This window comes from Populus trichocarpa, chromosome 3, assembly GCF_000002775.5.
Source record: "Populus trichocarpa isolate Nisqually-1 chromosome 3, P.trichocarpa_v4.1, whole genome shotgun sequence".
Taxonomy (NCBI): domain Eukaryota; kingdom Viridiplantae; phylum Streptophyta; class Magnoliopsida; order Malpighiales; family Salicaceae; genus Populus; species Populus trichocarpa.
Window position 1 is genome coordinate 14,301,570 of NC_037287.2, and position 126,578 is coordinate 14,428,147.

The 126,578-nt window shown below is 34.7% G+C and overlaps 15 protein-coding genes and 1 long non-coding RNA gene across 31 annotated transcripts; 7 read left to right on the plus strand and 9 right to left on the minus strand.

Moving 5' to 3' along the window:
* Window positions 1-600: 600 nt before the first annotated feature.
* On the minus strand, window positions 601-4,976 carry LOC7479262 (uncharacterized). Of its 6 annotated transcripts, none has more exons than XM_024596859.2 (11): window positions 4,813-4,976; window positions 4,527-4,677; window positions 4,380-4,436; window positions 4,064-4,116; window positions 3,309-3,360; window positions 2,728-2,793; window positions 2,584-2,643; window positions 2,344-2,386; window positions 1,796-1,840; window positions 1,449-1,531; window positions 752-980 (listed from the first exon to the last, which is right to left on the minus strand). In XM_024596859.2, the coding sequence occupies exons 2-10, from the start codon at window positions 4,636-4,638 to the stop codon at window positions 1,468-1,470; spliced, it is 552 nt and encodes a 183-aa protein (XP_024452627.2). In that variant the 5' UTR covers window positions 4,639-4,677; window positions 4,813-4,976; the 3' UTR covers window positions 752-980; window positions 1,449-1,467. The 6 variants fall into 6 exon arrangements, with proteins under 6 accessions (XP_024452623.2, XP_024452624.2, XP_024452627.2 ...); XM_024596858.2 differs by lacking the exon at window positions 752-980 and adding an exon at window positions 997-1,343; XM_024596855.2 differs by lacking the exon at window positions 2,344-2,386 and having other exon boundaries at window positions 601-980.
* Window positions 4,977-9,298: 4,322 nt separating this feature from the next.
* LOC7465837 (plant UBX domain-containing protein 8) lies at window positions 9,299-13,598 on the plus strand. 3 transcript variants are annotated; one of them, XM_052451598.1, is made up of 12 exons: window positions 9,299-9,658; window positions 9,820-9,860; window positions 9,975-10,036; window positions 10,177-10,711; window positions 11,145-11,228; window positions 11,300-11,416; window positions 11,712-11,915; window positions 12,029-12,232; window positions 12,324-12,488; window positions 12,843-12,986; window positions 13,078-13,134; window positions 13,315-13,598. In XM_052451598.1, exons 4-12 carry the CDS (start codon window positions 10,178-10,180, stop codon window positions 13,420-13,422), a joined length of 1,617 nt encoding a protein of 538 aa, XP_052307558.1. In that variant the 5' UTR covers window positions 9,299-9,658; window positions 9,820-9,860; window positions 9,975-10,036; window position 10,177; the 3' UTR covers window positions 13,423-13,598. The 3 variants fall into 3 exon arrangements, with proteins under 3 accessions (XP_052307558.1, XP_052307556.1, XP_052307557.1); XM_052451596.1 differs by lacking the exon at window positions 9,820-9,860; XM_052451597.1 differs by lacking the exon at window positions 9,820-9,860 and having other exon boundaries at window positions 10,177-10,706; window positions 11,164-11,228.
* Window positions 13,599-14,551: 953 nt separating this feature from the next.
* LOC7465838 (scarecrow-like protein 28) lies at window positions 14,552-17,948 on the plus strand. Its single transcript, XM_002303529.3, has one exon. The coding sequence runs from the start codon at window positions 15,609-15,611 to the stop codon at window positions 17,604-17,606; it is 1,998 nt and encodes a 665-aa protein (XP_002303565.1). The 5' UTR covers window positions 14,552-15,608; the 3' UTR covers window positions 17,607-17,948.
* Window positions 17,949-25,248: 7,300 nt separating this feature from the next.
* On the plus strand, window positions 25,249-28,302 carry LOC7465839 (cytochrome P450 87A3). The gene is made up of 9 exons (XM_002303530.3): window positions 25,249-25,794; window positions 25,877-26,198; window positions 26,282-26,431; window positions 26,681-26,932; window positions 27,025-27,114; window positions 27,188-27,266; window positions 27,377-27,483; window positions 27,605-27,732; window positions 27,894-28,302. The coding sequence occupies exons 1-9, from the start codon at window positions 25,601-25,603 to the stop codon at window positions 28,015-28,017; spliced, it is 1,446 nt and encodes a 481-aa protein (XP_002303566.1). The 5' UTR covers window positions 25,249-25,600; the 3' UTR covers window positions 28,018-28,302.
* A 1,623-nt stretch (window positions 28,303-29,925) lies between these two features.
* Window positions 29,926-32,995, minus strand: LOC127905122 (uncharacterized). 2 transcript variants are annotated; one of them, XR_008058838.1, is made up of 4 exons: window positions 31,861-32,995; window positions 31,203-31,320; window positions 30,402-30,610; window positions 29,926-30,296 (listed from the first exon to the last, which is right to left on the minus strand). It is a non-coding gene; the product is annotated as an uncharacterized LOC127905122 (long non-coding RNA). The 2 variants fall into 2 exon arrangements; XR_008058837.1 differs by lacking the exon at window positions 31,861-32,995 and having other exon boundaries at window positions 31,203-31,852.
* Window positions 32,996-35,432: 2,437 nt separating this feature from the next.
* LOC7479264 (uncharacterized) lies at window positions 35,433-42,561 on the plus strand. Its single transcript, XM_024596962.2, has 14 exons — window positions 35,433-35,903; window positions 37,870-38,254; window positions 38,368-38,490; window positions 39,087-39,669; window positions 40,104-40,144; window positions 40,229-40,297; window positions 40,379-40,479; window positions 40,716-40,794; window positions 40,934-41,032; window positions 41,116-41,184; window positions 41,345-41,394; window positions 41,738-41,819; window positions 41,940-42,034; window positions 42,142-42,561. Exons 1-14 carry the CDS (start codon window positions 35,596-35,598, stop codon window positions 42,206-42,208), a joined length of 2,151 nt encoding a protein of 716 aa, XP_024452730.2. The 5' UTR covers window positions 35,433-35,595; the 3' UTR covers window positions 42,209-42,561.
* A 9,797-nt stretch (window positions 42,562-52,358) lies between these two features.
* Window positions 52,359-56,872, plus strand: LOC7465842 (protein IQ-DOMAIN 22). Of its 2 annotated transcripts, XM_002303533.4 has the most exons (4): window positions 52,360-52,969; window positions 55,137-55,337; window positions 55,733-55,810; window positions 55,897-56,872. In XM_002303533.4, exons 1-4 carry the CDS (start codon window positions 52,547-52,549, stop codon window positions 56,623-56,625), a joined length of 1,431 nt encoding a protein of 476 aa, XP_002303569.2. In that variant the 5' UTR covers window positions 52,360-52,546; the 3' UTR covers window positions 56,626-56,872. The 2 variants fall into 2 exon arrangements, with proteins under 2 accessions (XP_024452833.1, XP_002303569.2); XM_024597065.2 differs by lacking the exon at window positions 55,733-55,810 and having other exon boundaries at window positions 52,359-52,969.
* A 4,713-nt stretch (window positions 56,873-61,585) lies between these two features.
* Window positions 61,586-64,588, minus strand: LOC7465843 (RHOMBOID-like protein 2). Its single transcript, XM_002304438.4, has 5 exons — window positions 64,150-64,588; window positions 63,137-63,300; window positions 62,720-62,883; window positions 62,077-62,327; window positions 61,586-61,893 (listed from the first exon to the last, which is right to left on the minus strand). Exons 1-5 carry the CDS (start codon window positions 64,422-64,424, stop codon window positions 61,782-61,784), a joined length of 966 nt encoding a protein of 321 aa, XP_002304474.4. The 5' UTR covers window positions 64,425-64,588; the 3' UTR covers window positions 61,586-61,781.
* A 4,745-nt stretch (window positions 64,589-69,333) lies between these two features.
* Window positions 69,334-70,788, minus strand: LOC7479265 (60S ribosomal protein L24). The gene is made up of 5 exons (XM_002304439.3): window positions 70,634-70,788; window positions 70,317-70,392; window positions 70,098-70,199; window positions 69,870-70,018; window positions 69,334-69,739 (listed from the first exon to the last, which is right to left on the minus strand). Exons 1-5 carry the CDS (start codon window positions 70,642-70,644, stop codon window positions 69,586-69,588), a joined length of 492 nt encoding a protein of 163 aa, XP_002304475.1. The 5' UTR covers window positions 70,645-70,788; the 3' UTR covers window positions 69,334-69,585.
* A 765-nt stretch (window positions 70,789-71,553) lies between these two features.
* LOC7479266 (replication factor C subunit 2) lies at window positions 71,554-74,948 on the minus strand. Its single transcript, XM_002304440.4, has 7 exons — window positions 74,632-74,948; window positions 73,810-73,916; window positions 73,611-73,712; window positions 73,215-73,410; window positions 72,345-72,473; window positions 72,066-72,260; window positions 71,554-71,981 (listed from the first exon to the last, which is right to left on the minus strand). The coding sequence occupies exons 1-7, from the start codon at window positions 74,782-74,784 to the stop codon at window positions 71,871-71,873; spliced, it is 993 nt and encodes a 330-aa protein (XP_002304476.1). The 5' UTR covers window positions 74,785-74,948; the 3' UTR covers window positions 71,554-71,870.
* A 6,057-nt stretch (window positions 74,949-81,005) lies between these two features.
* On the plus strand, window positions 81,006-85,250 carry LOC7465844 (E3 ubiquitin-protein ligase At1g12760). Of its 4 annotated transcripts, none has more exons than XM_002303535.4 (5): window positions 81,006-81,870; window positions 82,413-82,532; window positions 82,628-82,760; window positions 84,203-84,367; window positions 84,701-85,250. In XM_002303535.4, the coding sequence occupies exons 1-5, from the start codon at window positions 81,269-81,271 to the stop codon at window positions 84,872-84,874; spliced, it is 1,194 nt and encodes a 397-aa protein (XP_002303571.2). In that variant the 5' UTR covers window positions 81,006-81,268; the 3' UTR covers window positions 84,875-85,250. The 4 variants fall into 4 exon arrangements, with proteins under 4 accessions (XP_002303571.2, XP_024453465.1, XP_024453463.1 ...); XM_024597697.2 differs by having other exon boundaries at window positions 81,033-81,870; window positions 84,200-84,367; XM_024597695.2 differs by having other exon boundaries at window positions 81,034-81,870; window positions 82,410-82,532; window positions 84,200-84,367.
* A 4,202-nt stretch (window positions 85,251-89,452) lies between these two features.
* Window positions 89,453-90,447, minus strand: LOC7465845 (pectinesterase 3). Its single transcript, XM_002304441.4, has one exon. The coding sequence runs from the start codon at window positions 90,286-90,288 to the stop codon at window positions 89,566-89,568; it is 723 nt and encodes a 240-aa protein (XP_002304477.2). The 5' UTR covers window positions 90,289-90,447; the 3' UTR covers window positions 89,453-89,565.
* A 1,121-nt stretch (window positions 90,448-91,568) lies between these two features.
* Window positions 91,569-94,157, plus strand: LOC7479268 (DEAD-box ATP-dependent RNA helicase 47, mitochondrial). The gene is made up of 2 exons (XM_002303536.4): window positions 91,569-91,750; window positions 92,162-94,157. Exon 2 carries the CDS (start codon window positions 92,292-92,294, stop codon window positions 93,981-93,983), a length of 1,692 nt encoding a protein of 563 aa, XP_002303572.1. The 5' UTR covers window positions 91,569-91,750; window positions 92,162-92,291; the 3' UTR covers window positions 93,984-94,157.
* Window positions 94,158-97,351: 3,194 nt separating this feature from the next.
* Window positions 97,352-100,840, minus strand: LOC7465846 (bifunctional UDP-glucose 4-epimerase and UDP-xylose 4-epimerase 1). 2 transcript variants are annotated; one of them, XM_002304442.4, is made up of 9 exons: window positions 100,388-100,840; window positions 100,216-100,265; window positions 99,780-99,915; window positions 99,092-99,193; window positions 98,711-98,938; window positions 98,416-98,497; window positions 98,163-98,245; window positions 97,986-98,077; window positions 97,352-97,742 (listed from the first exon to the last, which is right to left on the minus strand). In XM_002304442.4, the coding sequence occupies exons 1-9, from the start codon at window positions 100,574-100,576 to the stop codon at window positions 97,652-97,654; spliced, it is 1,053 nt and encodes a 350-aa protein (XP_002304478.4). In that variant the 5' UTR covers window positions 100,577-100,840; the 3' UTR covers window positions 97,352-97,651. The 2 variants fall into 2 exon arrangements, with proteins under 2 accessions (XP_002304478.4, XP_052307325.1); XM_052451365.1 differs by lacking the exon at window positions 100,388-100,840 and having other exon boundaries at window positions 100,145-100,266.
* Window positions 100,841-102,810: 1,970 nt separating this feature from the next.
* LOC7479551 (transcription factor MYB3R-3) lies at window positions 102,811-108,241 on the minus strand. The gene is made up of 9 exons (XM_002304443.4): window positions 108,023-108,241; window positions 107,381-107,522; window positions 107,041-107,095; window positions 106,613-106,670; window positions 106,173-106,267; window positions 105,958-106,061; window positions 105,277-105,405; window positions 104,068-104,912; window positions 102,811-103,377 (listed from the first exon to the last, which is right to left on the minus strand). Exons 2-8 carry the CDS (start codon window positions 107,485-107,487, stop codon window positions 104,093-104,095), a joined length of 1,368 nt encoding a protein of 455 aa, XP_002304479.3. The 5' UTR covers window positions 107,488-107,522; window positions 108,023-108,241; the 3' UTR covers window positions 102,811-103,377; window positions 104,068-104,092.
* Window positions 108,242-120,449: 12,208 nt separating this feature from the next.
* On the minus strand, window positions 120,450-125,535 carry LOC7458158 (probable DEAD-box ATP-dependent RNA helicase 48). 3 transcript variants are annotated; one of them, XM_052450980.1, is made up of 10 exons: window positions 124,443-125,535; window positions 123,803-123,909; window positions 123,420-123,478; window positions 123,107-123,331; window positions 122,734-122,940; window positions 122,554-122,640; window positions 122,187-122,282; window positions 121,888-122,103; window positions 121,515-121,697; window positions 120,450-121,021 (listed from the first exon to the last, which is right to left on the minus strand). In XM_052450980.1, the coding sequence occupies exons 1-10, from the start codon at window positions 125,477-125,479 to the stop codon at window positions 120,791-120,793; spliced, it is 2,448 nt and encodes an 815-aa protein (XP_052306940.1). In that variant the 5' UTR covers window positions 125,480-125,535; the 3' UTR covers window positions 120,450-120,790. The 3 variants fall into 3 exon arrangements, with proteins under 3 accessions (XP_052306940.1, XP_024452402.2, XP_052306941.1); XM_024596634.2 differs by having other exon boundaries at window positions 123,420-123,475; window positions 124,443-125,534; XM_052450981.1 differs by lacking the exon at window positions 122,554-122,640.
* Between the last annotated feature and the right edge of the window lie 1,043 nt (window positions 125,536-126,578).

Genomic DNA, 126,578 nt, shown 5'->3' on the forward strand with positions numbered 1-126,578 from the left:
TCTGTTTTGTGTAATTAATTCAATATATATATATATATATATATATCAGTTGCGAAAAACTTGCGTGCAAAACATAATCAAAATAAATAGTAAAAAATACAATCATTAACATAATAAAATCTTACCAGAAATTGGAGTGGGAATAACGATTACTCTATAATATTTTTTATTTAAAATAAGTATTTTATTGGCTAATAACATTTAGAAACACAAAATAAAATTCTACTTTTAGCTATAATTTATAGATATAAAAGTAATACCAACAGTTATTATTATCATTTATGAAAAATCTAATTGGGGTTTTTAGTCTATATATATATAGATAATTAAATAATGAAGTAAAATTAACAAACTATGGAATGAGAATAACAACATCATTAAGAAAATAAGCCTTATTACTCTGTATGATTAGCCCGTATAATAATTACTCGACATGAACAACAAGTACATGGCATTGACAGATGCATAAAGCTATGAAATCTGTGCCTTTTATCACTGCTGAAATATGACTGAAACTTTTCTTTTTTTCTTTTTTAAAATTACCACGGAACTTAGTAGAATAATACCATTTTAAAAAAAATAGTGAAATAATCATATCATATTTTAAAAACACAACATTTAATAAATATTATTATTAAAATGTGCAATATATTTAAACATCACATTTCTAAAACTAACTTAAAAAATCAAGTATCAGATAAATACTCAAATTAAGGAGTCTCAAACGAGCCCCCACTTGGACATCTAATTTGGAGGCCACCCATTTAAAATCATCTGATAAACAGTATAAATTTGAAAAGCTAGGCGAGGACAGCACTTGTCCTATCAAATCTCAAAAGCTCCGAAAAGTCTTTTAAGAATACGAAGAAGAAAAAAGAAAGAAGAGAGTATTTCTTACTGGTTCCCATGCCTGCTATAGCATCGACCCTCTCTTTGAGGTGAGCTTCATTAACCAACTCAAATATACAGAGCAAAAACAACTGCAGGATAATCACGTAAAAAAAATATGAATTTTGTTTATTGATTAACTAGTGTGAAACTATTGCAATTGAAGGGTGAAAAAACAGAGAGAAGCTTGATGATGGCACGAGCTATTAGCTACAGGTTTATTAGGCCAATATTCTCGTCCAATAAACGTACAAGGGTCTTTCAAAAAGTTAAAACTCCTTTCACAGAGAATCCCTCCAAATCTTCTTGAATGGCTGATGTTGCTGCTTAATGGTATGAACCTGAGTTCGGGTTTGTTTTGGCTGATACAAATTATGAAGCTAAACCTATCCGATTTATCCTCACCTCCCCAAAATCTCAATCTTTCCAAAAAAGAAGTTTGCAGCATATGTATTCTGTCCAACAATGTCATTAGTGAATTTTGTGATTCTAATCACTAAAAAACCAATGGGGGATCAGGGATCATAACGGTGAAGAGAATGACTACCAAAACAGGTTACCATTACAATGTAATCCATCTCATGTCGGTGGTTGCCATGTCCCTGGCTTGAAGGTTGAACCAGATCCAGTTGGTTCTGAATGCCTATAAAAAAATACGAGAGCAATGCATGAGCATTATTGTGGAAGAAAGAATCATGAAAGCAATGGAGATTTTAACACATTGCATGGTATGGACATTCATTTGATATGTTAAACGTGGTAAACACATTTCATAGGCAGTTCCCATAATTTTGCACCTTACCGTGCCTCATGGATGCAACCTTCAACAAATAGTCAGTCGTGATCAAGTTAACATAAGTTCTTTATGACTATTGTATCATGTGCATAGCATAGATGCTTTACTTACTCTGACAAAGGTTCTTTTGCTTTCTTTCCCCCAGCTTCTCCCTCTCTGCAAAATTTAACAACTGATGTTATGGCATGGACAAAAACTAGCTCCACTTGCAAGGATGTAATTGTAGGTAAAATTTCAATAGCTAGATATATTTCAAGGCACGGTACAACAGAAGCTTTATTATTACAATACATTATGACACTGTAAAAGCTTGGATGATTTATCAGAAGCACAGTAAAATCTTATGATTAAATAAAACAATATAAGCTCAGGTGGTCGATAAGGCGGCCAGCTTCAAAGCATCACATGTTCACGCACTCATGCATGGGCGCAACCAAGTCTTGGAGCAGACCCAAGAGGAGAACATCATTGGTTGAAGAAGCAAACTGAATTGAGCACTGGTGGCTTAGAAAAAGAATTACAGCCAACAGAGGTCCATTAAGATGACAAAAGTTTTTATTTTAACTAGCAACATAATGGGTGATCCCTGACCTCACAATCAAGGTAAGCGATAAAATGAAATTATCTCAAAAGCTGAAGACAATTATTAGCTGACCCACCTTGCTCTATCCACTGCATCTGATTCTTCCTCAAGTTTGTTACCTTTGAGAAAAAGCACCAGAATGCCATATCATGGTTAGCACAGAAGTCGGCAGAGTTGAAAGTATGCATGTGAACATGTGTTATATTCAAAGTCAGTGGGCATGACATGGTAAAAGCAAATCCTTCATATGCAATGACATGTTTTGCAGCCAAGAAATACAATCCTCAATTAATATTTCAGTGAAAGAATGTAATACCCTCAGAAGCAGTAGGAAATTGGCGAATGAAACTTTTCAAGTCTGGACCTCCAGTTTTACCTGTACAAATAGTGGATGAATATCAACAATTACATCAGCATGATTACGCTGTTAAAAAAGTAGATTTTGCCTTTAGCAACTTACCAGCGCTTGTGGATTTACAAGAACTGCCTTCTCTGGCTCTCCTTTCCTCTTCTTCTTGCTTGAGAACTTTCACAGTAAAAAAAATACATTGATTAAGATCCTTGACAAATCTAAGGAAGTTATGTGAAGTAGAGAAGAAAATGAAAAGGGTATCTCAACAGTCAACTTTTGTAAATCAAAAACCTTCAAGAAAGAAACAAAAATCGTTTTTCAAATTATGAAGAAGACATAAAGAAAAGAAACATGGAAAGATATAAGAAGTCAAGGTCTTCAAAAAACCATTTATAAAACATATAGATATACAGTGCCCTGAAGAGACTGCATCATCAAACAAGTACTCGCTATGTAGTTAAAATTTAAGGGTTAATTTAATGATTGAAGGGCTGGTTTAGGTTAGCTTGGGTGTTGTGAGCAGTATGGGAGCTGTGGCAATGTAGCTGCAGAAGTTGGAGACAAAAACAATAAGTAGGAGACAACAAGCAATATTATAGGTACCAAGCCAACAATAAAACATAAATAATATTATTAACCAGAAAATAGGAAGAAACAGAAAGATCTATATAATTCTACAAGCAACTTACGAGCCACATTCTGCTTCACAAGTTCACGCCTAGCCTCCATCTCAATCAGTTCCTGAAGAAAATCAAGTATATTTAAAGAAGAATGACGCAACTCCAACATTGTAGCTCACTAAAATGATAAAGAAGTAGTAAAATAAACACTTATTTCTCCTGTGTGTCTTTTCAAACTCAATTGTCCATCCACAAAATAGATATTCAAAAAGGCACAACACACTAATGGTGCATTTTACGTGTCAATGTTAACTTGTCCGAAGAGACCAAGAAAGGAATGATGAAGTCAATTCAGCCTCTGATGGAGTACTGTTTGTTTTTCATCAAGTTACCTAAGGAAAGAAGATGCCTTGGATTTATTTAACAACCATTCAAACAATCCACATTAAAAATCAATCAAAGAAGAGCAAATTTATTGTATAGAAAACATCTTTAAAATCTGAAACACCTTTGTTACTGCACAAAAATAATACTACCCCAAATGAGAGTAGGATTTGATTCCAAGCAACATAGGATAACACCAAGGGATGAGGCATGATGAATACATCATCCAAACTTTTTATAATAGCATTCACTGAGTTGCCAAGAGGTGACGAAGTGCTCAAGACTGAACAATAGTTTTCGTAATACACACAATTCCAAATTCGATGTCTAACACACATACTCTTAAGTATATTTCAGCTGGAGAGGACTTCTTCTTCCTCCCATTTTTCTTTATGCATATGTGAAAATAAATAAATAAATAAATAATGTCTCTAATATACCTCAGGAGTTGGAGCCCTTTTACGCTGTCCATTCAACCAGCATATCCATTCAACTACAATACCCACATAAACATACATTCAGTGTAAGGAATAAACCATGCAGAAGAACCAAGTTTCACAGCCAAGTCCCAGCAACATATCAATAACTCGAAATAACATGTATTTTAACAATCATGAATGGACTTAACAGCTTATTAGAGGCAACCAATGGATAAGAAAAGGTTATTTGATGACTAATGATCCTCGTAATGCAGTACAGAATGGAATGCAATATTGTATCAGAGAGGGGAAAATTTCCAAGCCTTAAAATTTGTACCTGGAAGTGAGGTTGGATCCTCCTCCCCTTTGAATACTACCCATCTTTTCTCTTTCACTGAAACATCAACAAATATACAAACTAATAACAAATGCAAAGAAAAGAAAAGACACAAATTTACAACAGGAAGAGGAGAGACCCACTTACTGATACCATCGATCTCTTCTGTTCTGGTGAAGTAACGGTTACCTACTTTGTCTACACCCACCAAAGTTCGGTTGCTCAAGTACCCAGCAATCCGTGCCAACAGCTTTGACATCTCTTTCTTTCCTTTTTACAGACTTACCAGATACGCACCCTGAAGCATGCATGATATACTTCAAATCAAATCAAATCAAAGGAGATCAATAATAGAATATCTAACCACCAAATTTGGCCTCCTACAGTTTGTGATTTTCCATTAAAAAAAAAAAAAAACTCGAAGAGAAATTACCCGTAGAAAACCTCAAAAGAAAAGAAACAGAATGACAGAGATGAGCTGAATGAATCAGGGGATCTCATAAGCCTAAAATGAGTTGTTCTCTGGTGACTACAAATACGTCCCCGACCTAATATGATTATTTAAATATCAGTCCCCCTCAGTTTTCTTACGCCAAAATTGAATTTATTAATTTCATTTCTATTAATACAATGTCATAATTTTAAAATATATACCTTGAAGAAAATGTAAATAGAACTTTTTTATTTTTTTAATTGGAAAATAAATAACATTTTTTTATCTTTTTGTTAAATTAATATTTAAGGTTTGTATAAGTGGTGTGTGTGCATACATTAATTTTCCATTAAATAAAATATAATTATTAGATAAATTTTGCAACAAATATAAATTTATAGTAAAAGCACATCAGTAACTTAAGCTAATTTGGTGATATGATACGTCATCTCATATAAATCCAAACTATTAATTTTGAAATTAATGGTTTGGATTTTTTTTGCAAGTAACATTAACTGTAAATTAAAAATAAAATCTAGCATGGATCATGTTTCACCAAGCCTAGGACATATAGCACGAGGCATACACAGTTCAAGGAATAGAAGACGAGGCATAGCCCAGACCAAAAACTAACGAATTAAAGGCTATATTGGAGCCTGTAAGCTCAATCATAATTCAATTTTTTTTGGGCTGGTCACCCTACGTAACCTCATTCATTGGTGGATTTAGACAAGGTGATCCAATTTTGGCCTTTTATAATGGGTTTGGAGCGCCCACCAAACCTAATAAGGATACATACTCGGACACATAATATCTTGAAGACACCCAAGCCTAAACAGAGGATGCTTGACCCAAAATTTCTCCAACATCCTTCCATATGGTTGATATTCAGGATTATAAATGTTCTCGTATCTTTTTATCATAATTAGGCCTACAAAAACGTGTTTAGCAAGTTCATGCCAAGTGAATAACCCATATGACGACATCTTTTCTTCTTAACAGTATTGTAATACTAAATTATTGCTATTAAATCATGTTTCTTCGTCTTTTTCTCATTTTACTCTTATTTCCATGCACGTTAGCGTGATTCATGGATATATAAATAATTCATGAACCAAAAGGTAAGTTGGAACAAGATTATACAGGAAGTTTGAGAAGTGTTTGAGAAAGTGTTTTAATATGTTTTCATTCAAAAACATATTAAAATAATATTTTTTTATTTTTAAAAATTTATTTTTAACATAGAATATCAAAATGATCTAAAAACATATTAATTTAAAGAAAAAAAAATTCAAAATTTTTCAAAAATGCTTTCAACAGCATTGCCTAACAACTTTACTTTTCAACATTTTTATCTTGCTCTTTATTATTGTTCTACAATACACAAACATATCATAGCCTCTAAAGTTTCATCTCTCTTGCTAACTTTAATATCAGAGGGTCTTTTAAGCCTAATAAGGGACTTACTATACAAGTGCTCGTGGTTCTCATTAATTACTAAGCACGCCAATCTATTTTCAATGTTTTAGCCATAGTTTTGAAACTCGGATCGGCCCGGCGGGTCGACCCGGGACCTAGCCAATCCGGGTCTAGAACCAATCCTGGTCTAAGTAAAAACCCGCCGGGGAGTTGGCCCGGCGAAACCCGGTCGACCTGGCGGGTTGACCCGGAACCCGGGCGACCCGGGTAAACCCGGCTGAGACCTGGCCCTTTTTCTTTTTTATATACATAAACATGATACTGCGTCGCTTGTTGTTGCTTCTTGTTCAGTGGAAAGCCAGAACATAATAATTGATAAAGCTTATACTATACTCTCATCCAACACTTTCTTATCAACGAAGGATTCCTTGTCCTCTCTTCAAGCTCAACTAGAAGAGTTAGAAGACACTCAAGAAACGGACAAATTTTCCAGTAGAGATGAGTGGGTTCATTTTTTATTTACATTAGTAATTATAGCACTTCATCCTCAAACACGCATTCCGAATATAAGAACAACACTGCATTTTCTCATGATTGTGTTCCTTAAGGGCTATGTTATGGCCGCTTAGGCGTTAGGTTCTCTAGTTAACAAATTGGATCTAAAGACTAGTGGAACAAAGTATTCAGGTGGTTGTACCTTTGAAGAAGCAATGGATATAATATTTGGTAAAAATTTAAGTTCTTCTGACCATGTTCTTACTGGGAGATCTGGTACAGGCTATTGGAGTGAGACAGGTAACTTATGCCTTGGTGCTGCAAACAGTGGTTTGCTTAAAATTTGTTCCCTTGTTGGGTTGACATGGATCGGGAAAGGTTTGCTTATGCGGAGAGCCAGAGACATAAACAGCCAAGCAAAGGATGGTGGGCTGAAGATATGGCAGAATTAGGCAGAGACCTGTATTGGAGAACCATGATAGCAGTCAAGTCCGGTGGTAAGATGCTATCTAGTCTCACAGGGGAGGCCTTGAAAATTTACGCAGCTCGATGACTACTTAACATATCAAGAGAAAAAAATGTTAATTAGTCTCATAGATGGAAAGATGTCATCTCTCTTTAGTCTTTTCTTTATTCTTTGTATTTTTGGGTTGACCCGGGTTAATCCATCTGATCCATGATCCGATCATTAGACTGGGTCAACCACCGGGTCGAGTTTCAAAACTATAATTAAAAGCATAATAATATAATTTAATTAAGAATTTGTTTGCGTCTATTATGTTATGATATTAAATACATTAAACTGCCTAATAATGAATTGTAGCATTGTGTTGTTAGTAAAATTACTTAAATTAAAATTATCATTGAGGACATAACTTAAATTAAATATTTTTTCAAGAAAGTAAATATTTTCTTTGATAAACTAAATGAATCACTTGAGGAATTTATTTTTGTAAAAAAAAAATACACAATTATCATAGCAAAAAACAAAAGTAAAAAAGGAACAATAATCAAAATATTACATAGTTTTTTTAGTGAACATAATTTTTAAATAATTTAATTAAGATCTAGACAAGCTAGGATATGCATGCTTAAGATAAAATAATTAAGGTCAGTCAATTTTAAAATATTTAAAATTATTAACTATGTAATTACATATTAATTAATTATCATGTATAGAAAAAATTATTAAAGTTAGTTAATTTTAAAATATTTATGGTTATTTTTATATTGTAAATAAAATAATCAGAATTCTATTATAATAAGGCATAACTTTCCATATTTTTTTGAAATGAAAGTTAATATACCTTCAAACTACTCTTATAAAAATTAACTTCCACTCTAAAAAATTAAGCATCCTATCCAAATGATTCTTTGATGTTTTGTTTTAAAGTAAATTAATAAAAGATAGAAAAGCAGGGTCAAATAGGCTATGAGTCGTATTTAACTGTTTCAAACATATATATGTAAGCATAACAAATTAATTAATTATCAAACAATACAACGCAACACGTCACTATATAATAAAACAATGCCAAACAAACAATTACTTGGCCATTGCAACTCCTCTTATCTCCTTATCTATCACTATTTTCTCAATTTCATAACAAAAAAAGAAAATTCTCAATTGAGTCCCTATTTCCTAAAACCTACACACATTTGTCAGCGACGTCAAACACCCTCTCTCTCTCTCTCTCTCTCTCTCTCTCTCTCTCTATATATATATATATATATATATATATATTTGGCTAAAATATCCATACCCACGCGGACTTGCCCGCCAAGCCACAATAACTAGGGTTTGTTTAAACTAAAAAAATAAAATAAAAGGACAATTACTCCTCTTTTTTTTTCAATTATACTTAAATTTTTTTTCAATTCTTTTTAACAGAAGTTCAGGTTTACTAGTTTGACCAAATAAATCTATTTAATCATATAAAAATAATTTTTATATAATTTAATTTTAAATTTAAATTAAGTAAAAAATCAAGTATAAAAGATTTTTTCTATTAATTTTATTATTCTTTTCAATGCTTTCATCATAATTTTTTTAATTGGCCAGCTAAGTTATTTTTAGAGCGGGCAAGTTAGCGGTGTCAAATCAAAAAAACTCCCACACGATTTAATTTTAAACATGAAGTAGATAAAAAGTTGAGTTGTGATTTTTTTATCGTTAATTCATCAATTTTTTTTAATTTCATTCTCATACTTTTCTTATTGGTTAACCGAGATATAATTAGACCGACCAAGTTAACTAAATCACAGACAACTCTTGTATGATTTAATTTTAAATTTTGGATAGATAATAAGTTTTATAAAGAGGTTTTATAAAACACTAAATTAAATTTAATAAAAATACTAAATAATTATTATGCTCTAAATATCTTTTTATTACATTAAAAAAAATATTGATAGGACATGAGCATAACGTGAGTCATTAAACAAATAAACTGAAACCAAGCCAAACCAATTTTTTTTTTTAAAAAGTAATTAAAATTATTTAAAAAATCATTAGATTCCACTAATTTCAGGTCGGTTGTTTTACAAATATTTTAATAAAATCCAAACGACGCACATTTCTTCCTCCCAAATCCAAAAGAAGAAAAGGCAGCATTTCTATAGGTAGAGGCTGGAAGACTCAAGTAGAAGCGTAGAATATCGGAGAAACTCCCCTCGCCTTCTCTCCTCATTCCTCACCAGCACAAACAATCCCATCTCTTCAGATTCCTTCCACTCACAACATCATCTACTCTTCTTTCCGATTCCAATTTAGAAACCTAAATTAAAGAAAACACGACGGTGAAATCAATTAATAAAAGCCTTCCATTCTTAAAAATAAAAAAAGAAGATGGCCAGACCTAATCAAGAAGCAATCGAGACGTTTATCAGCATCACAGGCGTCGCCGAAGATGTAGCGGTGCAAAAACTTGAGGTAACTCTTTTTTTTAATCAATCGGATTGTAATCTTGAAGAACTGGAGTGAGATTCATGCTTTGATTGTTGGATTTTGTAATCGGTATGTAATTAGGGTCAGCATTGTGGGCTAAGTAGTTGATAATGTTGATTGCTAATTGTATTTTTTGGTTAATTCAGGTGTAATCTGACTATTTGATGTAGTAGACGCAGAAGTTTAGGTCAAAATTTGTAACCAATTTTTCAAGTTCAGATAATATTTTTAATCATATGGAGGTTAGACTTAATCCGAGGTTTTTGTGATTACTTATTGATTCTTGATTGATTGCAATTAGGAACATGGTGGTGATCTCAATGCAGCTGTCAACACGCATTTCAGCGAAGGAGACAGAAGCGCGTAAGTCTCTCCTGCCATTTTGTCATCCTTTTGCCTGTTAGTTGTTGTTTTTCATCCTCCGGTAGCAAAAATTTGTTCTGTGCAGTTCTTGTGGTATGTTTTTGAGGATTTATGTTGCAATTTTGTTTTCACATGTCCAGCATGCGACAACCTTCCATTCCTTCGCTGCAAGATGATGTCATGGATATTGATGATGACCCAATTGAAGTTGCGCCACCTCCTAGGAGAAATCCTCTATCAATTCCAGCTGAGAGTGGTGCTATGAATTCGTTCTCACTTCTTGAACCACTTTTTCAAAGAGGTCTATTTGATACTGGTTCTGATTTTATGAACCAGGCACCCTTTGTTTCTCAACCAAGAGAGTTAAGGGAGATACCTATAGAGGTCAAGGATGATAGTGATGCATCTGGTCATTCTGTTCATGCTCCTATTATTGAAGATGTAACTGGAACTGAACATGCACAAGGTCCTGGTATTCAGGGAACAGTCATAGCTGAGGATGACGATGATGATATTTTAACTGACATAAATGCACGGGCCACCCAACGGGATAGTTCTCTTGATGGACATTTCAGGCCCAGTGCTCCTGAATTTGATAACTTACCTGATTATAGCAATGACATAGAAGAAGAAATGGTCCGGGCTGCCATTGAGGCTTCAAAGCAAGAGGCTCAGGTAAGCCAACTAAGCTAATGGGTTGGTGCATGCACTATCTGATTTTTTTTCCAGGTAGTTTGTGTTATTGTACTCTAGATATTGTACCGATAACCAATTTGAAGCAGACCTCTTGAACCTCAGAACTTTGATTTGGACCCTCATAGCATCAAACCTTTTGATTTGGATGCTTCTTTTGATTTGTAAGTTTTATTTGGGTTATGTGACATAAACTTGTAAAAAAATAAGGTTCTTCTGCCAGTTTGCCTCTTTCTACATGCAAAAGAGCTCCAAATAAAAAACTTTTAAAAGTAGTTTGGTCAGTTGCAATCTAAATTCTAAAATCATAACTTTAAAAGGTTGGATTAGCTTTTTGTTAAGGTGTTCTCTTTACCTTTTTTTTTTCTTTTGAAAATGTTTCTATTTTTAATTGATCATATGCATTATCATTTAGGAGCTAACTGAAACTGGACCTCAGCAAAGGCAGTCTCATGGGGAGGATGCTGAACTTGAACATGTGGATTCATTATCCTTAAAGGTTTGTGTTTCTTTACACTTTGCTTCACTTATAGGCATCTCTTGGTCTTGTTTAACACAAACTGAATCCAGACAGCAGAGCAAGAGAAAACTTTGCATGGCCAGAGGGGGAAAGTTGGACCATCAGAAGTAGGAGATAATGCTGTTGAGGAAGGGCAGGGGAAAATAGCTGCATCAAATGGAGGGCAAGTATTCTTAATTGGTCATTAGTACATATAATCATATGATATTGGACTTTTTCTATGACTGATGTGATGTTCTTATGATGTAATGGCCAAACAAAAGGACAATGAAGTATTTGTGCCATCTAAGATAACCAAGTTCACTTGGCCTGCCAAGAATAAATAATCATAGAAAAAACCTGAAATGCATCCCATAATTGCACAATCATATAAAACAGACGATAACAAAGTATGTGTTAGATTTTACTTCTGAGGTTAGAGGTAGGAAATCTCACAATGGTCTCTTGACTCAATTTAGGCAGGAGGCAGGAAGCTCTTCCATCCAAGATGAAGCGGAAGATGTGGAAGATCAGCCTCTCATTAGGCACAGATCAAGACAGCCATCTTCCGGCTCTTTGGAATCTGCTAGAGAAGTTGGAGTTGCTGAGGCTAGCCCGCCATCAAGTCCTGGACAGAGTAATATAGGAAGTCATCCCCTGCACAATGGAGATGCATTTTCTGATGAGGTATCCTTCACAATTCTTCTCTACAATTGATCAACTCTAATTTCAATATGTAGAACACATAACATTCTATAGGTAAACAAATCTGTTGACACTTGAAATTTGACAAATTGAAGTGGGGAGGCATCTCTTCTGAGGAGCATGATGAAGCAGTCATGCTTGAGGCTGCAATGTTTGGTGGAATTCCTGAAGGGACTGGATATCGCTTTCCATATACACCTCACCACCAGTTCATGCAAAATGAGAATCATTATCCTCGTCCAGTACCTCGTCCTCCATCACCCTCTTTACAAGCTCAGCGCCTGATCCGTGAACAACAGGTTTGGCTTTTGTTCTTTGACTGCGAAATAAAATTTCAAATTCTGGGCCATAAGGTTGATGCGGTTAGCATGCTTTGTCTGGTGGATGCAGGACGATGAGTATCTTGCATCATTGGCAGCTGACCGAGAAAAGGAGATGAAGGCCATTGAGGAAGCTGAAGCTCGCCGTGTACAAGAAGAAGTGGCTAGGAAAGCTGCTCTTGAAGAAGAAAGGCGAAAAGAGGAAGAATCTCGTAGAAAATTGGAGGAAGAGCAGGTATTGTCTTCTCGTTTTCCTATGCTAAAGATGGACATGGAACTGGTGACTAATTTAAGTCTATTTTCATACTCGCAGTGTCAATTATGTTGCTTGGTAATATATATGTTTCTTGTCTGGGTAAATGATAACAATGGAATTGAGATTTTGATGCTCCTCAAAGCAGCCAGTCACCTTGTTTGCTATTTTTTCTTCATGGTCTTTGGTTTTACCTTTGGCAGTGGTAGATATTGTTGCAAGTGTCTCTCAAAGTCATCAATCAGTTCCTTGCTTGTCGAGGAAGGGATGTGACTAATGGCTTTGACAAACCTTTTGTTAATTGTTTATAGCTGCTTGTGTGATTCTTGCTAGCAGGAGTTTGAGAGACTGTTGGCAGCTAAAGAAGCTTCTCTGGCTCTTGAACCTTCATCTAATGATGAGAATGCTGTGACGCTTTTGGTGCGGATGCCTGATGGAAGCCGGCGTGGCCGCCGATTTCTCAAGTCTGACAAGTTACATGTGAGTTGAGTTTTGCTGGGAAAGTAATGCTTAAACATTTTGTATCTGCTTACCATCCTGGTTTTAAAATGTTGTTTATTGTGCTTTGCAGGCTCTCTTTGATTTCATAGATATTGGCAGAGTGGTCAAGCCAGGCACTTACAGATTGGTAATCTTTCAGCTATATTTTCAGTAGTTATGGTGAAATCATCTCCAGATGTACACTTGATTTGTTGTTTTGTTGAAACTTTACACCATTTTTATTTTGATGCTAGAATTTCTTCTGGTAAAGATGGTAATTAAATTTACATCCTCCTGCCTTCTCTGATTTGTTTTGTTACCTGAGCAGGTTAGGCCATACCCAAGGCGTGCTTTCAGTGATGGAGAGGGTGCGTTGACTCTCAACGAACTTGGCCTGACCAGCAAACAGGAAGCCTTGTTTCTAGAGTTGATCTAAGGATGAACTTGTTACAAATTGTAGAGAGTTACAACTTAAAAAGCTATAAATTTGTTGTCTAGAAAAATGAATCAATGCATGGAAGTCCGGGGATGTCACTCGGATCCACACTGTACGGACAGATTTCACATTCAATCTGGCTTCATGGGTTACATGTTTATGGTTGCGATTTGTTATTTTGGGTGTTCAGGACGGGGGGGCGGGGGCAATGTTCCTTGTATATATTATTTATGTTGGTATTTATGAGCTTTCTTGATCTCTCACTTAAAAGGCGTGTGTTTCGCATGCAGCTTCTGCTGTTACAGCCTTTCCACCTCAGCTTTTTTCATTCGTGTTTTTAAAAATTTTAATTTTTTTTATTTTAATTTAATATATTTTTAGTATTTTTGGATATTTAAAATTATTTTTAAAAATAAAAAAATTATTATTTTAATATATTGATGATTAAAAAATATTATTATTTTTAGTTAACAAGTATACCGTTGGCAGCATCGGGGGTATGCTGTCAAGTTACAATTGGTGCAATGTATTTCAACAATCTTACCGTTTCAGGGCAAATATTCATCGCTTACAAGTCCAAGCTGCCGTATCAAATAATAATACGGAATCAACTCTTACTGTGGTAAGGTTTTGTCTTTTTAATTCCAAACTCGGGCAGTGTACAGTACGTCATGACTCTTCCACCTTCCGTTGGGACCGAATGTCCGTGCTGTCTCTTACTGTTGCTTTCAATACAGGTGTCGCTGCACGGTCTAGATGGCATGTAGTCTAGCAAACTTCTTTTAGCTTTACCTGCCCTAGTCCCGAGGGCCCATCGCCCTTAGCTACAAGCGATCCATTCCTCTTAGAAAAGCAAGACGATAATCAGTATCTAATTACGGCCGACAGTGCACCACGTGTGTAAATATTTGTTGATGACATTAGAGGTCAAGGGAAGTTAATGATAATCACGCAAAGTCCTAGCAAGGATGAACAAAGACGAGACGATGATTTAACCCAACGGTCTAGTGAACAGGCACGTGCATCCTACGTGATCGTCACAGAGAAAAACAACAGAAAAAGAGTAAAAGTAAAAAAAAACAAAAAAACAAAAAAAGGAATAAAAATCTTCACACATACACACCACCTCCTCCAATCTCCAACGGTCATATTTTCCCGACATGCTCCAACGGCCACTTGAACTTGCATCATCCACCATCTGATCAAAATCCAACGACCAGAAAACCAGTTTCCCAAGTCTTCTCGAACACCCCTTTTCACAGTAATCATAATTTTTTCCAAGTGCTGGTAAAAACCATGCCAGTCTTAGAAAAAGCAATGACTGAGACAGCTATGGAAGGTATACTACTAGTAAGAAACATAGTAGTAGAGAGAGAAGGGGCGAGAGAGAGAAAGAGAGAGAAGAACAAGAACCAAATGTTTTATTAGTATATAAAAACACAACCTCGTTATGTTTTATGGTTTCTTTGGTTAGTGAGTGAATGTTATATTTCTTTGTTGATCATGCATTGTTAAAGAGGTGGGGTTTCTGGGTTCCGGTTTTGGTTTCATTTTAACTACCGTGATGGAAACTTCAAATGCTGAACTGGGTTTAAAGAGTTGTGTTGATTTCAGCCAGCAGTTTGCGCAAGTATGTTTCTGCGTTTCCTTCCATGAAGTGAATATTAGAGTTGATTGTTTGTTTCAATGAGTTTGTTTTAAATGTGTTGGAATCCGATGACTGTTTTATTATAGGTGTTGTTTTGTATGATTGATTAGTTTTACAAATTCTTTCATTCTTTTGTTGGGGTTGGGGAGTTTTCATTGCCTAGTCTTTTGTTAAATAGTTGCATACTAGCTCACATTGTTCATACAGGAACACTAAACACAATTTACGAAAACTTTGTTTTTGTTTCTTTTTGTTACTCATCGGATTCCTGTTTATTCTTTTTATTGGTTTCTTAGAAAAAGAAAAAGAAAATTCACACACTCACATTAGTCCATCTCTCTTGATTTCTGTTTTCAAATATACATGCAAAGTTTTATATGATTACATAGAACGCATACACGATAGAGCAAGACCATACATTTCATAGTTGAAGATTTGTTATAGAAACAAAGAGAGATTGGGAGAGAAGAATAGAAGAAAATAGGGTGGGTGAATCAAACAAAAATCACAGAAAAGAAAAATTGGAAGTTTATAGAGGATGTTGGCCGGGTGTTCTAGTTCAACATTGCTGTCACCAAGGCATAGATTGAGGAGTGAATCACCTGCGCAGTTTCAAGCTTGCCATTATCAGTTACCTTCAATGAGCACACAGAGATTGGACTTGCCATGTACTTTCTCTCGCAAAGAATCATCGCGGTCGCAGCCAATGAGGCCTGTTGGTGTTGGCTTGGCTGTGGACAAATCACTTGAGTCCAAGACCAGCAGTTGCTCTCTCATGCAGAATATCAGGCTCCCACCATTGGCAACTAGCAATCAATCAGTGAAAGATGAGTTTTGGGAGAAGGGTAAGAGCTTGAAGAGGTTTGCCGAGCAATCAGTTGATGAGTCTAGCTTTAACAGGGCTAAGAGAAAAAAGGGTAACAATGATAACGGTAAATCTGATGATATTTGCGAAGGTGATAGTTTGAGTTTAGGCCAGTTGGGTAGTGGCAATTCTTGGTTTCAACCAAGTTTGGAGGTGCCTAGAAGCCTAAACCCTCAACAATTTCCTTTCTCTTTGACTTTTTCAGGAGATGAGGAGAGGGTTTGCTTTGTGCCCAGTGAAGTGATTTCACCGCCTTTGCCATTGTCTAACAATCCATGGGTGGACTCTGTTATAACTGAGATCGCTGACCTGGGTGAAAAATATGGAGAGAGTAGCCAAAGGCCAGTAAAAGAAGCCTCGGGTTCAAGTACTTCATCAGAGAGTCAAAGCTTGGGCCTTAGACTAAGCGAGAACGTAGTGGAGCACGAAGTGGGTAAGGGCTCTAGCAATCCTCCTCATCCACAAGAAGGCGCGGTGGAGGCTGCAGAGGATGATCAGAGAGAGCATCAGGGGTTTGAGCTGGTCAGCTTTCTTACAGCTTGTGTTGAAGAGATTGGGTTAAAGAATATTGCTAGTATCAACCATTTTATAGCTAAACTGGGGGAGCTTGCTTCCCCCAAAGGAATTCCTATTAGCCGCCTTGCTGCTTATTATACCGAGGCATTAGCTCTTAGAGTTACAAGGATTTGGCCTCACATTTTTCATATAACTGCTCCCCGGGAACTTGATCGGGTTGATGATGATTCAGGGACTGCATTGAGGCTTTTGAATCAAGTGAGCCCAATTCCGAAGTTCATTCATTTCACGGCGAATGAGATGTTGTTGAGGGCTTTTGAAGGGAAAGATAGGGTCCACATTATAGATTTTGACATTAGGCAAGGGCTTCAATGGCCTAGTTTGTTTCAGAGTTTGGCCTCCAGGACTAATCCTCCTAGCCATGTTAGAATCACTGGTATAGGTGAGTCTAAGCAAGAGCTTAATGAGACAGGAGATAGGCTTGCTGGATTTGCTGAGGCATTGAACCTGCCTTTCGAGTTTCATCCAGTTGTGGACAGGTTAGAAGATGTGAGGTTGTGGATGCTCCATGTGAAGGAGAGGGAGTGTGTGGCTATTAATTGTATTTTCCAAATGCACAAGACACTATATGATGGGAGTGGAGGAGCACTGAGGGATTTCTTGGGGCTTATCCGGAGTACAAACCCCACAATAGTCCTTCTGGCAGAGCAAGAAGCGGAACATAATGCCCCTAATTTGGAAACAAGAGTTTGCAATTCGTTGAAGTACTACTCTGCTATTTTTGACTCGATTGATTCTAGCCTTCCATTTAACAGCCCAGTTAGGATCAAATTAGAGGAGATGTATGCTCGGGAAATTAGAAACGTTGTTGCTTGTGAAGGAAGTGACCGGCATGAAAGACATGAAAGTTTTGACAAGTGGAAGAAGTTGATGGAGCAAGGAGGGCTCCGGTGCGTGGGAATCGATGAGAGGGAGATGCTTCAAGCCCAAATGCTATTGAAGATGTACTCTTGTGATAGTTACAAAGTTAAGAAACAAGGGCACGAGGAAGCAGCGCTTACTCTAAGTTGGTTAGATCAACCTCTCTACACAGTCTCGGCGTGGACACCTTTAGACATTGCAGGGAGTTCAACCTCTTTTTCTCAGCCACCTTGAAGATTTTTTTTCATACATGTCATCAAAATTCCATACCATTCTTGCATACTGAAAGGGGGGACACTAAATTCTTTGTAGGTAGAAGAAGCTGTGATTATTCTTTCATTCTTTTGTTGCAGATAAGATTCGTCAGTCTAATAGCACAAGATACATTTGTATGAATACACAGTAGTTTCATACCGATTTCAGTTCTTTGCGGGGCAGGTTTCTAGGTTTTGGTCCACAGAATTCAGAGTCAGTTTTATGTTTATTCTTTGATTCTTTATGTATTATGAATTCTTTGTAGTCTTGTCATTACGTTGTTCGTTCTTTATGTATTATGAATTCTTTGTAGTCTTGTCATTACGTTGTTCGTTCTTTTTATAAGTTGAAGGACTATTAGAAACGCAAAACATGATGTGTTTGAGAATTGAAAATTGCCACAAGTGGAATTATTTTATTGTTTGGGAGTATATGCCTTGCAAATAATAATCCTCAACCCTAAACACCAGTTGGCTTTCTGCGAAGTACGAAAATAAGTGATGTGTGCTGAAAAGCTTTTTTTCCTTTTTTTTTTTAATTTTATTTTAATGATCCTGAAAAGCTTATTCAAAACAAGAAATGAAGTTGAAGAAGGATATCTGAATTTCCATGTATTTTCTCATTTAGGAGAGCTGAATATATCAAGAAAATAGAGAGACTGGAATTTCAATGTCTTGATCAATCAGTAGGCAATCTCCAAAGAAAAGATACATCAAAACCAGCACTTCTATCAAAAGAAACGCGAAATAGACGTCGAAAGTCGAAACCAGCACTTCTATCATAAGAAACGCGACAATCACACTCAAAAAGTTATTTTGGTGTGTTACACACTACTGCATACGACAAAGCTGTTACTGCATATGGAGAATGGGATAACAGGAATGATAAGAATCTAGTTTTAGGGATTAGAAGGAGAGGGTGTTCATTTAGCAAACAAACTTCTCAATCATGTCTCTGCTGTTGGGATTAATTCCTTGAGGGAGAGAGATCAATCAAAGAAATGATGGATCGATAGTGCAAGAACAGAAGGCACTTGCTTTTTGCAGCCATGGATAGCATCTCCTTCTTGCACCAAAGGGCAAGAGCTCAAAACCATTACCTTTGAAATCCAATGCCGAGTTAAGAAACTGCCGTGGTTTGAATACGAGTGATATCTTCCCAATTAGCAGGGCCACAGTCCGATTGTGCCCACTCTAACACCCACTTGAGAGTTCATTAGTACTCGGCTTGTCTCCATAGTGCGGTGAGGAAGGGGAAACGGTGCCAAACGGTGCTGCCTTTCATTTTTCTTGGTACATATTTCATCGATTCTTCTTAGTGCAGGTTGGGACGTAGCCAATTCCTGATCTTTTACCTGTACACCTACAAGAGAAGAAAGTAAATAAATAAAACCCAAAGGGGAGGGCAAATTCACTATAGAAACATTTTACTATTTAGTATTTACTATAAAAGTTTAATTACCGTTTTTTTCCTTAAGAAAAAAATCAATGGTCTTAAGGGTATTTCAATCTTCTCACGTGATTTATTAATTATTAAAGAATTGATCAGAAATCTACGTTTTTTATAAATTTTTAATCACAATAAAATAATTTAATTACTTTTCAAATTAGTATTTTTAAAATCAACAAACAATGATATTTTTATTTTTTCACTTTTAAAAATACAGTAAAATAACACATTTATACTTGAAATAAAAAAAAAAACACATGTCCATTGTCTTTCGGCCTTTTCGCTATGATTTTTTTGTTATTGTTAGTTTAATGAAGAGCAATTTAATCTTTTTACACATAGTAAATATTATTTTTATGGGAAAAGTTGATGGTGCATATGAGACATCCGTGCATTTCGGGTGGCGTTTCGTGACAGATAAAAATGATTTTTCATCGTGTCATTGGAATCGCCTTTATATCCTTTTTATGTTGGTGCAACGCATGTCGGTAACGAATGAAAAAATATCCAAGTATTTTCTTGAGTTTTTTTTTTCTAAAGACTTGTTTTTTTTTTCTTTCTTTCTACTTTAGAGTTTATATTCGGTTTTTTACAAAGAGATATTTAGTATTATTCTTTTGAGTTCGTTGAATTTTGTTTATATAAACACCTAAATAATGAGGAGTTGTTTGAATCCTGAGAAATTTAATAAAGAAAGTCATTTTGTTCCAAATGATGAGTAATAAAGTTTTAAGAACAAAAAATTAATTACAGGCAACAATAAAATTTTAGATTAGATATGTTTGAAGTATTTCAACAAATAAATACTCGAAACTAGTTTTAAGTTTTATTTAAGTATAATTTTGATATTTGTTTACATGATAAAAAAAATTATATATTTTTTTAATTTATATATTTGCTCTGTATGAATTTTATAATAGTAAATATGTAAGTACTCAGTTAAAGCAAAACGGTATCGTATCATGAGTCTCTCTAAAAGGCAACCACAGTTGAATTAAACGACGCAGGATAGAAGCGAAGCAAGCTCCGATCTAAAACGTCGGTGGAGTTCCTTTCTTCCTCAGTGAAAAAAAAATGGAAGAGAGGATCCTGGAGATGGTTAATAGCAACAGTAATGTTATGGCTGTTTCTAATTTACCTCCCTAAATCCTTCAACTTGGCCTCTCGCCCCGAGGCATCCACTCCCTTCTCCGGCCTCAGTTACATATTTAATTGTTTTAATTAGGTCAATCGGAGTTAAGAACGAGACATTTTCGTGAAAAAAAACTGAAGGGTATTGAGATGTTTTCGTCATTAATTCTCAATGTTGATGTCTCCATTCTAACAGACCAGCTCAGGCAGGTAATCACTGCTCACATGGTATGGGTTCCTATTCTGCCATCACAATGTTATCTCGTGATAGAAAAATATACAGAAAAGTCACTGTTGAGATTCTGCCAGTGTTTTTTTAAGAATAAAATGATATTGAAAACTATCTTTATATTCCTTCTTTTTTCCCTGAAAAAACCCACCGCTTTTTGAGGTTTCCCACTTCATTGGGAGATGTTAAGAGTGAGTTCTAATGTTTAATGCACACATGGACTCGGTCCATGGGCATCAAATCAACTATATTACTGACATATACCGTGACGACGACGATACGATGGTTGTCAGGGCGGAGCTAGCACACCTCTTAGGGCAGCCAAGACTGGAATAATTTTTCTTGAGGGCCAAAACCTCCATCGTTTCAGTAAAAATAATAATAATGAAGCCCATCACGCTAACCAATCAGAAAATCTTAAATAAACACCGCTCGTCTAATATTTGTTTTCCCGTATATTTATTCCAAGAATATATTTTAAAGATAAAAAAGGAGGAGCTGTGACACCGCTCTAGCTAGAGGTGGTCAACCCATGCCCCTGCTGTGAGAAGATGAAAGCATCTCTAATCTGATCCGATGGATACAGATATGCGATGAGAAAGTAAGGTGGGCCGAAAGAGACGAGACGACTGTTAATTAATTAAACTGCTAAACTTGATTATTTAGAATAAACACATCACGGTTATCGAGCATAATATGGTCAGATTAGGACTTGCACGTGGATTAAGCGTAGTTAAATTAAATTAGAGTGTCTTGGAGGTCAACCGTGGATTAAGCCCATTACATGTATAGTATATACTAGCTGCGGGACTTGGGCTACGCTGCCATCTACACTCAAATTCTTTTTTACTATATAAAAAAAAATGCCCATGTTTGGTAAGGGGTTGAAAATTTAGAGAGAAAATATCAAGGGAGCAAGATTGAAGTGTTGAAGTGCAAAACATGTAAAGGGATAAAGTGTTAAAGGATGTTTGGAAAACGTTGAAAAAACTTCGAGATAAAGTAGGTTTCAATGAAAAACAAATCAGATTTTCAATTAAATAAAATTATATATAAAAAAAGATATTATACTTGTATTCAAAATTAGAAGTATAAAAAAATTAATATTTAATTTTTTTTAAAAAAATCAGCCTTCTAACATTTAACCCTTTTTTTGGAGTTAAATGTTATCCTTCTTACAGAAAAAACCTCCTCAAAATTTTTGCCAAACACAAGTATGGTGTTAAAAATTACCCGTATAATTTTTTCTTCCTTGTACCCTCTACCAAACATGTTCTTTCCATTTCCAAAAGAATTACATATTTATATTTAACAATCTAATCCATTCTCTCTAACTAAGATGACTGGTTGTCGGTACCTAATACTTGTAAAAAGTTTTTTTTAGTAGATTTAGAGACTCTTAAACACTTAAGTAAATATCTTTTTAAAGAGAGAAGACAATGATATTTTAGAGAGAGATATGCTCTGAAAATATAAATGCAATAGAGAATGAAGATTGTGAACCTAGAGTTTGAAGGATTCATGGTATATTTATAATCTATGAGTCTTATGTTTTTATGGAGAGGAATGATTAAAGTTTAATTTTTCCCTGATAGCTTTAATAAGATAAAATATATCTGACATATGCATCAATAAGAGATAAATATCACTTACATATTCTTTTCGTAGTTTTAATAAGGCTGAGCCTGAGCTCTTTATCTAAACTAAGCCCATGAGAGCTAGACTCTTCCTCAAGGCTGAGCGCATGAGAACTGGACTTTTTTTTAAGGCTAAGCTCATGAGTGTTGGACTTTTCTTCAAGATTGAGCCCATAAAGGCCGAGTTTTTCCCTTAAACTGAGCCCATAAAAGCTAGACCATTCCTTTAAACCGAGCTCATAACATTGAGTTCTTCTCCAAGGTTGAGTCCATTGGAGCTGGGTATAGGCACGTTGCCCGAGACCATGAGATTTGAGGTTTTCGGAGAGTTTTTTAGGTCCATTAAATTTGAGTTTATTAATAATTATTAATCTTAATTAAAGTTACATTTGGTGTGAACTATGCAAATTATTTTTAATTACCCACCCAACAAAAATTCACTAATATATTTGATTAGAAATAACTTTGATTTGAAATTAAAAATTTATCACAATATTGAGAAGCTAAAAATAATAGAACTTATTGTTTAAAATAGGGATTGAGAAGCTGTAACTATTGTCACATTAGTCATCCCCTGGTTCTGCAAAATGGACAACCCCTCGACTCTTCACCTTTTGTCCCAGTTACGTGAGCAACTAGATTAACTACATTTATTAATGATGAAAATTAGTTTCAAAATTGTGTTGAGTTATGAATTAAAAATAATATTATTTAATTTGTTTTGAATTTGATCAAATCAATTCTTATCTATTACCTAGTTTTTTTTTTCTAAACCCATCTCAAATTAGGTCTAGAGTCGTGGTTTGACTCACCATACAGGATTCATTTTAATTAAGGTGCGCGCAAGCTGGTCCGGACCGTTAAACTAAAAAAAAAAAACATTGCTGACAATTACATCAAATTTTAGTAAACACAGAGTTTAAAATGGTTGTGTCCTTTGAAAAAACGTTACTGTGTATTTTAATCCTATTTCCAAATCTCAGTCAAGAAAAGTTGTCTTTTCTTAAGTTCCTTTTCTTCTTTACTTAAACTGTAATTTAAATATAAATGCACATTCCCTAGGCGTACGGCACAGACAAGAAGAACAAGTTGCTCCATGATCATCTCCCTGTCGCGTAACTCAGCACCTGCAATATTATCTGTCCATCTTTATACATAAACCATCGCTAAGCAACAACATGCATCTATCTACATAGGATCACTTGCTTCCTACTTCAACGTGAAACTTTCATATAAGCGAATTAATTGACACGTTGATCTTCATCTGTCCAAGTCTTTTTCATGTTTTCTACGCTTTCATTCGAATTAAAGAAAAAAACTTCAAGAAATTTCCTTTCTTGTATATAACTTACTTGAAAACCCAGTAGATTAGGAACTTTAACCCTGATGAGTGTGGGCAAAGATCGCCCCAGCATGTAGCCTGTTAAAACAAGGCAAATTACTTGTACACAGACTCCACGGTATTTGCCAGCAGTGTCATGATCTTGTAATCAGTAGATCAGCAATCAGACACAGCTGGATTAGGAGGAACCCAGCTGCCACCAGACACGTGTCGTGAATACAAAGGGGTAACAACTAATCAACCATTTAATAGGTTGCCAAAGTCAACCACATTGATGACCATGAACCGTTGGATCATTAGAAAAGATCACCCTGTTTTGGGCGTGTGGGACCCCACTTACAACGTATGATTTTGGAGATACTGGGCAATGAAGACAGGTTGGACCCTGAAAGCTCTTGAAACACACAAGAATCCTGGAAGTTAATAGAAAAACCTTACTTTTGGCCCTTTGGGGCTAGAGAACAGAAAGGTTGACTTCATAGCAACACACATTGTACAGTATGATGGTGTGAAAACGGAGCTGTCATCGCTGTGCATCCCCTCACACGCACACAGTTACACACTGTTTCCAAGCCCCTTCCAAACAATCCGTGTCCTTCTCTTAAAAAACTATTTTGAACTTTTCTGCAATAAAGAGACTCTATACCTGAAAACAAATCACCGAAAAAAGAAAAAGAAACTCTGGACTACAGAAACGAAAGCATTTCTTAAACTAATCTCAGAATGGAGAGAGCACACATAAGCTGTTCCTTGTCAGTTGTCACATTCTTTTATTCTTGCGTGCATGTACTCTTTTTAACACTTACGGGAAACTTTCCTTTCATCGGTACCATTCGAGACATGAAAACGAAATTTGATTAAAAAAGTGCATCCAGACATTTTCTCAACAGTGCCTACAAGCTCAGGATAGCATCATCTTTACAGCTTAATAACACTAGACGGGCTGTCACTCCACGCTAAATTTGGGGGGGAGTCCATGTGCTGACAGTTTCCAAGTCTCCAGATTGAAGTTATCCAGTTCCAAGTCATGTATAAACTCCATTCCATTAAGCAAGCTTAACCCAACATTATTGTGACACATAGAAATCAATTTAATAATCTGATTCATATAATGGAGGGTCATGGTTCACAGTAACCTACCTCCATTTGTAGCAGTTGTTGCAAGGAGGTCCAGTCCGTGGCTCAATGGGCCGGTGGGCCGGTGCTCTATGTATTGAAATCGGTTAACCAGATCAACTACCTTAATACACCTACTCCTCACAAATCATTTCCAAGAAATCAGTATTCAGTACAAAAGAAGAGCATATACAGTGGTTGCGTCCATTTCTAGAGTACAATACAGAAGATCAACAGTGATGTATGCAATGACATCTAGAGTTTGACATTAGCATTTAACAATATGACCAAATGATCACACAGCTAAGAAAGATCTAGGATGAGATCTAATTCTTAGTGGCCTTATATAAGTATATAACATCACACAGATACTGTAGTATTTAGCAAAGATATTGGGAAGACAGCGAGAAGGTGGTAAAAACCATTAGATTCTAGTATTTAATGACGTATTGAAGATTGGTTTCAGACACTTGGTTAGGCCAGACAGATCCTTCGAACCTCAATCTCTATCCTCTCAAATCTAGAGAAGAGCCCTTCTGTTCCTGCATGTTGTCCTTGAAAAGGCCAAAATTCTGACCTCGTGCTTCGTCAGTTTTGTTTTACATGGACTACTTGTAAGAAAAATAAAATAAAAATCTGCAGAGAGAGATGGGAAACATCCCGTGAGCTTCATGGTCATTCTGAACATATACCTATATAAACCATTGACAGAGGATAATAAGTGGTCTCTGGACAGAATAATTTTAAGCTTTTCTATTTTATATTCAACTACTACTTTTAACAACTTAACAAAAACAAATAGAGGTAAAACCAGTATACTATTTTTCTGTCTGCTTCTAACTTCTGCCCTGCGTATTTAAGATGACTCCTGATGGTAGCTGAGATACATTCCAGCATTATCTTCTCCTTCCTGTCCATTCTTCCCACGTTTCCTACCTCGAACTCTTTTCATTTCTAGTAATCTTAGCCTTCCATTTTCCTTCTGTCAAAAACATATCAACATTATAATCTTCTTCTCAATCCAGGATCTTCTCAGTTCTCTGTACTTGGACACTTATATTTGATCAAGATGTGGGCTTTGTTTTTTGGAGCTTTGATTATTATAAGCATCACACATTGGGTTCACCGCTGGAGAAACCCCAGATGCAATGGCACTCTTCCACCAGGTTCAATGGGATTGCCACTTATTGGCGAGACCCTTCAATTCTTCGCTCCTAATACTTCTTTTGATATCCCTCCCTTTGTCAAAGAAAGGATGAAAAGGTAATGTTCTAATGAATCACCAACTTAATCAAAAAGTTGTGCTTTTATCATTTCCTTCTAAAGTTTTTGCTGTTGCTTTCAGATATGGACCAATATTCCGGACTAATTTGGTTGGAAGGCCAGTTGTAGTATCAACGGACCCGGATCTCAATTACTTTATCTTCCAACAAGAGGGACAATTGTTCCAGAGCTGGTATCCAGATACATTCACAGAGATTTTTGGAAGGCAAAATGTCGGCTCATTACATGGGTTCATGTACAAGTATCTTAAGAATATGGTGCTTAATCTCTTTGGTCCAGAAAGCCTTAAGAAAATGCTCCCTGAAGTTGAACAGACAACATCCAAGAGATTACAACTATGGTCCCATCAAGAGTCAGTCGAATTAAAAGAAACAACTGCAACTGTAATCTCATATTATCCCTCCTCATAATGGGAGTCATCAAAAGTTGTTTATACTGAATCTAATAACAATCTTGATATTTACAGATGATATTCGATCTGACAGCAAAGAAGCTCATAAGTTATGATCAAGATAATTCTTCGGAGAATCTAAGGGACAACTTTGTTGCATTCATACACGGATTGATCTCCTTCCCTTTGGACATTCCAGGAACAGCATATCACGAATGCTTACGGGTAAACTGAAATCTGTCATAGTAATCATATAAATCCATCCTTTCATTCTCTTAACAATACTCGAGCATTGGAAAAATAGAAACTCAGGCCAACTAGAAGCAAATTAGTAGGTTCAAAACGTTACCAAGCAAGGGCCATGAAAAAAAAAATGCACCCTCAGAATCAGTAAAGCACCAAATCAATTCTACAAATAGTAGCTGACGTTCAGCTGTCCAAATTTTCTGTCTTAACTGTTCTATGAATTCTCAGGGTAGGAAAAAGGCAATGAGAATGCTAAAAAACCAGCTACAGGAAAGACGAGCAAATCCGAGAAAGTACCGAAGTGATTTTTTCGATTATGTGCTTGAAGAACTTCAGGAGGACAGAGGAATCCTTACAGAGGAAATTGCTCTGGATTTAATGTTTGTGCTGCTATTTGCTAGCTTTGAAACAACTTCCCTGGCTCTAACTTTAGCCGTCAAATTTCTCTCGGATAATCCGTTGGTGCTAAAGAAACTAACGGTCTGTGAGAAATTTATTAAAAATTGCATTTCCAAAATTTTTCATTTTTGCTTCAAAACCTAACTTACACTAGATGTTTTCACTTATCCCAGGAAGAGCACGAGGGAATTCTGAGAAATCGGGTAGATAGCAACTCTGGTCTTACATGGAACGAATACAAATCAATGAAATTCACATTTCAGGTGGGTAAATCCACCAGTTGGATATCATAATAGTAGCTTTTTCCGTATTAAAACTGACAAGCTCAACTTGCAGGTAATTAATGAAACAGTTAGACTGGCAAACATAGTTCCAGGGATTTTCAGAAAAGCACTTAGAGACATCCAGTTTAAGGGTATGTGTTTGCCAGCAATACTTTAGTCAGTTACTGTAGTGCACCAAGCCTTTTTCACGCAAAGAATGTTGTATGCAATTCAAAGTATGATATAAATTGGCATGATTCAGGATATACCATTCCAGAAGGTTGGGCAGTAATGGTTTGTCCCCCTGCAGTACACTTAAGCCCAGAAAAATATGAAGATCCACTTGCCTTCAATCCATGGAGATGGGAGGTGGGTTTTACTTGAGAATTCCTTATACTTAATCACCTGCGATATTTCAATACTAAAAGGAGTTATCGCCCTTCTAGTCACCACCTATTTCCTATTATAATAAATCTACTGTGTCATCAAGGGATTGGAATTAAACGGTGCATCAAAAAAATTCATGGCTTTTGGTGGCGGCATGAGATTTTGTGTTGGAACAGAGTTTACCAAGGTGCAGATGGCTGTATTTCTACATTGCCTGGTCACAAAGTTCAGGTAATAGCATACGATCCTTTTCATGCGTGAATGAGCAACTGAATGTCTTTCTATGATTGTTCATTGCAAGAACGCAAAAGAGTGCATCTGTGTGTCCATGCATGTGCGCGCGAGAGAGAGACAGAGACAGATTAACCTTCATTACTATTTAAACTTTTCAGATGGCAAGTAATCAAAGGAGGAAATATTGTTCGAACTCCTGGTTTACAATTTCCAAGTGGTTATCACATTCAGCTCATGGAGAGAGACAAAAAAATACAACTCACGCAATCATATGCCCAGTAAGATAAAGGCAAGTCACGCTCATGGCTAGAGGCGCTGAGAGATTCAAACTTGGCATTTTATCCATAGGGATTGTAATCAACAAGCTACAAGAGAGGATCATGGTTAATGTAAGGATACTGTGACAGGCAGCTTTGATTTTCACTCCTCAAGCGGAGAAAAAGCTACAGTTTTGATCAGGACCAAATGTGATTTTATGTCCTATTTGTCATAATATAATTTCTGTAAAAGAAAGTAGGTCAAAGGAATATATCCACACCACAATGAAAGTTTACTTCTAATTAACAATTACTGTAAATGATTCAGTCACATCCTTTCCATGAGAAAATGGCCGCCAGTACTGCAATTTTACATCAAGGAATTGTCAGCAATTTCCATATCATGTACACTCCCCCAATAGAAACATACAAAACTAGAGGAATTTAAGTTTACAAAAAATATCTTTTTGCAATTTAAAAAATTATTTTGACCCAAGTCTGCACAGGTTGAGCCGGCCTGCCCGCAAGTTATAAATCAAAACCCACTTTGTACCATCACCCCTTTAAACGTTTTGGTATTATTTGAGCCAAATCTTAACTTTATGCATTCACTCGAAATAAACAATAAGTTTCTTTGCTATGTAAGATAAAAATTCTTAGAAGGTTTTAGGAGCCTTTAAAATATATTAATTAAGAGTTATTTCAAATTAATTTCTTAACTCACTTATAATTTAATCAAATTATATTAATATTCTATATTAAAAAGCTTAGGTTGAAGTTTAAGTTTCAACTCTAAAAATAAATAAATTTTACTTTTAATTTGACATTAAATATACCCATTAAACATGTCATAAACAAATTTTCCAACATTTCTTCACCATGAGTGGTCATTTAAACAGTCCTTCCACGATCTCTTTCCTTTCTGTGTCTATGATGTCCTCCAATATTGGAATTCTCCGGTCCATCCAAATAGACTTGCTGCGGGACATTTGATTTCTTACTTCCCCTGTGCTTACTCTTGTCCTTCTGGACATGGTGAAGATAATGATAGTAATCTGCATCCCTTCCTGAATGCCCGGGCCTATGCTCTTGATAAATGCTTCTTCGCTTACGAGCATTATGTTGCTGTCTTGGTCCCAACTCACGATCTCCATTCACATCTTTTTTGTGTCTCAGTGTATCTCTGATTCCCTGCTCATCATCCCAAAGATGATCTTCCCACCAGTCATAAAGGGGTGGAAAAGTCCTTTCTGATGCAAAAGCCGTAGCAGCACATGCACTGGAACTCAAAAAGTACAATGCAGTATGCGTTCCTTGTTAGCACAAAAATAGGCAACTACCTGCCAACTTTTCCAGTGATGGAGGCTACTAAACCTTCCCAAATTCTGTTCCAAATATCTTCAATAGATTCAAAGAAACCGTTTATGCTAATCTTTGGTGGTCGAAAGGGAGCAAACTGCAAAAAGTTCAGGATTTGAGTTGTTATTCCAATCATCATACAAGTAAACTGCCCATCAATTCATTAGCATCACTTATTATTTGACCGAAGATGGAACAAAATCATATGCTAGACTAAAACAGCATCAGTCAGTGTCTGCAGACACAGTCTGTGAATAGGTTACGTTATTGTAAGATTTTTTGAGAGTTTGATGAAATTAAACCCCTCCTAAATATTAAATTTTGATATTTTGCACTGTCACTAATATATGATCAAATATTCTTTCTAAATTTTTAGGTATGAAAACTCCAACAGTTTCATCAAATATTTATGAGATGGCAGATTTTAGCTGCTCTCTGAAACCCCCAATTCTGGCCTTTTCTTGCCTTTACATTTGCAAATGAAAAAAAAAATAACAGTAATCTAGACACAATGAATTCTCTCTAAGCATAAATTGTCATAAGAATGACACAAAAATGTAGATCAAATAGAAGGCATAAATTGTAAGCCACTGAATGGCAAAACAATCATCTACAAGCTTTCAGCCACACCATAGGAAACACAAATGGACTACTGAACCTACGCATAGTCTCGCATACGACATACAAATTTTCTTTTTTCTTTTCTTATTTTGCTACAATCAGTTCCAAATCCTTTTGCTCCGCATAAGAAATTGTTCATAGAAATCTTGCTTGCTTGAGTAGAAAATTGACCAGTTGCTGGGTAAAGTTTTTAGTGACTATACTTGATAAAACAATTCTGTAACTGCCCCCAAACCCGTGCTCCATTTTCAAGGATGGTGGCAGTAGTAAACAATTGGCATTCTGCTGGATCAGTTTCATTAAAACTAGAGTCCTTCAGTATAGCTGCATCAAAGCACAATGATTTAGACTTCAGATTTCTCTGCCACCATAGTTACCACTCACAATGACAAAGAAAAGTTGCAATAAAACCATTGTATTAAACCTTACCAGCACATACATATCTTGCAGCTTTATCAGTTGCTGGGTAAATTTTAAATGACCGAATTGTAACCTCGCTCAGCTTCAAAATGAAGAATTGTTCTTGCAACCATTGAAACATTGAAATTGGATTGTATCCTTCACGAATGGTTAGGAATTAGAATCTATATGGTAGTTAATGTTACCTCCATGACCGCAACACCTTTTGAGCAGTCAAACTGCAGGGAGGAGACAATCATTATAATAGCTAGAAGTAGAATGTGTTGCAGCAACCACTCCTTAAGGCATCACATGTATACAGCAATGCATAATAATGGTATGCACTTACCAATATCTAATTTGACCTCTCATCCCAGTCAAAGTCAAATACTATCAACAACATACATGACTTAGATCTTGTCCTATAATTCTCTCACATTTTTAGAAGTATCAAACACCCCATACCAAAAGATTTCAAAACATAAAATTTTGTGGGGATTCTAAAAACTGCTTGATTTTATTAATGCCATTGTTGAAATACTGAAGAAAGGTCTAAAACATAAAATTCCATCAATGTGAAGTGTACCACAAAAAAACTTCATAATGCATAAAAAAATGCACCCTGAAAGTAGAAATATCAAATTGCTGTATAATTCTTAAAAACTGGCCAAAGAATGAGGAAAAGGATGAACATACAGAATATAATCAACAAAAACATATCATTATCTTATAGCAATGTGATCCAAATAGGAGTAAATATTGCATCAGCAAGTGTCATGTTTAAGCAATTTAGCATCATGACCATATTTGCGAAAGCAATGTTTAAAATACCGTTAAGCTATATGATGCTTCCACTTAACCAATATTCTTAGCAGAGACAGTGGCAACGCCAAATTGAGTAAGGGTTTCAAATGTCGGAATAGTGACACTTAACAGTTTTCCTGGGCTCCTGCAAAAGAAAGGAAATTAAGCTCAACAAATGGACATCCATGTACAAGCAATGCCATAACTAAAAAGTTGTTGAGCTTGCACTAGGTGATAAGCGAAGAAAGTTCCTAATCTTTTCCAGTTGTTGCAACAAGTAAAATTCACTGCACTAGTGTACAAATTTATACCGGTAGTTGGGATCGTATGCCTTTCCTATTCTGCAACTCGTGAATACAATCAGGATATAAGTCGACATTGAAGTGATTTTAGATGTTTGCAATAATGATCATGCTACAGCAAACAAGATAAGGGGATCTAGGCATTAAGAGAAGTGGCCCCAGCTTTCTAGTTAATGTTGCGCCTTGTTTATCTGTATAACAGATGGATCAACAGCCCATGAACCCACAAAACAAACAGAGTGAGGGTTTAATTGTAAACCCACGAGCTTAGTCCATGCTGCATAATGCATTAAGGAAAGCTTATCGCCGATTGTTTAAAATCATGCCCCTGGTTACAATCTTTTAACATCAGAAACTTTCAGTAGCAGTAAGAATAAGTAAACCTTTGGTAGACGTATCCAATGTCATCAGTGGTTAGTTCTATCAGAGGGTTTGTGTTAAGAATTTCAGTGATTCCTATGGAGAATGAAGGAGTCCCTGCATTCTGCGGTTGAATCAAATTAGTTATGAAGTTCAAATAGTTTATATATTGTTGAACATCAGATCTACAATTGCGGAAACCCATCAATAGCTGTCCAATACCAAAAACATGGAACCTAAGTGAATACTGAAACACTAGCTTTTCATTAAATCAAACACTTGTAAGAGTTAAGAGGAAACAATGTCTAAAGACAGCAAAAAAGACTAAATACTGAACTACCTATGATCTGTTCTTCAATAATATTCATGGCAATGCAACCACTCATCCTAGAGCTAAGCCAATCCAAATTTACAAACTCGCAAACAATATTCTTCTTATAAACACATGCACTACTCGTCCATTAAACGTGTGAAGTTCAGCAAAAAATGAGGATGCCATTGAAAAACAGTGGATGCTTTGAAGATTTTTCATATACCTAATATGAAAACATTGTGAATAATTCATATCATACAATAATCAAAAGACAACAAGAAAAGATCGTGCTGGACTTGCTTATTGACACCCATGTGTGTTCATCGGCATGGCAAGAATTGCCACTTCTAACATCTATAATCAAGTATTAATTACTGAACTAACAAAAAAATGCATTGCATGTCCTAGTGCTACATTTTATTGTTTGGATGGGGTTTTGCTAGCAAAGAAACATCAAAAGGAAAAACAATGTAGCCCAAAGGCCATACCTACAAAATAGTTACTATGAGGCGGTTAGCCCAGGGAGCATAAACATAAAAGAATGGAATCTATTCTCACAACTTGCAACGTTTCAATTACTTTCACTACAAGAAGAAAACGATCAAAGAAACAGAGAAACAGTCCAAATGAACATAAAAGCTTTGATTTCTATGAGAGAGAAAAAAAATCATTTCTTGCAGATTTTTGTAGGTCACTGACAGTATCTATCTATATAAGCGTCTACAAAAACAGAGAACAGCAGCACTTTGAACTTTTCTTTCAAGAGGCTTCTCACATGCTTTAATAAATTGGAAAAAAACAACTAGGGTCGAAGGAAACTTGATGGGCAGAAAAAAATAAAACAATTGAGCAATGCATCAACAAGAAAAATGAGTTTAACATTACAGTCTATAATCATGATGAATGAATGAATGTGGCAAGTTAGAATAAACGCAAGAATCGCTAGTTATATAAACCATACAATGGTGCTATATAATTAAAACATGAACAGTATATAGAATATTTAACTGAAAAATAACTTATTAATATTTATTTTCAAGTTTATTAAAAAAATAAAGACTAAATCTAAAAGATAAAAATTTTGAAGAAAGATGAAATTGAAAAAAAAAATCAATTTTATAAATTATTTTAAATAAATAACAATTAAAATAATAGGGATCAAATTTGACAGATAAAAAAGTTGAAAAATGATAAAATTAAAAGAAAATAAAATTCATAAATTGTTTCAAATAAATTAAATAGCAATCAAAAGAATACGAATCAAATCTTATAGATAAAAAATAATTAAGAAAATGATAAGATAAAAACAAATAACAATAAGAAAAATGCGAACCAAAGTTGATATAAAAATCAAATCAAATTAAATTAAATTTCAAGGGATGAAATTGAAAAAAAAATATTCAAAACAAAATATATAGTAATCAAAATATTGAGGACCAAATTTGTTATAATCAACAAATAATATGATATTTTTTAATTTTCTGCAACTTTTGAAAAGTGTATTCCGACTAAAATAACAAGAAAACACTTTTCTAAAAACCAAGTTAAATTTTTTTTTAACTGAAAAGTGTTTTCTATTGACCAACTTTTCTAATGATAAACAAATATGAAAAAGTTTAAAAAATAATTTTTAAGGAATTACTTTTCTTGAAACAAACGAGACCTACATCACAAGACAAACTTTTTTCTTTTCAATGTGGAATATAGCTTTTAGAGAGTTTTGGGTTTCATTAAAACATGTCAACCAATGATTTTTTTAAATCAATTTCTCATTCACCCATAATTTATTTAAATCATGTTAATATTTCATGAGAAATAGCTTACGTTAAAGATAAAATTAAAACAAATTTTTAACCTTAAAAATGAGTTAACCTCATTTTTAATTTGGTCTCAAATATATCTATTAACCATATTTTAAACAGATTTTTCAACATGCGCATCTCATCCAAAATTTGGGTAAGAAATCAAGAATAACCCAAGATTAGGATGAAATTTGTTTTGTTTTATTTTATTTTTTTGAAATAATACAAAATACACCGGTCATTTTAGCTGAAAAGAAATAAAATTAAACCTTGATTATGGAGCAAGATTGGAGGTACTTAATTACTTGGTGATACAATATTACTCGGTGATCCAATAAGAAGTGGCAATATATGTGAGAATCTAGTGGAGGTTCTAGTTGTCTTAGACTTTATTTATTTATATTTTTAAGATATGATATGGTTTTTGATTTATCTCAATTACATATTTGAGAGTAATTAATTAGTCAACGCACACTTAAGTTTTAAATGAATTTAACTAAGAACTTCCATATAAAATTCCAATTAAAAACAATTAAAATTAATAATTTTCTTTTTTTCATATCGTAGCTAGAAATGGTATATATTACCTTGCCGAACACACAATCATGAGATGCGAAGCAGCAAAAATCCATATACAGTATAGACGTTTTATATAATACACTGCGGGGTCCGATGCTGAATTGTGCCGTCATTTTCTGGACGACAACGACTTAATGCAAATTTTTGGGAGAGGAGAAGGCCACCACACAACTTTTATTCTTACCCCTTTATCTTCAATCTGCTTGCACCTGTCCAAAAATCGATTCCCCAGAGAGGCAGCAGCGTCTAAGTTTCCGCATGCCTTGTACTGAAAACGACATCTAAATAATTGCTATTAGTAGATCATGCGCTGTAATAAATCTTTATGTATCAAACAAGAAAAAACATAATAAATAAAGATTGTCTCCCTATATATGATCTAGCTTGCTAATTCACATCAATTTAACTTTATTTCGAAATAATTACTGAGCTAGTGGCGTTTGATTTCTATAAATCACTGAATTGATACAAGAATTCTAATTTGACTAAAGCCACCTTCACAACCTGGAAAATGATTGAATACATCTTGGTGTAACCTAACCCTATCCCCTTGTAGCTTTTCAAACCAGAAGCCGGCAAGGTCATCATGTAATTTTCTTCATGAATCCGAGGACATTTTTGGAATAAAACAAAGACAAAACACGCATTTTAATGTTGATAGGCCAAGAGACAAAAGAGTCTTTTTTGAGTGTTTGTGTAGTGATATTGGTTGAATTTTTAAAAGAAATTATTTTAAAATATTTTTTTTAACATTTAAATAATTTAAAAAATTCAATTTTAAAAAAAAAACCATTCTTTTTCAAAATCAGAGCCACCACTGAAACAAATACTTTAACCACTAACAAAACCTCTCTTCTCTTTACCCGTTCATGCTTTGCGTTCCCAACGTTACACCTGTCCACACCTGATAGCTTCTTTCGCCGGCCAGCTACACGTGGCAGGGTTTAAGATTCCATCACTGCTATAAATGTATGTAAAAAATCCATTTAAAAAGAGGATGACCACCTTGGTAATAAACAAATACTGCTTTGTCAAGAGATCCACCTCCACAACAACAAAAAACGATGCGAGTCTCCGGCGAGAAAAATGGCGGCGGAGATGACGAGTCTGGAACGAGTGTGTACCGAGTTCTGGTGGATCGGTGCGCGAGTCTTGAAGCGAGTCATGCAAAGCTGAAACAGCAACTGAGTGAACTTACGGAGGCTGATGAGAAAAGAAAAAAGAATAATAGCGAGGCTATGGCGATGTCAGATGCCCAGTGGGGGTGTATTCCTGGGTACTTCACTACTGGGAGTCCTTACAAGAGCGTTCTGGATTGCATTGGACATGCTGTTCATGTGTGTAGGGCTTCCTCAGGTGAAATTGTATACTGGTAGGTAACTATTGAATATATATAGATATAATTTCTTGCACATATATATCTTTTACTTGGCTTATTGCATACCTGAGGTTGTCTTTATTGGTCCTTGGTTTGGTTTACTTAGTTTGAGTTGTGTGTGGTTGTGGGAGTGTGTTTGGTAAAACAGTTCTAATTAATTCATGATACAAGCTGAAAAGTGTTTGATGAAAGTGATTTTGGATTAGATGGAAATTGAAACAATAATAAAGAAAAAGAATTGTCTGCATACCTGAGGCTATTTAAGTAGAGGAAGGGGGAAAATTGGAAATTTAGCAGGGTTTTGATTTCCCCTATGCGTATGGTGCACTGATTAATTTGTGGGTGAGATGGTCATGGTAGTGTGGCCACAGCAATTGTGAAGATGTTTTTTTATGCGAGATGATTCAGGATGCAGGTTTTCTGTAAAGTTTCTTGTATATCTTTATTTTTATATACTGGTTGACGCTCGTTGAAATGCTGCTGTTATATGCTAATAACACCACAAAAATTTTTTTGTGTATTTCTTGTTGCATTATTAATTTACAAGTTGGTTGATCCTCTGTTTTGGTACCATTTAGTAGTGTTTTGTTCAGCGATTGTTGAACTGAGATATATAATCCTATACAGTAATCAATAATACCATCGAACCTCTCATATACATCATGTGGTAGCTCCTTGGTTAGCCTAGAATTTTGTATAGTTTGTTTAGTGGTCATGGCTGGAAATGCATTGAGCAGATTGGTGAACAATAACTTAGAAACTACTGTGATTATTTTTCTCAGTTACGAAACGTTAAGAGTATTTCATATAAGAACATTAACTCAAGAAAGTTTCTTGTGTATGCAGATTACTGAATGAACTTTACTGTAACAACCAAAAACACTTAATTAATTAGGACATGGTGTTAAGAGCCAGGAATTATAGTGTCAAGGCTGGACTTAGAATATTGCTAATGAGTCCAGTGCAATGTTTTCTTGTTAGATTAACGTTTTAATTATTATTTTTTTATGCTAACAACGTATTTTAGTGCTTTTTTTTTAATAATTTAGACTTGCATTTGCATACAGAAGAAGCACTAATCTACTGCATGGATTGAATAATCAATTTTAGATTGCAATATATCCAGATTTCTTAGGTGTGATGTGTGCTATTAAAACATGAAAAGTATCTTGGTTTTTGGCACAACGTATAGCTAAAAGAAAGAAAGGTTTCACAAAGAGAGAGTCTTGATTTAATAAACTCACAATGTCAAAAACAAAATTAACCCAATGTCCAATACTGTTTAAAAAATAAGTTAAACCAAACAAAATAATAAAATTCAAATTAAATAAAGCTCTCAAACCCCAAACCTAATTAGAAAAATAAGTTACAAAACAACAACTTTCAGATTTAATATAAGATTTAATAGAGATATAAAAACAACCCTAGTTAGTTACAATAAGTTAAATTCCTACAACATCAGGTCTATTAAATATGTTCGTAAAGTTTTAATCTGATTCAATAATTAAATTATTAAAAATTATATCTATTTTTATTAATAAATTTATTTGACTCGTGTGTGTGTATCTTTTAAGTTTTGCCTTGTTGATTCACCTCATATGTCATAAATATGATCATATGATTAAATATCTATCAAGTAGAATATGGTTGAACTACTAAGATTTATATGCATGGTGACACTTGCATTGTTATGTATTGTTCAGCTGCTTTTGATCACGTTCCATGTTAAAACATAAATTGTTTGTTTGATTTATTCAAAAAAAGTTAAGGAAATGACTTGAACTTATATGAGATTGACCATAGCAATTGAAAAAAAGGCAAAATTCGTAAATGCAATTAGTGTTTTTCCTCTTTTTCTCCAATAGCTTTGTGATTATCATAACTAGCATATTCTCTTTATGGATGGAACTAAGGTGCATTTTCATGCGTTACCCTTTAGCTGATTTCGAATTTCTATCAGGAATCGTTCTGCTGAAAATCTATATGGATGGAAAGACAGTGAAGTCATTGGACAAAGTGCTACTGAACTCCTTGTCGCCGAAGACCATTATGCACATCTAAAGAAGATAATGGAAAGACTGAGCTTTGGACAATCATGGTCTGGTCGGTTCCCATTTAAGAAAAGATCAGGTGACTTGTTTATGGCTTTGGTTACAAAAAGCCCATTGTATGAGGAAGGTGAGCTTGCTGGCATTGTTACTGTTTCAAGTGACGCAGCAATATTTAACACCGAAAACTCACAAAATCGTGCTAGATTACGGAGGCTAAACTTGAAAAAGATTCAATGGAACCCAAGACCACCAATTGCGCCGGTGACGCAGATTGCATCGTCAGTTTCCAATCTGGTGCTTATGTGTATATATTACATCATTAGAGTTTTGTCCATTCTTTTTTTGTTCAAGTTCTATTTAATTTCATTCTCAGAAGTTTTATGCCCTCGTGCTGTTTAACCAATCAGGCCCCAAATTTTTTGGCTCGAAAACATGGTGATGACACATGCAATGAACATGGAAATTCTTGGGACAAAGGAGATACTGCAACAGATATGCGGTGCTTTAGATCGGAGATCCCTGGTGAACCAGTAAGTCTCAATTTTACTAGCCCTGGTTTAACTTTGTTTTATATATCAGTTGAAAGGAAATACTAAGCTGAAGTTTTATTATTGGAGGCGAAACTCAATTCTGATTTCCATGATGCGTAGAGACCTCAAAAAGATGAATCTCTGTTCGAATTCGCTCAACGTTCTAAAATTGTATTGACTTTACCATAATTTCTTAAATTCTAATTAAGGTTCCTAACATAACAACACTAGTTTGGAACTCATTATGCTTGAAATCATCTGGTCATCATTTACTTGTATACTTTTCAGTTCTTGCAATGGCGCGGTTCTTGATGCATTTCTGTAAATTCATATACACTTTACTTTTAGACACTAGTAATTTCATCCAAAAGATTTTTAATTTGATTTCAAACTGTACATTTTTTTTTTGTTTAAAAATTTTGATCAAAACCTTTTATTTCTTTTAGTTAGAATGGAATGCATTGGATTGATTTTTCTCACAAAATTTTGATCAAAACAATTTTTAATATTTAAATCATTAAAATTTACTTCACTGTAGAGGCTGTCTCTTTCTTTGTTACCTGTTTTGCTAATTACTTGGTTGAAATGTCTTACAGGCTGCTAAGATACTGTTAGCAAAGCTGAATATCAAGGGCATTGGCAACATTGGAAAACATGACGATGCCAGTGCTCAACAAAATGGTCCTCGTAATGTTGCAGAAAGAAATGAAGCACCAAATGGAACTAACGATCTTGCAAGTTCAAAGGCATCGTCTTCTTATCACTGCAACAACGATGCTGAAAGAGAAATTTCACAGAAAATAAATTCCTCCTCGGAATTCCGAAGAGAATATTCAAATGCATATCCAATCAGAAGCCCTAATGATTCAGAAGAGAACTTTCCTGTAGCCTCATCAACAGAATGCAATGGACGTCATGGGTTAGATAAGCCAGGAGATCAGCTGCAAAAATTAGTCTGCCAACAGGACAGGAATGAATTGGAGCTAGAAGCATCAAACTTGGAATCCAATGGGGTAGAAGATGATGCAAAAAGACAGCCAGATGGTAATTTTCCAAGTAACGAGAAGAGTGTCGGCAGCCTTGGAGGTACATCAAGCAAAAGGGATCGCGATTCAAATTGCATAGTGGACTGTGAGATTCACTGGGAAGACCTACAACTGGGAGAGGAGATTGGTCGAGGTAAACTTCGAAGGCATGATATGTGTTTACCTTTGTTACATATGTTGTCCTTTAAACTGTTTACACGAATGCATACGTGTAGGGCTAACTTGGCTTCCAGGGATGATATGATGAGAAGAATTACTATTTTTGAAGTGTTTTAGCAGATTTTGAGTAAATAAAACAAAAATAAACTTGATCTTCATTCAGAACATTTTGTGTTAATATTCAAAGTAAACATATTTCATTAAAACATTTTATGTTGATATTCAAGTGAACATATATATTTCATTAATGTAATGAGACCTTGTCAGAAGTGCTTGGCAAAAGTACAGTATCTGGTCTAATTTTGATCATGTATCTGAACTCCATTGTTATATTAGATGATTTTAACTATCATTAATTATAGGCTGTTCTTCTTAAAATTCCTCTCTTATCTTGGTTTTGCTCTACAGGTGCATATGCTGCTGTTCGTCGTGGAATTTGGAATGGATCGGTAAATTGATAACTGGAAAAGTTCTTCTGTGTTGTTCTGAGTTCCAAATTAATCTTGATCTAAAATGATTTTGTTTAACACCAGGATGTTGCCGTAAAGATTTATTTTGGGAATCAATACAAAGAAGAAACTTTACTAGACTACCAGAAGGAGGTGCTTAAACACTCAGCTTTCAATTGTTTGTAAGTTTCATTTGTGAAGGAAAGACCTGATCAATGGGTCTCATTCATGTAGATCGATATAATGAAAAGACTCAGGCATCCAAATGTGTTGCTATTTATGGGAGCAGTATATTCACCAGAAAGACTTGCCATTGTCACGGAGTTTTTACCCAGGTAATGGCAGTGCTCTCTTTCTGAGGAGTGATCACCCAGTGGTATTGTTTTGCTAGCTCTCTTTCAAAGTGACCAAGGCTTCCTAGAGCTGCCGTTTGGTGTTCTGTCAAAATCTAGTGATATGCAACTTGGGGATGAAATCAATGCTGTCCTAATGGATGCGTGCTCTCCTACTATATGTTCTGATTTCTTCAGAAAACTAATTTATCTTATATTTCTTCTGTTTTTCATGGTAGGGGAAGTCTTTTCAAGACACTACACAAAAACAGCCCGGCCTTGGACATTAGACGGCGTCTAAAGATGGCCCTTGACGTTGTATGTTATCAACGACTGTTTTATTTTAGAGCACAGATGTTGTATGTTATCAATGACTGTTTTATTTTAGAGCACAAAGGGGGCTTGTGGAGTTTTTCAACCGACAAACAAGGCCTTACAGTTTTGACTTTTACTGCAGGCTAGAGGCATGAATTATTTGCATCATAGAAATCCACCTATAGTGCATAGAGACTTGAAATCTTCCAATCTCCTCGTTGATAAAAACTGGACTGTCAAGGTAATATCCAAATATGCCACAAGTTATTCAAGCACACTTGTCATCTAGCAATTGCTTCGAAAACCATCTGAAGTCTGTTACAGGTTGGAGACTTTGGCCTGTCAAAGTGGATGAATGCAACCTTCTTAACTGCAAAATCTGGAAGAGGAACTGTAATGATCTTAGCACTCTTCTTTAATTATTTCCTCCAAATGTTGAGGAAATTCCTTCAGTTCCTTAGCTGCAAATTGTGCGAATATAATGGTCCTCAATGTTGTCAGTTTTGATGCATTCGTCTGCAAATATTTTACCTGCGTTTTTTTCTCTGTGCAGCCTCAATGGATGGCCCCTGAAGTCCTCCGGAATGAACCTTCAAATGAAAAGTAATTCATGAAACTAAACCCTGTTAATCTAGAAATGGACAAGTGCTGGTTTCTTAATTTATGCTAAACAGATTCAATAGAATTGCTTGCTTGCGCTAACCAACATAGAAAGTAGAGGTGACACGGTCCCTCTTTTATCATCTAGCGTTCTTAACTCTTGATGTATTGGACACCTTAATTTTACCTACTGTCTAGTTCAGCAATCAAAAGTGTTCAAGGAGTAGAAATCATTAAACCTCATTATTAGCTAAAGTAAAGAGAGATCATCGTTTCTCCAATTTATTCATTAACTCACCAATAATCTTCTGAAAATTAGTGTTTGGCTTGCCCTGCATCTGCACAGATCTGATGTGTTCAGTTTCGGCGTCATCCTCTGGGAACTCATGGCTGTCTCCATTCCATGGGTCAAGTTAAATTCCTTACAGGTATATCCCTCGTGATATGCATTTCTCCCATATTACCTTAATCATCGACACATACATATCAAATACAGCACTGAATATTTCATAAAATCTCACTGAAAGTGTGTTTCTCCGATTTCAAAGATAGTTGGGGTTGTAGGCTTCATGGATAGAAGATTGGAATTACCAGAAAGCCTTGATCCCAAGGTAGCATCTATTATCAACGACTGTTGGCGGAGGTACTTTTCTAAATGCATATGCACCAACCTTTTTTATTTTACTTTTAATAATGAATTGGGAGCTTACAAGTTGATGGAAACTAATTTTGTTTGAATTATACAAGCAGTGATCCTGAACAACGTCCATCGTTTGAGGAGATAATACAAAGAATGGCAGGTGATCACATATCCTAGAGATGTTGAAGACTGAAAATAGCGATCGCTTGCAAAACAGTCCAAAGACACGTCAATACTTGAGTTAAGTACACTTAGAAGACAAGAAGCCATAAGGTTGTTTTGTGTGCGTGTTTTTAGAGTTTAAAAATGATGTAATAAAGAGATGACATATGAACGGTAAAAAATTGAAATTCTAGAGTTACCTTACCTGGTAATGCTGGTTACCAATAATACACAAAAGTGCCTGTTTGGCCACGCCTTAGCATTTATTTTTTTATTTAATCATAATTTTATTCTTGAAACACAATTTATTCATGTATCCCATCAATAATGAGTTTTGAACTCAATTTATGAGAAGCTACTTTCACATACTTTTGCTACATTTTTTCTATGCTTTTCATTTAATTATAGTTTATTATAGTTGAATTTGCTACCCATAAGATTAAAATAACCTCACCCTCCTTTGAACTAATCAAAAAATCAATGCTAGGCAATTTAAAAATTTAACGAGATCCAAGTTTTTGTATCTGTAAATTATATATATATATATAGTTCTCACCAATTGTTTATATAATTTAATTTTTATCCCCATTTTGTTTCTAAAAAATTTTTAATCGACATATTCACAACTCCATGAAAACTAGAGGTTTTCCTATATAAAATATATTCGTAAAGACATTACAATAAGTTTAATGGGATAATAAAATTAGTATTTTAATTTCACATTGTTACTTTTACAATGTATTAATAATGAAATGTACATTAATGTAATTGCAAAATAAAAAAAAAATACATGATCTTTTAGATCATTTTATTACCAATATCAATTTGAATCATTGTTTTAATCAAATATCTTACATATATGTTTTTTTGTTGAACAATAATTTCAATCATAATTTTAACCAAATATATATTTTAATTAAAATAATTAATTTTTCTAAACTTATTTTTTTCATATTTTAATCATAAAAACTACCACAACCTAACACATTCAAAATAGTGACGTGGTTCGGGGTCGAAGCGTGTCTGTTTAGCATGGAGTCTTCGAGGTGTGTTTGTCCAGTCCTCAACTTAGTATTGGTGATTTGGTGTCTCGGTAGGCTATATGGACATTCCAGACCCAATATGGAAACTAATTTATTATGGGCTCGGATCAGCAAAACTCTCTGGGAATTGTGCCATCTTTCAGAGTCCAGTATAATAATGAGTCACATGATGTACCCGAGTTCCTTAGGACCTCATCCTCGAACCTGTTAGTCTTTGGACTCGTGGGTATTGTTGACCTGGTTTTGTGTTTTGTGTTCGTGGTTTGGCGATAAGGGGTGCAAATGCCCGTCGATGGAATACAAATCCTTGGCCAATAATGGGGTGCAATTCCCAAGCCCCCCAACTGGCATGGTTCCCAGTGATTTCCAGAACTGGGAGTGTAATTTTCTCATCTTTTTACCTCGTTACCCTGCGAATTGTGAATTTGCCATGTCCTAATCTTAGTTAATGTTGTCGGGCATATTTGGAGGATCTCCCGACAGCTTTTTTGGCCAGCATGAATCCCTGAACATTAGATAATCTTCGTACCTAAATTGATACTTGTTATATGATGCTCTTCAATTTCAATGACTTCAAATAAAAAGCATGTTCACCAAACAACAAAACAAGAGAGACTATTAACACTCTAAGTTTTGATCAGACAATCTACGCGAGTGCCATCAATTCTAACAAAAAAGAAGAGGGCCAAGCTCAAATTATCCAGTCCCATTGCTCTTGCTGTGTTTAGCAGGAGTAATAAAACAGGGCTAGACGGGCAGTATGAGCCTTGTCTTCCTATCCTGTGCATTCTTGGGACTTTCATGAGCCCCTGTGATTTGAGTGTTTCATCTAGTTCCTAAAAAACATTGAATCAGGCATTGACCTAGCAGTATTCACACCTGCAGAAAATGTTGACTAACTAAGCTGACAAATATCCACACCCGTGAACAAATGTTTGGGAGGCAAAGAACGTGCCTTGATTTGACCAGGTCTCCTACTTTGACTCTCTCATCTCTTTAAAGTATTGATCCAGTAGGGCTCCATTACACTTTCAATTCAACGTGTCATGATCACAGTAGCTAAATATATGATCGACTCTTTTTTCTTTAATTTCAGTATTTGATATTCTGGTGGGGTGAGGATACTTCTGTATAATAGGATAAGTTTGTACGATAAGTACGTACGAGGACTGGATCATTCATGTCATTGCTAGAAACTCGACGAGAAATTATATCCTGACAACATGATCTTGTAGTTGCATCCTGTTGACAAGAAATCCTGTTGGCAAGATACCATAACCATCTGATACCATAACCATCCGTTTCTTCTTTTTCTTTCCTTTCCTTTCTCGTGAAAAAAAAAAGTTGTGCTTAAATTGACCATGAGCTTTTCACACTTGTTATATAAACAGGTAAAATAAAAGGAGGATTCACCGTATAATAACTATTCTATCTTTCTTATAAAAATTGCATGTATTTAGATTAGGGATATTTTGATATTTTTACTATGTGTACTGATTATTACTAATTTGTTGGGGGATTTATATTTGTTCAATGTTTTATGAATAACAAAATAATAAAATAGTCCTAGAGTAGAAATTAGTGGTCTCAAGTAGAGGTATTTAGATATTTTTATTTTTTAATACATAATATAACTGCATAACTACACACGTAACTTTTGATGCAAGATATTTAGTTCATTATAGTCGGTATTATTTGGATCTTTTAGTCTGGGTTTAGTTGTTAATAGTGAGTTTGGTTTCATGTTTTAGGGTCTCTTTTAAAAAATTTTAGGTTGATAAATTGATTTTTAATTGTTGTGAGAGTGTCTATAGCATGTTTTTTTATTAAAAAAAAAATATTTGCCTTGATTTTCTAGTCACCACTATGCTGACCTAATTATGGATAGACAGGTGACACATCATTTATAATGTGTCGTATAATTTGTTTATTTTTTAACAAAACCTCTTAAAAAATACAGGCCTAGAGACGCGGGTGACACATCATTCATGTGCCTAGATGTTTTGGGTTGTTAGACCCACACACATAGGCTTTTAATGGTTTTGTTTTTACAATTATTTTATTTTTTATTTAGGTGCAACATAAATTTATTAAAAATATTATTAGATCCATTGAGCCTTTGATGCGAATCATTGATTTGATGGGTCGTGACACGGCATGTAGGGTTGTTTTTTAATGCATTTTCCTCGTAATTTCAAAAACAAATAATGCAATTTATCCCTTTGTTATCATTTATTTTATTTATTTAACTTCAAATAAATAAATGAAAAATAATTTTATTGTTTTTTATCACATAGCTTAAAAAAATTATGTCTAATTGGGATCATATTTTGACCTAGGTTTTAAATCTTGTTTGTTGATTAAAGCTAACTGAGATTAATATAGCATTATATATTTTAAAATTTTCAACTTAAAGTTTTTTATAACTCTTTTATTTGCTTTAAAATTTAATCTGATTTGTAGTCAATTAAGACACAATAAAGGTCCAATTAGGAAAAGAACGAGGGAATGAAAAAAATGAAAGATAAAATCCAGTCAAGTTAACCTATTATGGTTGTGTCTATTACACGGTTTTTAGATTTCACGCATTAACCCAGATCGATATAGTTTGTTTTCATTTTATTAATTCACTCCTTCAATTTTTTTTTTCTAGTTTAATCTCTTAGTAGTTTTTTTTTTTCATATTTAAACTAGAGTTAAACAAGATTAAAATATCCCGTGAAGTTTTTTTAAACCAAATAACTGTTTGAGTTAAGCAATCTTTTTATTGTTTGCTTGCTTGGTAGAATAAGTTAGACCAATTTTTATTTATTTATTAACATCTATTATAATTAATTAATTGATTTGAATATACAATAAGTTTTTAATTATTATTTTAAATAATTTATCCTCACAGGCAAAAATAACACCGTTTATATTTTCTAATACTGTTATATATATATATATTTTTTGACCTCAGCGAAACGTGGTTCCAAAGTCTAGTTTCGTGCTATTCGTCGAGCCCTTGGAAGCTCTATTAGGGTAATATTTCAGTGCAATTGCAATTCTACTTCGAAACCTTCCGGATTACTTTTTTCCCAAGTGGATTTCAAGCCTTTACATCAATATTTTAGATATTATATTATACCAAGCCTTTTCTGGGATTGCAACTGGAGACTCTCCCTCCTTCCCTTTCAAAGATTCCAAATCTTTAGCTACCGCAGGTAGGGACCCCTCCCCTTTTAAATGATCCTAGATCTTATGATTATAGATTCGGATCTTATTATTCTTAGATTTGTTATTTTTGATGTAATCTTTTATCCCTCGAAGAAAAAATCTTTGTTTATGTTCATCTGCTTGGTCTTTTAAAAAATAACGAGGTACTTCAAGAGAAAAGGTTGGTCCCGGCTATATTTTTTCTAGCTGTGGTATTTAAAAAAAGAAGAAATTACCTATATTAATTATTTAAAGAGAAAAAAATTGTGTGTTGGTTTGAAAAAACATCCCTCGGCGTCTTTGGTTTACGAGTTTTTTCACAGAGGCTACGGTCTCTGGTGAGTTGAAACGACATAACAGCCTATGACATTGTAGGTAAAACTCTGGCAGATCCCTACAGATAGAGTTGTGAAGAGATGGCTCATAATCCTTTTCAGTGTTCCAGTTACCACCCGCTGGTAGCAGGGATTGTTGTTTTCAATGAGACCCGTGAACTCCACTCCAGAACTCAAAAGAATCACCCAGTGAATTTAGGATAAATTGGGCACTACACAAGATTAAAAATATGTGGGAGCATCAAATTTTGGTAAAATATTATGATTTTAATGTGTCTTGTTTTAGAAGCATAATATTTATTAAATATTTTTATTTTTAAGTATAATGAGATAGTTTTTATGTTATTTATTAAATATTGTTATTAAATATCATTCAATTCAAATTTATGGTATATGTATATATTAACATGATTCTTATTTTTTTAATTATCTTATTATTTTATTAGTGTTATTTTTCTTTTTAATTGTGTGTTGGTTTGAAATTATCCTTAACAGCGTTGCGTTGTGCATGTTATATTGCAATTCGTGGGGTTTTAAATTCAAAGATGAGATCATATTATTTAAAACCAAAGATTTTCGCTCTTGCCTAATTGTTTCCTAGCGACTGTGTTTGGCGAATGTTTCTATTGATTGGGTTCTACTACTTGGAGTCTTTCATTAAAGAAATAAAACTCCTGGATAGAACGAAAAATTAAAAAAAAAGGTTTGAGTTGCCCCAAAAATTGTGGGAAAAAAACTAACTGTAATTTGCATTGTTCAACGTCCAATCAAATTTGCGTCTACCCTGAAAATATTCCCAAACAACAAATGCATGGTTAATCTTAAAATAAAATAAAAAAAGAAATAAAGCAATCATTTTTTTCATCCAGAGTAAGATAAAGAGCCCATATTTTAAAATAATATTTTTATTTTATTTTTTATATCCATACATCAAAATCATCTAAAAATCTAAAAAGTATTAGTTTAATATATTTTTTAAATTAAAAAATTCTTTAAAAAATACATTGTAAAACAAAAACAAATACTCACTTATTATACAAACTATTCGTTGGAATCAATTGATGTAGTGGCCCATTGTTTTAAAATCATAATATTGGTAGCGTCTGTGGGCCTAAAATCACAATTTTGAACAATTTGTGAATTTTGCTCGCAAGTCGCACCTCTCATGAAAAGGAAAAGGATATAATATTCCTGTACAAAAGTTTACGGGGGTAATAATATAATTTGGAGGCATGAACGTGCAGCCGCATCAGGACAGACGATGCAGGTTCTTCCACGGCTTCCATCATTCCATGGCACGTTTTTCCATTTGCCTTCCTGTCGCATTCAGAGTTATTTTTATTTTCTTTTTCATTCATGAACCCATTTCATTCAATGGATACTCAACTGAATGACTGGATTTTTTTGGCGGGTTGGTAATGGCGAACATTATATCTCCTTTTGTTTTGAAAATTGGGGTTTGGGAAGGCATTTGAAAGCGGCTAATGTTATTTGGGATAGAAATCCTACTGGTATGTGCTCCGCTCGGAGTGGTTTTGATTTCCACATGGGTACGGAGAGTTGGAATTGGGTTTGGAAACTTAAGGCTGCACAGAAACGTATAGTTTTTATTCGATTAGCTGCCTGGAATCGGCTTCTAACGAACAAAGTTAGGTATGAACGTGTAATGATTGTTTTCCCTCTACGTTTGGCATGTAGTGAGAAGCCGGGATCTGTGCCGCATCTTTTACGGGACTGTGAAAAAGCCTACTGTCTTGTGGAGTAATTTTTTCATGAACGATTGTGTAGTTGGCTGCAGGTTAATTGTACCAGGAGTGGTCTGAACAGTTGGTGTTCGTGTGTACATGCTGGTGATCTTGGAAATGACGGAATGCAGAGGTGATTAATGGAGAGATAATCGCACAAATTCAACGAGTTTATCATCTTTTGGATGATTATAAATTAGCTTTCGGCGATTATAGTTTGGCTAATTCTGGTACTCCTTATCGGTTTGTTAAGTGGTTACCGCCTGCACTAGGTTACTGGAAGCTTAATGTTGATGGTGATTCTTTGGGAAATCCCGAAGGAGCAGATTGTGGTGGTGTGATCCGGGGCTCTCTTGGTAACTGGAAGGCTGAGTTTTCTGTATATTTTGGCCACACAGCAAATCCGGCGGCTGAGTTATGGGGTATATGGCAGGGAATTCGTTTGGCTATTGATAAGGATTGAATCTGATTCAATGGAAGCTTTGAGAGTGGCTAGTGTGAACCCTTCTAGGTGCCATCCTCGTCAGGGTCTCGTTCATAATACTAGGTTGCTTTTAACAGACAGAAATGACTTCCAAGCTCAACCATTCGTTACGCGAAGGGAACCACTGTTCTGATTTTCTTGCAAGAGTGGGGTCTAGGCAGGAGTTGCAGCCGCATATGTGGGAGGTTCCTAACCTGGAGTACGAAATATTATACTAGCAGATGAGGGGTGTTCGTTTTTGGTCGGAGCAAGTTTCTGTTTTTCTTCATCATTTTTACCAGTAATTTAGTTACTAGCTTTAAAACCCGCTATTCTATATCCCGAGTAGAATTTCAAATTAAATTTTAATGTAATAAAAAATAAAATAAAAGAATATATTAATATTACATCTACATTTTATTATATTATTTTTTAATTAAAAAACGTAAAGATATTGTTTATTTTTAATAAAGTAAATTTAAAAAATAAATGAAGTCATTAATTGTGAAAGAGTTATTATTCTAATTAAATACTAAACTATTAAGCCAATATTTTAATTAAATACTAAACTTGATGAAAAGTTAGGTTTTCAACTTTTCAAGCTTGGCTATTTTAGTTGTTGGAATTATGACATCAAATTCCCTTATTTTTTGATAATATTTTCTCTTGTTTTCTAAGCTTGAAAATTAAAAAATAAACAAAATAATTTTTTGAACTAAAATAAAATTATTATAAATTTGATAGGCGCCATGAATTTTCTCTATGTTTACATTCCATTCCTTTGTCTTTTATTTTGTTCTTTATACCATAAATTTAAACTTAGTCTCATCTAATTATGCCATAAAAGGATTTGATAAAAATAAAGGAACAGAAATAGAAAAGAATGACAAAAATTAGAGATATAAAAAAAAGGAGCTACATTATTGTTTATATGAACAATCAAATAGTCAGGAAAAACTCTCTTTTTAGTGTATTGTATGATAATTGCTAGTTAAATATTGGAAAAATATATTTATCAAACTTTTTTTTTCATTAGATCACGTTAAAAAAAAACAATTCACAGTGACGAAACTTATTAAATGAATTATATTATGTATGGTGATTTTAAAAATAATCACAGTAAATTCAATCCCCAAGCACGAAAGTAAAGATTGACTGACAGCTTTATCTAATAGGAACATGTAGTTTGTTTTCACAACCATATAAAAAATTAATTTCGCTTACTAATTATAAAATAAAATATTTTGAGCATTAAAGTTAAAAAAAAAGGAAAAATATTAAATACATCTAGAATCACGTTTGCATGGAATAAAAAAAGAAGGGATCACGTTTGTATATCTTTCAGAGTAAAAAAATATTTTTATTTTCATTAATTTCTATCTTATAAAACTTGCACACAATCAAATTTCAAATCAACCAGAGAAAGAAAATTAAATGAAATTTGCTATATATGATACGCCACTGTAATAATTCTCGTGTAACTGTAAAGTAACTATTGGAAAAATCAAACCTAATTAAATACCAGTGTAATTTTATTAACTAGTTTATGTTATTAAGTTTGAAAAAGAATAAAAACAATTTATAAAATTTGATAGGATATATGAACCTAATAAATTGGCACCTCAATCAATTTTAACTAAATAGAGATTTAAAAAAAAAACCAAAAGTAGGGATGTGGCTAAATTACTGTAGCTACATGAGCAAATTACTATTTATTATAATAATATATATTTTTCAATTTTATTATTCTGTAACTTAAATTTTGTTTTTTTAGTTTTATCCTTCAATATTATATTGTGTTCAGAGATTATACTTCATGGTTTTTTTTAATTGTATTTATGTTGGATTATATATCGGTCTCATGGGTTTTTTTTTATTTCAATCTTCAATATTAGATCTATTGAGAGTGGTGCTTCATAATTATTTTTAATTTGCTTTCTATGAATTTATCTTAATCACATGACTCAGATCGCAAGTTTATCATGTTAAACAGGTTGATTCGGGTAGTTTGTTTCAAATCTTGATCATTTTTTTAAATGATTTTTTTATTTGATATTTTAATATTGTGTTGATTGAAAAATAGGCTTTGCATTTTTTTTTTAATTTGCTTTCTATTGGGATAACCTAATCTCGTGACCCGAGTTGACTCAATTTATTTTAATTTTTTTTTAATATCTTGGTTTACAATTTCACTATCAAACAACTTAATCTTCTTCTTTTTTTTATTTTTTTTATCCAGTTTCATCTTTCAATACCAGGTTGTTCGGGAATCGAGTTTCATAGTTTATTCTAGTTTGCTTTATGTGGTGTTATCCCAATCTCTTTGATTTATGGTTTTTTTTTTTTCGATTTCAATCCTTAACATTAGATCTATTGAGAAATGGAGCTTTGTAATTTTTTTATTTACTTTTTATGAATTTATACTGATCTCATGAATTAGATCGTGATTTTAACAGGTTACCCCGTGTTGTTTTGGGTTTTTTTTTCATGTCCTTATTTTTCATTGATTATTTTATTTTATTTTCAATAAAACTCTGCAATTATTTTTATTCGCTTTTTATGAGTTCATCTTAATTTCATAATCTGGTTGTAGGTTTGTCATGTTGAATTAAATAGTTTTTTTATTTAATATTTTTTTTTCATTTTAGTTATTTAATATTGAGTTGACTATGAATTGACTTTTATAATTTATTTTAATTTTATTTCTGTATAATTATTATATTTTCATGATTCAGATTACAAATTCAACATGTTAACTCGATTTGATTTAATATGTTATCATCTTGATATATAGTTTTTAAAGAATTTAGAGATGTCATCCAATAAATATTATATTTTTAGTTTATAATTAAATTTTTTATTATAAAACATGTTAATAATATCTAGTTATTTTTTTATACTATAATTATTTTTTGATAAACCCACGATATAACTTGTGCCAATTATGTTGTAGTAGCCAGTAAAACTCGATGTATATATATATATATATTTTTTTAGTTTAATGTGGGTATCCAGGCTAGCTTGTGTGTACCTCGACTAATCTCACGGTCTTTGAAGTTAACGATCATATAAGTTTCTAGTGGTTATCATATGAGTAACCACATGACTCAAATCTAAAATTATAAAGAAAAATAAAACTCTTGATTCCAAGTTTTTATCACTTAAATTATAATTGCACGGTAATTATCGAGGGGGAGGGGAAGTTACACGAGGATCCAATTTCATATAAAAGAAAGGAATCACCCGATAAAATAATCCAAAAGGTCATCTTGACCAAAACATAAGCTGCATGCAACGTTTGAATCACACGCGCAAACCAAGCGAATAGACTTTCGCTTTACCCAAAACACTCCCATTAAATCCTGCCCTCATTTTCCAAATCGTATAAAATTCCCCGGATTTATATACCCACCAGTGAAATGCCAGCAAACACCCTCACCCTCGCTCAACTCCCTCCCCCCCTCACTCCCTCCACTCCGAGTAAACTAGAACTTGACCAGCCTCTCCCTCTCACTCCCTGCTATTGCTAACCCCAAACACCCCAAAACCTTCTTAACACTTCCCTCTCACTGATGGGTAAAGCTTCCAAATGGTTCCGTGCCGTTCTCGGCCTCAAAAAACCCGACCCACCACCAGACCGCCCCGTTACAACTCGTTCTAAAGAAAAAAGGAGATGGAGTTTTGTCAAGTCCCACCGTGAAAAAGACCAACACCATCACCAACAGCAACAACAAGAGACGGAAGCCGTTAAAGCAGGCGTTTTGTACGGGCAGGAGTTTGAGGAGGACCCAAACAAGCATGCGATCGCTGTGGCTGCTGCTACTGCTGCAGTTGCGGAGGCTGCAGTTGCTGCCGCGCAGGCAGCTGCAGAGGTGGTGCGGTTAACAAGCAGTGGGAGGTGTGTTGATAACAGTGTTGCGTACGTTAGCGGGAGTCCTGGCTTACGTGAAGACTTCGCTGCTGTTAAGATCGAAGCTGCTTTTCGTGGCTACCTGGTAATATAATTCGTCTCACGTTTTTTTCTTAACGTTTATTCCTTTATTCTATCCTGTTTAAGAATTTTATTTATCTTTAGTTAGTCATGTTTTTTCGCCAATTTTGTTGGGATTAGCGCTATTTAGTCATGAACATTTTATCTTGAAAAGATGGGATGCATGTTACAGCTGCCTGCTCTACAAAGTTACTAAAACAATGTCGTTTTCACTCTTACAATGTTATTTTTTCTTCCTGCATTGCACTGTCACCTGAGTTGTTCTGCTCTGTCGTTATGCTTAAAGAATTCAGTGTCCGAATAAAATTGCATTTGGGAGGTTCTTTTTTCCATTTACAAGTCCTTCAATTGAACTATAAATGGAGCCAGTTTTTATATTTGTACTTGTGTGGTCACCAGACTACCATGTACAGGGCCGTGAATCCGTGTGGAACTAAAATTTTCACTTCTATCTTGGTTGGGATGTTCAACGTTGAAAGCAAATAATGTGGTTCTATTTTTGGTTTGGATCTTGGAGGAATAATTTCAAGCGGTACCATGTCATGGTGTTCTTTTATGTAATTTCAAAGACATTGTACCCAAGTCTTTAACTAGTTATCCCTGTGAAGCTTCATGATTTTTTTATTTATTATTATTATCGGTGTGCTTGTTTAGTTTATTGGTATGTTTGTAGCTTAAATGCTTTTGATTTCATGTGGAAATTGCTGTACAGGTGCTTTCTTTTGGACCACTAGCGTCTGTGATAATAACTTTATCAACGAGATGCTCTATTTAAAAAGATGGGTTTGTCTAATTCCAGTGTTACATTCCAAACTGTAGGGCCCAGCTCCCATTGTCAACAGTTGTTGGATGGATTTTGGCCCGTAATGCCAATAGGATTAGACATAGAATGGTAGTAAAATTAAGGATATTTGGTAGGTTTTTTTTTGGTTGACAAGGAATACGGAAATTGTTGACAGTACACTTTTTGAGGTTTCTCGTTTCCAAGTATGGTTCAACTCTAAATGCTTTTAGTTGCTGGGTCTTAGGTAAGGGTGGGTACTGAAGTAGCGAAAAAGTGTAAATGTTTCCTTCAAGTCCAAAGATGAAAGTCGGGTTAGTTGTTCTATTATGGTATTGCTACGAGTATGTTTGTTTTTGTGTTCAAGGCGGCGTCTTTGAAATTTTTTTATTTTTTTTTCTTCAAATTAATTTTTTTTATGATTTTATATCGTTTTGATATGCTGATGTCAAAGATAAATTTTAAAAATAAAAAAAATATTATTTTGTTGTATTTCCAAGCACAAAACACTTTAAAAAACAACTACCACCATAATCACAAACACTACCTAAGTCAAGGCTTGTGGAATACTTTATTGTTGTAGTTTGTGGCTCTATTAATACTCATGGACGGTTAGGATTCCTTGGGCGGCTATGTTTTCTTGGGCATTTTAGGGTCTGCTGTAAATATACACCATATAATTCTATTTTGACATAGTGAAACATAAAAGCTCCCTGCTCCTGTGGATATAGGCACATTGCCAAACCACGAAAAATCTTGAGCTCTTTCTAGTTTCTCTCCTATTCAATATTCATCAAAGACTTTTCACAACATTTATCTTTTCCCTCACGGGAGGGCGGATAGTGAGATGTCATTGTCTTCTATAATGTATGTAGTGTCAGATGGGATTTTCAATTGGGACTTTCTCTAAGGCTTCTGTCCTGTTTCCTTTTAAAATCTTAATTGGTGTGAGTCGTTCTGTTTAGCGCCATGATTTCAAGCTGTTCTGTCAAACTGATGATCCTATAGTGAATGTAACAGTGTGAAACTATGACCAGCTCGAGATGCCTTTTTTTTTTTATTATTATTATTACATGTAACAAATGCGTACTTAATTAAAGGATTGGACATTTCTGCTCGAGCATTAAATGCAATGCGATGATTGTTAGGCTTTGAAGTATTGGTGTGTGTTTGATAAAGCAGCTGAAGGTGATTTTTCCCTAAAAAAGCACGAATTTGAAGGGTTTTTTTAGGTGTTTTTGGATGATTTTTATATCCTTATATTAAAATCATTTAAAAATACTTAAAAAACATTAACTTCATGTTTTTTCATACAAGGAATGCTTTAAAAAAACCCAAACAGCAATGTTAAACTGGCTTAACTTGGTGACTTTTTACTGGATTAATCTAGGCAAGGAGAGCGTTAAGAGCATTAAAAGCGTTGGTGAGGCTTCAGGCACTGGTAAGAGGTCACCTTGAGAGGAAGCGAACAGCAGAGTGGCTTCATCGAATGCAAGCATTGCTGAGAGCGCAGGCTCGAGCACGTGCAGGACGTGCCCAAATTTCTGAATCCTCCCACTCAAGCAGCAAGTCTTCTCGCTATCACCTCCCTGTAAGCGGAACTCAATTTTCCCTCCCATATTTGAATTCCTTATGCTGGAATTTTTTGAGAAGTGAATTGCTTTGCTCATGGAGTCAAGGCTACTTTTCTTTAGAGCTGCATACTAGCTTTCTTTTTGGCTTTAGACACCTTTAATTAAGGTGCATATATTATTTATGGTTTTGAATGATGTAAGCTTGGTGGGTTTGGTGAGGGTGGTTATAAAAAATCAATGAGCCATATTATACAATAAAATCCAACCTTCAAAAATGGCTGTGGTGCTCATGAAATTGGCTTATCGAAATTTTTTTAGAAGCAGATAACTGTATGCTTAGACTGTATTTCTATGTGCTTGTACCAACTTTCCCTAGGTTATGTGTTGCTGATCATATTTAAACTACCTCCAGGGTCTGCCAACCCATGAAAAATCCGAGCATGCCATTCGTGCTACGAGTGGAAAATATGAACAATCATCAATGCTTAAGGTATATTTATCCTGTTCTCCTTGGATGATTATTCAACTGTTAAAATCCTGACCTTGCACTTGTGGACCTGTTTTCGACATTTACAGAGAACTGGGTCAAAAACTAAAGGCAGAGAAATTGCCGATCAAGATGTTGCACACTTATCCTTCAATTGGTCAGAACATGGAATGGATAGTAGAACATGGGATCATCAAGCCCCTTCGCCAGGAACTGGCCCCATTGATGATGACAAGATCCTTGAGATTGATTCTGGAAAACCACATATTACTCCTAAACGCAGAAATCTCTTTCACCCTTCTCACCTTTCCTTGTCTGCGGATCAGTATAGCCATAGTTTCACAACATCAAAAGGCTCCACAGTCCGTCAAGCAGTTCCAAGCCCCTCATCTGGCGAAGTTCAATCTTTCAGTCCATTGAAATTCTCTCATGAGGTTGAGGAAGCATTTTGCACCGCTGATAATAGCCCGCAATTCTGCTCTGCATCATCAAGGGGTGGCAGTGGTAAGAGAAGTCCCTTCACTCCCAGTAGGAGTGGTGGCTCTAGAAGCTTCATGAGTGGATACTCTGACTACCCAAATTATATGTGTAACACTGAATCTTCAAGGGCTAAGGTGAGATCTCTAAGCGCTCCAAAACAAAGACCCCAGTATGAGAGATCCAGCTCAACCAAGAGATACTCGGTTCTCGGCTTTGGTGAACAAAGATCGAGTAGTGCACAGAGTGCTTCTGCCTTGCGTGCAAGTTTTACAAGTAAAGCTTACCCTGGATCTGGTCGTTTGGACAGGCTGGGAATGCCTGTTGGGCAGAAATACTAAAACGAAGTTTCAATGGTTTTAGTGTCTGGAGTAGCTTCTAATCTGGGTAACAAATGAGCGTGACTTAGTTTATACTTGATTTGTCTTAGATTAATGTATGTTAACTGTCAAGTTGTTTATGTTGGTGGCTAATTAGTATGATCACTAGACGCTAAGAATCCAATGGAAATCATCCGTGTAGTGTTTTTGAACTCGTTTTCTGTATCAAGGGTAAAATCAAGCTTAACCAGAAGTGTCAATTCCTGAATCCAAATGTATCAGGCTTCTCTTCTAAATCTTTTCTGCCATTTGCCATCTTTTCTGTAAAGAAAGTAGTGATAGATTTGAACTGAAACCAGTTATTGTCCTAAAACCAATTCAGCAGAGCGATCTGGTGAATTAATCTGGTGAATTAAACAGTCAATACTGTCAAAGTTTTAAAGGTAGCTCATGCCCTACAAGGGATTTAGGAGATCGCGTTTGAAGAACATGTTTGAGGACATGGGAAAGATAATGTTGGTGGTTGTGATGGTCACAAGTCAGCTAGACATGGCTACGGTCCTATGACTCCGTGTGGTCAATTTATGCATCTTTATCAGTACATCTTACATTCAAATGGAAACATTGAATTGCCCCATGCCATGCAATGCATTAGGGCAGGTCCCCAATCTGATTAGTACATCTTATACCCAAGTAGAAATTTCGAGTAGCTCAATGCAATGTCCAGCTCTTCCCTTGTTCAACCGCAAGCTCTTGAGTGGCCCAACTATTTCCACAGCTCTGTTGACTGTTGTGTGGTGGTCATGAACTAGCTACTGTCAAAGAGAATCATTCAGCTCTGCTGCAATATATACAGTTGGAAACGCGGTGTAAATTGCATTCTCAAAAAATTTTAATTTGTTTTTTATTAAAATTTAATATAGTTTATATGTTTTTTATCGTTTTAATGTGCTGATGTCAAAAATAATTTTTTAAAAATAAAAAAACATCATTTGCATGCATTTCAATACAAAAAGTTATTTGAAAAGCAACCGCTACTACACTGTTAAATATACGTTTCATTTCGGCTGAAATGGCTCTAATAGTTTAGGATCTCAAATTCTAGATTTTTCCGGTGATTTTGGCATCTCCATGGCTATTCATTAAAGAAAAAAAAAAGTTAATTTGAGTAAATCACTTTTATTGCTTGTATTTTTAAAAATATAAATATTGTTTTTTATTTATAATATTTAATTTATTGAACTTTTATTTTAATTAGTTATACGGTGGAAACAATTTGACAATGATACTCCAGGACTTTAAAAGTTTGCAATTCTAAGTTTTTAGCAGGTCTTATAGTATAACTGGATATGAGATAAATTAGAATATATTTGGATTCATCTACTCTAAAAAGAGAAATAAACTAAAGCACACGAGACTAAGTGATTTATGCTTCTTTTGTTTTGAAACCTTCCTACCTTACTATCCTGACATTTTATTTATATTGAATTATTTACTCTTAATAATTTAGAAATGTTTTAAATTTTAAAATTATATTTAGATACTTGACATTCTATTTATATTGTATAATTTGAAGTTAATTTAACTTTAAATTTGAATTAAAATAATATATATTAAATTAATATTTTAAATTACACACAATACAAATCTTGGAATAAAACACTTAAATAGTCTAGAACTAAAATGTATTGTTCCAATAAGAAAAACAAAATGTCAATTGTAACAGAATTTACAACTAAACTAAAGTAAAATAATATTTTCTTATATTTTTGTTTTGTTTTTTTTTAATATTGAGAACATGTCTTGTTTATAAATTTATATTTTTCAAATATTAAAAGTAAATAAATGAGAGAGAGAATGAGATCTTTATGTATTATGTACTTAATTTATCTTTACTATTAAAAATATATATTATGTATAAGTTTGTAGGTCCTAAAATATTAAAAATAAACAAATTGGTTTTTTGATATTTTTAAAATTTAAACCAAGTCCTCATGGACTTAATAAACTTGTTATTAGGTCTATGATGCATGCAAAATATTTTTTTTTTTTTATTTTCAAGAAATACTAAATCATGCAATGTATTTTTGGTTTTTTCTTTGTTTTTCTCTAATTTTTATATTTTTTGATTAAAAATAGGTAATGTTTTTTGGAAGGACTTGGTCATATTTAATTAAAAAATATATTTTTTGGAAAGTTAAATAAATTTATTTAATATTAGAATTACATCTTATGTATAAACATACAACCCTAAATATTAAATACAAAGGGTTAAATAAGCAAGCTCATAAAAAAATAGACTTTATAAAAAAAAAAAATAGCCACAAACCTTAGGGAAAACCTTGAGAAAATAGTACAATACTAAGAACCCGTTTAGTATTGTAGTAGAGATTGTTATTGAAATAATAATTTTTTATTTTTTATTTTATAAATTTATTTTTAATATCAACACATCAAAATAATTTGAAAATATTAAAAAAATTAATTGAAAATAAAAAAAAATTAAAATTTTTTCGGAAAATTTTTAAAATATATAAACAAACATGTTTTTGGGTAATTCAAAGGTGAGAAGCCGAAAACTCATGATTTATTATGTCGGCAGCCCAAACTGAGGGCCTGCAACTTGCAAAGGTGTAGACTAATGATTGAAGAAGAATGACCCAAAATCGTCATTTTAAACTCATGCAAAAACCCTTCAGCCCATCTTCCCAAAATGAAGACCGAAGAAAGCATGCAAGCTTAGTCTACCCTTAAATCAACTGGCCCAAGCCAAGACAAACCAAATTTACATTGAAGCATGCAAAGCAAAGATCTCATAGAACAGCATAGTATTTATTACCATGCAAAACAAGCATGTAGAGAGGCCTCGATTCTTTGCCATTTTAAGCCTGACACAAAAGCAAACGCCCTGCTCTTCCTTCCACTCCTTCAGATTTTAAGATCAGCAGGACCAAACTTTATGAAAATGGAAAGAAAGCATTAACAGGAAGGAGAACTTTACTGCATGATTTTGTTTTCTTAAAAGGAAAATTTCCTGTTTTACTTTACTGTTTCAACACATGCCATTTTCATCAGCACAATACGATTCATTAAAGCGGAAGTCCTTCTCTGTGATCGCAACACAGCACGACAACACCTCATAAACTCAGTTCTCCTAACCAGGCTGCCATACATGCTGTCATGTGAATGCAGTACGACCAAGATACCAATGGGTTTCCTCCTATAGCTCACATCCTTATCCTCAAACAAAACAGGGAAACACGTACGACGGTACGAGAATATGTAAGAGATTGGAATGTAAAGAAAGGAGGAAACTTTATACTTGCCGCGATGGAAGAAACCTGGTGCTAAGAAATCAAGTGTTGGTGGAAATGGAACGTAATCATTTTTTTTTTGTTTTAATTTTTTTTTCCGACTAATTCTTTCAGTAAATAGCAAGGGAATATTTCCATCGGTTTTACCAATGAAAATATTTTCTCAACATTTTCATTTGTATTGATTAATTTTCTGTCAATGATTCACATGATAGCTTTGCACCTTAATTGAATATGACACACAACTCTGTTCCAAACCTCTTATCGCCAACAAATCATTTCCTTTTCTTCTCAAACTAGACAGGAGCAAGCTTTTAGCTTTAGGATAGAGCCAATGTATGTTTAGACGTCCCTTTTTAATTTCTGTGTGCCTCACCTCTTGAAAATAAGACTTTTTTGCGAGGGATGAAAGATGATATATGCTTAGGATGGTTGTTGTTGTTCAGTGTTGTTTGAAATATGGTATGGACTGTGGGTTGAGTAGGGATGGCGTTTGTGGTTTCAGAACTTAAAAAAACTAAGGTTTATGAGCGTGGGTTTTTCTAGTCCCCCCTCTACAACGCGAGTTTTCTAGTCCCTTCTATGGGAAAAGAAACAGACTTAAAACGATCCTCAGCAATGTCGCGGCACTCTCCATCCTAATGTTTCAAGATTCACGGAGGTTTATCGCTGCCAACTAATTTTTTCCCCTCGCCTTTCTCTCTTTTTTCCTAGACTTTCATTCCAGCCCCTTGAAAATTATATAACAGCCTTTTAATTTGTTGATTATTCATGTTTGGTCAATTTTTTTTTTATTATGATTTTTTTTATTTTAAATAATTTATAAAATTAATGTCTTTTCAATTAATCCCCTTTTATTTTTTTTTCTCATCTTTTTATTGCCATTTTTTTTGTTTGGAATAGTTTTTTAAATTAATTTTATTTTACAATTTCATTATTTTTTGGTTCAAATTTGATCATTATTCTTTTAATCATTAATTTTTTCTATTGCTTTTTTTTATTTTTTTACAGATTCACCCTTTTAAATTCGTTTTTTATACTATAGATGGGTTTATGTAGAGTTTTTTGACTTTTTGGTTATTATTTTTTTGTCATTTTATTTATTGCTGTTATATTTTTTTATTTAAATTACCAACTGATATATCTAATGACTCACATCTTATATTTTTTTCCTTAGTATTTTTTTTATATTGAGAAAAAATTTGATCTAGAGAGCGGCCACTGCAACTAAAAACATATAAACAGCCTTCAAAGGCTTGATTTAGGCATTATAGGGTTAAATAAATCCCATAGAATACTAGTATTCCATTCGTTCCAACCTTGAATCATGACTTCTCCAATATTCCCCACACCAACTCGTTAGGCATTGGTCGGATGATTTCTTCTCTTTAGCTACTCGTTCTCTCTGGAAACTCTCATTATTGAACGAAATCTAACCCTCGAATTCAAAAGTTGTTAGATGTTTGGGCAAGCAAGCAAAAATGACTTGTCATCCTTCAACTAACATTGGTTGTTGGTGTTTTGGTGCAACTGGTACCGTGTCAACGTCACAGGCCAGAATGTCTCTGGTCTTTTTTTTAAACACTCCACGTATTTCTGATGGCCCATTCAACAACATTAATTCTAGGTTTCTTACATCGAGTCACTTTATGCTTGACAGCAATGCATTTGTGATGATGGGAAACCATTCTGCGGGTAAGTAGCATTATAATCCTCTTTGATGTCCAAAGTTAATCGCAGCGTGACTTCCATGTACATATGTGAAAGCGTTACAAACAAATGAAAAAATGAAAACCAAGGAAAATGGAAGGATGAAAAGAATAAGAAAATTATCAAACAGAAGATGAGATGGGAAAATCTTCATCAGCTCCGGCAGTTCCATTTTGAAGTAGGCACGCAGCTAAGGTAATGGCACCAGCTGCAGTGATCATTCCCGTTTTCTCCTTTAAATAGCATTACCAATGCCAAAGTAAATCTGCAATGTACATAATGGTATAAATATATTAGAAACAAGTTTTTGCACTAATAGAATTTGCGTTTAGAAAACACGCAGATTTGCAAATACTTGGTTTCATGAGGATAAGATGGAGTTTGGCGAGACCAAAGGACCTTGAATTTGCTTGGCTTGATAACAAAAAAAATAGGGTTATGAACTTACCCAACAATAAGCAACACCGCAGCAGCTAGCATGAGTACATATTGGTAAGCCTTGTGCTTGGATTTTACACGAGCATCGGCAGGAGAATGTCGGTTTTCTGCCCACCCAAACTGAGGACGAAGTAGGAAAACAAAGCCGAGGAGAAAACCACTCATGAAACCTCCAATGTGGGCGAAGTTGTCAACATGTGGAAGAATTCCCACAGCTAAGTTAATGGCAATGATGACCACAAGTGTGAGTAGAGCAGCAATCTACAAGAAAGAGAGTAGTTTTGAGTTGCAAATTATTTGAATCCAGTTTTTTTAAATAAATAAAAAATTGAGGCAACCGCACCACAAGCTATCTCCACAAGCTATCTCTAAAGAATGTCTTGGTCTCATGGTCCTAGTTCCAGGAATAAGTAGCAGGAAAGCATCTATATCTGCTACAATTAACCATATGAAACAACCACAAAATCTAAGACCAAAACTAGCAATTCAAGACCACGTAGCTATGGAAAAGCTGAGTGTATGTGTAATTGTGTAAATATTTCCTAGGTCAAGCTATTGCTTCCATAAAACACAAGGCCTCATCAATCTTAAGATGATAAGAGAACACAAAACTTTCATATGTATGCAAAAGAAACCAACGGTTAACAGCATACCTTATTAGAATAGATTGTCCAGTTGGTAAGAAGCTCTGACAACATTGCTCCAAGAAGTCCAAACAAAGCACCAGATGCACCGACAGAAATGTTTTGCTGAATAAAAAGTGAAGACAAGATGCTCCCACCAAATCCTGATACTAGGTAGATAATCCCAACTCGCACTGCCAGATTATTTTCCAAAATATATATTAGGATGATCGGATTTTAAATAAAATGGTAAAAACACAAAGATGACTGGAATAAGAACTTGATGATGTGCTTAAAGTGCAACAATAATAATATCCGAGGCATGAGATATTTCCAGTCACTGATTTATAACATTTGCAAGCATGTTGATTTCAACTTAACATGTGAAGAAGGCACGTAATCAACAAGTGCTGATATAAATTGACAGGAGAAGAGAACATGACATACCAAACCCAAATTGCTGTTCAAGACGAATCCCAATAAAGATCAAGCTTAACATATTTGCAAGCACATGAACAACTCCGGCATGCAACCACATACAAGTGATGAGCCTCCACCCTTGATGTCCATGCACTACTTTGTTCCACTCCAGAGCTCCCATTTTTTCCAATCTGCACAATCATTGGCATGTAAAGATCAGCGAACAAAATTCTTCTGCCACATGAATTAGAAGGCTGCTTGCAGATACCATATTACTAGCAGTAAAGGCACATCGATTTGAACAAATTGCGACAAATAATTGGTCAGGTAAGAACTTAATGACATGCAACACTATTTATGTCATCACACCCCTAAATCAAACCCATGAAGACACGAATCTACAGCACTTAAGAGATCATATGCATAGTAAGTTTCATTGAATTACATATTAAAATTTAATCCTGTAGCTTTTGATCTATAAACCATATTCAGGAAATAACCATATACAGTGAATTTATAAATAGTTTAATGTTCTTCCAGAGCCCTTTGGTGGATAAATTCAACTCCATAACAAAGTAATAAAACTTTTGTGGATCACCCTAAATTTCCACACTGCCTTAATACATAAACGCAAGAACAAATTTTCATGATAGATAAAGTGGAGAAGAAGATTCTCAATAATAGCAAGATAAAAAAACATAACTGCAAATCAAATACTTCTTATGAACACCTAGTACTATGTGTTGTCATAAAAGCAATTAAGCCCAGGTATTAAATAACAGTATTAAATAAAACTAGTGGCAAGCATAAAGAAAAAATACCAAAATCAGAACCAGTAACTAAGCAAAAGAAAAGATCACCTAAAATCAAATTATAAGAAACCAATACCCAGTATCTCAAAGTCTGAATCCAAAATTAACAAAACTTCACACCCAAATCAAACACAACACCCAGCCAAGAAACAAATCCAAATCCACATGAAAACGCGTATAAAAGCTCACAAATTTGGACAAAATTAAGCAAAGAAAGAACAAACTTACGTAGCAGCAGATGGGCCAAACAGGGGGTTTTCCTTCAACGGCTGAAAAGAGAACCTGCCAAGAAACTTAGCCACGCAACTACCTTCAATACCCAGAGATTTTTTAGGACAATCGTTGACATACATGACAACAATAAAAACAGCAATATTTGCAACAACAAACATGGGAATTATCCATGAAGTCCATTGCTTTTCTGCTGTTTCAACATAGTATGAAGGGAAATTTGCGTTATTTCCTCTGTTCTTTGTCCCCCTCTCTAGATCTCCACTTGCCATTGTCTCTCGCTCTTACGGATAGACAATATTTTTGTGAGTTTATATATGTGGGAAGTTAAATAGAGAAGTAGCTTACAAGGAAGTTGCTGGGATCAGAAATCGAGCAGGAAGTGGTTTCTGGAGGATTTTAACCGTTGTAATGAATAGAAAATTGTAATCTCTGCATCATATTATATAAGAGTCATGCCTGTGTTAATTACTTATAACGTGGTGACGTGGGTGACGTCTTTCTTTCACTTCGGTGTTACGTGGGCTTTGCCTGTTAGTGGTCGGTTTTGCGTGTGAGAGACAGACGGTGGGTTTTTGTTTTTTCCTTTCAAAGTTATCATTGACGTCATGGTGAAAGATTTTTTTATTTATTTAAGTGTTTTTTTTTAATGAAAAAGGAAAAAATCAAGAAGAATAGATTGTAGTGATTACGTTTCAAATCCGGTAATTTTTATGATTTTAGGGTTCTAGCTGATACAGTGGTGACGCAAGATTGGAAATACAATGTTTTGTTAAAAAACTAGGAGGCTGATAGCTTGCTGGACTTAATTTTGTTCGATAAAAGGTAATTAAAATATTCCCAATAATAATAATAATAATAATAATAGCAAAAGTTTTCCTTTATTGGGAAAAGACAACAAATACGCCTTGTTTCGTTAATTCACAGGCTGTGTGTTTTCTTGGGATTAAATATTTGAAACAACAATTACGCTACATTACTATTTTTTCTAATGTAAATAAATATGTAAGCGCAGAATTCCGTTCTAGTCATAGAAGTTCCTGAGTTAGAGAACTTCGGATAATTTCCTGGAAAAAGTGCAAAGACAGGCAACTCAAGTGCCACGCGTTTGGGTGAGTTATTGTGCTGTAGCTTCGGTGTCGGATTCGTGGGGGAGTGAAAGGATTTGCGAATCCTGACGCGATAACTATAAAAGGGAGGGTCTTTAGTACCGTGTTCCAGTTGTGTTAATTTTTTTTTTAAAATTAATTTTTGTTTTTGTTTTTTTAATTATTTTAATATCAAAAATAAATTTTTAAAAATAATAATAAAAACTTAATTATTTTTTAATAAAAAACAATGTAAAAATCAACATTCAATCACAAGTTCCAAAACTCTTCTCAGAAGGCGTGTGCAAAACGAGTTTAGAAACACGGGGGAGCTGGCAGTTATGTGGGCAGTTTTGGTTGTCGGGTCCGGCTGCAAACTGATGCTTAGAAGCTACTCACTTTGTACCTGCCATCTGGCAACGAGTCTCTTAAAAGTCATTTCAGACAGGGACATGGCCCCAAAACTTGAGAGCCTGGTCAAATTGATTTATAATGAGTCAAATGGGGAATTTGTCTTGTGGTTAATTAGTCACGACAAAGAGAAAAACACAAATAGGAATGGTAAACAAGAAGGGATAATCTTCTAATCTCCTCTTTCTTTCTGTTTTTGATGTTGCTTGAGTAGGATGGAGTGTTTGCTGAACACGTTGCGCAATTCCATTGTGGCTTTGATATGACATATTTTTGGATCTTGCTAAGAGATTTGTCTTCTTCTTTTGTATCGTTAATTCTCTTAGACTAGCATGTCAGGATGAATCTTTCTGGCAAGGCATGCTCTCAGTCTCAGGTTAGAACAATTGCAGAGGGTAAACAAGCTCATGGGCTGAGTGAAGATCTTTTTGTGCTAAATAGTTTGATTAGCGTGCACTCGGCTTGTGGGTTAATCAGCTTTGTTTGTCAAGTGTTCTGTAAAATAGATTAGTGGTTGGTTGATTAGTTTTATAATATGATGTGGTTTCGTGGAATTCAATGATTAGTGGGTTGGTTGAATGGAATTGTTCTTGTGGGTTTGTTTATGCAGGCTAGCTAGGGCATTGTTTGATCAATTGGAAGGCAAGAATTCGGTTGCTTGGAATATACCGTGATCGGTGGGTCTGTGAGTTTGGGTCTCATGGAGGATTGCGAAAGGATTGTTCTATAAGATACCACCGGAAAATGAAGGGCTTGATTATTTATTTATTTTTTTAAATTGTGGGGGGTTGTTTGGATGAATATGGAATATGGGGTAGATAAACATTCAATGATACTATATTTATGACACTTAAATTAATCATTTTTAACTTCATGATGGATGAATATGGAATATGGGGTAGATATTTAGAGATATTAAGGATATTTCAATAGATGCAAGTGGCTAAAATTGAATCATTCCTAGTTTTACTGCAAGGTAGCGTTATGGAAGACGGCTCAAAAGTTATTTGATAAGAATTTGAATTATTTTTATGTTTTTTTATTGTTTTAATGAATTTAAAAAATAATAATATCAAAAATAAATTTTAAAATAAAAAAGAATTTGGTAAGAATTTGAATTCTTTTTTTAAAAAAAGTTTTTTGATCGTTTTAATAAATTTTAAAAAATAATGATATTAAAAATAAATATAAAAATTAATCATAACATAAGCCTTAAACCAATCTCCATTAAGCCTTTCCATTTTATTTTATTTATTTTGCTAATGCCACCGAATGCAAGAATTGAGTGTTCTAAGATCAATTCTTCCAAGGAGATAAGGTTAACACCAGCTTTTTCTGCAGAAGCACAGTAGACGGATGTGTTATGGATCAGCAAGCGCCTTGGAGAGGCAAAAATCACTTTGTTGGGCTAGGAGGAAACTGCAAAAATAAATACTCTGCTAAAAGAGCTCTTTGAGTGTATGCATAAACATTGGTCGGAAAAAGCTAGTGATGGTTTTGATCTGAGCCATAGCAAGCATCCACCATCAGAAACGCTCGATCCATGCATGCCAAATTGGCAATGGCGCCATGGCTCCATATGTTTGTCTGCGATAATTTCAAGAGTATAGTATCATGTCAGCTTCACTCTTCTTATCTCATGCCACCAAGTTCTCATTGTTTAGTTAGCGTTACAGGAGCTGCAAATATTGATGTGTAACAGCTCAAACTTTCAATGATATATAGCCCATGATTTACAGTGCATGGAAGTCATTAGCCGGAGAAGTATACTGCACAATATATAGACCATTGCCATGTATGGAAGGATATCCAGAAATGTTCATTGCTCACAACCCATTAACATCTTCCAAACTTGATCCTCAATTTTGATTCTTGGCACATCCAAGCCTTCTCCTTCATCAAGTATGACCCTGTACACTTCGAGTTCCCGATTTCCAATCATGCGCCTTTAATCTCAGCCTGGAAAGACAAACATGATGTAAGCATTTCCTTTGGAGGAAGAACAATATATAAGCAATAATTGCAGGCAAACCAACAGTTTCAGCAATAATGCATAGTGGAGTTCAAAAATCAATCTATATCATCTCATCTCATCTAATGCTTCAAAGTTATTGATTTGAAAAGGACAAAGTGATAAGACTATCTAGCTTATTTAGTGTGTAATCAGTATTTTACGGTTTAAAGTATTTTTTATTTAAAAATATATTAAAATAATTTTTTTTATTTTTTAAAAATCATTTTTAACATTAGCGCATCAAAACGATCCGAAAACATAAAAAAAATTATTTTAAACAAAAACAACTTCAAAATTTAAAGGAACACGGAGCATCCAAAGACACCTTTAGTATGGTTTAAATTATTAAATAAAATTTTAAAATATAATTTATTTTTTTATTCCTCAAGGAAAAGTTTTTTTAAAAAAATCTAATAACATATTAAATAATTAATTCAACACACTAATTTAAATTATTAAATAAAATTTATATATATGATTGATATTATTTTTTAATATTTTATAAATAGCTAATTACCGACAAAATATATTAAGCATTTTTGTAGCAAGAGTGATGTCATGAAAAACAAGTGGCTGACCCTTGCCAGATAACTCTACAAGATTCGCCACTAACAGCTCAGTATCGACTATCAACTATCAAGATCACGGTGAGAAGAAGAGAAGGAAAAAGATTTTGTTTTTTATATATATAAAAAATAGGGTTTGTTGTTAAGGTATTTTTAAAATGTTGTTTTTAATGTGAATTTCAATAGGAATTACTGTTAGAGAATCTGCCTTCTGTTTGCGTTTACATATCTTTTAAAAATCAAATTTCATTTAAAATTCAAATTTATATCCTCAAAAAAAATTCCAAACACAAAAATTAATTAAACCTTGTGAATTAAATTAAATTCAAAGAATTCCAAATACCTTGTACATCTTCCAAAGCATGGAAGAGAGATGTTGGGGCATAGAACTCAATAACTCGTAATCTTGCTGCTCATGGTCATGGCCAAGAAGAGGCTTTCGTTATTTTTTCAGACATGTTGAGGTCAAATATTCTACCAGATGCCATAAAATTTCTCGGTTTATTGAGCACATGTCGCCATTTGGGGCTTGTTGATGAACGAAAAAGGTTTTTTCAACTTGTTAGTGAAGAAAATGACATGGTGCGACATTGTGGTTGTTTAGTTGATCTTCGCCGCCGCGCAGATCTTTTAGAAGAAGCTAGGGATTTGATAGACTCCTCACAGGCTTCGGGGGATTTGATAACATCTCACAGGCTGCAAAAAATCTCTTGCAATTGGACCCTTTCGATGGCAGATGTTATACAGCTTCATCCAACTTGTACTCAGCAGCAGGCTTATATGAGAAAGCCATGGAAGAAAGGAATGAGATGAAGAAACAAGGACTGGAGAAGATCCCAGGCAGAAGGCTTATATTAGGCATTAGTTCAATAGAAATAGATGGGTTCTAGTTCTCTTGAGTAATGCCTTCTTTTCTCTCCGACTGCTTGTGGAACCTAATTGCCTCAGCATCTAAAAATGAGAAGTGATACCTTAGCAAGACAGGAAAAGAAACAAGAAAAAAGTGTAATGATAATTGACCATCCACTTTCCATCCTTGAGCACATAGCGAATACCATGAATTGGATTAACAAAGAAATAAAAACTCCGACTAGATGAGGAATTCATTCAACATGGGTCCTCTGTCAACGAGAGAGATCCATGATACTTTTGATAAGATTTCAGAGAACTTGCAAAACACATAATGGCTAAAAAATCAAGCTTCGACTAACAATGCCTTCCATTCAAGAAAATAAAATGGCGCTTCAACCCAAGATCCTCAGCAAAATCTATTAAAGGAATTTGGCCTCCAGGACCAGCAAAATATCTTTCAAGTGCAGTAACTACTACATATATAAGAGAAACGATAAGAAAATCATCGCTTTCCACCGCCGCCACCAAGCTTAGGGCCCTTAGGTCCAGCGCCCTTAGGCCCACCCTTGGTTTGTGTCTTCTGTGTCTTTGCCATCGACTCTGCTTTCTTCGCCTTCTTTTCATCCTTGGTTTTCTTGATTCTCTCCTTGATTTCACTGAAAATAACAAAAACCACCATTACAATGGAAAGCAAAGAATCCACCTTCACCACCTTACTATATGAAAACCATGAATAACGCCTCCCATTTCACATGCCATAAAAGAGTTAAAAGTGAGAGAGTGTACCGTAGAGCAGCTTCACGAGCTGCATCACGGACCTCAGGCTTCTCAGCTCTCCTCTTCTGTATGACTTCCAAAGTAGCACCAACTATAGATCTCGAGTAGGGCTTCTTAGTGGTTCGGCGCTTCTTCTTAACAGCCTCAGCAGCAATGTCCTAGGAACAAACAACCAAATTATAAGTAGATTGAAAAAGAGAGCCCCACAGATAATGAACCATCTGAGACATACTATACCTTCTTGTGCTGTTTCCTGTACATGGCTGTCCAGGTAAGCTTGGAAGGCTTAAGGCGATTGTGGAAATACCTCTTGCATTTCGAGTTGGCAAAGAGGAAAACCTTCATGAATCAAATAGCAATACATTATTTCAGTAAACAAAAAAAAACTACTAAAAATAAATAAGAACAACCTAAAAAAATAAATAAATAAGAATCCGGAAAACATATATTATTCACCTGAGAATCGGAACGAATAAATCTGATACCCTTACCAGGGTAAATCTTGGCACCACTGAAGCGGCAAAGCTCAGTCCTGGATATTCCAAAAATTTAGTTCTAAACTTTTTACTAATCCACAATAAAAAACTAGAACAGCCATGCCTAACAATAACTTCACTGTACAGGCAAATGCAATAAAATTAGGGAGCAACATCATTTAACAATAAAATCCGAGGGTATTTATTAAGGGGATAAAAGTAAAATTAAAAATCTGAGATCTACTAAGTCAATTCAATCGAATGGAATACAGATAGAAGGAGAAGGGATATGCTTACTTGAGAACCATGGTAATATGAAAGTGCTGACGCCGCTCTGCTGCTGAGGAAATGGTCCTCTTCGTATTACAAACCCTAACTGGTTAGCAACCTCTCCAATTTAACTAGCGAAAAAACCCTTCTTCGTAGTGTCTTTGGGCCTTTTCCTCTTGCTTGTTAGGGCAGAAAAGGCCCAAACATCGGAAGTAAAGTCAAAAACCCATCCGGCCTTGCAGCATGTCAGATACATCTTTCTGTTTTTGGCGAGGAGGTTAAATTTTAAAATTTAATTCATAAAGAGCACTTGCTAATACAACAATAAAAAGGGCCATGATCTCGTAAAAAAATAAAAAATCAATGGTATCTAATAATAAATTCTCAAATTAATTTTTTAACCGATCTATTTGAATTGACTTAAGAGTAAAATGTAGGGGGGGAAAACAAAATAGGCTATGTGAGCGGAATTGCATACGTGGCCTATTTAAAGGAGGTCTAACCCCTAACCACCGTGCCATGCCTCTCTCTCTCTCTTTAATATCTGATGATGGATTTTTTTCAAAATAAATAAACAAAGATAAGGCGTTACGTGTTGCCCCAAATTCTAGCAATTATAGGATTGTTGAAAAGTCAAGGTAAAGATGTTTTATATCTAAAAAACTTATTTTAAATCTAAAAACATCATGACCTCAAAGAAAAACTCAAAATCAACTAAAATTATAATAATAATAATAATAATAATAATACAAGTCCCTTGATCCTTCCTTCCCTCCTCTTAATTTTGCTAGGGACCCGAGTGTTGGGCTTCTAAAATGTAGGGTTTTGGGACACGCCTGCTGGCAGCGACCCATTTCCACCCAAATAATCCTTTCATAACAAAACAGCAGATGATCATTTGATTGATTAATTATGCTATTACGTTCACTCTAAATACGACTCAGTAATTGCAGGGTTTCGGAGACGATAATTGATTAAAAAATTAACAAGAAACAAGCTTGATAAGCTATCGAGGAAAAACAACAAAAATGGACATGCAGCAATTATAGCTTCTAACGTCAATCCTGCCAATACTATTTTTATCAATTCGGCGACATCAGGCATCAGCTGAAAGGAGAACGGTTTAGGATACTGTGTGTGAAGAGATAGCTCCCACCATTAAGTTCAGTTTCTCATAAGAAAACATGTTTCTGGAACATTTAAACAAGGATGATCTCCGCATCAACTTAGCCCATCATATTACCAGAATAGAGCTACTATTTACTTATGCTGCTCTGGCTGTGTCACGAACTAAGGCAAGCTTGGCCAACAGGCCACAGAGCTGAAGATACGAACCAACACCATCGCAGATTCTCATATGGGCAAACCCAGTTTCCTGAAAGCTCATAATGTCATAGAAAAGTGTGATAAATAGATTAGATAGATGGAAGGAAATGCTAGGCAAGCAATGATGTTTTACCTTCATGAACTCCAATTTCATATATTCAGCCATATCATAATTCTTTATGATTCGGAAAAGGGTTGTAATTATGTCAGTGGGGGAATAGCCCATATCATAGAGATGCTTCAGACCAGAACAAGCATCATCAAATTTTCCCTCAAGCACCTGGCGCACCATATTCTTCACATGCAATGGATGAGGCTGATCACAGACCTGAAAAACAACTGACAACCTAAGATTCTCTAAATGCGGAGCGACAATAAATACCAAGGTTATGCACCAATTTTGGGTTGTAACCTTGAAAACATTTTCCTGGTTGACAAAATGGAATCCACTATGTGTAGCTTGCAAGTTGTTCAAGGCCTGCCTCATATCTCCATCAGCAGTAAATATAATAGCTTCAAGACCTTCAGGAACGTAAGGGACCTTCATCGAGACAAATAAAGGTCAATATGATGGTTGCATCAGGTTTATAAACACGGTCTACTATCAAAGGTTCATTGAGATTTTAATCTTGGGGAGCCATGCCAAAGAGTCCCCATCAAGTTTAACTGTACTTATAAACTTTCATGAGAAAATTCAGGCGTCATCCACTCATGTAATCTCCCAATCAAGATGTATTTGAATCTCAACCTAGTTTCACAAAAAAGTCATTAAATAGAATTAGACAGTGTTGCTTCATACCCAGTTCATCTACCATGTTTTCAGGGATAAAATATCCTGCATATTTAAATGGTGATTGACCCATTAAAATTTGCAAGGAGGTAAATGCCAGTTTTCCGCCTCATTCTCGCTTGTTTCAATTTTCACAGCTTAGAACTACCTTCAAAAGTCAAGGCATGCTCATTCTGTGGAGTAATAGCTCATTTACATGTTCCCTCACCAGAAAGGTAGTTTAATTGATAAAGAAGTTTGTTGATAGCAGCACAGGCTCCATCACTTTAGGTTTAAGGCACTGATGCAGTGAACAACTGGGAGGAGTTTTTAGAACAGGCATGAGAAAGTAAACAAAAAACTGGCAGATGATGAAAATTGAAATTACCAATCTTAACAGTCAAGTTAAATTCAGAAACAATAAAAGAACATAGATGAGAATAATGGCTGCTGGTATTAAGCTTTAAATGGTACTGATGTGTTCAGTATCATGCAAAATTAAAAATCCTTCACCTGTTCTGCTCCAACTACAACCATGAGACGACCAAGTATCTCTTGATCAGATAATCTTGAAAATCGAACAATGGCACATCTACTTTGAATAGGCTCAATAATTTTAGAAGATGTGTTGCATGCAAGAGCAAACCGAGTGGAATTTGAATATATTTCCATGGTTCGTCTCAAGGCTTGTTGTGCTCCAGATGTCATGCTGGAAAGGGGTTGATGAAAAGTGAATAAATACCAGAAAAAAATGTATAAAAATAAATTTGTTAACTAGAACTGCTTGTTGCTGGATGGAACAAAATGCATCTGGAATAGGAAAGTAAAATTCTAAAGCACGTGAATAAGATAAAAAAACAATAATATAGAGTTTGGCCATCAACCAAATGAGAGATAATCATTGGATACCTATCAGCTTCATCAAGAATTACAATTTTGTGTTGTCCAGGAGGCAGTGTCACTTTCTTTTGTGCAAACATCTTAATTTTGTTCCTCACAACATCTATACCCCTGGAAAGCAATAAGGAGGTGATAATGAGACAAGAAGGCAAGCAAGGAAAAGTACTGGAAAGTCTTTAGCACCCTGAAGCATGTCATCTATGCTAACCTGTCATCTGATGCATTCAGCTCCAAGACAGCCTCCTTTGAATTTGGTCCCAGAAGCTCATGTGCAAGAGCCAAGATACTTGTAGTTTTGCCAGTTCCAGGAGGACCCTGAAAATATGAAGGGATATAAGTATCAACTAAGCAACAATGAAAAGCACATAAATACAAATCTTCATGTAAAACTTCACTATGGTATTGAAGCCACCCTTTTAATTTTCAAAAGATTTTTCTATCTAAACCTTTTTAAAGTAAATTAGCAGATGAAAGTTTACCCAATTAGAAATCTAAAGTGGGTTGTGAGCTATAACCAAGAGTCAACCGCAGTGTTTGCAATTTTAATTTTTTGCCTGAATATTCGTAATAGTTAAAATATGGATTTAAAACTCCATTCCATCCCTGAAATTTTCATTTTTCCAAGCATCTATCCACTGGATAATTTGAGGCTCAATAGGAGATGCTTTTGGACCAAAATCTCAGTCCCTGGTGATCTCAATTCTAGATTCGACTTCATCCCAAGAATAGCAAAACCACTCATTAGAACACCTTAAACCCGGAATATGCAAAATTCATCGGTATGGGTATATTTCACAAAATCCATTGCAATGCACATTATAGCTTAAATATTTCCTTTATCACCAAAATTTTCACTCAAACCCAGTAAACAATTCATCCAAATTAGTATAAATATCACATTATCATGTTGATAATCAATACCCCGCGACCACATAAAAAATACATTCGATCTAGAACTGTTGCAACGGTAGAGAATAAATAAAAGAAGGAAGGGAAGCAGAAGCAAAATAAAGATTGGAACGTAACATACGGCTAAAATGAGATTAGGCATGTTTCCATCGCGAGCAATGACTTGGAGGCGAGAGACGGCGTCTTGGTTGCCCACGATGTCAGCGACTTTGTTGGGCCTGTATTTCTCTACCCATGGAATGTCGTAGTTACTGCTGTTGCTCGATGATGCCATCGGTTAGAGAGTTGATTGATTTGATTTTTATATTTTCTTTTTTTTTGGTTACAAGAAAGAAACCCTTTGCTCTCTCTCGCTGCTTGCGCTATCCCTAGATAGAACCTCTTTCAGTCTTTCGACTTGGAGGGAAATTGCCAGAGTGAAGCGGAGGGAGAGGATTTTATTTTTCCTTTTTCTTTTAATATATTTTTGGGTAAGCAGAACGAGTCCAATTTTCAAATAAATAAATAAATAATGAGGAAGGAAAAATTACAGACTCAAATTATTAATCACAGTGTAATTACCATTTTGTGCTTAAAAAAAAAATGCATGGGTGTTGTGGGTAATTTTACTTTTTACATGTACTATTAGTCATTAAAAAATTAATCAGGATATATGTATTTTTTATAATTTTTTTAACAATAAAAAACTTAATTATCTTCAAAATCAAAATTTTTAAAACTAACAGACAATAATATTCCTTGTTTTTTTATTTTTTAAAACACAATAAAATAATAATTTTACTTTTAAAACAAAAAATATTAAAACTAGTGTTTAGGGACTTTTTAGTATTTTTACTATGGTTTTTTTTGTTATCATTTTCATGAATGACAATTTAATCTTTTACATGGATTGGATATTATTTTAATGGAAAAAGGCTACTAATGCACGGTAACTTAGTTCTTTTTATTGTTAATATTTAAACTTCAATTGAGCTTTATAATTTTTTTTTTATATATGGTGATTTTGTTTAAATGCCTCAAGTCACGTGTTTAAAAAGTTAATGGAGTTGACATTATTTTTTGGTTTTTTTTTTAATTTCATCATTTAACATTACTAATTTTTTAAAAAAATAGCTTTGTGGTTTTATTTTATTTTATTTTTACCAGGTTATCTAGACCCCATGACTTGCGATGTGAGTTTGGCGGGTTAATCTGGACTGACTCGACTTTTATTGCTCAAATTACATATCTATTATACTAACTCGGGTTAACTTGGGCTTTTTTTTTGTTATTTTTTTCTAATTTCAGCTTTTCATATTTAAACAGCTGGAAATTGAATTACATCATTTTTTTATTATTGAAAAAATATTTATTTTCCAAGTTATTATGATCATTTTATTTTCTGTTTGCTATATTATTTATTTATTTATTTATTTATCATGTAATTAAAATACAACTAATTTATTTGACCGATCAAACTATAACTTCGAGTAGTAAAGTTTTCTCCGCGCTTATAACACCAAAATATTATTTTCTTATAAAACAAATAACATATACCCACAGCGTAGCACAAGCATTGTCTAATAACTAAAAATGCTTTTGGGAACGCGGTGCAAACCGTGTTCCCAAAAAAATTTAAAAAAAATTTAATTAAAATTTAATATGATTTGTATGTTTTGGATCGTTTTGATGTGCTGATATCAAAAATGATTTTTAAAAAATAAAAAAATATTATTGACATACATTTCGACACGAAAAGTTATTTAAAAAACAACCACTACCACACTGCCAAGCACTCTCTAATAAATCTATAATGATTTCATCCAAATGAATATGCACCCAGTCCACTGTGAATAGTTGGGTTCGGATATTGATGGTGAAAAACAAAGTTCACTTACATTCATAAATTTATTCTTAGGGTAAAGTTTTACATCAATCCAAAACTTTACCCATACCTAGTTCAGAATTAATTTACATTCATCATATTAATAAAAATTAGAAGAGATAATTACCCTGACCATTATGTAGTTTAATCATTTTTTTTTATTTTGCCTTGATTTTTTAAAAATTATGGTTTACATATTGGATTCAAATAATTTTTAAAGTTATAAAACACTTTACATTATTATAAAAAAAGTCAACAAAATAATTCAAAGTAATTATAAAATTGTTATTATATTTTAATTAATAACTAAAAAGCCTTAAGTGTTAAAATTATAAAATTATAAGATTGCTATCATAAAATTACAATATTGCCCTCTCTTCTCTCCTACCCCTCTCCCCCTGCTACAATTATTGTGAAAAATATAGGCAATCAACAACCAGATAATTTTTAAAAAGTATTATGGTTTCAAGTCTGGTCAAGTGACACATAAAAAGAATAAGGGATAAAGAGGTTTGTTATAAATTAAAATTCTTGAAAATCATAAAAAAAAAAAAACATAACTATAAGGAGACTTTCAAAATAATTAAATTTATTCATTCATGTCTCACTTGTTAAAATGCTATTATAACCCTTCATATATATATATATATATATATATAAAAACTATAAAACCTTAACAATACTGGATAAGAAAAATAATTAGGAAAACTACCCCTTGTAAATAGGATTTTTTTTTTAAAGAAAAACATCATAATACATAATAGGAAATTTATAGTAGAAAATAAATAAAATTAACCAAGATTTTTTTTAAAAAAAGATAATGATCATACATCAATCCTTCTAGGTTGGAAGTAACTCGTCCTAGAGTTCAAACCTTGACTGGTAGCCGTTCTCCACCACAAACATTCTTTTTATGCGTGGATTATCCTATCGTGGATCTCTAACAATTTTATGTGGATTGTTTCATCGTGGATCTCTAACACATCTTTATGTGGCCTATTCCATCGTACATCCTTAATACTAAATCTTTGTGTGGGTTGCCTCGTCATGATTTCATTATTAATATTTATAATAACAACAACTCACATAGATAAAAACAACACATTATTTTATAGATGTGTTTTTTCCAAAGGAGAACCTCCTCGTCCCCTAATACATAAGAACATCATATGTTGCCATATGTTTCAGCCATGATTATTCAACTAACCACCAGAATTAGCCGTGCTTTGATACACGTCCTTTTTTACCTCTAACCAAAATCATTAAGAATTATTAAACTTTGATATTAATTAACATAGACGAGGGAGCGGAGGATAATATGGTTTGTTAAAAGTTAAACCCCTCAAAAATAAAAATACCATAACTATAGGAAGACTCTCAAAATAATAAAATAAAAATAGAAAAACATCATAATACAAAATACAAAAAAAAAAAGGAAAAGGAAATTAACTAAGAATTTTTCCAAAATAACCCATGCATCATCAAACTCCATTGCAATTCTTAATCTTAGTTGGATCAAGCCAAATCCTGACATTTTATAATATATTTATTATACCTATTCATGATCCGGTTCAGTTCGGTTTAGGCTGAAAATATCAACCGAATTGAGAGATGAAATTTTCTAAGAAAATGGACCGAATCAAATTAAAAACTAGTTCAAATCGAATCGGTTCGGTCAAAATCGGTTTTTTTGGTTGAAACTAGAAAGTCTAATCACAACGACCAACACAAAGAAAAAAAAAGTAGGCGAGAAGAAGAAAATTTATCGAACAAATTATTTACTATACTCTCTCAAGGTTGCTGCTAGAGTATGCAAAGGTAAATTTGTCGAACAAAAAAAATATGCAAGTTGCAAGAGATTACCAGTGGTACAGTGATAGTAATAGATAGTAAATACATTAATCTTTTTTAAAAATACAGTCGTGATATTAGGGATAAATGAGAAAGAATATTTTTAATTTTAATATAGAAAGCGTAGTCCACTTCCAACAGTTATACAAATGAAGTATACTTTAGATGATAAAATACAATAAATGGAAGTAATAATTGTAAAATAAAAGGCATTTAGGAACCAAAATGAGAACTACACACCTAAACTAGAGGGGGGAGATGGTAGCCAAAGAGAAAAATGGAATGAGATGATTGTTGTTTTTATTAGGAAAGTGGGGAAATTTTCAGGGTCAGGGAACTTAGGTTAGGTTACTTCTCTATTTGCATGAAGTTAACGTTGCAGTTGTTTCAAGCCCTTGGCTGGATCCATGACCAAGTTTAGTTTGCGCATGGCATCCACTTATATTCCAGTGACAACCACTTTCGTTGCTGTATAATTGTATAATGTAGTTATCTTGTTTTTTTAAATGTATTAAAATAATATATTTTTATATTTTTTAAAAATTATTTTTAATATCAACATATTAAAATAATTTAAAAACATAAAAAAAATAGAATGAAAATATTTAATTTTTAAAAAAATATAAAAATAAACAAAAACATTTGCAGGTACGGATATCCTCGCCGACCATATCCAGATACACGAAGGGAAAAGAACCGGAGACCTCGTTCATAATCATCAAGGAACGAACATGGAAAAGAGCACCTTGACGTTTAAATATCAAATCAACAAATATGCCGAGAAAGCAACAATTAATGCAAAAAGTGTCGACTGTAGAGCTTACCCATTGAAGATCCGTAAAGGCGGGTTCGTCAACAATACTGTAGCAGCTCGTTTGTGGACGTGCTTGTAGATATTTTTAAAATGTTTTTTTAGTTATATATATATATATATATTATTTTTTAAAGTTTATTTTTAACACCATTAAATTAAAAAAACCTCAAAACAAAAATAAAAATAAAAATAATTTTTTTAAAGTATTTTTGAAATAAAAAATAAACGTATCAATCCTTTAGCCTCCCGGCCACATTTCTGTAATACCACAGCTTTCAAGGGCAACTTGTTGCTTAAAGAGTCAAAATTTCAGGCAAGTTCTATGTATTTAGAAAATCACCATCATTCATTATGACCAATAAAGTCCAACCCCCACAGAACCCACAAAGAACAACAGCACGGCAGCACCAAATTTAAGAGCATTATTCAAATTATTCGTAAAAATTAAGAACACAGAGCCTGTCTTTCGATAATACGAAGAAGCTCATCATGTAGCTTGAAAGATTTGCAATCGTCGGCGTGGGAAGAGAAACGCGATCGGATATATGGCCTGCGGTTTTGACGACATCATCTTGTAGTTAGAATATTAGATTGGGAAGTTGACGATGGGGCGTATTTGGAAAGTTGCTTAGTTAAACCAATTAAATATATTTATACGGTAATTAAAAAATGAATAAAATATATTAAATAGAAAATAAGTATAAAATATATTTTATCAATAATACTTGAAAAGGATGCCATTTAGAGCTTGTTTAAGGAGATGTTGCTTTTTATGATTTTTATTTGGAAATATATTAAAGTAATATTTTTTAATTTTATTTTTGATATTAACATATCAAAATAATAAAAACCTCTAAAAATAATAATTTAAAACTAAAAAAATTATTACTTTTTTAAAAAATATAATTTAACCAATACTAAACAATATTCCAATCAAGGGATTAACTAGAAAATTTATTCACTCTCCGTGACACTATAATCTAAAGGTGGAGGGAGAGGAGTACAACAGTAAATAAAGCAAAGAAAGATAACATGGATTTTCTATTTGTTTTTCTATCTTTTCTTCTTCTATCTCCCTTCACCTCTATTTACACAAGAGGTTAGGAATTAAAAATTAATTAAAATTAATTTATAATAATTTGAAAAATCAATGAATCTAAAAAGATTCAATAAGAATTAATTATTCATAATTCATTTAATTTTGCAGAATCAATGAATCTTAAAAAAAAATAGAAGAACATAATCAATTCAAGATTAATGGTTCACATTCACCATTGATTAATAGTTTTAAACAGCACACACACGCACAAATTACTAAGCTAATCTTTTGATTTCATAAATTATAAATTAACAACTTAATTAGCTTTTAACACTTCATTCTCGAACAACTAATAAAAAAATTTAATTACAATAAAAATAAATATGAATATGGACTGCACAAATTAAACACGTGAAAAAAACAACAAGTTATCTAAGTTTAACATGATTTTTTTTTATTTCACCAAGAAATTATGTATTAAGCAGAAGCAGAAAAGGATACATCCAATTCTGAAGATGATGAATCATTTATTTATTTTTAAATATATTCTTATATTTAAAAATTAAATATTACATCAAAATTATCTGCTAAGAACATCAGGGACCCAACTGATAACAGTTTTATTTTCGGGATGAAGTTGATAACCAGTCAACAGTTAGGGGTTCATTAGAGGTGTTGACATTTCTTCCAACCAATCATAATTTGGCGCGGAAGTAAGTAATTATCACAACGCAAGTATATTTAACTTTTACCGTAAAAAAAGAAAAAAAAGAAAAACATCAGGGACCCAACTCATAACAGTTTTATTTTCGGGATGAAGTTGATAACCAGTCAACAGTTAGGGGTTCATTAGAGGTGTTGACATTTCTTCCAACCAATCATAATTTGGCGCGGAAGTAAGTAATTATTACAACGCAAGTATATTTAACTTTTACCGTAAAAAAAGAAAAAAGAAAAGAAAAAACAGAATCCATTTTCCATTTCTGTTACAGAACATTAATCTCTCCAAAATTCTTTCGTCCCCGCAAAGAACCAACTACAACCCAAAAAACAATCTCTCAATAAGAGAACGAAACAACCTCCGATCCTCAAAAATCCTGTAACAATCTCAACTATCAAAAAGGAAAAAACCTCTTCCCCTCAACTGTTTGAAAGAAAAACAAGATCCCGAAACAACCAAAAGCCCAAAAATGTCCTCCACAACCACACCAATTTCCACCGCCACCACCACAACCCCGACGCGAACCGGATCATCCGATGACATAATCGACACGACGCCGTTTCTTTCCCCTGGTCAACAAAATGAACCCAATCCCAATTCAAGCCGCCGATCCATCCGCCGCCAATCCCTCCGTGACGCGGCCAGGTTTCTACGCCGTGCAAGTAGCCGCCGTATGATGAGGGAGCCATCGATGTTGGTTCGTGAGACGGCGGCGGAGCAGCTGGAGGAGAGGCAGAGTGATTGGGCGTATTCGAAGCCTGTGGTGATTTTGGATATCATTTGGAACTTTGCGTTCGTGGCCGTGGCGGCGGGGGTTTTGGTTTTGAGTAGGAAGGAGAATCCGGGTGTGCCTTTGAGGTTGTGGATTTTAGGATACGGGCTGCAATGCGTGTTGCATATGGTTTGTGTTTGTGTGGAGTACAGGAGGAGGAGAAGGAGGAGAGTTGGGTTTGGAGGAGGAGGAGGAGGAGGAGATGGTGGGATTGGGAGTGATGGGAATTCGAGTTCCGGTTCGAGAGGTGATTATGGAGAGTATGTCAGTTTGGCCCAGTTAGAAGATGATGGAACTAGGTATGTTTGTGGTGTCCGCTGCTAGATGTTTGAGATTTTAGGGTCTTTGATGAAGTAATGTGAAATTTATGATTTTAAAACTGTTTGGCGTTACTTATTTGGCCTTTTATTTGAAGGGTTTTCAAAAATATTACATGTTTGATTGTTCCTGATTTGATTTGCCGCAGGCTGGTGTGGGTTGTCATGAGGTTGAGGGTGGTGTTGTGATGATGCAGTTATGAAAGATGAAATTTAATTATGGATTTAGGATAGGATTAAGTAAGCCTTATATAGGTTCACCAGAATGTGTTTTCATTTTCTGATTTAAAAGTAAGAGTTTTTAATCATCATCTGGCATGCAATTTATTACCTTTTCATCTTCATTTTTTACGCACTGGCCTCACTTTATTACCTTTTTTTTCTTCTTTGAATCGCTTGTTATTATTTTGTAAATCCACTAAGGAACTGGGACTTGTTGATTTCCATGCTGTGTTTGTGCTGCAAATGAAATCTGTGGAATTGGAGTCTTTTGTTCATTCTTTGTATTTTAACTCTATCAGCAGTGTTGCGAAGCATCTGGAATCTGCAAACACAATGTTTTCTTTTATCTGGTGGATCATTGGATTCTACTGGGTGTCTACTGGTGGCCAAGCTTTGGCACTAGGCTCTCCCCAGCTATACTGGTTTGTTCCTTCTCTCCCCCTCCTTTTTTCATATGGCTTGAGAAAATGTTGCTTTAACAGTCTCTTAACTTCTCCAACCTGCCTTTGTTTTGCAGGTTATGTATAGTTTTTCTCGGTTTTGATGTGTTCTTCGTTGTTTTTTGTGTTGCCCTGGCATGTGTCATCGGGATTGCTGTGTGCTGCTGTCTTCCATGTATCATTGCAATCTTATATGCTGTTACTGACCAGGTAGACCCACGTATCTACAGTCATGTTCATCCTTTGATTTTGTATTGCTATAACAGTGTCATTTCTTTTGGAGTTTATTACACTCCACCCTTTTATGTTAGTCATGTGTATCGTGTGTAAGCTGAAAGTAGAAACCAGAGAATAATGACCTAATGAAGTAGTGTCTTTCACTGCTAACTCATCTAGGCCCATTGATTGAATTTAGAAAATGAAAACGAAAGGCTTGGTTATTTTGAGGTAGAGTTGATTTGATGGCACAAATGAGAATTATTTCTAATGGTGATGTTATGATATTCACTTGTTAGAAGAAGCAGGCACATCGAAACCTTAGTAAATTTGCTCGGTTGGTGTTTTCTGCTAAAGTTTTTCCTATAGCTTGAAGGGAGCACTATTCAACAATTTCTGATTAATCAAACGAGTTATCATGTTAAGTAAACTAACAAAGTAACAAGTTTATCTTCATCCAGTTTTACCACATATTGCTTAAATATTATATCCCATTGGACAAGGTGTTATCTTGTACCTTCTGTTTAAGTTCTGCTCAACTTGATGTCCTGGAATATAACTTAGTGATCTGGATGATCTGTGATGACGGTATAGTTGATGTCCATAGCTTGTTGGGCAAAAAAGCTTAATAATGCATGATGCCAGAGTTGTTTTTGTGTGCTTGCTTTATATGTTCTGTTTAGCTTACAAAATGCATTATCGTGCAAGTCATGTGCTTTTGAAGGTTTCACCATGTTTTGACGAGGCATGAGAAGCAGTTTGACTTGTAGCAAAATCGTGCCAATTTTGTGAAAATGGTTTGGGTTTTCTTCCCTTTGAGCCTCTATAGTCTGTCCATATTATGGTTGCAGAGTGGTCATATCTTACATAATTCCATGATTGGTAGTGAATTGAATTTGGGCTTCAGAGGTTTGTGGTTCAAAATCATATAGATATTCACTTGAGAAGAATATCTTGGAGCATTAAAGGTGATAATAGTGCGAATTAGCGTTGTTAGATATTTTGTTATTTGAATAGGAATATTACTCCTCCACAGATCAGAAGGCTGATGCATCCATGGCTAACAACCCGACTCATCATAATGCAGTTTGAGGGTTCAGCATTGGATACAAGAGTTACTGGTTGAACATGTAAACTCTACAGTATGGAGTCAGAGTTCTTAGTTCTTTGATATAATCATTTAGGCTTGAAAGGATTGGATAAAGTTTTGGAAGGATGGTTTTTGTTGGAGATGGGAGGATTAGCCTTAGTTCTGTCAAGGCATGGTGGGCTACTTTTTGGGCTTTAGTCACATTATTGGATTGACATCTTAAAATGTTGTAGTGTTTTATAAATTATAACGTACAAAGTATTATACATGTACAGGAAGTAAACTAATTCTATTCAACTGCTCTCTCTTATTGTGTCCCTTTGATCTTTTCAACCTGTTAAAGCAGGAAGGAGCATCCAAAGAAGACATTGACCAACTCGCAAAATTCAAATTTCGAAGGGATGGTGATATTGACAAGCTCACTGGTGATGACCAAGGATGTTCTGGAGGAATAATGACTGAATGCGGCACAGATTCTCCTATGGAACATGTTCTTTCAGGAGAGGATGCGGTACCTAGTTCAACTCTTGCCTTGTTATTTGATGCTTTCCTCATCCTTATTAAAAGAATATTTGATGATCACTTGAATTCAAGCGGTGTCTTAAGCATATGAAATTTATCCTTTTCTTATCTAGCATAGCTTTTCTGAAACATTTGATAATTATAAATGCTTAATACTTTTGTGGTTATCACGAGTCAATTTATCATCTGTTGAGTAAAAGATAACCTTGTGTCGCAATTAAGAATACATAGGGGGATAAGCTTGACTGGGGAAACTTGCTTGGCTTTGAGTGGGAGGGCAGTCAATCTGCATAACTAAACTGATGCTTATGCTAACTTGTAGGAGTGTTGCATCTGCCTCTCTGCTTATGAAGATGGGGCTGAGCTAAGGCAACTTCCATGCGGTCACCATTTTCATTGTACCTGTGTAGATAAGTGGCTATATATTAATGCTACCTGTCCTCTCTGCAAGTACGATATCTTGAAGAGCACAAGCCAAGACAGGGAGGAAGTGTAGAAGGATTGCAAATACTTTATAAATCTGTGGACTTTGTCATGCCGTTCTAGCTCAAGCATGCCATTGGACTAGTACGAGCTCTCGCTATTGTTGCTGTGGTAGGTGTTCTGTTGGCTGTGGGCAAATTTCTGTTCTTGGTTTGGCTTGCGAATGTGCATGTGTATAATGTTGCTTCCCAGTACATTTGAATACTAATTATGTCTATTTATTTTCTCTAACTAGATAGCAGAAACATATGACAGATTGCATACACTCTGGTCTGTCAGGATTTTCTGTGTGGGTTAACATTAAGAGTGCTTCGGGGTTCTGGTTGAATAACATAATGTGCGAGATGTGTTATTTGTGAAGTGAATAAATTCAACAGAATATTTCTGAACTCTGTTGCTTGCTTTTGTGTTTTCTCTAAAAATGGAGACATCCAGGTTGGTCGTAACGCTATTTTATCTGGAAGGTGCAAGCAAAATATTCACATGATCAGACAAAACAAGAGACACCGCTAAATGTTACTTGCAACGAGGAAAAAAAAGCAAGAGGAGTGGACTCGTGGGCAGTCGGTAAAAAATAAAGAAAGAACATAAAGCCTAGTTTGGTCCCGTACAGGACTCCGATTCCGAATCCAAATGGGATTCGCATTTTCTGAAGCTAAATCTTCTCGGCATTTTCTTGAGAATAAAAATGGAGCACCATGAATGTTCATGCTGCCAATGAAAAAGAGCAGCGATTCCTCCATTTTACGCTTAAAATCTCGTTCTTTTCAAATTTTAGTTGCTTCTTTACATTTACAAATCACAAGCAGGTTATCTAGCCTCACCGTTCCCGTCTACCTAGTCCTCCCATTTGTGCCTCCAGGGGATCCCGGTTACAAGATTTTGAGCTTCAAGTGGCAGGAATCGTACCATGGTTTCAGCAGCCGCCAGCTTCCGTGAATGAACCAAGTGTCGAATAAAGATGCCGAGAACGTGAGATGCTGGTAAAACTAGTTCTCTCTAAGGATTTAATTGCATGGTGTCTTCCTAGTAACGATTACGGGTCCTATTACTTTATATATAAAAGATTGTTTTAAATATGAATTTGATATTGTCTTCATACAAAAAGAAAAACTTATTATTATTACTTTCATAAATCATAATCCGTAAATTTAGTTTGTTTGCTCTAATAGTATGTGTTGATCTAAAGCATACTCAATTCTAGAGTAGACCAATTGTAGCTGGAAGCTAAGCTGTTACGAAGGCTCTATTTAAGAGATAGAACATTATTTGGTTGAAAAAATATAAATATAAAATAAATATATTTCTAAAGTAAATATCTGTATAACATGAAGATATGCTATTTTAGAGTTTCTCTTCGTCATTAATTTTGATTAAAATAGCTCTGTAACCCATCTAGTCCTACTAATTCACTCTCCAATCTCGGTTTCGATACTCAGCGCCGATTATATCCTCCACTGCGACTGGGAAATAATCTGATGAATTGGCTTATCTTGTCATGCTAATTAACGAGCTTATGCACTGGAGTTTATTTAATGCTGATGAACTTCCCCCGTTGTTTACTACGTGAAAGATATTTGAAACGAAATGTTTATTAGTTCTAATTACTAATTTTCTAATCATCAAAATCAAAAGAAATTTGATGTGAAGGTTTAAAGTTTTGAATCGTTTATTCCTAATCATAATTAATTCTTGGAAACTTCAAAAATAATAACATTCTGTTCAGGCCCAACGGAATATCCCATTCAGGCGAAACACGCCTAGAATTCCAAATGCACGCCGATTTTACACCCGGATTTCTAAAGACTTAGAGCATCCATATGTTAATGGCTATTTTTTAGTTCTTAGCTGGAAAGTCATTTAGCTATCGCTTTAAAAAATATAATCACATTCATGCTCTCCAAAATAAGAAACCGCACTATGCTACAAGTTTTCTTTTGTTTTTTTTACAAAACGAAGCTGGTGTTTCGTTTCGGGTCTTTTTTTTAGCCACAACAAACATGACCTTAACCATCGATAAATGAAATTAAAAAAAATATATAAAAAAAATGACAAACTTCAACAACAAAGATTGGGCATGCGAAGAAGATTGGTAGGTTAGGAAAGGGAGAAATCACACATAAAAGGCTAGCATCTAAGCAAGGCAACTTTGCAGTTATCCTTGTAGCAATGCAGGTTTGTTCTTATTCAGAAAAGAAAGTAATTCACGCCATCTTGTTTGAGTAGCCGGCGAAACATGTTTATCAGAATAAAAAACACAGAAAAAAATGCAATGTAAGCGCATGTCAGCTAATGCCTAAACAGTTAGCACAAGTAGCTCAAGCAAAGTAAAGGAAAAACAATCAAGCAAGCAGGAATTTTACGTAGTTGCAGCGTGAATATAGACGTTAAAGAAAGTCACCTATTATGGGGATGACATAGTTGCACGCATCTTCTTTGCCGGAACGGGGGACCCATTATAGCTCGATGACCTAGGCTCGTCATCTAAGTGTGCTGCGGCATGCAGGTGCAATGTCTTCCAGCTCTGAGTTCACCTTGTCACATGAAAGTAGTAAAAGGTCAGGATAAAAAATGATGTTGGGTTTTCTCCAGTTTTCTCTCTTAATTGATGGAATTGAATGACCCTTGAGTTATTAGAAAAAAAGGAAGATAAGCACAAGAAATTTAGAGGGAATAGTATGCGGGGTTGAGAAGAAATACAATGTGCTGTTACAGATACACACACATTTTTTTAATTAGAGCATGAATGGTCAGGTAAGGAAAATGTTAAAAAGCAAGGAAAAGTCCAAAAAATTGGAAAAGAATTTCAGAGGGAGTTATGGGAAGATTGTCCTGAACCCGTGCTGCGCTAGCTCAGGCTGGAAATGAAGCCTTCTTCTTGTTCCAGTGAGGCTGGGTCCCTCGAGATCCTACTGAAAATCGGAGCTTGTTGCCTAGAAAGATGCTAAAAAGCAGACAACAGTAGGAGGGATGCCTGTCGGAGTTATTGGAGTGGTTGGTGGGGGCATTAAAGAGCTAGACGGAGCTGCTTCTGTGCTTGCTGGAGTGGTGTCAGGCCGTGACGAAGGCTGGAGGGGTATTTTGGGAGGGTTGGTCATTATGTATGGCTGAAAAAGATACAGCAAGTGGAGCTGCAATGATGAGAAAAAAAACATGGCAGCCTCTCCTAAACTGAAATTGACAGGAACGGGTTTGAACTAGACAGGATTAAAAGTGGATAAAAACTATAACCAAAACAAAAAGAAAACCAGCAGCTAGCCTAGCCTCAAACAAACAAACCTATAACAATCCACAAGAGAAGAACAAACATAATGAGGAAAAATCTAGTTAAAATGAACTAAATCATCTAATCCCACCAAACAGGGGATAATCCATCCCAAAATAGAGGATAGACTGAGCAAATTGCCAGCTTAAGAGTGTATTAAATGCACGTCCATTCACAACACCCAATATCAGAAAATGCATGAGAAGGACCTCCATCCAGCAATAGCCATGCATAACATTCCTGAAAGATGGACATTCATTTAAGTTGCTAAGAAAGGTAAATCAACATGTTGTTATGAATGGAGACAAATTAGGCTTATAACCAGTGCAGATCAAGCTGGAAAGGAATGGATAATTTTCAGGGAAGATATTTGAGGGTTTGTATACCAAATTAAAGAGAAAGAATCATGGCATGCGCTTCTCCATTTGAACTATAAACAGAGGGGTTTGTAAAAGCAATAGACAGACAACAAAAAACATTGAATGATAGAAAGAAGTGAGGTGAAAGTTACAGAGCGTGTGAGTTGTGAGTTGAGAGTCGAGAGAGTCTCTTCCATTGGTGTAATTTTTAGTTGCAGGGTGTTTGTGAGTTGAGTTGAGAGAGCCTCTTCCTCCATTGGTGTAATTTTTAGTTTTTAGTTCTCTCTCTTATGAGTAAAATCAGCAGTATGTGAATGCAGGCAATTTATCAAACCATGTTAAATTGATTGTTCTTAACTCTAGGCATTGGTCACAGGTCCAAACAACTTGTATCAGAGCCTAAGAAGGGGTTTTTCATCTTTTCCCAGAAATTAAAGTGGTCAAAACATGTTTTGAATATACCACTGTGAAGAAGAGACCAAGACGAACACAATGATGAAAATGATGTGCGAAAAAAATTTGGAGTGAGCCACATGCTCTATCATGCGCCACTTATTATCATGAGCTTTGTCTTCTTCACCTGATAACCCAGACCTTGACCTGATATGCAGATCATCAACATGTCAATAAAGTGGTCCAGCCCACCCCTGCCACATCATTTGTTGAAGGTATCACAATGATGCAGATATCACAATGATGGAAGATGACCTCAATGTGTTGAAGGTCTCCCTCCGCGCTGCGCGCGCGCACATGCCCGCGTAAAGAAAATTGTGGAGCAGCTTGAATATAGAAGTTCTCTTGTAGGAGATTTTGAGTAATCAATTGTTTTATGAGTGTTTAAAGATGCTTGCTGCCATTGTTACTGACATCTTTACTATTATTTGCATATCATCTTTCAATTACATGATTTCAATGCGAGATTTAATTAGCGCACAGGAAAAAAAAGCCAAAGCATTTTGAGATCAAATTTTTAAAGAAGGGCTCCCCATCTTAGCAATGATAGCCAAGCTATTATTTGCATATCATCTTCCAATTAGATGATTTCAATGCGAAATTTAATTACAACACAGAAAAAAAAAATCAATGCATTTCGAGATCAAATTTTTTAAGAAGAGCTTCCATCTTAGCAATGATAGCCAAGCTAATGCTCAAGAAATCCTTAGTCCTCTCCACCTTGGCCTTGATCTCATCAGGTAACACCGATTCCATCTCCTCCAAACCGTCTATGCAAGTATCTTGATCTGTCATGGCAGCACTGATCCACGTATGGATGTCGTTCACTTTTTCCAAAGTCAACATCTTCTCTCCAGGTCCAACCTCCATTGCCAACAAAGAATCGTTGAGCTTACCCAAGGAATCATCAAACAGGCTCACGCAATCTCTCATAGCAGCCTGAGAGTTAACATCATGTGAACTAGTGAATAAAGAAGAGAGGTATTTGAGCTCTGTAATGGAGACTTTGAGAGAGAGCTTGAAGATGACTTCTGGGTCAGGTTTTGTTGAAATGTTAAGAGAGGATATGCTGGTGAAGCAGGAGGATGGATACAGAGTCATGTCACAGACTGTTTTGATTGACTCAGCTGAGTTTGATGAAGAGAGATATGGGAATTCGTCTGGCTCGGTATTTGACTCATGGATCAATGCTGCAAGGGCTAGACCGAGGATTAGAGTAAAAAAGAGGATGGATGAAACGCTGATGATGAGGATTCGGCGTTTTGATGCAGTACTTTCCTGTTGGTGAGGGCTTTGATCTTCAAGCGGATTCACTTTGCCATAGCCTTTGAAAAAGTTAAGGGATTCCATAACCAATTCAACTGATCTCTAGGTTTTTGGGTTTGGAAATTGATTGGAGGTTTGATGTTCTTTCGACGACTGGGAAAGGAAATGGTTAAACTTTAAAGTGGTTGTCCAACACGATCCCTGATCACGAACAAGTCTTAACTAATCCTTTTCCTTTGGCTGTTCTTTCTTTGTTTGTGATATAAAAATAATAAATTTTTTAAGAAATTATAAATTATAGTTTTAAAACCCCGTTTGGCCGGCGGGCTGATCCGGAACTGGAACCGAGCTAGGTTGAAAATAAAATAAAAAAAAAAAAATTCAATGTGACCCGGCTGACCGACAAAATCCGGTCAAAAAAATAAAGATACTGAAATTGGACATTGGGTTCTTTATGGATCTGGCAAAGCTCCTTTATCGATCTTGAAAACTTATGGGTTTATCATTTGCTGCAAAATCCTTAAGTTCATAGTTCAACGGGAGAAAGATTTTGAAACAATTTCCAGATTTGTTCTCTACCTCGATCATCTTCAAATTGATTGAAATTTATTCTTTTTTAGTATAGATTAGTTCTTTCTAAAATAAATCTATCGAGGGAGAAAAATTATGATTTTTGTTTTGCGTTTACCCTTTTTTTTTTAATTGAATTCTAAATTATTCTTTATTTACTTTCACTCCCCATTTTAGACCACAAACATATACTCTTTTTTTTTTCTTAATTTAAAATTGATTTTATTTATATTGGGATCCATTTCTATCCATAATCTTTACAAATTCTACAAAATAACCTTAAAATCTCGCTATTTTAAATATTTTTTACACCCTTAATACTTCATCCTTGAATTTTACTCCTTTAACATTTCTCTTCTAAATTTCTCACATCATACCTTAGTTTTAAAAATTGCTTAAAATGCATGTTGTTCGTTTACATTTGGATAAAAAACAGCTAAAATCATGTTGAATTGCTCACGGGTTGTGACCTTGAGAGCTGAAGCAGTCTCTAGTGGGAGGTAATGTTTGTTTTTATATTTTAAAAGTATTTTTTTAAAAAAAGTTATTTGTTTAATTTTTATTTAAAATTACTTTTTGGCAGTGATTTTAAATTATTTTAATATATTAATATTAAAAAATAAAAAAATATTATTTTAATATTTTAGACACCACACAAACACAAACAAAAACAAGCTATAGTAATTTCCGATACCTTAATTATTAGCAATTGCGTAATGCAACAGGACGACACGTCGCTAGTAGATAATTTATTTCGGACCACATGTCGAATAGCAACAAGCCACCTAATCGGGGTTTCCCACTTGAGTGCTGCTGTTGCGGCTGCAAACCCACAACTAGCCAGTCTTCGAAGTTCAAACACTCACGAAGTATCATAGGAACAATTTACTCTCTCTCTCTACATACAAAGTAGCAGTACAAGTTTTTCTTTTTCCTATTCGAAGCGTGCGCCAGGTTATCATCAAGCGAATATGAGGTCGGAGTTCATGGCTTTTATTTTCCTTTGTAGCATTGCTGCCTCCTTTCTTACTTCATGTTTCTTTCTTTGTTGAATGGTTTATCTTTTCCTTCATAGAAAGCTTGAATGCATTAGTCTTTAAATTATCACTAACCGAACACTGTCTTGATGCTTTTTTCTTTTTGTTTTTTCACTTCCTCTACCACTCCAGTCGTTCTTTAGATGGTGTACTTTCATTATTTTTTCACGCTCATACACTGTTCGATAAAATGCTTCAACCAATATGACTTTTAAAACTACTAAGAAACCAGAACTAAAACGTTAAGACATACCTTATCCATTCAGAGAAATCTTTTTCAGGACTTATTTGAGGGTCAGTTTGTTTCCTCCATGCTGACTTGATTCTGTTACTGTGTACTTAAAATGCAGCTTGAAGGAAAAGGCTTCTCTGTTTTTCTTTTCTTCGAAGGCTGTGACAGTATTAGCTTAAGATGTCACCTGCGTGAGTCGTTATAGATTGTTCAGATATTAATTTCTGCTTGCTTCAGTTCTAGCAAAGATGCCATCATTAGTATCACCGCGGTTGCTCTTTCTTGTTGGAGAGACAATACACTTGAAGAAACTATCACGTGGTTCTAGCTCAGCTTTGTGTCAACGCAGTGTGCGGTTTTTTAGTCGTGTTGACCGGGACAAAAATGCACCTCTAACTCTTGCAAATCTTGGGTTTAATACCGAGTTTGAGACAACTACCAAAAATAAAAGAAATAAACTGGAGAATGTGAAAGTGAATTACCCGATTGAAGCACCGAAAAGTAGAGAGAAGGTGGCTACAAGCAACAAGAGTAGAGTTGTTAGAGTGAAAAAAACACTCGAAATAGAGTCCGCCCCATTTGCTGCAAAGTCATTTTCTGAGCTTGGCCTTCCACCTCCGTTGATAGAAAGATTAGAGAGGGAAGGGTTTAATGTTCCAACTGATGTTCAGTCTGCAGCAATCCCGACTATTCTCAAGAATCATGATGCTGTCATTCAGTCGTATACTGGGTCTGGAAAAACGCTTGCATATGTACTTCCCATACTGTCTGAAGTTGGGCCGCTGAAGAATAATTATTCTAGTGCTGATAAAGAAACTGGGAAGAAAACAGAGATAGAAGCAGTTGTTGTGGCTCCGTCTAGAGAGCTAGCTATGCAAATAGTGAGAGAGGTTGAGAAACTGTTAGGACCTGAAAACAAGAGAGTGGTTCAACAACTTGTAGGAGGTGCAAACCGGTCAAGACAGGAAGAAGCTTTAAAGAAAAACAAGCCATTAATTGTTGTGGGTACCCCTGGCAGGATTGCAGAAATTAGTGCAGCTGGTAAACTTCATACCCATGGTTGTCGTTTTTTGGTCTTAGATGAAGTTGATGAGCTTCTTTCATTTAACTTCCGGCAGGACATCCACCGAATATTAGAACATGTAGGGAGGAGATCAGGGGCAGACCCTCAAGGACAAAAAAATTCACTTGTGAGATGGGCTGATCGTCGGACTATCATGGTATCTGCAACAGTGCCATTTTCTGTCGTAAGGGCTGCTAGGAGCTGGGCATGTGACCCACTTCTTGTCCAAGCAAAAAGTGTCATTCCACTTGAATCTCTCGCTCCTGGAACTGTTAACCTGTCCAGTCCTACTTCTAGTTCAAACTCAGACTCGAATTTGCAGCATCAGGCAACGGTGCAGAGCCTTCCTCCAGCATTGAAACACTATTATTGCGTCACAAGGTTGCAGCATAAGGTTGATACTTTGAGAAGATGTGTTCATGCACTAAATGCACAGTCTGTGATAGCCTTTATGAACCATACAAGGCAACTAAAAGATGCTGTCTTCAAACTAGAGGCTCGTGGGATGAAAGCTGCAGAGCTCCATGGGGATCTTGGCAAGCTTGGTAGGTCAACAATTCTAAAGAAATTTAAAAGTGGAGAGGTGAGAGTTCTCGTAACGAATGAACTTGCAGCAAGAGGCTTGGATGTTCCGGAATGTGATCTTGTTGTCAACCTTGACTTGCCTACGGACTCGATTCATTATGCACATCGAGCTGGAAGGACTGGCCGGCTTGGGAGGAAGGGCACTGTGGTGACAATTTGCGAGGAGCGAGAAGTGTTTGTTGTGAAGAAACTGCAGAAGCAGCTTGGGGTCCCTATTCCTGCTTGCGATTTTACAGAGGGCAAGCTTATTGTTACTGACAAAGAGGAGAAACATGCGGAGGCTTTAAGGTGATGGACAGCTTTCTCATTATATCTTGTGGTTCTGCTTATTTCCATCAAGATGACGGATAATGAGATATCCCTACTGTTTTCAATCCCAACTGTTTTCTTAAGCAGCTTGTTGCAGCTAGATGACGTTGAATTTGAAGTTTATTGTGAGATATGCAATTCAATTTTTATCACGACATATTAATCCTGCGATTATGACTGCCATACAAAACAGCTAAAAATCAACTTGTTTAATGGGCAGCAATCCAGTTTTAACAACCTACAAAGGTTGTGTGGTCTACTTTTTTGAAGTTGAATAACATGGCTGCTTGAGTGAGAATAAATGATGCTGCAAAGTGCAAACTCTGTGACATAATTTGCCAACTCAGAGATGATGCGGTGAAAAGCTAACATTCAATCATGTTTAACCTGGATACAAAATAGGGAAAACGATCATATTTCGTATGATTGAAGAAAGAGCAGTGTGTGATATTACACCAGACATGCCCATAGAAGGGGATTTTTTTTCTTTTACATGCTATAAATCGGAGATGCTTTGGTGTGGTTAAAGAAGAGCGCTGGGATTTTAAGTAGCCACGTGATGTGTCTTCAGATGATTCTCTTGCATAGCTTGTAGCCTGATAACTTGGTGCAGGTCGCGATGGCAAGGAAAGTCGCAAACGACATGGTTATGGAAATGATGACCGCCTTCTAGATAGATGCATTTTTATCAATCTGTTGGACGGCAAATATGGCTACCGATCTAGAAGAAATCAGAAGATAACCTGCAAAAAACTTAGCCATCAAGGGATTGTATTTTACAGATTGCAATAGGTAAAAGACATTGAGAAAGGGTTTACAGTTTTTTTTTTTAAAAAAGCTTCTTTGAAACAGCACTTGATCAAGGATGAAGCTCTTGTAATTTGGGAACATGTCTGAGATGACGATGCCTCTGTGTGCATTGTCACAGACACCCATGAAGAGTTGGAATGCAGAGTAAACGAACAGTGAAACAGATTCAATAAAGCAGTACCTACCAAGGAAACAGAGTACTCACTCAGATGATTGTTGACAAATAATTCGTAATATGATAACAAAATACCATAGGTATGAATGGATTTATTTATTGCTTCTGCTTTGTGAAGCACTAGAATTTCTTAGTGCTCTTTATTAGTGAAAACTTATATATGGGACCGCGCTAAATTGTGAGTTTGTATTTTTCTTTGTGAAAAAACAATATTCAATCATTCCAAGCATGTTTTAAATAAATCAGAAAAATAAGCAATTCAAAATAATTCAAATTATAGCCCTGACCACCGGACTTAATAAATTGATTTATTTTAATTAAATGGTATTTTTTTTTTACAACAATAGTAAAATAACAAAAAAAAAAAGATCATGAAAACCTAGGAAAAAAAAAACTATTGAAAGTATGTAATCAAACAAAAAATTGAAAAAAAAGTCAGGATGAAGTAACTCCAGGATAACATGATAGATATGTAAATTGAGTGATAAGTGGTGAGCCAACTTATGTTAACTTGCAAAATTCATGGTCTAGGTTATGAGATCGGGTTAACCTGGTAGAAAAGAAATTTTAGAAAACCACAAAGCTTTTTTTATTTTAAAAAATTATTGTAGAATGATAAATAAAAAAAACAATAGGCAAACAATAAAAGAGGATGTTGGGCCACATCAGCTTTTCAAGCTTATAACTCGAGTTATTAGACCGAAAACACCATAAATTAAAAAATAATGAAACTCAATCCCAAGCAAATCCAATATTAAATGATGAATTATTACTATTATTAATATCATCATCATCATCATCATTATTATTGTTATTAGTACTATCAATATTACTATTATTATTATTATTATTATTATTATCACTAATATAACTACCACCACCATCACCACAACTATTACTGTTACTACTGCTACCGCTATTCCTAAGAGAGAGAAATGAGAGGGGGGGAAGAAAGAGTCACCGACAACAAACCAACCATCTTTAGATGATATACACCACCTATAAAGAAAGAGGACATGGTGATGAACCAAATGATAAGGCAAAAGCTTATTTTCTACCATCGGGAAGTGCGATGGCTCCCACTCATTGGCACGTGTTCGACATGCGCCCATAAATTTTTCATTTTAAAATTATTAATTAAATGTTAAATTACCTATATTAACCTCAATCAAATCAACAATTACAAAAAAACTAAGATAAAAAGACGCTAATACCCCTAATTCAATGACTTAAATTTTTTGACCCAAAAGTCATATTTGTAATCTTATTTATATTAAAAAATAAAAAGACAAATGCACCATTGCCCTTGTTAGGTTTTTTTTTTTTTTTTTTTTTTATTGTAGGTATAATTTGATTTTTTTATTGTTCATCAATATATTAAATAGATAAAAATATCCCTAAATAAATCTATAATGACTACAGCTGAAAGAATAAAAGTTATCTCTGGTTCAAAGGCAATCATTTTTTTTTTTTTGAAAAGGCCATAGGAGTGAATTTTATATATGGTTAAAGGAAAATCACCTTTGTTGTTTTTTTTTTATATAAGAAAACTAAAATTTGAGAACTTTTTGGTCTATGGCTACAATAATCTAAGCAATTCTGAGTAGTCAACGAAGTTAAAAGGATGTTGAATATTCTTCTTGGATGATGCAGTCATGCAGCTAGTGAAAGAGCAGAGACAAGGGAAAAGACAAGTGCCTTCTTCATTCAATTGCTCCTTTCAAAGAAATGGTTCCTCAAACCAGCTTCCACTGAATATTTTGGAGGGCCCTCTAAAAAATCAACTTTATTTTTAAGCTTGGTTTTTATAATACCGTGCCTCTTCAGGGTGTTCTGTTATTACTATCCATGGAGTTTCAGGGAAGAGGGTCTTGGTGTTAATGGCAAAGTTGAAAAAAAAACAAACATTAGGGTTGACCATTATTTCTATTTGATCCCAGGGAAGTTCAATTGTGTTGAGAAATGTAAGCATGGAAACGAAATCAGTGACCTGTATGTATTGTGGGTAATTCTTGTACGTTAGTGATTTGAGAGGAAAACGAAATGCACAAGTCAACTCTTGCTCGGTCAACTATGATCTTTGCAACAAAGAATCCCACACTCGTCGCAAGTAACAATAATAAAACATTAAGAAAATGAAAAAAATGAAAAAATGAAAGGTGTCCCTGCAATTCTAGTTCTAGCCAAAATGACATGAGAGAGAACTGTGACGGATTATATTCTGCGCGAGTTCCTCTTGATTATATTTTGGCGTTGACAGCCAAGTTTAGATGGGAGAGAGATTCATGTTTCTAGATAGGAATGCTTGAATAATCAAAGCAAGCAAAAGAAAATAAATAAATAATGAACCAGCAGCAGAGCCCATCTTTCTTCTTCAACTCGAATAATAAATCTAGACTTGTAACTTGTAAGCATTATCAAATATCAACACAACATTAATTTTTATGAGATTGAGAATATTATTCAATGGTGGGAAATTGAGTGGCTTGTTTATACGGAGTGTTGTGCGGGTGTATGGCAAATAGACCAACAACCCAAATAATGAGGGAAAACATTATAGACGCAAAGGGGGAATGCCTATCAGATCAAGGTCATGAGAATATTTTTCTGTGGTTATTTGGCCTATGAGTCGGGGATTGTTCTGTAGATCTGGACGAAATAGCTTGTTATTTTTCAGGCTTTGACTGGTAACCCCATGGATTATTGCTTGCCCATTTCCATTGGTCCCTGCACATCTCCTCGACACCGTATTTTGCCCTGAAAATTCAATCACAACAGTTAACATAAACTCATTAGGCCAACAGATCGAACTGGAACTGATGCTACAATTAGCTTGTGAAATTTCAACAAGATGGCCAAACAGCAATGGAAAATTTATTACGCATGACACGATTAGGCATGCAAGGGAGGATATGTGTCACGGAAGCATCATCACAAATTGAAAGAGAAGATCCTTGTAATATGCCAAAATATCAGGAAAATAGTGGGTTGAGAACATACTTCCAGCCAAGTTCTCTCTCAGCTTTCTCTGTAGAAGCATATACCGCTGTGGCATCTCCAGGCCTTCGTGGACACAACTTGACGTGGATTTTCTGAAAACAAAATCATAGTAAATACTTTTTGACTAGCTTCATTTTTTGAGAGAAGGGATGACAAGTGAAGAGAAGGGACAGTCACCTTGCCAGAAGCTTTTTCAAATGCAGTGACCATTTCAAGCACAGATGTTCCACATCCAGTCCCCAGGTTGTATGCGATACAACCTAACACAAGCAAATTGCTTAATAAATGTAGCTTTCTAATGATAAAAACTAAACTGCATTGAAGCATGCAGTGATGCGAATTTTTGAAATAAATTAAATTAGAACTGAAACCAGATGCAGGTGGCTGCACTTCGGTTGACATTTAAATCTGTGTAATAAAAAATGATTACCAATATCCTTTGATGTGGAAATTTTCCGAAGAGCAGCAACATGACCATCTGCCAAGTCCATAACATGGATATAGTCCCTGACCTGTTAATCCAAAAAACTTAATAGTTGATGAAAACCAAACATATGGTGGTTGAGAATATCATTTGGTCTGCTCTAAATTCATGTGGAACATATCATCCATGTCAATTTGTCAAACAGAAATGCCAAATATATCTTAGACAGCCATTAGGATTCCAACAGGAAATGTTTCTATAATTTTGCAACAAAGAGAATATCTTATGTAGAACTACATACCGCACTACCATCCTTTGTGGGATAGTCATGACCATATACATTAAGCTCAGGAAGTCTACCAACAGCTACTTGTTGTATGTAGGGCATGAGATTGTTTGGGATACCCCTGGGATCTTCACCAAGTTTACCACTCTCATGAGCTCCCACGGGGTTGAAGTACCTAAGTAAAATGATACTCCATTCTGGTTCTGCCTTTTGAATATCTCGAGCAATTTCTTCAAGGAAAAGCTAGAGAGGAAAATACAAAAAATGTTAGTAATTGGCAAGGAAACAGGATCATTTTGATATAAAGATGGCCACTCCAACTCTACCAGGTTAATCCAACTTCAAATATGAACTTCTAAGAAAAAAGCAAGTTTCCAGGAAAAAATAGATTTGTACCTTGGTACGTCCATAAGGATTCATTGCCATTAGGTTGAAGTCCTCAACACAAGGAATTTTTTCAGGTTGGCCATAAACAGTTGCTGATGATGAGAAAACCATCTACAAACAAAACAAAAAGTTTAAAACAAAAATCAAAATCGTTGTTCCAGTGATGAAAAAGCATGAGTCTTCTAACCAGTCAACAACAAATGAAAGTTACAGCTCCTTTACAATCATAAAATGTTTCTTAAATTGATGTATGACATTTAAGGCTAAATAAAGGTAAAAGTACCTCTATTTAAGATGAAAAAAGTGGTAGAATCAAGCCTAGATAAAACTAAATGAAGAACGAAAAGAAAAAAGGGAAATAAGTTTGTCAAAAACTCTTAGATTCTCGACCACCGATTATTGTGCAGATAAGCCAATAGCAATATCACCAGATGCAATCCTTTACGAAATTATTGTTATATGTAAAAATGCTCTCTCCCAGAGATATTATGCAATAAATAAAAACAAGTACATAAAGCAGTCCCACTATGCCATTGATCCATTGAAATTCAATCAGCAACAGTAGCTTCCATATTGGTTTTGGTTAATATCAAAATTCTTCTGGCATTGCAGTTGGTTTCCATGTAAATGAGTGGCAGGCTCCACAGAGAGAAACCACCAAATAAAAATAGTTAAACAAACTTATACACTGATATACCTTCTTGCAATTGTATTTTGCCATAACTTCATAGAGATTGATGGTGCCAACCAGATTATTGTCAAAATATCTACGTGGATTAGCAACACTCTCCCCAACTGCCTTGAGACCAGCAAAATGGATCACAGCATCGAACCTGTCACATTTGCAAATATATAAGCCATCTCCATTTATGAAAAGGCATGATCTAGTTCGACAGTTGCCAAGTGATCTTTATTTAATAATAATCTAAGAAATGATTTATCATGTAACACTCCAAAAATGTTGATTAACATTCCACCATTAAAACCTAGTCACAAATAGAACCCTGTCTAATTTAGAAATGAAACCCAACCACCAATTAAGTATTCAGATTCAAGATTTACCAATCCAGCAAAGTAAAATTATTGGGCAATTTGAAAATCATCAAAAGAGCAAAAGGGTATCAGAAATTCACTTAGTTCTTGAAAACAACTTCTCCAAATCATCCTTGTTTCTAAGATCACCCTGCAAAAACACACCAAAATAAAATAAAAAATAAAAATTAAATTCCCCAGATTCTATTTTCTCCATCCAACAGAAAAGGAGTATTATTACTCATAAATAGAAAGAAAAGGTGTGAGCTTTACCAGATTGAATTCAAGATTCTTAGAAAGCTGAGGACCCACCACTTCCTTAACACGATCAACAGCTTCAGTGACAGAATTATCAAGATTGTCAATGATTGAAACCTTAAAACCTTCCTTTAGGAGCTGTACTACTGTGTGAGTGCCAATAAACCCAGCCCCACCAGTCACAAGAATTGTTTGTCCAGCCATTATTACTAACAAAACTTGACAAGAACCAGATACCCCGAGAGAGAGAGAGAGAGAGAGAGAGATTGAAAGCTATTAAAAAGAAGAGTTTAAACAGAAAAGGGAGAGTGTGTAACTGTGCTATTTATAAGAAAAGGAGAGAGAAGAAAGATTGAAAGCTATTAAAAAGAGGAGTTTAAACAGCAAAGGGAGAGTGTGTAAATTTGGTATTTATAAGAAAAGGATAATTTTTTTATTTTTATTTTTATTTTTTTAATCTTTGAGAAAATGAAGGAGAGAAGATAGGTTTGTTTCTGTTTGAAGCGGGTACTAGTAAAACTTTGTTTATAGTTGTCTCCTAGATTAGCACGGAACGGTTTGGCGCGCTTTTTATTATGTAGTAGTATCTTAAACCACTCGTTAATGGTAGCGCGTGGATCACACTCTCAACCAAAAGGATCTCTATCCTCTCTTTTCTTGACACGTCATGGCTACTTTTTGGTCATCCCTTCTTTTCAGGTAAGAACGAATTTTGAATTTCAGAGGTAATATGGATAATATCATATCACTTTATCCTTTCACGTCCTTTTCTTTCTTAAAATCATCACTGTATGGATAATATCATATCATTTTATACTTTCACAATCTGTTTTTTCTTAAAATCATCACTGTTTATAAAAATAATATAATTTAAAAAAACTTAGTGAAGTAATTTAATTACAAATCATAATCGGAAAACACAAAATCTTAAGATGTTGCTGATAAAAATCGTTATATTTCAAAAAAATTGTTAACTATGCAATTAAGATTTTCTAAAATGACTGGAAGCATCATCGGAGTTTACAACGGCAAAACCTTCAATGAGGTTGAGATCAAGCCCGAGATGATTACCCATTATCTTGCTGAGCTCTCAATTTCACACATGGAAGACCTGGTATTGGTGCGACACTCTCTGCCAATTTCACACATGGAGGCCATCTGATTGGAGAAATAGGCCTTAAACGGACAAGTGGATCAGTCCTCCAAGGAGAAGCAATGGCAATTAAAGAAGCTCTTAAACTTGCACAAACTCTTTTCTCTAGCACCAGTGCTTGTTTAATCGGGTTCCCTCCTTGTTGAATTAGGAAGAAAATTGCTTTGACCCAGAGAGAAGAGGTGCTGGCAAGGTTTTTTTTTTTTATATAAATAATTTAAGGATAAAATTGTAATATTTAGTATAAGAGTTATTTAGTCATAAAATAAAATATAATACAATGACAATTCTATAAAAAATCAGAAATTTTTTATTGATTTTTTTTTTTACCAGTGATGGTATAAAGTGTTATAAATTTATGATATTGAAAATCTAACCACATAAAAATAAGGGTAATTGTACCCTATAGTTGTGACACTTACTTGCAGACATGCTTGTATTCCTCAATCATATCATTGCATGTACCGACAATTTTACTTCATTCATAATCAGTGTCCGCGCCACATGTAACCCATTAGAGTCATTGTTAGTAATTTTTATTTTTTTTTTATTTTGTGGGATTTATTGTATTGATATTTTAAATGATATTTTAACTGGAGTTTTAGTATGTTTATATGATTTTTTTTCTATTTTTCTCTTCTTATTGTAATTGAACACTTGTTTTTTCTCTTCTCTATTTTTATTGTAATTCATGTCAGTCAAAATACCAATTTCTTTGAAATAACATGTTTTCTATAAGACATTTTCAAATATTATATTTTCTAATCGGATCATGTATAAAACTATACTATTTTTTTTATATCTATGTTATTTGTCTAATATATTGTTTTTTTAAATGATGTTAATAAGCGAAAGTACACTACTACACCATGTGAAGATGAGATGGAATGAGGACTAGAGGAGGACTTTTTGGCGTGTGTGGACGACAGACGAATGTAAAAGAGAGACCCAGTTAATTCAGGCAGGCAGAGTGTTTGATAGCCATACATACTTGTCAAGGATTGTTTTGCTTCCTGTTCATGTGGTTATAGGTATGGGAATGATGCTTTAAGTCACTCCTTCCTTCCCAGAAACTGAAACGAGTGACTTGACAATCATGGGTTGTGGTTAAGACTTCGGGCTCCATGTATGTATTGTGTTTTGTGCCTTATATACAGATTGCACTTACATGGGATCATGGCTTTAAATGCTGCCCCACATGTGGGGACAGGAGGTTCGATCAGCTGAACATGCCTTTCGCAGCTCCTGAAATGATATCTCAAAGCATCACGCAAAAGACAATCAATTGGATCAACCACCATAACCAAGCCGGCGCTGAAACCAACAAGGCAACAACTGCTTTTATTGGACAGACGGGCAAAAGCTGCGTTTGGACTGTATTTAAGAGTTTTTTTCAAAGTATTTGTGGGTTAAATGTATTTTTCAATACAAACCCCTTTTTGGCAAAATCAACTTTAACTACAAAGTGAACCAGCTTTCAAGTTAGTGCGCACTCTGATGAGAAAGTAGCCTGTCCATATTAGATTTTACATCAGAAATCTTATTGGCTATATATAGCCTATAGCTACATGGTTTTGCGCATTTTAGATCAACAAGGGAGATAGATGTGGCAAAGCAAAAGAAAATTGCCATCATCTCCCAACCATGAGAGGGAAAATCAAAACATACTGTACACTCCAGGTCCACAGAGTGAGCTGGCATTCCCCCACATACCTCGCGGCCGCGACACTTCTTCCCTTTATTGTGCTCCCACTATTGGTTACACTATTCTGCCTCTCCTTCCACAACTCATCTTATTCTGTGATGCTTTCCAAGATGGACTATCATTTGGTGGCCGATCAGATTAACAGACCTGACATAGAAAGACCAATGAAATTGGATCTAGCTATCAGAAGGAAGGTGATATTAAAGGTTAAACTATCTATTTAAATCAATATCAAGTAAACGGAAGGAAATCTCAGAATCAATAATTCAATCAGATACATCAAGCAAAACGAAGGACTCATCAAACAACCTAAGAACACAGGTCTCTCCAAGAGCCCACTTTGCTGTGTGAGTACATCTTTCGACAATAATAGTCATAATTCACAGAATCAACATAATTATTTAAGTTTTAAGTTTCATGATGCTGAACTGGCAACAACAACTCAATAATAATCCATTACATCAAGGAAAACCTGTTCAAAGTATGGCATCAATTCCCTCCTTTCAAGTGTTGTGAAATATGGTTTTCCTAGTTATATATGTTGGATGTAGCACAAATTGGAGTAGAAAATAACTGAATTCGTCATCCATCATGTGTAAAAATGCCAAACAGGGCTTTTAATAATAACTGCAGATTTTTTAAAAAATTATACTAATTTCTGCAAATAGTCTATTTAAGAGAAAAGATCCTCTGATTAATTGTAGGAGTAGAGGGAAAGAAGTGCAATTATGTGATATATATTATGCATCATGCTTAGTTGATGGATGAAAAAAAGAGTGGATTCATTACTCAACCCAAGTAAGTCCAGAGCAGAAAAAGTTGGTAGTACTCACTCACCAAATTTAATTATCTTGAGGTATCCCTATCGCGATTCCAAGAAATTCTGATGCAGAGGTTCACTAAGAGAAACTGATTTGCCGCATTTACCCAAATCTGCCTCCTTTTCCATATCAAAAGCATAGTCAAAGTGCCTTTTCAGAGACTTGATGGCAAATGAAGTTTCAGGTTGGAAGTAACGGAGAAACCCTTGCTTCTCATTTGGACTGTTTGTGCTGTCGACAATTTGGAAGTCATCTGGACATGAAAACTTCGATGAAGGTGTGCAGGTGACATCAGAAATCTTAGCAATAGCAGCACCTCTGAGAGCCCTCTTCCTTATAATAGAAGGGGTATTTTTAAAGGTCCTAGCTGAGTTCCTCAATATTGATTCTGGACTGGTACTATTGACAGAGATACTTCGTGCGTACTTTGTTGGTGTGGAACAACAAAATGGACTGATTGGATGCATGACACAAGTATCCATGCTAGGAACTTCACCCGCATCCAAATTACAAACCAAAGTGCTTAGCTGTTGTGACTCATGATGCAAGCAATTCTGGCTTGTCTCCTCTGCTTGCATATGCAATTTGCGAACTTCATTCTTCTTGCCAATACCATTGGCCTTTGCAGATCCAGAAGCACTCATCTCAGCACTACACCTCAACTCCATATTTTCATATACAAAGGCTGCCTTCTCAACACTTTGACTTTCTTTTAACTTCAAGCAGTTTAGTTCTGCGGCGCAGTTGTAGGAACTGGGAGAACTAACTGTGAAGAGATCCATTGTACAGCCATGTAGTGAATATGAATCCAAATTCTTCTTCAGTACACAATTCCAGTAATTTTTTATTGCATTATCACTCCTGTCATTTACCAAAAGATACAAGAATTTTTTAAACTTGATGGCAAATAAATGTATGCATATCACGATGAAATGATAGGGTAAAGTAGTGCTGGAATTGTATCTTTTGGTTTCAACAGTAAATTCATTTCTTTTTAAATTCTAGTGTCAATGGTGAAAGTATTAGGGGGTGTTTGGGAGCGTGATCCAATCGTGCTTTTCAAAAATTTTGAATTTTTTTTTACTTCAATTGTTTTTTGTTTTTGGATTGTGTTGATGTTAAAATGAATTTTCAAAAATAAAATAAAAAACATTATTTTGCAAAAACACTTTGAAAAACAACCTCTACCGCTGTCCCAAACACCCTTTTAATCTATCATGCATACCTTCCAGGTAGAAACCTCGCTATCTTGGCCCACTTATTTCCATATATTTCACGGTAGTAAGTCAGAGTCATCTCCTCCTCTTTTGTCCATGGGGCTCTATTTATAGTTGGATTTAAATGGTTAAACCACCTGCAAAAACTAATTATTAGCTTCGCTGAGAACTTAAACCACCTGCAAGAACTTAACATCCTCAAAGGGACATCATGAACATTGATACACTCCATTTAAAACTTTTAGGTAAAGTAAAAATGCTTGGCCTGTTTTTGTGCTGAGCTGAGTGGATGTTTTTTCATCACACAGGCTAATATTACTACTATTTTACTAGAATACTAAAAAACCGCAGAAAAAAAGTAGGAGCAAGAATCAAGCATATTCACTTGATAAGATTTCAGTTTTAATGAAGATGACCATGCCTCGATTACAAGAGAGTTCTTGTTTCAAGAATAATTACTTAAGTATATATTAGTTGTTACTCTGATCATCGTCAAACTTCTATTGCATGTGGTGTGACTATAGATAGTTAATTTTTCACTTCCTTAGGCTTTTGCTGCAATGACTAGCACCTCTTGGTTGGCATATGAACTCTAAATGGAGGGAAATCGACATAACAAGAAACAAATCAAAAAGGTTGTCAGTTGCCTGACAGAAATCCAATGCCAACTAAACATTTGGATTACTTACCTTTCTCGGCATTGCTTTCCTACTCGACCTGGTAAGGACTTTGCGATAACAGACCATTTCCTACAACCATGTTTTCCGACTAACTCCATGATGCAATCATCTTCCTGAAATTCAAACAAAAAGAAGACCATGATCCCATATCAATAATTTCAGAGAGAAAAAACACAGGTGCTTTTCCCTGGCCAACAAAACTATCAAGAATATTTTATTTTCACCTCCTTTGTCCAAGTTCCCTTGACAATTGCAGGATTCAGAACCCTGTCCCACCGGCAAAAGCACTGAGAAACTGTCCTTCCAGGAAGACACTCAGCTGTGCAAGAAACAAAATTAATCATTTCATTTGCTTCGGATACAATTGAAGTTCTGCACATGTATATACTCGCACAATGGCACATAAGAGAACATAAATAATTCAGAAGGATAGCTTTCTTCAGCAAGTACTACGTGGTAATCAGGAAACTTCACAGCAAACATTATTCACTAATCACTGCTGACTGTCTTTCCCTGTAGTGCATTGACGCCACCCATATTTGAACCATTTACCAAAAACATTCAAACATTACATCTTGTGGGTAAAAGATAAATGGTCCATGATTGACCCTAAGATGATGTGCAAGCATTAGTAGAAAGCAAGAAATATAATGGCGACACCCACCTATTTTCTTCCAATGCCTCCCATTGAACTTCCGGACTGATTCTTCCAGAAGACAATCCTGTCCATCAAACTCATTTTAGTTACAAAAGTTGGAAAGCTTCAGTTAATGAAAACTTCCATCTCACAAATAAGAATCTAAGGGTAGAATCTGTCGCTGAATATGGAACTACTTTTATTTGTTCATTCAACTCTTTCTTAAGTTCATTGCCAACTTCTAAGCAATTAATGAAAGTGAATCTGAATGAAGAAAACGTCAAACAGCATATACTAGTTGCAGAAAGGTCATACAGACTACACAACTACTATTCTTATAATGTTCTATTCTTTCTTTAAAGTTCATCAATCTGTGGCAGGTTCTACATGAGAAGGTATATGCATAAACCATAGAACACAGAATTAGTGACAAACTACAGTTTACAATGACTGACCTCTTCCTTTGTCCATCCTCCCCTTCTTGATGATCTAGTGGGACCAGTTGTCCACCTACAGATATTGGAAAACGAATAATTAATTAATTAATTCTATGCCGAATAGAGAAAATTAAGTGATCAAAAGTATGTATTGCGTGGTTACAATCTAAGGATTCCAAAGTAACAAACAGTTAGACCAAGGCCCTTAATCTAAAACTAGAACTGAACAAGAAGAGAAGATTTTCAAATTGAACAATACAGAAACCACAGAATTTCTTCACAGTCAATTTGGAATTTAAAATTTTCTATGTAGCATGAAAATGCAGTCACAGAAACATAACTTTGCAAAGAAACAAACCTTGGAGAAGCCCCAAAATAAACCGAACAAGGTGAAGCATCTATAACTTCGTTTTCCGAATCCACATTGAACAATTCCTCCTCTGTCTTGACTCTCATGATCTCCATTGAAACGGCTTCACAATTGCAATCAGACTTTCAACCTATCACAAAACCAGATTCCATTTTCTTGTTTTACTAAACAATAATATGGTAAATCATGTGAAAACAAAAACCCTGTTTAAGTTATCTTCTAAAGATTAATAGTATGCTATTGTTTTATAAGGCCTTTGAATCTAAAAAAAGCGAGAATCTAAAGCGCAAAGTTCTAACAATTTTCCTACATTTTCTCAGCAACCAAACAGAACATCACTTCACCAAAAATCCCATCAACAAAACCAGCTAGAAAACAAGAAGCAGTTAAAACAATATAAGAAACAACTGTGATCGGAGTCTATTTTATAAATCCCTTCATCTTCCTACACAAAAGAAAAATCCTTCATCTATAATAAACTACTTTCCCACATTTTCTCAGTTACCAAACATAACAAAATGGGTAATCAAATATAGCACCGCAAAACAAAGTAGGAAAGACATTATATAATATAGAGAAAGAACTGATAAAATAACTACCAGGGTTTGCAAAAGGAAGTGAGGAACTTACTTCTTTGAGTGAAACTCTGTAAATGAAAAACCGAGAAAAGACTGAAAGTAAAGCAAATGCAAATTACAAGGATCAAACTTGACCCTCAATTTGGTTCTGCAAAACACGTTGCTAATGAAAATGTGGAGGTGGAGAGATTGATAAATGGGCAGGAAGAAGCGGGAAAGTGAGGGGGGGGGGGGGTTTTTCTTGTTACAGACGGTTTTAGCTTACGTTGGAAGTTTCATGAGGTGAGTGAGAGGATGGTCAACGTCAGCTACTCAGCTTCCGTTGGAAGCTAATGACTGGACCGTCACTGATTACATTATGGGCCTATGAATCTATTATGGGCTTACTTTCTTATTTGTAGATCCATGAAGCCAGTTCGCAGCGGTAGGGCTTGAGCCTGTAAAATGAGAGAGGTGATGGATGTATGGCATTGAAACTCTTTGTTCTCTGTGGGATCACAAATGGATAATCCCTAATCAAGTGGGCTTGAATTTATACAATATTTGTGACCTGAAATTCGTGCAGTAAAACACATAATTTTTTTTTTTTAATTAATATGAATATTTAAACCAGCTTAATGATTATGTAAATCTTTAATGATTCTAAAATTTATAAAATTCAAACTGATAATCTCTAGAAAACAAACCTAAACTGATCAATTAAGTTATATCCTTCAATATCAAAAAACTTACTACCCTGATCCAATCATACGCTAGAACTTCCTTTGTCACTACATGTGATAATACGAGGGGATTTTTCTCATTATCCTATCCAAGATCCTTTAAACTTTCCTATAAAACAAAGAAATCTGTACCGTACATTTGATTAAAATAGTAACTTGCAGGAACTTTCTTCTCGTAAAAAGTATTTTTTGTTATTCTTATATGTTTGTTTCGCAAAATATTTTATAAAAAATCTTGGCAATGTAAAATTTTTATTGATCTCATTATGCCGATTTCATCGCTTGCAAAACACGAAGGTTCTCTCCCTACCTTCCTCTCTCTCACCCCAATACTGCAATCCGAAAACACGCTTACCTCTAAATCCACAAATTATCATCGATTTTTTTAAGTCTTAAGATCGGTTCTAATTGATTAAAAAAAAAAACCCAGGGCTTCCGATCGACTATTTAACAGGATTCGAACAAAAAGAAAAATAATTAAAATCAATACAAATCCCAATAACAAGAAAAGAAATTATAATAGTAATAGTAATTTATAGAAATTCTGATAATTTCTTGTGCATAGATGGCACTGCAAGAACAATAAGATAGGCTCAAGAGGCAGCAGCAAGCGAAGTGCAAGTCAACGCTTACAAGTGTAGCGAAATCAAGGCCCAACGTGACTCAAAAAGCGTTTCCGGTAGCTGCATCGCCATCAACGAGTGCTAGGACTCCTGCTCCTGCTGTCAGATTTTCTAATGACACGGAGAGGCTTCAGCATATCAATAGTATTAGAAAAGCCCCCGCCGGAGCTCAAAACAAGCGTGTGGTAGACCTGCTTCTAGAGGTAACAATTGAATTCTTAATCACTGTTGTTTTGATTCCTTTCTGAATTGTGATGGGTACTGGGTTGGTCGCATAGTAAAAATAACTTGATAGAAGGATTAGGTGAATTGAAGTTAATGTGTTATCCAAGATGATGAATGATGTTGGAGATACAGTTGATGGTCTTCAGTCTTTGTTCTGTCTCCCTTTGAGTGGATTGTGTATGGAAGTGTAATGCAGAAAAAAGTTAATAAGAGTAGTTAACCAACCACCGTAGCTTCTTTCTTTCTTTCTTTCTTTTTCAATTCGCATTCTTTTTTCTTCTTCTTATGATTGTATCCTTTTGCCTTTCTTCTAACGATTGATAGGTGAAATTTCTAAAAGAAAAAAAGAATGCAAAGGAAAAGGATCAACACATTGCCAATTTAAAATTTATACACAAATTCATTTTGATCTAAAAGTTTGTTTTGTTTTTTTTTTTAATTTCTGACAAGAGAAAAAGAAAAAAGAAACTAACTAGAAAACAAAGGAGAGTAGAGAAAGTTGATGATTTTCCATATTTCAACAATAAAATCAATAAAATGAAAGATTTTTCCATCAATAAGTTCCTATTCTTGAGAGAAATTCAATGGAGGTTTTTGTCTATCTTTAAATTGTTGAAAAAAAGTAGATCATGAGTGAGAAATAATTTTTCCAATTTGAATGTGTTTTTAGATGAATTTCAGGGTGTTAAAAATATACTTTTGGGTTCAAAAAACATCAACTTGATTTTTTGACCACTCCTCTGGTGTCTAAAAACTAGATAGATAGGCAACATGTCCTTTGCTCTTTAAAAATAAATAAAAACAGTAAACAATGTTTGACACGTGAGTCTAATTTACATATCCAAAGCATGCCTAATTTTTTTTTATATTTAGACCATGCGCTAGACTTAACCTCTTTTTTTTTCTTCTTTCTTTTGTAATCTAAAAATTTTATTTAACATGATTATTCACCTGCCCTTTAATTTTAATATGATTCTTAAATAATATCATAAGTTTTTATTAGAATGTTAACAATTTTGTTTTATATACCAAATTCTTAATTAGGTTTTTATACATGCTTTTATTATATTTATTATTTTTAAGCCTTAATTACATATAAAATATGAACATATTATTTTGATATATATTTTTAAACTTACTTTGACAATCATGAATTATTTTTTAAAATAGTGCTTCCCATTCAAAATATTCTTTCACTAAAATAATTAAGAGACACTGATAAAGTAATTGAATTTAGATTCGATAAATACATGTTTCTTGTTTATTTGAAGTATCTTAAATATTTAACAAACTCTTATTTTAATAGTCACTCTTTTTTATTAGAAAAGTGTGCTCTTAATAATAAAAAAAACAATGTCATTGTTTTGAAGAACATTAGAATATTTAACGGTGATATTAATGTTGTTTTATTGGTAATTATGTATTAGCACCGTATACACATTTTTTATATTAAATTGCTTATTAATATTGAACGAGAAAAAAAAACAATTATTCTAATTCTTTTCATATTTTTTTAATCAATATTCAGAACATAAGAACAACATGATTTATACTATAATTCTTTTTAATGGAGTTTAAATTATTTATGTTATAAAAAAATCAAAAAGATTCCCATAAAATAAGATTATATATTTTAATATATATCTTTATCTCAATTTTTAAAATCATTATTTGATTAATATTAATAGATTTATTATCATTTATTAACATATATAATTATTAATTTATAATAAAATATACATACCAACCTTTTATTTTATAATTAAATTTTTCTTGATGATAAAAAAATCAACACCAGCACTTTTTTTTAATAGGAAATCAAATTAGTTTAGAGGGTGTTCGAGGTGTGGTAGCGGATTGACGATTGCTTTTCAAAGTGCTTTTTTACTCTGAAATGTATTAAAATATATTTTTTATTTTTTAAAAATTATTTTTAATATCAACATATTAAAATGATTTAAAAACATCAAAAAATATTAATTTAAAATAAATAAAAAAATTTAACTTTTTTTAAAATACAAAAACAAACCACGTTAAGGAGGAGAGAATCAAGTGCACCAACCAAGCACTATGGTGTGGTGTTCCCGGGCTTGCCCTTTGGGCATTGATAGGTAAACAACATGTTGTCAGTCAATAAAGTTGACAACATCCCATGTGGATGCCAAATGGTACAAGCAAACTCTGTACTTGAGCGCGTAAAGAGCTGGAAACAGCTGAGAAAAAAACATTAGAAAATCAAAGCAATATAAGAAGAGAGATGATTGAACCAAGAAAAGGAGAGAGAAACAGGTCGATCTTTGCCGTCCGGCCATGACCGAATGCGAAACCATCGCCAAGTAAAAGACTCAATTGCCAAGAGTTCATTAATATAAAATTTAGACCCGCACACTGTCCATTTTGGGTGTTTTGAGACTTGAGGTTTTGGATCTAAATACTCTAAATTTGAATTTGAAAGTGATTTTTAATGTCTTATTACCATTGGGAGGTGGAATGGTTGTTTGTTGATTATTTAAGATGAATTGGCGATAGGAGAGGCGGAAAACTAGCGGCGAACAGAGGGGGGTGCCGGAAGGAGGAAGCTGCTGGACTTTTTAAGCAAAAGTTATGACCCAGTCCTTGTAGTCTCAAGATAATTAAACTCAGTGCTTATAGTTTTGATAGTTTCAGTCCCCATGGATTTTTTTTTTAAATCCCCACATCACATATTTAGAAGAAAACTAAGCACAATGGTAATTTATAGAATTAAATATCTCATAAGTTTGTAATCATAATAAATCTTCTGTATAATTGACTTGAAATTTTATAAAATTAAGAATAGTATGAGAATTAAGAATGCAAATGAGTTTAGCCTTTCATTTAGGGCTTGACTCAAACTCGTTTATACGATAATTTTATATAAATTTATTTTAAAAATTTATTATAAAAATACATATTGAATTTTAACTGAGATAATATTGATTCGTTAAAACTAATAACATAAATCGATTAATTAGAATCATGATAAGAGATTATCATATTTTTTTTCTAAAATTTTTTATAATAAAATTAAGAAATTAAAAAAGTTTAGGATGAACCAACAGTGAATCAAGACATGTAAAACCCCTTATGGTGGGACTAAATGGCCAATTATTGAATTTCCTTCCCATCATTATACATATACGTGAATCAAGTTTATTGCTTTGATAGTCACATATGCTAGCAATGAATATTATTATTTGACTTCAAACTGGATACGAAACAATTAGTATAAAATACAAAAAATGCACAGTAACATAATTTGAATTTAGAGCAAACAACTTTGGATTTTATTGAATTTAAAGTTAATTTTTTGACTTTTATAATATATTTTTGTAAGAAGTTTTCAAGTGATACAAGTTACCAAAAATTATATGAAAATAAATAACAATTTCTTGCCACCGACTGATTTTTTCAATATTACAGGAGAGAATGACAAAGCAAGATTTGCAAGGCAAAGTAAAAATATATTATTTCACAAAAATTAAAAAAAAAGAAATTGAGAAATAAGAATAAAAAAAATGCTAAAATTAAGTCAAGGGATTGTATGGACATGGACTTAGCATCAGGCATATGAAATTAAGAAACATGTAATAATGGACCATATGCTATCTCATTAATGAGCATGTCTTTAACTCGTTGACGCGTTGTCTGATTGGCAAATTAAGAAATTCAAATTGCTTGAAGGACAAAATTGATAAAAGAAAAATGGTGAGAACGAAGCTGATACCTCCCTAATAGTTGACGGGCATGTCTGAACTTTGGTTATTGGTTCTTAACACAGCCAGGTACGCTTATACCTGCTCACTCGGAATTTTTCTAGTCAAAGCGTGGAGGGCAAATTTGCTCACGCGGAATTCTTCTCCCAGTCGGCCACGTAGTGTTGTCAACTCAATTTATTGACAGCATAGCGTGGACCAATATTTTCCCGTATTATTCTGCTATTTATTAATAACAAAATTGGAAATTTATTTAAGTTGGAGCTTATTGCATCTCGTTGGAGTTGACTTGAGTTGTAATCAAGTTTTGTTTGATTCTTCCTTTGCCCATGAATGTGTTACACACGAGTACAAGCACAAACATATTATACGCCCCTGTTTAAGCATAAAAAAAATATGTTCATGAATTCTTCCTTTTTTAAGCAAGAGAATGAGTACCATCGAAGGGTTGGATCTAGCTAGCGGCAAGAGGCTAGTCTTTTCCGTGAGATGAACACAGTTTGAATCTTTACCGGCAGTAGAACCTACTACAAGGGATTAATTAGTCTCCTGGTTCAGAAGAGGGCGCCGGAGGATACCCTGGTAAAAAAGAGAAGAAGAAGCTCTTGTACAAAAAAATCCTTTTAAGAAAAGCGAAAACAACTTTCCTCGATGATACATTAATGATTGGGAGAAGTGGCGTACCAGACGGTAGTATGGTATATTCTTTTCTTTTATTTTCAGGGACCCATCCCATACTGCAAGTGATCATTCTGATCTGTCTCCATGCAGGTTTCGCTCATTAATTTCAACACTAATGACTCGTACCAATACAGTTCTACGAGCCTTGCTTGACTACTTGCCAATGCAGCGTTTGCTATATAAAGAAGAGATAAATTCCACTGATGGTAGTCTGCATATGCAGTACGTACAATCCTTCATGTTCTCTTTCATTCATTCATTCATGTGGAGTGAAATTTGCCCCGCCCTCGAGGCTATACAAGCAATCAAGTAATAGTAAATCCAAAATCAGTAGGCCAATTGTTGTTTTATATTAGATATTTATGCTTTGACTTCTTCTGTAAACCAGCAAAGGATCTTACAAATATGCAACAGATATAGTCGGTGGCTACAACCAATTTATAATTAGATCGTTTCTTGTACCCTTAACCTATTGTTAATTTATAGGCATTAACTCCCCATCTCACAAGTTTTTGACCTTTCTCATCATCTCTTAAGATTTTTGTGGAGATGGAGAACATGAACAAAAATAGCTACTGTTATTCTTTTTTCTTTTCTTTTAGTTTTTGATTTTTACCATATATAATATTGCAACTCTCTACTCTACATTGAAAAAAATCGGAGAAACATGGACTCTCTCTCTCGGAAAATTCCTTCGTTTGCGAAATACTTTATTATAATTTCTACATAGAAAAACACTTCTGTCAGAATTCTCAATCTTAATAAATTATACATCCTTGAAACAAAAAGAGAGAAAGTAAAAAAAAGGGCAAAGATAATAAAGGTCTACAAGCTGCAAAAAGATATGTATACAACTGAACACACATATAAGGATAAATAACCAAAACTATAATCAGTTATGAAGTGGGTTTGGCCCCCCTGGAACTGCTCTATAAGAAACTCCATAAACTGGGTCGTCGATCTCATCTTTGCTTGATCCTTCAGAAGCTTTTGCAGGGAAATGCCATGAAAGCTGAGTAAACACATCTGCCTCAGCTCTTTGCTTATTTTGATCACCTATTTTTATATGGAGGCGGCGGCAACTTGAGAGCTGGCTAATAGCAAGGATGATGATGATCAAGAAAATAAATGAGAGTCTTGGATTTGGATTAATCCTCATGGTTTTGATGAAGAGAATGTAACAGAAGAGGCGATATATATATATCAGAGAATAAGCAGCAGCTAGTTTAAATATTTGGAGCTTATGTACAAAATAGTTAGAGAAGGGGGATTTGTGAAGTCTTTTATTTTGGGAACAAGCAACCTGTGGTGAAGATACAGCCAAATCTATATCTACTCATCCACCTTCAAATTCCGGAAATGCCCTTTTCTTTTGGGAACAACCAATTGAGTCGGTGTCCACAACAAAGAAACAATAAAAAGTCATTCTCTTTTAGCTTTCTTTTTTCTTTGTTTTTTTTGTACACACACACACGTAATAAAATAACACGTGAAGAGAAAATCTATGTACGAGTTATTGTCATACCTCAAGAAGGGATCAGTGCGCTCTTTAAAGTCATTCAAATTCTACATATATAGAAACATGTTTTGTCCTTGACTCCTCTGTAGCCATAGGTTAGATGGAGTGGGAGATCATAGAGGTTAGTTTGGTCCTTTGAAACCCACTTGAGTGCTACTTTGAAACATAGTTTTGGCGAGGAGCGTTGACATTGCATGAGTTGGATCTCTCATGTTATTGTGTTCTGATCATAGTTAGGCCGTGTTTGTAATTCATTATTGGCGAAGACTCGAGGCTCTGGAGATACTCGTGCCACATGGCCACCGTGACAAGTGGCTCACACGTTCTCTGTACTCTGATGCTTAGCTTCACCACATGTTCTTGCTTCCAAGTTATTGGTACAAATCCTAAAAGATGTCCACCGCTTAAATTGGATTTTCCGGCTGGCCGGATACCGCAACCTATTAAATATATGCTGGGATCCCGTGGCGCCCCCTCCCCTCTATGCGTTTTCGCTTCCTTTTGTCATTCGTTGATTTTTCCAACTAAGTTTTGCGACACCGATTTTTCTCCAACTAAATATTCATTTCATATTAGCCTTTTGACAGGTCAAATTATAGATAGAATAAATTCAAGTAATCAATGATGATAAGCCGATGGTGGAAGACTCATGGTGACAAAAAAAATTGAGGAAATGTGCAGAGGAACGAAGCTCTCTGGTGCTGTTTGTGGCAAGATGATGATAGCGATTAGCTACTCGACAACGATGAGGAGAGCATGACAACTTTGGCGTTGAATCATGGGAAACATGATTAGGTAATGAATCACACTTAATCCTTTCACTTTTAACATTTAATCAAATAAAGTTTTCTACTTTTAATTGGCCCAAATCAGTTCCCCTAATACCAATTATATGGAGTCTTAACCCTTTTCACCAAACTCTGACACTGACCAGCTGGCCAGATGGATGTCAATGTTATGGTATAGTTGCTTCGAGGATCTCAAATTTGTCTTCAATTAGAAATGGAGGGGTTGATTAATCTGATTTAAGGAAAGGGGACTTGATTTGACAAATGGAGAAAATAAAGGGATCTCACGATAATCTTAACCCCTTATGTACTGGAGCATTTGCATGGGGAATAAAAAATATTTGATACCCAAAGGTCAAATGCCACATCAGCTGACAGAATTTCCTCGCTATAATTTCATTTGCTGATGAATCACGAGGGACAAAGGATTTTCCTATGCATGATTCAAAAAGGCTTTAGAAATCGGGCAGAGAAACAATTAAAAAAAGTGACCGTGAAAATGCGGTTTGAAATTGTTGAGGATGGCGTACGTCTATGGTGAATCCAAGGTCATTTTCCTGGAATTCCAAGCAGGGTGGTCGGCCGTCGGTCCGCACAGACCCATCGGATTTTTCTTTTTTATTTTGTCATCGTTGTCAAAGTGAACCCATCGTATAGATGAAGATGTTCCCGTTGAATATTTTACGGGGACCCAACAATAATTTGGAAAATATTCGTTTATTTTAATATTTGGAAGTTCTGCAGAAAGACTCTGTTGCAGCCCAGCCCCACAAGAGTCCTGATCTTAGAAGCATTTAATTTAACCTATAGTTACCATCAAAGCACTGCTCCTTGTCGCAGTGTATCCGTCTGAACTAGTGCAGATGGATTTGAGAAGATATGATCAGAAAACGGGTTCGAAAATATTCTGATCACTGAAAATACCAGGATTTTTGTGGTAGAAATGCACTTTATGTTCGAACTTGATTAATTAGCAGGCTGTGATATTTATCGGATGGATCTCGAAGGGAAAAATTAAATAAAAATATTCTTATGTTTTGTTATCTTTAATTATTTCTGGTTATGTTCCTCAGGATTCAATATCCCCAGGCTTAATTTGCTCAACAACATGTCATCTATTAATTAATGCAACATATGCCTCGTAATTAGGTGCTAATTAACGAGGCCTGAATTTAATTACATATTAGAAATGTGATCCCAAACAAAATCTGATTGTGATAATGAAAGGATATATTCTATGGCTCACCGTAGTTAGGTAAGTTTGGTTTGTGAATATGATAAAAGACACATCTCATTCTCATCGCATAGAGAAAAAAGAAGCACGCTTTCGTAACTTGTTAAGCTTGAGTTCATCCTGTTATCTTGTGCTTTGCGTGTGATGAATGCAGCAGCTTTTTTTACCATCATTCACGGCGGGAGGCGCCCTTTGTTTTTGTATTTTAAGGAAATAATTTTTTTATTTTAAATTAATATTTTAAATATTTTCAAATCGTATATTAAAAATAATTTTTAAAAAATAAAAAAAATTATATTTTCTTTGGTTACCGTAAAAGATGTAGAGATAATGTTGTTTTATTTTATTTTATTTATTTGGAGCTAATTAACTATTTCACTGTATTATATATTTTGGATTTTGGAGGAGAATACTGAAGACTCCACTAAAGCGCGAGTCAAATAATTGACGATGTCAAAATCTGTGAGAGAGCTTTCCAATGTCAACATCCCAGAATATATGCAAGCTGTTCGTTTGATTACATAAATAGTCAGAAACATAATTATTGTAGTAGATGGGTAAATAATTAATTGGTAAACTGTACTTTAAGATTTTAACCCATGTAGATTTCACATTAATGTTTCGCTTTGGACTCTATAGTATAGTGTTTTTCAGTGTCGATCTCATAGCTGCCATGGTCCCAACATCTCCTTTCTCTGTTAAATAGCTAACGATGGTCGAATTTATTAAAATCTAATTAATTTTGGATTTTTAAGTGTTTCTTGGTGGATTATCGAGATAAGCGAAACCTAATGGAAAGGTTAAATATTCTCGTCATTAATTATGGTATTTTATTGTGTTATTGATTGAGAGGTTGATGTTTCTCTGCATATAGAATTTGTTGTGTTCACAAACACCAATTGATAATTTGAAGGAGTGTAAGTGTGTACGAGTTGGTGGTGTGCAAGGTTTGTTTTGACTTATCAGAATTTAAAAAATACTTTGAGGTGTATGCCTGGATCAAAATATTGGGTTGAGGGAGAAAAAAAATATATATGGTCAGCTCATCAGGCCTAGAGGGTGTTGAGCTATGATGCCTAGCCTCTAGCCTGAACGAATAGATTTTTATTTTTAAAGATTTTTCATGTATTATTATTTATGGAGTTTGTTTGAGAGTTCGGTTGTGATTGTTTTTTAAAGTATTTTTCATTTAAAAATGAATCAAAATAATATTTTTTCGTTGTCTATTTTAACTATCAGGAGTTATACTAGAAAGAAGTTGTAGGATTAAACATCGAGATGGTTTTATATAGGGTCGAAGAGGAACATTGTTGAATCTGCAACTGCTAAACTATAATCCAAAGTAAAACAAGTAGGATGATGACTTTGAGCAATGTTGAATATATAGTGGATGTGAATCCATGCCATTACATGTTGTGAATATATGGTGATAGATTATTATTGATCAGAAGTTATATGCAACTTGTGTTCATCACAAGTAAACATCATGCATGTTACTATTTACAATGAAATTAATAAAATGTTACATTAATTTTTTGTATGCTTTTGTCTCTTACTTCTGATCTGGAAATAATAAGGATGTATAATAATCATGCTGCCATGCATGGAGTAGGTTAAATTCTGGAAATAATACTGGAAGCGGGTTCTATTTCATTTATAAATGAAAAGAAGGTTTTTCCTTCTTTTTTTCCCATTCTTATATGATTTAATTTCTTTTTATTTTTAAAGTGATTTCTGTCTCAACTTTCACCTCAAATTTTTATGTGCTCTGTTGAATTTTGTTGGAAAATCCAGAACATTTCGAAAGGCAAGAGTAAAAAAGAAGATACTGTCCGAATCGCAGTTGTCCCCTTCACTCTTGGGAAGCATGGAGTGTTCCATAGGTTTAGCCATAACAGATTAATCACAGAAACAATATCTTTTGAGATGAGTTAAATCGTTTTTAGCCATTTCCTGGACTAAACACATCTTCTCTTTGGATTTTTATTTCTAGTTCTTCTGTTCTCTCTGGGCGATCCCCAAGACCAGGACACTCTTCAGGTTTCTCAATATATTCTAACAAATATAATCTAGTCTTCATAGAAGTTTTTTCCCAACATAATCAATCATAGAGAAATATAACATGATAAAAACATATATTACCATAGAAGTTGATTTATGATAAGCTGACATGATTACCTTACGAGGCTCAAGACTTTGACCAACTTGCTCATATGTCCCAAACACATTCTTCATGCTCAGGTTAAATAGCGAGGGAACTCACCTCGTCATCTCGCCAAAGCCCTTCGCCCCTTCCTCATATTCATGCCATTTAAACCGTCCCAAGTCTTTGTACGCACGCATACATGCACATTATGCAAGCGTCATTCTGACAGGCAAAGAAGTTCTTAAGCTGTGAGGCTCTTGCTTCAGTCACCGAGTCACGCTCCCAGTGTAACGAAATGGGTTTTTTGTTTGATGAGTGTCTACGATGACAGAATGAGATATGTTGAGTACCTCGAAGTCGAAGAGCATCAATGTGATCTTCAAAGCATCTTTATGCAGAAGCGAACAATATCGCAGGCTCAAGACCTTGAGATTTCATTATGAAGTTGTTAGCTTCATTGTTTTTTGTAATTTTTTTTTATTGAGTTATCACGATCTCATATCTCAGGTAATAGAATAATCAAGTTAACTATGGTTATCTAAATTTTTTTCTTAATTTTTTTATAAAATTGATTTTTTATTATTAATTTCTAATCTGCTTAGAATATTAGATTGTTATACAATCAATAAGTATTTGAAGTTCCAAAGTCTGAAAGAGATCGATTAACAAGTACGAAGGTCATAGGTTTTAGTTACTTCTCGTTGGTAATTTTCAACTCTTCTCTCAATGTGCATTTGGGTTTCAAAACAAAACCAAAGGACACCCCAGCTGTTAAAGGAAAAGGTACGCAGCTTAAGGGACCTCAACGAAAACTAATAACAACAATTATATTACCAAACAACAATATACAGGGTAACAGGAGTGCATGTGTATGAAAGCATTGCCATTCTCAGTCCGCTATCAAACTAAAGAACCCAAAAACCCTGATCATGAACACGCTGCATTGGATAATGCAACAGAATGACCCATCAAAATCGCAATTACAAAGCTTAGAAGACACAATAGTATGGTGATTGAAAGAAGGAGCTAGACCTATCACATATTACCAGCCTTCAAGTGGAATAAAAATTGAAGCTGGTCTTTCAGCACAAGTTAAATCTCAGCAACACTAACCAGCAGCTTGCATGCATCAATGCTCCCAATAAGTACTACCTCCGGATCCGGATACCAGGGATGTCTTTCAAACCCATCTTTAGAGCGGTTTTTCTGAAGAGGGAAGGAGGTTTATGTAAGCCTATTGACTCGGAAAATTGGTTGGCCAGCTCAACAAGCGTCGTTTTATCCCTTCCAATCTCTCTGATGGAGTTATAATACCCTAGCCAAGCATGATATGCTCCTTCTTTAACACTACTATCAATCTTTGACATTGACTCCTCCATCTGCAAAACAGAGCAAGTATCTAAAGGTTATCCATATGAAACCTGCACAATTGCATGCCCTAATAACAAACAGATAGGAGGGACTAAAACCCAGAAAGCCATGCATTTTGATGTTTCAGAAGGAAAACATTATAAGTTGCAGTTTAAATCGAGGTAGACTAAATGTTTTAGTTACTGTTCGTATCAGGACCTCAACCATGCACCTTTGTCAGATACAAATATGGATCATCAAGTGATGTTAATTCCATAGTATGCAACATAAGGAATCCACCCTTGAAAAATCTTGTTTAACGAAGTGGGAAAAACATGCGGATGGCCTTCTAGAACTTCAGCATGTTAATTAAGAAGACCACATGTGCCCTTTGCATACTTCTGCTCTGAGTTCATTTTCTTTCTTTTTTTTTCTTTTTAATATCAAACCATAATTACAATCTCTTATAATGCTGAATAAAAACAAGAAGCAATTAAAGCAAGTAATCAGTTAGAGCATTACCTTAAAATTTGTTTCAGAATCAATTTGTGGTAAAGGGAATTTCTCGAGTGGCAGGTCTTTTAACTCATTCAGGAAATATTCTTCCCATGGAGCGAGCAATAAGATCCCTTCTCCATCTTTCCCTTCGCGTCCTGTTCTTCCAAGCCGATGGATATAATGTTCACGATCATAAGGAATTCCCACCTGATTATGATTAAAATTGGTGCATTATTTTACAGTAACACAAAATAATGCATTCAAATCAAGTACTGAGAAGAAATATACAAAATACTGGGTGTTTGAGAGATACTGTCTACTGGGCACAGTTGATTTGATGCTTGGCAATTTATACAAGAAGAATATGAATTTATAACTTTTCAATGGTTGTTAGTACCTGAATGACCAAAGTAACATCAGGATAATTCATTCCACGAGCAGAAACATCAGATGTAACGAGAATCAATCGTTTCGATTCCCGGAATTCATTAGAGACACGAGTTCGATAAAGTTGAGGCTTTCTAGAATGCATCTCCCTTACATTCATATTCATTTCCCGAAGAAGTAGATACATGAGTGATGTTACCATTCCAGTTGTACAGAAAACAATAACCTGGGGCATGTTAAATGTCTAGGACTCAGCCACACACATTCCGATGTGCAAATAAATGAAATCCAGAATCTACAGAATCTTACCTTGTAATCAGGTGCCTGCAGAATATGCTCCTTCAGAAGATGGTGCACTACTTGAAAATGCAATCTGTGTGGAGAGACAAGAAAAGACTGCTTGATCTAAAGGAGCAGAAACGAGCGTTAATGCTTTTTGCTTCCCAATTTAGAAACAATCAAAATCAAATATCAAACAGTCCAGATGATTTCACTTATAGTGATTAGATATTTAATACATCAATTAGTCATTAAACCAGTGCCAGAATGTTCAGCCTAAGACAAACTCTGGACCGTTTTACAGGTAACATGATCATTTTTAACAACATCAGGTCATTGCCATCTGCAATTCCCTGATTGGTAATTAACCACAACAGTTTCTTAATTTAATGTATACCTTAGCAGGAGTTTCCACACAACCAACACCCACAGTATTAATGAAAGCATGTTCCCTTTTCAATACAAGCTGAGAAATTCGACGAACCTGTATATGCATAACTAAAATCATAATGAAGTCATGTGACACAATTTAACTGCTTGTTTGACCCATCAACAGAAAAATGAGGAAAAACCTAACCTCTTTTGGAATTGTTGCAGAAAATAGCAACGACTGTCTCTGACGGGGCAAGCAGTCTAAAATTTTCTCCATATCCTTCCGAAACCCAAGATCAAGAAGGTGATCAGCCTCGTCAAGTATAAGCACCTTCAATCCCATCAAATGCACAGATAAACCACCTTTATTCTCAATGTGATCCAGCAGCCGACCAGGAGTTGCAACAATTATCTGGAAAAAGTTCAAAGCAACAGAAAATGATATGCACGCATTAATAATGAAAAACACAGGAATATCAACTGCATATTTATTTCTTTTCTTTTTTCTTTTTTTCAAGTACATGCCATGACATGAGTTGAAGTTAAACCAGGAAAAAACACCAAGCACATGAGCAAACCTGATAAGGATCTGATTCAAGGCGTCTCTGATCATCTTTGAAACGTGTTCCTCCAACTAGTGTTAGCACACCAATTCCATCATGGTATTTCAGCATAGCATTTGCTTCTGCAGCTATCTGACTTGCTAGTTCTCTTGTGGGGCAGAGAATAAGAGCATATATAGGGGACACTTGTGGCTTGTCATTGCTACTTGTTGCCTTCAGAACTGCTTCAATTGCAGGAAGCTGTTTGCATTTAACAATGGCACCGAAAGAAAGAAGCTAAAATACCATTAATTAATTTTCAGGAATGCCAAAGAGACTTGTAGTTTACCAAAAAAGCTGCGCTTTTTCCTGTGCCAGTTTTGGCTTTGACCATAGCATCCTTGCCTGCTTCAAATTGAAGTAAAAACCATCATTCAAACTTCACAATGTGCAAGAAAGATCATTTTTTGGCATGCACAGGTTGACTAGTTTGAAAAAAAAATCGTGCATTATCAAAATGGAGCAGAGAGAGTATTTCTTTAGTATAACAATACAATAAAAGAGATGCTATAAGTATCCAAACATGCTTATGGCCTCGCACATGCCAAAAAATGAAAACGTCGACATACGCGCGCGCACTAACAATATTGGTCTACCCTGATTTTTGAACTAACTATATAATTACCAAAACTCTCATAACTGGAGATGAAACATAGAACACAATTTGCATACCCTCAAGGCAAACAGAAAGAGTAGCCTCCTGTACCCTGGTCATTTGAACATAACCAGCAGCTATAAGTGCTTTGACAGTCAACGGAGACAGACCACATTCATCAAATCTGCAAAAAAATACATACAGCACAAAATCAACACTTAAAAAGTAAAACACTAGATCTTTACATTACACATAATTCCACAGCCTCTTCCTTTATTCTACCCTAGACTCCAAAAAAGGCAAAGTTCTTTGATTTACTTTTCTCGCAAAGCAATTACATCAGAAAAGTATCCTCCCATTACTACAGTGTCGATATTGTGAAACGCAAGAGATCTTATACGGGGTCCCCTTCTCATTGCTGTACTTATGTTAACCTTACACTTTCGGTGTCATTCTCTTCTATTGTAACTTTCTAAGACCCACAATTCCATGAAACTGCGTTTTTCATCCATGCAGGACCTGGTGAAATTTCTTCTATTGCAGGTTATGGTGAAATTTCCCTCATATTCGGCAATCATGATCTCCTTAGTTATCATATCCAGAGATTAATGAGGGAATTGGAACCAAACAAAAAATAATGCACATTTTCCCGTGAATGCCGAAACTACCTTGCTAGTAAGACTAAGACACCATTTAAAACCAATAAAAATAACTTACCTTTTTTCGCTAAGAATTGAATCCTCCTCCTCCTTATCTCCTTCATTTCCGGCAAACTTTTTCTTCCTCCCCAGCTCGTATCTAATCAACTCCACTTCGTTCGCAAAATCATTCTTATCAAGCTCCTTTAATGGAACCCTTCTTGTCTTCTTCATATCATACTTTCCTAAAGCAGCTCTACTCCCAATATCAGTCGCACTCCTCCCTCTCCTATCTCCCCCACCCTCCAAATCCTCATCCTCATCATCACTCTCATTTCTCTGAAACCTCCTCTGTTTTACTGTCTCAGAACCCCTATTCTTCATGAAATCACTCACATTCCTCAAATTACTCACGCCTCCTCGCTCATTCCATGAATCTCCTACGAAATTCTTCACTTTGTCATTAACAAACCCATGATCTTCATCATCAACACTCGAAGAACTCTCATTTATCCTAAACTTTCTCTGTCTCCGCGCTAAAGGCTTAGTAGAATCACCTCCAGACTCAAAACCCAAATCTCTAAGCATCGAATAATCTCTACTTTTCACAAAATTAAACCCATTTTCGCGATTCTGCGACACATGACGCCCTTCTGATATTAATTTTCTCAAATCCACCGGCGAATGAATTGATCCTGGCTGTTGATTAGTCCCCACGAATTCAGTCTGTTCATCCGATGGGGGTTTCAATGACCCATCATTTTCGTTCCACAAATCTTCAGCTCCATCTTTCATGAAACGGTCAGCGAGGGCTTTGAGGTGCTCGTTGGGGCTCATGGGGTTGTACTTATTTGGGTCCGGATTCAGGTTAGGGTGGGATTGGCCAGCGAGGTTGGAGCGGATTTGGGAACGCATCCGGTCCTGGAAGAGTTGTTTTTCTTGATCAAGGAGCCGTTTCTCTTTTTCTTTGGCTTTTTTCTCGTGGAGACGTTTCCATTGCCATTTGTTTAGACCTCCAGGGAAGCTTAGGGGTCCACCACCCATTAGTCGAATGACGACCCGGGTCCGGAGCTGTTCCGATAAGAATTTGGAGCGGCGGAGGAGTGATGGGTACATGATGGAGAAAGGGAAGTGGGAATGAGGATGGTTTTGGCTACTGGGGTTTAAGTCTAAGAGACGAAGGGTTTAAAGAAAAAGTCTTTTTTAACCTCAAGATTTAAATCTATAAAATTAAGGGAAGGAGTTTTTTTTTTTTTTTTAGGTTCATCAGTTTTAATATCTAATTAACAAAATGATGCAAAATAATCATTGTAGAAATGTAACTTTATTAGACGGGTTGGAGATTGGAGCGGGAGTTTGATTTGGCTAAAACACTGTTTCGTTTAGTGATTTCTATTTTTTTTCAATCACTTAGAATTAATTATTTGATTAGTTAAATAGTTTTATGTTTTGCATTTGATCACATTACATTTTAAATCTTGATTTTATAAAATTTTAATAATTTTTTTATTTATAAAAACTTATTTTTTATTTATTTTACAAACAAAAATTATTTCATAATAATTTTAATCAAATATATATTTTTTAAAACCATAACTAAAAAAATTTAAAAAATATTTATTTTTTAAACCACTCTTAATATTGAGCTCTTTGTAGAACATATTATTACATTTATTTAAAAATTAGGGTCAAGATCATTTTAGGTTTTTTGCTATGTAATTTTATTTTTTTTTTTATAATTTTCATATGGGGCTAAGAGTGATTTGGTGTATATATATAATAAAATTCCGCGTACCATTGAATACCACTTTTGAGGTGACTTTCAATGCAGCTCACCACCCCATCATAGTAATAAAGTGGGTGTTCTCCGACGGCACACGAAGAAGCTTTAATAAAAAATTTTATCTTTCATCTTTCTTTTCTCTCTTTTCTCGTAGAAAATTATGCTGGTCATTGCAAAAAAAAAAAGTTTAGCTATTTATTTGTTGAGTTAAATTAAGTCCTTGTTCTTTTGACTACATTGTATATGGTCTTGAATCATTTATTGAGTTAATTTATTTTTTCAATTTCATTCCTTGATATTTTATTTTTAAATCAAGTTTGATCTTCATTTTTTTAATTGCAATGTATTTGGTTTTGGATCATTTATTACATTAATTTTTTTTTCAATTTCATCCTTTTATACTTTGTTTTTATAGTAGATTTGGTCCTTATT

Excerpts from the sequence above, each read along its gene's own strand:
- LOC7465838 (XM_002303529.3), top strand. The coding sequence starts at position 15,609 with ATGTTGGCCGGGTGTTCTAGTTCAACATTGCTGTCACCAAGGCATAGA.
- LOC7465844 (XM_024597695.2), top strand. The coding sequence starts at position 81,269 with ATGTCCTCCACAACCACACCAATTTCCACCGCCACCACCACAACCCCG. Across the intron at positions 82,533-82,627 it reads GGCTCTCCCCAGCTATACTG|GTTATGTATAGTTTTTCTCG; the intron begins GTTTGTTCCTTC and ends TTTGTTTTGCAG. Across the intron at positions 84,368-84,700 it reads TTCTTTCAGGAGAGGATGCG|GAGTGTTGCATCTGCCTCTC; the intron begins GTACCTAGTTCA and ends GCTAACTTGTAG.
- LOC7479266 (XM_002304440.4), bottom strand. The coding sequence starts at position 74,784 with ATGGCATCATCGAGCAACAGCAGTAACTACGACATTCCATGGGTAGAG. Across the intron at positions 73,411-73,610 it reads ATTCTTGATGAAGCTGATAG|CATGACATCTGGAGCACAAC; the intron begins GTATCCAATGAT and ends ACCCCTTTCCAG. Across the intron at positions 72,261-72,344 it reads ACCAGGAAAATGTTTTCAAG|GTCTGTGATCAGCCTCATCC; the intron begins GTTACAACCCAA and ends GTTGTTTTTCAG.
- LOC7465839 (XM_002303530.3), top strand. The coding sequence starts at position 25,601 with ATGTGGGCTTTGTTTTTTGGAGCTTTGATTATTATAAGCATCACACAT. Across the intron at positions 25,795-25,876 it reads GTCAAAGAAAGGATGAAAAG|ATATGGACCAATATTCCGGA; the intron begins GTAATGTTCTAA and ends TGTTGCTTTCAG. Across the intron at positions 26,432-26,680 it reads CATATCACGAATGCTTACGG|GGTAGGAAAAAGGCAATGAG; the intron begins GTAAACTGAAAT and ends ATGAATTCTCAG.
- LOC7465837 (XM_052451596.1), top strand. The coding sequence starts at position 9,575 with ATGGCCAGACCTAATCAAGAAGCAATCGAGACGTTTATCAGCATCACA. Across the intron at positions 12,987-13,077 it reads TCAAGTCTGACAAGTTACAT|GCTCTCTTTGATTTCATAGA; the intron begins GTGAGTTGAGTT and ends TGTGCTTTGCAG. Across the intron at positions 13,135-13,314 it reads AGCCAGGCACTTACAGATTG|GTTAGGCCATACCCAAGGCG; the intron begins GTAATCTTTCAG and ends TTACCTGAGCAG.
- LOC7479551 (XM_002304443.4), bottom strand. The coding sequence starts at position 107,487 with ATGGAGATCATGAGAGTCAAGACAGAGGAGGAATTGTTCAATGTGGAT. Across the intron at positions 107,096-107,380 it reads TATTTTGGGGCTTCTCCAAG|GTGGACAACTGGTCCCACTA; the intron begins GTTTGTTTCTTT and ends CAATATCTGTAG. Across the intron at positions 106,062-106,172 it reads AGGGAACTTGGACAAAGGAG|GAAGATGATTGCATCATGGA; the intron begins GTGAAAATAAAA and ends TTTGAATTTCAG.
- LOC7465846 (XM_002304442.4), bottom strand. The coding sequence starts at position 100,576 with ATGGCTGGACAAACAATTCTTGTGACTGGTGGGGCTGGGTTTATTGGC. Across the intron at positions 99,916-100,215 it reads AAGTTGTTTTCAAGAACTAA|GTTCGATGCTGTGATCCATT; the intron begins GTGAATTTCTGA and ends CAAATGTGACAG. Across the intron at positions 98,498-98,710 it reads CCACAAAGGATGGTAGTGCG|GTCAGGGACTATATCCATGT; the intron begins GTATGTAGTTCT and ends TTGGATTAACAG.
- LOC7465843 (XM_002304438.4), bottom strand. The coding sequence starts at position 64,424 with ATGGCAAGTGGAGATCTAGAGAGGGGGACAAAGAACAGAGGAAATAAC. Across the intron at positions 62,884-63,136 it reads TGAACAGCAATTTGGGTTTG|TGCGAGTTGGGATTATCTAC; the intron begins GTATGTCATGTT and ends ATAATCTGGCAG. Across the intron at positions 61,894-62,076 it reads GCGGTGTTGCTTATTGTTGG|ATTTACTTTGGCATTGGTAA; the intron begins GTAAGTTCATAA and ends TGTACATTGCAG.
- LOC7479265 (XM_002304439.3), bottom strand. Across the intron at positions 70,019-70,097 it reads ACAGGAAACAGCACAAGAAG|GACATTGCTGCTGAGGCTGT; the intron begins GTATAGTATGTC and ends GTTTGTTCCTAG. Across the intron at positions 69,740-69,869 it reads GCTCGTGAAGCTGCTCTACG|TGAAATCAAGGAGAGAATCA; the intron begins GTACACTCTCTC and ends TGTTATTTTCAG.
- LOC7479268 (XM_002303536.4), top strand. The coding sequence starts at position 92,292 with ATGCCATCATTAGTATCACCGCGGTTGCTCTTTCTTGTTGGAGAGACA.
- LOC7458158 (XM_052450980.1), bottom strand. The coding sequence starts at position 125,479 with ATGTACCCATCACTCCTCCGCCGCTCCAAATTCTTATCGGAACAGCTC. Across the intron at positions 123,910-124,442 it reads TCAATTCTTAGCGAAAAAAG|ATTTGATGAATGTGGTCTGT; the intron begins GTAAGTTATTTT and ends ATTTTTTTGCAG. Across the intron at positions 122,283-122,553 it reads GTGTGGAAACTCCTGCTAAG|ATCAAGCAGTCTTTTCTTGT; the intron begins GTATACATTAAA and ends CTGCTCCTTTAG.
- LOC7465845 (XM_002304441.4), bottom strand. The coding sequence starts at position 90,288 with ATGGAATCCCTTAACTTTTTCAAAGGCTATGGCAAAGTGAATCCGCTT.
- LOC7465842 (XM_002303533.4), top strand. The coding sequence starts at position 52,547 with ATGGGTAAAGCTTCCAAATGGTTCCGTGCCGTTCTCGGCCTCAAAAAA. Across the intron at positions 52,970-55,136 it reads CTGCTTTTCGTGGCTACCTG|GCAAGGAGAGCGTTAAGAGC; the intron begins GTAATATAATTC and ends GGATTAATCTAG. Across the intron at positions 55,338-55,732 it reads CTTCTCGCTATCACCTCCCT|GGTCTGCCAACCCATGAAAA; the intron begins GTAAGCGGAACT and ends AACTACCTCCAG.
- LOC7479264 (XM_024596962.2), top strand. The coding sequence starts at position 35,596 with ATGCGAGTCTCCGGCGAGAAAAATGGCGGCGGAGATGACGAGTCTGGA. Across the intron at positions 40,480-40,715 it reads GTCACGGAGTTTTTACCCAG|GGGAAGTCTTTTCAAGACAC; the intron begins GTAATGGCAGTG and ends TTTTCATGGTAG. Across the intron at positions 40,795-40,933 it reads TAAAGATGGCCCTTGACGTT|GCTAGAGGCATGAATTATTT; the intron begins GTATGTTATCAA and ends CTTTTACTGCAG.
- LOC7479262 (XM_024596855.2), bottom strand. The coding sequence starts at position 4,638 with ATGTCAAAGCTGTTGGCACGGATTGCTGGGTACTTGAGCAACCGAACT. Across the intron at positions 4,437-4,526 it reads AGAAGAGATCGATGGTATCA|TGAAAGAGAAAAGATGGGTA; the intron begins GTAAGTGGGTCT and ends TTGATGTTTCAG. Across the intron at positions 2,644-2,727 it reads TTGTAAATCCACAAGCGCTG|GTAAAACTGGAGGTCCAGAC; the intron begins GTAAGTTGCTAA and ends CTATTTGTACAG.